Source organism: Tasmannia lanceolata, unplaced genomic scaffold (genome assembly GCF_043159265.1).
Source record: "Tasmannia lanceolata isolate RefF3 unplaced genomic scaffold, GAP_Taslan_0.1 ptg000015l, whole genome shotgun sequence".
Classification (NCBI taxonomy): Eukaryota; Viridiplantae; Streptophyta; class Magnoliopsida; order Canellales; family Winteraceae; genus Tasmannia; species Tasmannia lanceolata.
The window spans coordinates 26,905,831-27,011,028 of NW_027518692.1; the positions used below are offsets into that span (position 1 = coordinate 26,905,831).

Sequence of the window (105,198 nt, forward strand, 5' to 3'; positions counted from 1 at the left end):
TGCCTCCCCCTTTCACTCCTTGGACAACCCTTGTAGTGTATATATATTAAATTCTTAACGAGCCGAGCCTAGCTCGGGCTCGGGCTCGGCTCGTTAAGCTTAACGAGCCTGGCCAGCCGGCTCGGCTTGGCTCGTTAAGGATTCGAGCCGAGCTCGCGCAAGCTTCCGACCCCGAGCCAAAATTGACACCCTTACTTGGAAGCCAAGTTCTATAAGGAAAATACAAAATCTCTAGGATAAACATGGAAACCAATTCCATGGGAGAGTCATTCAATAGAAAAGACTCTAAGAAAGGTACGCTTCTCAAGCTGCCAAGGACTCCAAATCTATAAAAAGAACCCTACGCTCAAAGGTTCGCATCTTCTTTCACCCCATGATAAGAGATTTGCTAGCATCCATCACAGAAGGCATTTCGCGGATGGTCTGTTGCATGTCAGAGCTGCCACGTCAGATTAATTAAATGAATGAAGACAAAATCTGCTGAAAGTGAGCCTTTGTGGCTCCTCTCACATGCAACAGACCATCTGCGAAATGCCTTATACAATGGATGCTAGCAAATCCCCCATAATAATGTCAAGTCTCTCTTTCTCCACGAGTTAGTCTATTTTATGCCGATTTATGACTTGAGCGTCCCCGAAATCCACACTCTGGGGCCCTCTAATGTCATGTTCTTTGTGCGCAGGCCTTCCAAAGCATCCGAGTTCATCTACAGTGCTCGGCAGAGGCCCAGGTACGGACTTTGGCATCATCAGCTAACATTATACCTGAAAAGGTTTAAAGGGCTTTTTGCAAAAGAAGTCTTCTACTTTGCTTTATTTGTAAAAAAACAATCTCTTTTTTTTTTAAGGGCAGTGATAAATCGACCCCATATAGGGCAGTGCTGAGAGAGAGAGAGAGAGAGAGAGAGAGAGAGAGAGAGAGAGAGAGAGAGAGAGAGAGAGAGAGAGAGAGAGAGAGAGAGGCATGGGGTCCATTTAAGATATTAGGGGGTCTATTTATCACTGCGCTTTTTCAATGGTGAAAAGATTTATTAATAAGAATAGGAGCGAGAGGTTGAATATAGATAAACCTAGAAAATAAAGAGAGAAGAAGCAAATAGAAAGCACAATAGTGAGTAATATTTGCGACCAACTTACAATTTGAATGAAGGTGATGATGGCGTCTGAATCCGGGTCTGCGATCGCGAGGTCGGTAGAGGGCCTCCGCGGGGTCTGCAATCACAAACAAAGGGGGTCAGGGGGTCCGGGGTGGGTCCCGGACGACCACTTCGACACCTAAGTCAGATCCTTTGACAATCAATATAAAGGACAGCGAGAAGAGGAGGGGGTTTGATCAGGGTTACCAGGACCAAAACGCGGGTTCTTTTCTGGGTGCGGGGATGAGTGGGTCAGAGGGGACTAGCAGGGAGAGTAGGATTAAGTTCCTAGTCTTCTCTGTTGTTTCCTCGCTTCTTTTTCCGGTTGTTATGCGAGAGCTGAGAAAAATGATGTCTTTCCAAAAGACGTGATGGATCACTCTCTTCTTCCCTTCCCTTCCCTCCCTTTTAAAGGGACGCGCGCGGACCTTTTCATCATTATGGAGAGAAAACCTTCATTTGTAGGATTGGGCTGTTCACCTGCTCTGCCGGCGCGCGTGGCTTTACTGGATATTTTCTCGCCTTTCTTCATGATGGTTAGGCTTTATTTGTGCATGGACGACACGTGGCGATATCTGAGGGCGACGCCGTATTTGTGTCCCATCAGGTGATGCTCACATTTGAGTGAATTTTGCAAATCGGGTTACCCTATCTATTTGCGACCAAAATTACCCATGGTACAATTTTTTGTCTTGTAAAGACCAAAATGTCCTTACATGTGAACAATCGAAAATTTCTTTGTAAAAAGACCAGAAATGAAGGTGATGCTCGCTTATATGTTTTGATAGTATCCACCAACTCAACCCGAACCCATGCAATGGGTGGAACCTGCCATTTTGCCTCATGTGTTTTGATAGGTCCCACGATCTCCACCCAAGCTCGTGCCTGGGTAGGGCCCACTAATTTGCTCATTATTTTACACCGATAATAACGTGGGCCAAGACTGCTAGCATATGCAGAGTAGAAGACTCCTTTTGCTAAAAACCAGCAAGGGGCTGTTTGGTTACGCGGATTTTAGAATCTGGGATTCCTTCAAAATTGTAGCTAAGAGACAAATAGAAGAAGCGAGACAAGCCGTCGTTTTTTACTTATTTTTTACTTCTCACCCTTCTTTCCGTCAACAAGAGAGTGGCAGATCCTCCCATATTTCCAGGTTTTAGAAATCTCCGGATGTGGGAGAGATTTTTAAAACCTGAATTTCTCACTTAAAATCTAAGAAACACTATCAGGACAGCACACAACAGCTTGATCATAACGCTTTTTTACACTGTTTTCAAACTAAAAACCTGGATTCTAAAATCCGCGTATCCAAACGCCCCCAAGTTTTAATAAAGTGGGCACCATTATCAAAACAGAATGGTACAAATATCAGGGCTAGGACAGCCACTCCCTGTAACACAGACTGCCTCGTATAATAAACCCTAAGAAGTAAATAGCAAAAATAGCAATAGGGGTGGTCCGGGTGGAGCAGGGTCCCAAATTCAAGCAGGTTCTATAACAAGAGACAAAGGTGATGGTGAAGGATCATCAGTGCAGCTTTTCCAGTACCCTAAACCCAGCCCTGTGTCCTGTGGATCTTTTAATGCACCAAAGACAAGTCTTTGGTTATTTATACGGATGCTAATATCAAAATAAGAGGGGGCAGATAACAGCTACCTATTATAAAAAAAAAACAGGGACATACCAGCAGCAGGACCAAGGGGGGAACCAAGCATAAACAAAAAAGCCATCCCTAATTCGTCTATCTTATGTTCTGTTCCTATTATAATACTAGTGTCCCAACAAGGTATAAGAATAAGAAAATCATCATGTCTACAGTAAACCCGGATTGAAATCCGGGGCACTGTTTTACAAACCTTAACAAAAAGACCACATCCTCCTCAGGATCTCTGTGTCTCCACCATGGTTTAAAATTTCGGTTTCGGTAACCGTTTCGGACCGCACCGAAAACCGAAATTTCGATCCCAAATTTTGTAATTTGGGTCGTAATTACGGACCGAATTTTCGAACTTTCGAACCGGCCGAAATTTTGTAACACCATTTTTTTTTAATAAATAATGGCATTTAATCGAAATTTCGGACCGAAATCCGAAATTGATTTCGGTCGAAATTTAAAACCTTGGTCTCGACTACTCAATTGCATGAGGATTAAAGCATATGATTCGAGCATGTAATTTGGACCAAAGATAGAACAGCATATGATCTAACAGTAACATCAAACAAGAGCAACCCATCAGGAAAACCTGAAGTGGATGAAATTGAAAAAATGGTTAGAGAATAATTGTTCTACCTGCGTTAGTTACCAAATCCTCATCATTGAGACTAATGGGCTACTCGATTAAGATTTAGGCATAGAGATTACCTATCTTTTGATCCCTATCTTCATGGAGAATTCATTTCATCTGGTCAATGTCGGGGAAAGAGGTGCAGTTGTTTCACTCTGCATCCAATTCGCTCACTTTAGGAAGAGCAGACAGAAAGAGGAGGCCTTAGCTCTATCTGCTACTTCCTCTTCCCAAGGGATCAAAAATGAAATTTGATTATATATATATATAACAAGATTCAAATCAAAACTTGAAAAATCAACATACATTGATTACTAGAGGATAAAGCGACACACGAAAACAGAGTCACTGATAACATAAATCTAGAAATAGCATGAAAACGCACATTCACAGCTCCTAGCAGCATACCGGAGAAATTAAACATCAGAAATGTACCCAACATCTGCGGCTGAGTTGAGTAAAAACAAAAGCCGCAAGATCACTACTAGTTTGCCGCAACATCTGTATAGGCAAGCTGAAGGAAGAACAAAAGCTAAATACAGACAACATATACCCTACAGGATTTGAACAACCTGCTCATAAGAGGCTATCTGTTCTCGCAGGCAGCCTCCTGAAGAAGTTAAGAGGCACTGAAGGAAGCTTATAGCGGAACCTGGGATGCCTCAAAACATAAAAACCTGTGAGGAGGGCCACCACTTGAAATGGAGTAATATAGAGAACAATGGCGGCAATCAAACAGAAAGTCACAAAGAGGGCCGTTGCTCTCGGGTCTCGCCAGCTCAGTAGAGACTGCACCCTCTCCCCCTGTGTTGCCAAGTCACCAACAACAGTCTGTATCCTTCCTGCAACACTTCTCAAGCGATCGTATCTCATCCTCACCATATCTGCTGGTCGAGAAGTTGGAAAAGTATCAAACTCTTCATCCAATTCATCAGGATGAACTCTATCTGCATGGGAAAGGTGAGTATCCATATGGGAAGGCTGTCTCGGCCTCCATCGGTAGTACCAGATCCCAATCAAGAATAGGTAGAGAAAAATCGTTGGTAGTATCAGCTCCGGGTATACAACCAGAATTATTAGAAGGACGTGAATCAGAACCGTCGTCAAAGGGTTCTTCCAATTGCATATCTGATCAAACCATTTCCCAATTGCGATCAAACCACTCAAGACACCCATAATCCTGAAAAAATTAGCCTTGCTTCTTCGCATACTCCACATATGAGAATCCACATCCAACATATACTCAACCACCTCTTTCCGCAGAGGTGGCTCAGCTCGGCTCAACCTCATTGAGACTATTTGAGTTGCCTGGTGTCTCAAGTGATCAAGCTGCATGACAGATAATGGATGAAGGTAATGCATTTTCGGAAGCAACGGTTGCGAGTAGATATGCAGCATATTAACCAAAGACGAACAAGTAAACCTAACAGCCAGCTGAATCTCCCCCATCTTCTTCAATCCGGAAGGATGCAAAACCAGAAGTGGATAGAAATGCGTATAAACTCGATCAGTTTCAAGGGTCGAAAGCCGAATTCTCACCTTCCCAATCCTGGAGTCCTTCGTTCCTGCTGCCTTATCACCATGTAAATGACAGTTATCGAATACCCCAATTGTAATAACAGTACATGGATCATAAACCTCCCAAGTATATTGTTCATTCCATTTTGGAATAGAACTATCTATAATCGTCCTTGTTCGAACCCATTTCTGCCCATATTTTGCAACACAATAGGCATCTGTGGTCCCCCGCCCATCCTTCGTCTTCATCGGCAACAACCCTTGAGCGGTCAAAATCCCCAGTTCCAAAACCCCAATGCTTGGCTTCCACAACGGCTTTGCAGTTGGCCGAAGATCACTACTGTAATGAGTTGACTCGTCCAGAACATGATACCCACCATCCAAGCAGATCCTCAAATGAATCCTACTAGCAAACTTTGTCTCCTTTTTCTTCTCACCATCTACAATCACATGCTTCTCAAGATTAAACCACCTAGTATTCACGGCCTTATAGTCCAACCTCCGCTCCACATTTTGCAAATGAATCACACACTTCCCCAATACCTCATCCTTATTGGGACCAACTCTGTCTTCCACACTCAAAATCAAGTGCTCCTCAAATGGTTCTGCTGCCACGAATATCAAATCCTCATTCCACATGGGGTTGATGGTCCTACTCTGAGAAATCTTAGTTTTCAAGCCCTGATTTCCAATCATGCCCTTAACATAAACTTCTGGGTACCTGCCCTTATCACTAGGTTGAAGGTCCTGAGCTTCAATAACATTAACCCTAACATACCAAAGCTTAGGAGAGAGATATACCTTCGACCTTATATTTGCAAGGCCTTCGCCGTGAACCCCGGCTGCATCCAAGTGACATGCATCTGGAAATGCTTCATCTGCTTGGGTGCCCATCCAGACAGCTAACATGAGCTCCCCTCTAACCTTATCACCCTTTCGATCTTCCAATCTATGCCACTGCGGCGCTAACGGACTATCAGGGGGCACGCGTTTAGGAACTTCATTGATATCAAAAGCAACCCTACCCATGAAGTCATCTTTCAATAAATCCTTATCCTTCACCATCACCTCAATTACTGAAGACTGGATTCGTTCTTTCGGGAATGCAAAGACCTGGTTCCATTCAGGGTTCGTCTTCTTTTCAAAATGGCGGGTCGTTCCCTTGTAATTCCCAAGCTTGACTTCCACATAAGGATCGCAGCTTCCAGTGACATCTTTCGCAGGGAGATCTTTTGCTTTTACAACTCGAACATAGAGATAATGCATTTGCTCAACAAGGTCATAGGTTGTGGTGAGCTTATCACCAGCAATCCCACCCCCACCGAGGTGGGGTGAGGTCTCCTTCAATCGGTAGTCTTCTGGAGGGAGAGGTCGCTGCATTTTCGTGTATGGGAGGGAGATAGAGAACACGAAAATCTAAAATGGAGTTGCAGAAACAGATGAGCGTTGGAAATCTAAAATGAAGTCGCAGAAACAGAGGAGCGTTGAAGGACCAATGGAGGTTTAAAAGTCAAAAATTTCCAAATCCGGGATCACGATTTAAAGAGCCTGTAGAACTTTACACCCTCGAAAAATCTTCTAGTGTTTTTTTTTTTTTTTTCCTATGGATTTTTCTATGGTTTTTCTTCTTTGGGGGAGAGTTGGGGAACACCAAAAATCTAAAATGAAGATGTAGAAACAGAGGAACGTTGAAGGAGCAATGGAGGTTTAAAATTCAAATTTTCCAAAACCCTAAATTTCGGGATTACAATTATGAGCCGTTATTACTTCAAACCCTAGAAAAATCTGGCATCCCTGAAGATTCGGGAATGACAAAAATCAGACGGATGACATGGAAAATGTAAACCCTAGAAAATCTCCAGAGGAAGCAACAAACGGAAAATCCCCTACACTTCAAACCTAGAATCCAGAAAAATCTCAGGTTTTGAATAGAGAATCAAAGCAGAGAGAGAAAGAAAAAAAAAACAGTTCTACTCAATCTTTGAGATCTAAAACCGCTAAAACCTTAACGAAAATCACAAGTACGAACTTGAAACCCTAATAAATCTGTAAGGCAAACTAACTGGAAGGTAAGCAAAAGGAGAAACCTCATGCAGAATCAGAACCGTACACTTGGAGATCTCTCCAAACGCTCCGACGATCACTGAAATAGAAAGAACCGCACAGATCAGAAACAAAACCCTAACTATATTAAAATAAAATACACAGTCGAATGGTTTGGAAAAGGAAAAATAAGAAAGAGAAAAAACCATACATTCTCACAAACCTTTTTAGTAAAAGAGAAACATCAAACTAAGAACTTCCTGAGATCCAAACGCCGAACAGTCTCTGAAATCGAAATGAAACTAGTAAGATCCAAAATAGAAACACTACATCTTTAAAATACAGAAGATAAAATCTCGAGAAAAGGAAAATCTAAGTACGTTTTTTCACTGTTTTACAGAGAAAGCAGAAAATAGTGCGAAAATCAGTTTCTAAAACAGTACCATAGATAGGCTATCCAGATCTTCACCATGCTGCAATGGAAATTCGGGAATTTTTTTTTTTTCCTCGTCTGTAAAAGGAGAAGAAAATAAATAAAAAACGGAAAAGGGCGCAGAGCTTTTAAGATCTGAGAATCTTCACAGAACCTAAAAACCCTTCTTTTACTATTTTTACAGTGAACCCGAGGCGTGCGTGTGAGGACTGTGGTCGTGGGACTCCGCACGTGTGAGGACCGTTGTCCAAATAAATAACCCCTTCTCGCAATTCGCAAATGCCAAAATCTCGGCCTGTAAAATCCAAGACGTTGCGGTACGAGAAAAGATATATTCGCCTCTCTTTTTTTTATTTGAGACACTCCTCTCCATTGTAGTTACGACTACCCTATTACACAATAGGGGGCTGTACCAAGTCGGAACCATTTTATTTTATTTTATTTTAACAAGGGTGTCCTTCAGTTTATCATTCCTCCGATAATAAAGGTAGCATTACCCTCTCACCTTCACTCTCTTTATTGAATACGAAAAGACGTGAATCGTATGTGGTATTGGGGGGATGGAAATGGACTCGATTGAGAGGCAGAGATTTTCTCATGATTAATATTGCCTTTATTGGTGAAGGGAAATATTTTAGAGATGGGCCATGATTTTTTCACCCCCACCTAAGGATGTCAATTTTGGCTCGGGCTCGGAAGCTCGCTCAAGCTCGGCTCGAATCCTTAACGAGCCGGCTCCCCAGGCTCGTTAAGCTTAACGAGCCGAGCCTGATTTAGGCTCGGCTCGGCTCGTTAAGAATTTAATATATTTAAATATATATATTATATATTAATATATACACTAAAAGGGTTGTCAAGGGGGAGGCAAAATATGTCACTTCATTTTAGGAACCCCATTTGTTACTTGGACCACCCCCCGTAGTGTTAAAAAAGTAGTGAAATTACACTATATAGGGCTGTCCAGGGAAGATGAGGGGTGTGAACTTAATATAATCCAAGCTCGGTAAGGCTCACGAGCCTGACCGAGCCGAGCCGAGCTTTTGAGCTTAACGAGCCGAGCTTTTGAGCTTAACGAGCCGAGCCGAGCCTGGCCAAGCTCGGCTCGGCTCGTTTACACCCCCCACCCCACGTGCCGCACTACATGATAATGCACGCCCCTTTTAACGTGATTTTGATGTCAAAAAGCGTTAAAAGTCCGCCCACAATTTACGTTAATAATAGGGTGCAATATCCTACAGGGGCGAAAAAATCATCTCCCTTCAGAGATTTGTACATTATTTATGAATAAGAGTAATATAATGAAGGGTAAAATAAGTTAGAGAAATTTTTATGTAGGGGGATTCTAGACTTCTAGTAGTTTTCCCTTTTTAAAATGCAAAAGATATAGCTTAGGAGGAATGTCGAGGTGGAGCGTGACCTCAATGTAATACAGTGGTGCCCCCAGCTACAAGATACTGGTCATTGGATTAATGATCCTCGAATCACCAACTATGTCTAGGAGCATTGATCCAATGGCTAGGATTATTTAATTAGTCTAATTTTTAGATGCATTGATCCAATGGCCAGGATTATTTAATCGGTCTAATTTTAAAATGCATTGATTTTTTTTTAGTGGGTTAAGATGCAGGCCTAGATTATCAAATGAGAAAAGTATAGAATGCGGACCGATGTTTAGTGAAAATACGGATTGCGGGCACCTTTTAAAACAAAAACAAAAAAAAGGGCTAAACTTCAAAATCGGGTTGTCAAAAGACCCTGATACCCTTCTGACATCGAAAGAGTCTTTTTCATTACTGCCTCTTAAATTGGCTCGATTCACGAGGCATCTTTTGGTTCATTTAAATTTGTATTTGAACCGAGAGAACCTTGGGTTCGTTTCTATCTTGGCCGTCGAAAATAACTAGAGACGGATGGATCTTGACACGTGTTGGAAAACTTTTTGGAACCCCGCCGTTATTGTACTTTTTGGAACACTGACGTTATCTTTTGTCACTTATCTTTTTGCTTGGAACGGTAGACGTTATTTTTTCTCACTTATCTTTTCAACACGTGTCAGGCATCCATCCGTCTCTAGGTATTTCCAACGGCCAAGATAGAAATAATGGGTACGTCGGCAGAAAATAATGGGTACGCCGATGGAAATAATTGTTACAGAGAGGGAAATAATGGGTACGCCGGCGGAAATAATGGGTACGCCGATGGAAATAATGTTTATAGAAAGGGGAATAATGGGTACGCCGGCAGAAATAATGGTTACAGAGAAGGGAATAATAGTTACAGAGAGGGGTATTATTAGAAGACGCCACCGTTTCATACTGATGTCCACATGTCATGGATCCGACCGTCTATTCATAGAAAGATTTCAATCCAAACCAAACCGACTATGTATAGAGCCGGTAGCATTTCAAAAAGTTTTTCAACTCGTGTCAGGCATCCATCCATCTATAGGTATTTCCGACGGCCAAGATAGAAACGAACCCAAGGTTCTGTGACTTCTGTCGGTTCAAATACCAGACGAACCAAAAGAACCTCCTGAAACACGCCAATAATTAAAAAGTAGGCTAAATGACGTTTTTGTTGATGTCAGAAGGGTATCAGGTCTTTTTCTAACCCGATTTTGAAGATTAGCTTAAAAAGTGCCCACAATCCGTATTTTCACTAAACATCGGCCCACAATTCCCTACTTTTCTTTTATCAAATACTTTTAGCTGTCCTCATCTTTTGTTTTCTTCTTTTTCGGGGAATCATTCCAATTTTTCTACTTCTTGGAAGGGCAGTTTTGGTAATCGGCGCCGAAGGAAATTGTACATTGTAGACCGCAATTTCTCCGCAAAAACTCGTGAGATATAACCTGAAGCCTTAAGCCCGAAATATTTCTGATATATTATTGCCGGTTTCTCGCGCTATAGAAGATGTACGGACTCTACCGTGAGATCCAGCTGTACTTTTAAAATTGTGGGCCCCAGGTATCTATTAATAATTAGAAAAAGGTAAAGGTAAAAGTTATGTAAAATAAATACGGCGCAGCGTTTGACACGTGTCCGTTTAGAGAGTGTAAAAGGGATTTACTTTAGCACGGCTGTGATACTGGAAACCCCTCAAATTTTCATGTTGTTGTGAAGTCGCCCGAGTTCGAAGATCCAATCATCCAGACCATTCATTTGTGGGGCCAATGCAGATAGGGTATGCTCCTAAAATCATCTCCGTAAGATAACTTTAATCCTCCGATCCTTAGAGACCATCACTCTACAGATTGGAGGGTTAGGATTATCCTAAGGAGATAATTTTCGGAGATAATTTTCGGGGCATAACAAGTTTATGTTGCCCGGGCCTGGCAAATGAATGGTTTGGATCTTCAACAAGGTGGCCCTACAGCATTGTTTGAAAAATGGGAGTCGCTACGTCCATTGCAAAAGGCCTTTCGCGGCTGGTCTGTCACATGTTAGACCAGCCACCTCGTGAATGATAACAACAGGACGCTAGCAAATCCATTAAAAAATATGTGCTACTATGTGAGACATGGTATAAAAACTCGATCAGCGTCTACCATCTGTAGTTTATCGAGCTCGTTCGTCTCTAAGGTGGGCTGGCCATAAAAAAAACCTACCTAGTCCTGTAGTCCATGATCCTAAATGCTTAACTACAGTAGTGAAAAACGATCAAGTGTCCACATTTAACAAGGAAAGCTCCTCCAAAGAAATGGATATATTTGTGGCATGGTAGGCCGGGAAAGATAAATTGATTTATATCATGGAAGAAAGTGGTGTCAATAGTTGTATTATTAAAGCTAAATTGCAATTTTCTACAGAGAAATGCTAGTATCCTTCACCTAACTAACTTTCTCACCCTTCCTCCATACCCAATTTACATGTGACATAAAGGCGTGATGATCCGAGAGTCAGATCTGACTATTTGACATTTGCTGCATGTAGGAAGAACAATGACCCTACGACGGGATCAATGGTAGGGGTCCCATAGATCTTTTGGAACATCACGAGGCGATCCACACAGTCTTGATCTAATTACGAACGGACGAGATCTAATTCCGAACGAACATCCCATGCGTAGGATAAAAGGATTACAGAATTATGTGAAGAACAACAACTCAGGCAAATAGTCATTGTGAAGATCAATCCTAACTATCAATTTTTGGGTCCTGATGCTCTTTATTTTAGATTTGGACAGCCGATGTGAATCCAAGGGGTACCCTAAACAAGGGTTGATGAATCAAGGGCCCAGAATCGTCAAAAGTTTTCAAAAGGAGAAATGAGTAGGCAGTGGGCTTTTTGCCATTTGGTATGAGTATGTTTGGTGAGAAGTCAATCTTCTGTTCTCTCAAATCTCCTCCTACTTCCATACCCTTTCCCTTTTGCTTTGAAGAAATGTATACTTCATTTGCAATTTACATCGATTCTCTTCTACACATTTAACTTTAATTAATGGTACAAAGAAACTTCATTTAAAAGGTGGGCAGATGAAGACCCTCGTGCAAATGTTTAGGTGGCCCGAAGTTTATTTAAACTCATATAAATGTGATGTCTCTTTTAACTATTAAATATCTTCCAAATGTGAATTCTTTTACATTTATGGGGTATTTAATGGCCATAGAGTAGGATAATTTGCAAAGATAATTGCGAGCTTGCAACATAGACAATAGAAACTGGCAACCAACCTTCTAGCATCCTCATCAAATGCTTCTCCAAATTCTATCCTCGACCTATTGCGCCTGTTTGACACAAGGATATCTTTATCCTCGATGGCTATCTCACCAGTTGTGAATCCACCCTCACTTGTTGTAAAACCATTTTAAATGTAAAGAGAGAAAAATGTTTTGAGCAATGCTAGGGAAACCGAGAGTACCACCCAAAAGGGCGCCGAGTAAATGGTTTCTCGCTACAATAGGAACCCAAGTGACGTGTGCCGGGATTTAGGAAAATTTACAAAAGCGGTTTTTTTTTTGTGCACACATGTCATATTCTCATTGCAGGTCCCTTGCTTGGTGGTAATTTCATCGGACATGCGCCTTTTTTGGGTGAAGTTTTTCGTTTCCTTATTTTAAGCTGCCCGGCCAAATAAGAAAATGCTTATACTATAAGATCTCCACGATAAACATGAAAACCAATTTCATGGGAAAGTCATCCAATAGGAAAGACTTCAAGAAAGGTAAGCTGTCAAGGACTCCAAATCTATAAAAGAGACCCTCACCCTTCACCCTCAAATGTACACATATTCTTTCACCCCGTAGTCATGCTCAATCTCTCTTTCTCAATGAATTAGGCTTACTCATATAATGTTTGATGCGGGTTTCTGACTTCAGCGTTGGAGAGTGCTCATGAAGTCCACACTCTGGGGCCGTCTAACGCTGTGTTCTTTCTGCGTAGGCCATCCTAAGTATCCGAGTTCATCTACAGAGCTCGCCCGAGGCAAAGGTAAGGATTCGAAGTCCACACTCCGGGGTCCTATAACGTCGTGTTCTTTGGGCGTAACTCATCCTAAGTATCCGATTTCTTCTACAGTGCTAACATTATACCAGAGAAGTTTTTTAGGGGTTTTTTGCAAAAGAAGTCTGCTACTTTGCTCTTTTTTTTTGCAAAAGAGTCTCTCTCTCTCTCTCTAAAGGTAAAAAGATTTATTAATAAGAATAGGACTGAGCAGTCTAACATAGATAAACCTAGATAATCAAGGGAGAAGCAAATAGAAAGCACATCAGTGAGACAGAGCATAAAGGATTAAAAGGGCACCGAAATCTTAAGGTGGGAGGAAATCAAAATGCTCCAAAAGAGTCCAACTGGACTCAAACAAAAACAGTCTTCTAGTAAAAGACCAAAATTTCCTTACATGTGAAAAGACGAAAACTTCCTTGAAAAACATACCAGAAATGACGGCGACAATCTCTGATATATTCTGATAGGATCCACCAACTCAACCCGAACCCATTCAATGGGTGGAGCCCACCATTTACCTCATGTTTTTTTATAGGTCCCATGATCTCCACCATTGGGGCCCACCATTTTGCTCATTACTTTACACCCATGAATAACGTGTGGCCAAGACTGCTAGTATATGCAGAAATGATACTCACACACCCTATCAACATATCACTGAGCATCATGAACCTTTTTGGTCTTGTAATTTTTGTCTTTCACATGTAAGGGCATTTTGGTCTTTTAGTAGTAAAAACCAAAAACAAAAAATCTACCATGGCTGTTTTGATGACAAATTAACGGATTTGAAAAATTCACTCAAATGTGATGACAATATTTGTAAATTGTCAAACAAGAGGACTATTTTTGCAAATAAACCAGAGTAGAAGACTGATTTTCATTAAATGTGCTTCATGGATTACATCCCAATTTGTGTATTACAAACAAACAAAAATTAAGTAAATCAAAAAATGTATAGCCGGATTCATGTATTACATCAACTTTTTCTTATACAACCACTTGTCTTCTAAAAAAGTGAGTGAAGCAATCCATGCATTATCTCTAGAACTCACCCTAAAATACAAATTGTTTAAACTCTAAACAAGATAAATCAGAAATAGAGGAATGAAAAATAGTGCAAAACCCTAAAAAAAAAGAAAAAACAAAACCTAAATACGAAGATATAGATGGTAAGAACACAGCATTCAAGTTTTCAAGATTTGCCAGCAATAATGGTGGCTAAATAAGGAGGAAGATGACTAGCAGGGTGAAAAATCGAAAAGGTGATAATGGAAAAGTAAAAGAAGAGGGAAGAAGGAAAAAAACAAGGTCAAAACGTGTTGTAAATGCCAAAGGGCATTTTCGTTCAGCTTTTACTGACAAGACTTCTTTTGTCCCTCGTTGATAATTTTTGAAAAGCATGGGTCCTGTTGATAATTTTGCCTAATGTTTGTCCCCCATTGGTAATTGTTCCAATAGAAAAATAGCAATAGGGGTGGGTCCGGGTGTAGTAGGCTCCCAAACTCCTATCGACCAGACTAAGAGCTCCAATGTGGAGACTTCTTGTATTCTTTAGCAGGGGGGTGAAGTGACTTTGAACAAGGGATAAAGGTGATGGTGAAGAGTCCTGTGGATATTTCAATGTACCAAAGATAAGTCCTCAGTCACAAGGAGGCCTTGCGACAATCTAGTGAGACCCAAATGTGGATATTTCAATGTACCAAAGACAGGTCCTCAGTGACAAGGAGGCCTTATGTCAATCAAGTGAGACCTAAAGCCAATAGCTTTTGATTGCTTGCTGGGGCATGGCAATAGCAAGAGTGAAAACCGACATGGGTGCCAATATCAACATAAGAGACCGCAGATAGCCGCTCCCTAATATATATAATATAAAAAACCAAAGACATACAGCAGCAGGACCATGGGAAAACCTAGCATAAATAAAATAGCCATCTCTAATTCTTTCATCTTATATTCTTATTCCCAGCAAGATATGACAAGAAAATCAGACCACTTCATCGTCTGTTAATGTTCAACAGTAAACCCGGATTGAAATCCGGGGCACTGTTTTACAAACCTCAACAAAACCAGAGGCCCCATCCTCATGATCTTTTTGTCTGATTCACACAATTTAATAAGGATTATTGTAAAATTCAGATTTTCACTCATTTCTAGATGCGTTCATTAATGGTATAATGTGCTTAAATAAGGACTTCCAGATACACATGGAGAAACACAAAGATAAGATATGAGAAAAGGTTATCTTAATCTATTTTAACTGCTAGCCTAGTCTCACCAAACTACCCAATACACCAAATCTAACTCACAATATCCAACAGTTAGATTCTGCCATATCTTCTCTGCCATATCTTCTCTAACAAACCTTAACAATTAAAGTATGATTACAGCATGTTTGGTGGACACAACATAAACAGCATATGATATAACAGTAACACCAAACAAGAACAACTCACCAGAAAACCCAGAAGTGGATGAAATTAAAAAACTGATTTGAAATGAATTGTACCTGTGTTAATTATTAATTCTTGATCATTGAGATTTATGGGAGATTCGGATTAAGATTTATGGATAGAGACTACCTATCTTTAATCCCCCATCTTCACAGATAATTCAATCTCATCGGCCCAATATCGGAGAAAGCTTGGGCAGTTGTTACACTCTAAATGCAATTCACTCACTTTCGAAAGACCAGACGGAAAGCGAAGGCCTCAGCTCTATATGCTTGTTACCAAGGGATCAAAAATGAAAATTGATTATATATAGAATAACCAGATTCAAATCAAAACTTGAAAAATCAACATACATTGATTACTAGAGGGTAAAGCGAAATACAGAAACAGAGTCACTGATAACATAAATCTAGAAATAGCATGAAAATGCACATGCACAGCTCCTAACAGCATACCAGAGAAATTAAACATCAGAAATGTACCCAACATCTGTGGTTGAGTTGAGTAAAAACAGGAGCCGCTCCAAAAGGTGCTTACAAACAACATATACCCTTCACGATTTGAAAAAGCCACTCATAAGAGGCTATCTGTTCTCGCAGGCAGCCTCCTGAAGAAGTTAAGAGGCACTGAAGGAAGCTTAGAGCGGAACCTGGGATGCCTCAAAACATAAAAACCTTTGAGGAGGGCCACCACTTGAAATGGAGTAATATAGAGAACAATGGCGGCAATCAAACAGAAAGTCACAAAGAGGGCCGTTGCTCTCGGGTCTCGCCAGCTCAGTAGAGACTGCACCCTCTCCCCCTGTGTTGCCAAGTCACCAACAACAGTCTGTATCCTTCCTGCAACATTTCTCAAGCGATCGTATCTCATCCTCACCATATCTGCTGGTCGAGAAGTTGGAAAAGTATCAAACTCTTCATCCAATTCATCAGGATGAACTCTATCTGCATGGGAAAGGTGAGTATCCATATGGGAAGGCTGTCTCGGCCTCCTTCGGTAGTACCAGATCCCAATCAAGAATAGGTAGAGAAAAATCGTTGGTAGTATCAGCTCCGGGTATAAAACCAGAATTATTAGAAGGACGTGAATCAGAACCGTCGTCAAAGGGTTCTTCCAATTGCATATCTGATCAAACCATTTCCCAATTGCGATCAAACCACTCAAGACACCCATAATCCTGAAAAAATTAGCCTTGCTTCTTCGCATACTCCACATATGAGAATCCACATCCAACATATACTCAACCACCTCTTTCCGCAGAGGTGGCTCAGCTCGGCTCAACCTCATTGAGACTATTTGAGTTGCCTGGTGTCTCAAGTGATCAAGCTGCATGACAGATAATGGATGAAGGTAATGCATTTTCGGAAGCAACGGTTGCGAGTAGATATGCAGCATATTAACCAAAGACGAACAAGTAAACCTAACAGCCAGCTGAATCTCCCCCATCTTCTTCACTCCGGAAGGATGCAAAACCAGAAGTGGATAGAAATGCGTATAAACCCGATCAGTTTCAAGGGTCGAAAGCCGAATTCTCACCTTCCCAATCCTGGAGTCCTTCGTTCCTAATGCCTTATCACCATGTAAATGACAGTTATCGAATACCCCAATTGTAATAACAGTACAAGGATCATAAACCTCCCAAGTATATTGTTCATTCCATTTTGGAATAAAACTATCTATAATCGTCCTTGTTCGAACCCATTTCTGCCCATATTTTGCAACACAATAGGCATCTGTGGTCCCTCGCACATCCTTTGTCTTCATCGGCAACAACCCTTGAGCAGTCAAAATCCCCAGTTCCAAAACCCCGATGCTTGGCTTCCACAACGGCTTTGCTGTTGGCCGAAGATCACTACTGTAATGAGTTGACTCGTCCAAAACATGATACCCACCATCCAAGCAGATCCTCAAATGAATCCTACTTGCAAACTTTGTCTCCTTCTTTTTCTCACCATCTACAATCACATGCTTCTCAAGATTAAACCACCTAGTATTCACAGCCTTATAGTCCAACCTCCGCTCCACATTTTGCAAAGAAATCACACACTTCCCCAATACCTCATCCTTATTGGGACCAACTCTGTCCTCCACACTCAAAATCAAGTACTCCTCAAATGGTTCTGCTGCCACAAATATCAAATCCTCATTCCACATGGGGTTAATGGTCCTACTCTGAGAAATCCTAGTTTTCAAGACCTGATTTCCAATCACGCCCTTAACATAAACTTCTGGGTATCTGCCCTTATCACTAGGTAGCAAGTCCTGAGCTTCAATAACATTAACCCTAACATACCAAAGCTTAGGAGAGAGATATACCTTCGACCTTATATTTGCAAGGCCTTCGCCGTGAACCGCGGCTGCATCCGCGTGCCATGCATCTGGAAATGCTTCATCTGCTTGTGTGCCCATCCAGACGGCTAACATGAGCTCCCCTTTAGCCTTATCGCCCTTTCGATCTTCCAATCTATACCACTGTGGCGCTAACGGACTATCAGGGGGCACGCGTTTAGGAACTTCATTGATATCAAAAACAACCCTACCCATGAAGTCATCTTTCACCAAATCCTTATCCTTCACCATCACCTCAATTACTGAAGACTGGATTCGTTCATTCGAGAATGCAAAGACCTGGTTCCATTCAGGGTTTGTCTTTTTTTCGAAATGCTTGGTCATACCCTTGTAATTCCCAAGCTTGACTTCCACATAAGGATCGCAGCTTCCGGTGAGATCTTTCGCAGGGAGATCTTTTGCCTTGACAACACGAACATAGAGATATTGCATCTGCTCAACGAGGTCATACGTGGTGGTGAGCTTGTCGCCAGCAATCCCACCCCCACCGAGGTGGGGTGAGGTCTCCTTCAGTTTGTAGTCTTCCGGAGGGAGAGGTCGCTGCATTTTTGTGTATGCGAGAGAGAGAGAGAGAGAGAGAGAGATAGGGAACACGAAAAATCTAAAATAAAGATGCAGAAACAGAGGAACGTTGAAGGAGCAATGGAGGTTTGAAATTCAAAATTTCCAAAACCCTAAAGTTCGGGATCACAATGTAAAGAGCCGTTACTACTTCAAACCCTAGAAAAATCTGGCTTCCCTAAAGATACGGGAATGACAAATCAGACGCATGCTTTAAAATACATTACTTGCAGAGAATCCGGACACGGAAAATGTAAACCCTAGAAAATCTCCAAATGAAAAACAAACAGAAAGTCATCTACACTTAAACCCTAGAATCCGGAAAAATCTCAGGTTTTGAATAGAGAATCATAGCAGAGAGAGAGAGAGAGAGAACGAAATAACAAGAAATAAAAAGCAGAGTCCTACTCAATCTTTGAGATCTAAAACCGCTAAAACCTTAACGAAAATCACAAGTACGAACTTGAAACCCTAAATCTATAAGGAAACAAGCTGGAAGGTTAACAAAATGAGAAATCCCATTCAGTTTCAGAACCGTACACTTGGAGATCTCCAAACGCTCCAATGATCACTGAAATAGAAAGAACCGTACAGATCAGATACAAAACCCTAAATATTAAAATAAAATGCTCTGGAAAGGAAAAATAAGAAAGAAAAAAACCATACATTCTCACAAACCTTCAGTAAAAGAGAAACATCAGACTAAGAACTTCCACTAAACTGCGAGATCCAAAAGCCGAACAGTCTCTGAAATCGAAATAATAAAACTAGTAAGATCCAAGATAGAAACACTACTACATCTTCAATATAGAAGATAACATCTTCATTGATAGAAATCCAAGCATGCTCTTTCAATGTTTACAGAGAAAGCGGAAAACTGGAATAAATCGGTTTCTAAAACAGTAGCAGAGATAGGCTATCCAGATCTTCACAATGCGGCAATGGAAAATCGGTTTTTTATTTGATTTTTTTTTCTTCTTCTCTGTTGAGAAGAAAATAAAAAGGAAAAATGGCACAGAGCTTCAAGATCTGAATCTTCACAGAACCTAAAAACGCTTCTTTACTCTTTTTGCAGAGAACCCGAGGCGCGCGTGCGGAGACTGTGGTCCTGGGACCCTCGCTCGTGTGGAGACGGTTGTCCAAATAAATAACCCTTCTCTCGCAAATGCCAAAATCTCGGCGTGAAAAAATCGACTCCGGAGAGAAGAAGATGTTGCGATACGGGAAGTGATATATTCGCCTGTTTTTTTAGGCCGATGATAAATTCGCACCCACCGTAGGATGATTCACACCGCTCTAACCCGAATTGACGTCAAAAAAGTGGGTGCGAATTTATCATCTCCCTTTTTTCTTTTTTCTTTTTTACCTCCATTGTAATGTATTATTTCCCCTCTGATTCACTATTTGAAAAGGTAAAATACTACAAACCCTTGATCAAAACTTAACTAAGCAAGAAGAGAGATTTGAGAGGGCATGATTGAGATATCGAGATGAGGAGTGACTCAAAATTAGGAAAATGTAGATCTTATTTTTAGTAGAGATTTGTGTTTCCTTATTGTAGCCACTTCTCATCACTTAGAGACACTAGTTTAATGTTTTTTATTTCTTGATTTTTAGCCACTTCCCCTTTATCTCCTCTCGGAGACACCAATTTATCAAGGAAAAAAAAATCATGTTAGTGAAACGTGCACTGAGAATCCTCGAAATTCTCTTAATTACCGTCTAGTGCTTTTATTTTATTTTTCTTTGACCCATTTTACCCTTTATCATATCATCTTTATTTTTAAATCCTTAAAATCTCTCACTCCATCGGTAAAAAGATGAATGATAAATTGAAGGACACTCTTGCAAAAAAAAAAAAAAAAAACAGCTATAAGGAAGCCCATATTGCTCCTTCTCAACAAAATGTATTTATTTCTCCTTTAATTTTATATTTGTCTACATCATTTCATTTATTTCTGTGCTCACTTTGTTGACAAGGACCACCAGAAGCGCCTTTGTAGTTGGTTTTCGCAATGGGGCCCTTCGATTTATCATTCCTCGAATGGCTCGGCAGCATGGTGGGACGGAAATGGACTCTACTTAGAGAAATTTTCAAAGGATTAATACTGCTTTTATTGGTGAAGGGAGAGATTCTAGAGATTTGTACATTATTTATGATTGAGGGTAATATAATGAAGTGTAAAATGGGTAAAAGAAAATAAAAAATAAAAAAGCTATTTTAGAGATTTGTACATTAGTATGGGAAGTGATATATATGCCCCTTTTGATTACTAGGGACACCCAACAGCGGTGTATCAATGACTGTGTATCAAGGGGGCAGATGTACTTCATGTCAGAAGGATTTAATGGGGTTGATTGCCACGTACACCACTGCTGGGTGTCCCTAGTTATCAAAAGGGGTGGATATATCACTTCCCATTAGTATTTGTAATGAAGAAAATTTTGGACGATTCATAGATACAGTTTTATGTAGGGGTTTCTAGCCGTTTTTCCTTTTTAAAATGCAGATGATATGGCTTAGCATGAATGTTACGGTGGGTTGCGACCTCAATTTAATAAATTGTGGCCCCCCTGGCTACGGGGTATTGGCCATTGGATGAAATGATTCTCGAAGAGCATCTGTTGTTTTCTTCCTTTTCGAGGATCATTCCATTTTTCTCTTCCTAGGAAGAGCAATTTTGGATAGGAAAATAACAGAGAACATAACTTTGGATAAGAGAGAATGGAAGAAAATGACCAATGTAGATAAATCCAACTAGTGTTAAGATTAGACTTAGTCAATCTGCCTGGGTAGATCATTTAATCTTCTTCGTTAAAATTTTCTAAAGGATTCATTAGCCGACCCCGGACAAAGGCTTAGTTGAGTTGAGCTTAGTAGGAAGGGCAATTTTGGCAGTCTGGAAATTGTACATTATTAGGCTACAATTTCTAAGCACGAAATACGTCCGATATTATTGGCAATATCTCGTGAAACAGAAGATGTACGGCCTCTACAGTGGGATCCAGCTGTACTTTTGGAATTGTGGGCCCCAGGTATATTAATTCATAAAAGCAATTGTTGGGTTATAGTAGATACTCTGAGGCGTTTGACACGCGTCCGAGCTTCGGAGAGTGTAAATGGGCTTTGTTTTGTTCTTCTTCGTAAGACGTGTAGGATTTTAGTATGCATGTCTTCTTGCCCCTTCTTGAAACTTTGAAAATATATTTTATTACCATGGTTGTTGTGATATTGGCACCCCCGTCTAATTTTCACATGGTAGGGACTAGGGAGTGTACCTTGTACTAAGATCCAAACCATTCATTTGTTGGGCCAATGTAGAGATAGGTTATTCTCCTTAAATCATCTCCATAAGAAAACTTTAATCCTCTGAGCCGTAGAGTTCATCAGTCTACAGATCGGAGGGGCGGGGCACAACCTGTTTATGTTGTTGGGGCCTAACAAATGAATGGTTTAGATCTTTGAATAAGGTGGCCGTACAGCATTGTTTAAAAAATATGTGCGGACATCGTATAAAATCTCGATCAGGGACTACAGTCTCTAGTTTATCTCCCTAGTCGAACGATCCTAAATGCTCAATTACAGTCTTCCAAAGATCAATCGTGCACATTGCTTGTTTAATTCCCCTCATCTTACAATCCTAAATGCTCAGTCACAGTATTCCAAACCATCAATGGTCCACATTTAACAAGGAAAAACCCCTCCACAAATGGTTATTTTGGGTGTGGTTGGCTGCACAATAAATTGATCTGTATCACGGAAAAAAGTGGTGTCAATAATCAATAGTGGTATTACTTTGCAATTTTCTATAGAGAGATGCTAGTATCCTTATATCTTTGTCGCCTTTCTACTATACCCAATTTACATATGACATAAAGGCGTGATAATCGGAAAACTTTATCTTGTGGCTCCACAAAAGAAACTCTCTTCATTTGGTTGCCGGGTTTTTTTTTTCCTGGGATTTATGTGGGTAAAGATAGGAGACAGAAGAGGGGACAAGCATTAATTAGAGAAAGATATTATGATGAGAGAGGGTAGAGAGAGAAAGAGAGACCACCATTTTCAAGACAAGATTTTGCTGATGTCACCAAGAAAAAGCTGATGTGATCACTAAATATTCTCCCACATAAATCCTAGGAAAAAAAAATAACCCAGCAACCAAACAGAGCTGCATTCCTACGTTGATATTTACATAATCGTGCAAATGTGATTTCCAACCATGACCGGAGATCATTTTATTGTTAGAATATATCACATCCGTAATGATCCAATGGTCAAATCTAGAATTGATCTGATTTATTCGAACATTTAAAATGAACAGGGCATTAGAACATCATGGGGCGCCCATGATCTTGATCGAATGCCCGAACAGACATCCCATGCGTAAGATAACGGGCTTCAGAATCAAGGAACCCTAAACAAAGGCTTGATGTTACATGGGTCCAGAATCCTTAAAAAGTTTTCAAGAGGAGAAATTACTATCCTGTGGAAAATGTGGGTAGTGGGTTTTTAGCCATTTGGTATGAGTATGTCTGGTGAAAAGTCATCTTTTTTTCTCTCTCAAATCTCCTCTTACTTCCCTACTTTTCACTGTCGCTTTGAAGAAAAGTATCCCTTTTCTTCGCTGTCCTTCCCATTGGCAATTTACATCGATTCTCTTGTATAAATTTAGGATGGCTTTCCGTCATTTTCTACTTAAAAGAGAAAAAGCAAAAGAATTTAGTTCAGTACACTGTAAAACAATGCATTCCTTGGATTATTTAGCTTTTAAAGGTATAAAGAAACTGCTCTAAAAAGCTGGGCAGATGAAGACCCTCATGCAAAAGAGTCTTTGAAACCTGATAAATGTAAATTTTGAATTTAAATATCAATGAAACAATTAAATTAAGGAAACCAATACATCTATATCTATCTATGTATCCATCTATATCTACCTATCTATGTATACTATGTACTAGCCATGCAAATTACTTTTTCATAAAAAATTGGTTTTACACCTTGCATAGCATGGATGGGCCTCAGGAGGGCGAGCCTTGGCTCCATTGTGACCTAGTGGTCACAGGTTCGTGTCATGAAAACAGGAGTAAGGCCCTCCCCAGGCCCTGCAATGGTGAGAACCTCGTGCACTGGGCTGCCCTATAGCATGGAAGGGCCCCGCCATTTTACACCTCATTTTTTACGGGTGGGGCCACCATTTTTAACCCAAGCATAGCTTGGTTAGGGGCCACCATTTTGCACTTGATTTGGTGGGCCTACCTTCTCAACCCAACCCCATGCATATGGTGGAGCCCACTATTTTACACCTCACGCTATGATGGCGTGGGGCCTAACATTTTTTAGCCATGCCTAACATGGGTGAGGCCCACCATTATTCACATGTTTTGATGCAGCGGGCCACCATCTTCAACAAACCTATGCATGGGGTGGAGCCCACCATTTTACACTTCATGTTTCTTATGGGGTTGTGCTTAACATTTTACCCTGCACATTTTGATGGGCTGGGGCCACCATCTCTACGCAAACCCAAACATAGGGTGGGCCCACCATTTTACCCCTAGTGTTATTGATGGGTGGAGCCACCATTTCTACCCAAACATATGCATCAGGGTAGAGCCCACCATTTTACTTCATGCATAGCGTGGGCCAGGAATACTAGTACTTAAGTGCCCCAAAGTTTATTTAAATCCACATAAATGTGATGCTTCTTTTAACTATTAAATATCGTCCAAATGCAAATTCCTCTACATTTATGAGGTGTTTAATGGCCATTTAACAATTTATCCTTTACATTTATGAAGTATTTAATGGCCATATAGTAATTTGCATGTAAATTTTTTTTAATACCTAAGAAATTTACATTTATGAGTTATTTGTTAATTAAGGAAAATTGATTATAGAGCAGAGAAAGGTTACCCTATCAAAGATATTTGTAGGGGTGTCGACGGTCCGGTGGATAGTCCGAATTGAGCCTTAATAAATAGGATCTAGGCACATTAGAAGGATCTATTGACATATTTTGGATCCTCTTCGTAAGATCCGAAAATTTTTGGATCGTGATCAAGACATGGCAAAAAAGTCCGATGGATGGTCACAATCCGAAGTCCTTTTACTAAAATACCCTCAAAATAATTCTTATATTAAGACTTAAAGGAGGGTTATTTTCATAAAAATGAACTAAATATTGCTCAGCTTATGACTTTCCACTTCCCCCCTTTTTCAGGCATTATTTTCTCTTTCTTTTCTCAATCGGTTTTTCTTCCTATAAACTTGTCACTCACCTTCAACAAGGATTAGTTACTAGAAAGTTTTATTGTCATGCACAACATTAGAGTTATTTTCAGCAATAAAATCCTATTCTTCATCAAAATGATAGGTCATTGTTAGATAATGACTAATTCTTTTCTGAACTGAGTATGTTTTGGAGTTCATTTCAAATGAAGAAAGTTGATATTTTTTGTTGTTTTTTAAGTAGGACCTACTAGGACACTCCGATGGACAATCCGATTTGAAATGGATCGTAACCGGGACACAAGAAGTAGGATCCGAAGAACACTCTGAATCCGATCCGACCGATAAGGGATTTGAATGGATCGTGACTAAGACATAGGTGGATCCGATCCGAAGTGGATCCGTTGACACCCCTAGATATTTGGGACGTAGACAATATAAACTAGCAACCTTCTACAATGGTTACATCCTAACCAAATGGTTCTCCAATTCTATAGCCTGTTTGACACAAGGATATCTTTATCCTCCATGGCTATCCCAGTGCAGCCGGCAAGACCCGTGCCTTCCTAAACTCCTATCCCGGCTAATGTATGGGCCCCACATGTTACAAAACCGTTTTAAATAGGAAGAGAGAAATATGTTTTCCCACCCGCACTTGTTTTTTATTTTACATGCTAAGGTCATGTTTGGCAACCATGATTTTTTTTTTCCTGATAAATTAGTTTAGTCTCAAGTGGTGAGAGAGAGGTAGGGTGCGTGGGAGGAGGAGGAGAGGCTTGAGGGCAGAAATGGGTGGAGGGTGAGAAGTGGCTAAAAAACAAGGAAACAAAAATCAATCATATTTTGGGTGGAGTTTTTTATTTCCTATAATTTTCAAGCATTTCTTACCCTCTCCTCACTCAGTCCCTCTTGTGTCTATCCCTTTCCCACCCTCACTCACCATTGGGTAATCTAATAATCCAGGAAAAATAGATTCATGGTAGTCAACACATGCCCTAACTAAGAGAGAGTCAGACTTATCTTTGTTTAGTTGGTTTTTGACAAGTGTCATTCCACCAATTATTTTGCATAAGCAACAGGAAGGGAATGGTGGAGAGGATGAATAGCAGCAAAACATTGAAATCTCATAATAGACTTGAGATTTAAACATCTATGTTTTTTTTCTTAGGCTCCTTTACTTTCAACCAAATATGGGTTTAAAACAAATTTTACGTCCATTTTTTTAACTTAAATATGGGTGTAAAACAAAATTTACGCCTATTTTAAACTTAAAAATAGGTGTAAAATTTGTTTTCTACCAATTATACATAAAAAATAACATAAGCCAGAGCCCTTAAGTTTAGAAAAATCAACAAAAAGTAAATTGTTATTGCACACATGGCACATTCTCATTGTTTGGCTCCATCAGTCATATACTCGGTCACCATACCATATTTCTGGGAAAAATGGGGGTAAAATTTACCCTTATTTTACGTCCAAAGAAACCTAGATTTTACCCCAATATGTGATTTATCTTGGGCCATTGTTGACAAACAGTCCATCAAGGCAACATTATCCTCAGCCCTCAATCAAAAGGTGATGTCCGAGCATTTTTTTTTTTTTTTCAGGCAACTTAATCGTTAATGTATTGCCAGATTTGATCGAGCTGTTGAGGAGCATGGGATCCACATGAACAATATATCTTAGTGGTGGCCCACAAAACTCAATAGCCCCACATCTTTCTACTTTGCACTGCGAACCCACATTTCAATAAACAAACGCAATCCAAAGGTGCCACGTAGCACTTGGACAAGAAGATCTCTCTCTCTGCCATACTGCTTAGAGGAATGCTAAAGTCAGGGGCGCCCTTGCAAAAATAAGAGAAAGGGTGCCCTCTATTGGTTCCACATCACCAAAGTGCATTCAATGTTCTTCGACTTTTACATTTGTAGGTGGAGCAACGATAGAATGAAGGCTCAACTCAACTCAACTCAACAAAGCCTTTGTCCCAAACTAGTTGGGGTCAGCTAATGAATTGTTTAGAAAATTTTCATGAAGAAGATGAAAGAATCGACTCAGCTCAAATTGAGTAAGTCTGATCCTGACATTAGTTGGGTTCGTCTATAGAGATCATTTCCTTCCATTCTCTTCTATCCAAAAATCTTATAGAAAAGTGGCAAAGTTTACAGCAGGCTAATGAAGGGCGCCCTTGCAAAAACCACCTTCAAGGGCGCCCCCCTACTGGTTGATTTTCTTCAAAAGCGCATTTATTGTGGCTCCAGAAAAAGTGGATGGAGCCTTAAAAAGTGGAAATCGTGTTGACTTCGCAGAATTCAACAAATAGGGGCCCTTTATTCTATCATTCCTCTTTTTCAGTGATTTATTAATTGAGTAATAATAGAATGAAGGGCGCCCTTGCAGGGTACCCCTATTGGCTGATTTCTGTTTAGGCACCCTTGAGTTTAGCATTCCTCTTTAGCAAGATCTCCTTTGACAAAGACACCCTCCTCTCTCACTCTCGCTCTCTTATTTCCCCATTCTCCTTACAATGAACGAAGCAATGGAACCCTCAACCTCCTCTCCCCTTCTTCTCCACATTCGAAGAGAACCCTTCGAATACGGACTCCTCCCAATCCCAAAACTCATATTCTCAGATGCCATTACAACCCTAACCCCTCTCAAACAAAAGCTCCTCCAAACATCTTCCTCTTCTCGGATCGATTCCACTGGAATCTCCGAAACCCTTCAGATCTCCATCGACAACGCTCGCCTCCTTCTCGAAACCCTAGCCTCCATTCTCCCCTCTGATTCCGATCCCCTCTCCGATTCCGATCCCGATTCCGTTGGCGCCAATGTCTATGACCTAATCCTTTTTCTCTACATTCAATCTTACAAAAGACTCCTCCCGAGAACACATAAGGATTCTGCTGCTATTGCAGATGTATGGCCTTCCACGTCAGCATTCGATGGGTACCTTTCTGCTCTCACCCCTCTCCAGGTAATTTGATTTTTTCTGGATCAAGCAATGTGTTTCTTTAAGGAGCTATTTAGATTGCCGGAATTTTCTGGGAAAGTTGGGAAAAGAAAAATTCCCCCCCAAATTTCATGCTTTTCCCATTCTTTAATTGCATTTGAAGAGATTTTATACGCTTACAGTTATAGTCCCTTTTTTTTTTTTCAACAAGTACTGTACGGACCACACTACCGGATGATCCAAACCGTCCATATGATTGGCCATAACGTAAATAGGTTGTGCCCCCAAAAAAATCATTTCTTTAGCCCTGCGATCTATAGAGGTTTCCATAATGTGCAGTTCTTCTATAGATCAGAGGGCTAGGATCATCCTATGGAAATGATTTTTTGGGCACAACCTATTTACGTTATGGCCCATCACATGGACGGTTTGGATCATCCTGTAGTGTGGTCCGTACAGTACTTCTTGAAAAATAAGGGACTGTAAGGGGGGCTTACTTGCACAGTATAAAATCTCTGAAAGAAGTGACTTGAACCAGTGGAGTTCAAGTTTTATTTACAGGGACCTTTAATTTACAATGATATCCATAAAATATATTATTTCCTTCTAATTGTAGGAAAACATTTTCCCCAATGTTTTTCTTGCAATCCATTAATTTGGAGCTACTGTGGTATTTTTGGTTTATGAAGTTGAAGTTTTAAAATCGTTATTATGGCAAACAGATTCTTGCTTAATATGAAATGACGATTCATTGTTCGTGCAATTGATGTTTTGAAAAAAATGATATCACAAATAGATTGTTGCTAAATATGAAATGGGTATTTATTGTTCATGCAATTGATTTTGAAAAAATTGGTATCACGAACAGAGTCTTGTTAAATATGAAATGGGTAGATGAATATTCCAATAGATAGAAAATTGAAATGTTTGTTTCGAGAAGCATTCATAATTTTGCGATAAGTGAGTGGGGTTGCTTTTGGATCAATGGTTGTTACTTTTGTACTTTATTTTAGTTTTGAGAGGTTAAGGAGCACCAGTGCTTAGTTCCATGGAACAACATGGCTGAACAAATGTAGTTTCAGTTTTGCAACATTGAATCCCTAGCTTTGCCATCCGTAAACAAATTATATCAGTGGAGAACATTTGCCTCTATGCAAAGCAGTAACACTGTCTCTAATATTAAACTGATTTGGCCTTCCTTTTCTATTGTTATTGGTTTCCTTAAGGTATGGAGAACCTTCCATTTTTAGCGTCTTTAGTATTGCAATAGAATGTTTCACGCATCCGATTGAAAAATTGGAATTAATTGCTATTTTGACTGGATTTTGTATGCATTTGGAAATGGGTGTTTGTAGAAACCTGAAAAGTTTGGTAATAATGGCTGTTTCATATTTCGTCAGGAGACTTTAGTTTATTGTTGAGCTTGTTGAGTGCTTTAACCCTGATATAAACATGACCTCCCTTTGATTTGCAGCTTGTGCGCAGCAACACCCGTAGGTTTATGCCATCACAAGCTGATGAAGAGGCTCATCAGTTATCATATATACAGAAGCACTTGGCGAACATACTTGCTCTTTTGGCAGAACCTGTCGAAGGAAATGAAGATGAATCTCTGGTTGGTAAATTTGGGTTCTACATTTCCCCCCTTCTTGCCTTGAGCCTTATCATAAAGTGATTTTAATTTTGGACTTTTTCCTAATGCAGTTATGCATTTATTAATTACTCAATAATTCTTATTTCTTTAACATGTTACTGGTTCTTGAGTTGTCTTCTTGACTATGCCAGCTTTGCTTGGAAGTTCTATGCCCACCTTATTCTTCTATAAATAATTAGTTTACCCATGAATATTTAGTCCAATCTGTGTACCTTCGTCAAATGTTCACTTCACAATTATTACTTCTGTGTCCTTTACGAATGCTGTGTTTGTTTTAGTGCCTGGAAGGTGGTATGGCAGTGTATTTTTCAAGCTTGCTAGTTTGAGTTACTAAACTCTGGTCTTTGGTATAGGTTTTTACCTCAGAAAGGTTTGAGCACCTTGGATTCCTCATCCAATTTGGTGAAAAGGGATCTGAAGGAAATCTGTTGAGCCAGGCTTCACCTTTCTTTGCAAATTCCGATCCAGACATGCCAGCTGTCCCTGTTCCTGCTTCACAAGTTCATGACTGGGTCGTACAAAATATAGTTGCTTCTTTGGAACACACCACTGAGAAAATTTTAGCAAAAGAAAATGGTTCACACAGTGTCTCTGATCTGGATGTTACTATGGCTGATGCCTCTGTAAGTAATTTAAGGGGCCAAAGTACTTCTCCACTGAGTGGAACTTCCATGCATAGCAATGCTGCATATTCTAGGAGTCAGACCTTTGTGGAGGGAATCTCAAAATCTTCCATCGTAAAGCAAGCATCTGATATCAAAGGATGTTCTGTAAAGGTCAGGATTAAATCATTGGACTTTTTAATTGATAATTTTTATTGTGTCATTGATGACTATGCATGCTTAATAACAGAGTTGACCTGTGAGTATATCATCATATTCTTGTCGTTCTTTTGGATGACTTTTTAATTGAGAATAACTGTGCGGAAAGTCACTATCACGATTAATGGTAGGCGGCAATTTTAGGCCCCTTTTGGACCCCTGAGGGGTGAATGTATGTGATATCGAAAATGTTGATCTTGTAGACTTTCATTAGGTGACCCACAGGGTCTTGGTCCCATCCTGAACGTACACCCCATGCATAAGATTAAGGACTTAAAAAACCATTCAAAAAAAAAAAAAAAAAGATTTAAGGACTAAAAAAATTCAACCCTTAAGCTTTTCTTGTCGGAACTCTAAACGGGTTTGGATAGATCAAAGGCCTAGGGTCAACCAATTAAGGTGTTCTTAACACCATTTCGCCAGACTTGTGGCTTTCGTTTGGATCAACGGATTGGATCATGAACAAGAAGCTGAAATGGGGCCAAACAAGTGTCATTTTGAGAAGGAGCATACAAGTGACTTTTGAGCATTTTTCTTCATAGTTTTATGAGGTCTAACCCTCAAAGGTTTTAAATGGTATTTTTGCACAGTTAACAGGATCTACCATATTCCTTCTTAGTGTAATAAATTCTAGTGATTGATGTTTGTCAATATTTTGTTTTTTAATCAATGTGTTTCATAATAAATAAAAAATAAAAAAATACAACGCCACAAAAGGGACAACGGTACCTCTACTGCATGGTTACGACCGCAAAATACCTTTCTTTGTAATTGAATTAGCTGACTCATTAACCTTCAACTATGGAAATCATTTGAGAACTCATGAGGGCATTATAAAGGTTGTTGATCTACATGTAAGGATTGATCACTTGGAGAAAATTGATGTTGGAAAGGCTAGATTGAATCACTTCAGTTGTAGATTCACTGCATGGAGGGAACCTGGGGAATGAAAATCATGTTGAGGGAGTGTTGAATGATGGAGGGCGCGTCAACATCATATTGAGGCTCCAACATGTGAAGTTTGAGGTTGAGATCGCGGTGATCAAGATCAAGGATGAAATTATGATGATGATTGCTTGGTTCGAGTACAAAAATAGAATCAACACTTACAAATAAAGGTAAGATAAGTCAGATTCCATGAAAAATTGCATTTAGAAGCTTCTTTACGCGATGATCGTAGATGAGATGGTTTTCTTGCACAAGATCAAAGCAGCACCATTGGTCTATTGATATTGGATATAAACCGGACTAAAGTGAAGAATATTTATTGATTCAAAAGATGCTTTTAGTTTATATGAATCAATGATAGACACACAAGGCTGCTAAGGATCCTCTGATTATGATTTTTTTTTCATGCCTGCACTAGATGCATGTGTACTGACTATTGTCCAATTGATTAATTTGTTTCTGCTTGTATAATATTTTTCATAACTACCATTGTTTTTGCTATTTTGAACTTTTCCGTCACCACTGTATCATGTTGTGTACATGTCTAAGGGTGACAGTTGTTTGTTGCATAATTTCGGTTCTTATTAGTATCTCACATTAATTTTTTCATTGCAGGTTATAAATTGTCATGATTCAGTTATTTATATATTGGCTCCTTTAAAATATGCCACTGTTTATGGATGTTCCGATGCAACTATTGTTCTTGGAGCCATTGGTAAGGTATGAATGATAACTCATGACTTAAAACATATCAACTTCTTAAATCACGACTTTGCTAGGTCAACAGTTTTATTTCTTGCTCTGTAGTTCTTTGTGAAGTCCTACGACTATGTATAATCAATATTGCATTCTACTCTCTCTGCACAGTAGTATCTAACCTTTCCTGGGTACTTGATGTGATGTGATCTGAGGCGTCATTTGGAATCTAGGGGAAAAATTATGGAAATATTCCATGGAAAAAAGAATTCTAGGTTCTAGTAAGTGATGCAGGTGGAAGCGTAAAATGATGGTCGAAAGATATATGACAAGCAATCGGAGAAGGATTGCACAAATAGACACTCCAATTGAGTGTAGCTAACGAAGAAACAAGCACAAGTAGTCACATAATTCTTTTTATTCAATGCGACTTCAAACAACAGATGTGATTGGATGAGGAGACATCCAAACTATGAAGAAATTGATTGATTCCTTGCAAGGTACAAGGAAGAACACATGAACAAGATGATTAGCTTGAAATCTCAAGCTCAATTCGATCTTGCTAGAGAAGATTACAATCAGCGAAACTCTCTTTCAAGCAGCTCTTTTTCTTCTTTCAGATCCCCCTTTTATTCTCGTATGAAAAACTTAACTAAGAAAAAAAAACAGAGAAATGGGTATTTATATTCCAAGTTTACAACGGAGACTTAAAGTGGAGAAGGAAATGACATTGCTGTCCTTAAATGGAGAGGAGAATGACGTTGCTACCCTTGCTTCCAAAACACAAGCAGCTGCTTAGTGACGCCTTCGGATCCGCTTGGACCGTTGGATTGTTTTAGGGTGCTCGAGTTGCCTATGCACCTCTTCACCCATCTCGTCTACCCTATTATACTCTGCTTCACTCTCCCCTTCTTAGCTTGAACTCGACCTCGAGTTCTCGCTATCTTCATCACAGAATGGAAATATATGGCGCACATTAAAAAGATTATCAATCTTCCAATCTTCCGGAAGTAGTACACGATAAGCATTGTCACCGATCTTGGCAAGAATCTCGGAAGCGAATTTATTACTTTGTAGCTTGTTATAGTGATCGGTAGGGAACCTCTCCGGTTGTACATACACCCAAAACCTTGTCTCTAACCTCAAAAGAGACATCTTTCCGCTTCAAATCAGCCTTTGCTTTGTATTTGGTGTTGTGCTTAAGCAAGTTGGCCTTCACTTGGGAGTGAATTTGCTGCAAACTTTCCCAAATTTCTTCCACTTTTTTAGGGGCTTTCTCAGCTGAAATAGATAGTGGAAGCAAGTCCAATGGACCTTTAGGATTCTTGCCCAAAACAATTTGGAAAGGAGTAAAACCGGTACTACGGTTGATGGACCCATTGAACTCAAATTCAATCTTTGGTAACACCAAATCCCAATTGCCAAAACTCTTTACCGTGGTCCTCAACATGTTCCCAAGAGAGCGATTGACCACCTCCGTTTGACCATCACTTTGAGGATGATACGGACTAGAGAATTTCAAGGTGGTACCAAGCCGTTTCCATAAACACCGCCAAAAGTGGCTTATGAACTTTGAGTCACGATCCGACACTATGGAATGTGGAAGACCATGATAACGGACCACCTCTTTGAAGAACAAATTAGCAACTCTTGTGGCATCAAGAGCGGTCTTGCATGGAATAAAGTGAGCCATCTTAGAAAAGCGATCAACAACTACATAAATGCTATCCCATCCTCTAGGTGTCTTGGGTAATCCCAACACAAAATCCATAGATATATCCTCCCAAGGGGCTGTTGGAATTGGTAAGGGCTGATATAATCCGGCATTTGAAGTGTGACCCTTGCTACTTTGACACTTCCAACACCGTTTCACAAACCGGTCAACATCTTTGTTCATAGCCGGCCAATAAAAACGTTCTTTCAAGGCGGCTAGTGTCTTCTCCTTGCCAAAGTGTCCCGCTTCATGATTTTCTTTCAACACTTTCAACCTCAATGAAGTATCCGACAAGCACAATGCATTTCCTTTGAAGAGATAACCATCTAGTAACAAGAAGTCCGGTTTTCCTCCACTTTCAACTTCCTCAAGAAGCTTGCTAAAGTGTGGATCATGCTTCAATTCTTCTTTCAACATTTCAAAGCCAAGAAGTTGAACTTGCAAAACATTTAAGAGAGTGTACCTCCGGCTTAAGGCATCGGCGACCTTATTTTGAAACCCGGCTTTATGCTTGAGTGTGAAAGTGAACTCTTGGAGATAGTTCACCCATTTTGTATGCCTCGGTGACAACTGTTGTTGCATATTAAGGTACTTCAAGGCTTCATGGTCGGAGAATAGAATAAACTCCCTTTGTACCAAATAATGTCTCCAATGGTGTAATGTCCTCACGATGGCATACAATTCTAAATCATAGGTGCTGTAATTTTTCTTAGCACCATCCACTTTCTCACTAAAGTATCCCACGGGATGTTTCTCTTGAGTTAGAACCGCACCAATTCTGACCTTACTTGCATCACACTCCAATTCAAACAAAAGATCAAAGTTTGGTAAGGCAAATACCGGAGCCGTTGTCAAGACTCTTTTAATAGCTTCAAAACTTTCTTGGGCTGCCTTGGATCCGGAAGCATTATTCGACGATCTCGATGATCGGATAGAATTGAAATTTTTGGAAAGATTCTCTTTTGAGAGAAGTTTGAGATAGAGCTTGGCTCTTCTCTTTATCCTTCACTTTTTCTCTTAGGATTATGGGATTTTTGAGATTAGTGTTCTAATCTTGATTCCATATCTTTCATTTCTCAATTTCTTGTTGAATGCAAGAATGTCATCACATCTATTTTGCATTTGATCTAGCTCGTGTGTCCCCTACTTGTGGTGTAGATCAAAGCATCTGACGATTCTGCGCTCGATCGAGCTCGTGCGTCTCCTCGCTCGTGGCGTAGATCGAGTTCTATCGTTCTATACAAAAAATAAATAAAAAAGGAGAAAAAATTTCAGATCTATCCGATCTTCGAGATCGTCGAATAACGCTTCTGGATCCAACTGCGTCAGTAAGTTCGCAATTTTCCTAGTTAACAGGGAAGTTTATTATTTTGGATATTTTTCCCATGAAAAATTAGCCGACCCCAACTAGTTTTTCCCTTGTGTCAAGATTAGACATAGTCAATTTGAAATATCCTTTCACCTTTTTCATGAAAATTTTCTAAAGGATTCATTAGCCGACCCCAATTAGTTTGGGACAAAGGCTTAGTTGAGATGAGTTGAGTTGATTTCCCATGAAAAATTAGCTAAATGCTCGAAAACTCATCTGGATTTGATTCATGCAATGGTCACATTTCTTCTTTTTTTTTGATATACACATTTAAGGTTCTTGCAGTCTGTAAGAGTGGAGCACTGTGAACGGGTACAAGTGATTACAGTGGCAAAACGCATATGTATTGCCAACTGTCGCGAATGTGTGTTTTTCTTGGGGGTTAATCAGCGACCACTTATTCTTGGGGATAACCATAAACTGCAGGTGAGAGTACCGTTTTGAGTAAATACTTCGACCTTACTTGCCTGCACTTGTGTTTTATTCCTCTAAATGACATCAAATTTGATTTTGGATCTGAAAAAAAATTATATTTGGCTCTTGCATTTTCAGTTTTGTTCTTCTTATTAACCTAGTTGGCAGTAGTGCCTTCTACTGATCTGTTCATATTCTTGTGTTATGGTATTGCTGATTTGTAGCTCTGGCTAAGAATCATTTACTCTCCCTCTTCGAACATCAATTGATAGTCACGTCAGTCACTCTTACTGTGTTGAGGTTTCATAAGTTTTACAAGTCCGCCATTCCTACATTTAATAACCCCTTGCACTGGTTCCTGGCAAACATATGAGAAAAATGATTTTGCTTTAGTCTAGATGCATGTAGACTCGGTCTCTAACTTTCCAAGAGATGGATACTGCACTCTCTCTCTCTCTCTCTCTCTCTCTCTCTATATATATATATATATATATATATATATATATATATATATATATATATATATAGGGAAATGATTTAAACGCTCCATTGTTTTGATAAAGATGCGCGAAGAACCTTGTCGTGTAGTATTTAAAGGGCTGTCAAAGGAATATTATGCTTCTCAAAAAGCTCTTACAAGCCCTTTAAACACTACACGACAAGATGGTTCGCGGATCTTTATCAAACATTGGAGTGTCGAAATCATTTCCCTATATATATTGCTAGTTTGCTCAGGCCAGCCATTGCTCTATAATCTTATGTGGTCATGTGAATCAATTGTTATATAAAATTATGCGTGTTCTGTGTATGTTAAAAAGATTGAAAGTTGATGAGTAAATTTTTCATCAGGTGGCACCATACAATACATTTTATTCACAATTAGAGGAGCACCTGACTCAAGTAGGCGTTGATGCAACTATCAACAGATGGGATGAACCTCTGGTGCTGGGAATGGTTGATCCACACGATTCGTTATCTCATCCGGCAGGAGTTTCTGATGCTCAATCTGAGTCAGCTACATGCCTTGATCCTGATCAGTTCACTGATTTTTTGGTAAGCTCGTACTTTGTTTGGTCACTCTACCAGTGATTACTGATAATATCAGACTTTTCAAATTGCTCATGCTATATTTTGTACCATTTTTTTTCTTGGCTCTATCTATTCCTTTAATTAAATTTCTCAGAAGGGATCAAGTGTAGTTCTTTCTAAGTGAATCCCACTTAAACTGTGAAATCTACATGAACCATGATATATTTTGTTTTCCCTCAACTTTAATGATCACACGTCTTATCAAATTCAATGAATTTATCTCACATACTTTCTCTTAATGTTGACGCGCAGATTCCCAACTGGTTTGGAGGTGAATCGCCCCAGTTGACAAAACAAAACCCATTCCCATTGCCTGAAATTTATATGGCGTCTCAGAAGAAAAAGGTATGTGGATTGATTGTGCAGATTAGGGAACACAGTTTTAATTTTTCTTTTTCCTTAGCTAAATAATAATATCATGGTAACTATAAGAAATGACAGTATCCTGATAATTCTGGATAAATTGAATTTATTTTGAGTGGTTCATGTAATTGTATATTATAGTATTAATGTCTGATAATATCACATTGTTTTTCACGAATATATTTTGTGAAACTTATATATTTGTACTTTTTCTTTTCCACCATTCAAAAAGAGGGCGAGCCTTGGCACAACGGTAAGGTTGCTCCATTGTGACCTGGTGGTCACAGCTTCAAGTCACGGAAACAGCCTCTTTGCAAAGCAGGGGTAAGGCTGCGTACATCTAGCCCTGCCCACACCCCGCAATGGCAGGAGCCTTGTGCACTGGGCCGCCCTTTTCTATATATAGACACACATATATAGGGAAGTGATAGATTCGCCCCTTTTTTTCCATGGGCCAGCCCCCTCAACTGATATACTCCAAGAAATTATTGAAAACATTATTTGTAGCATTGCTATAGAGCTTTGCATGTTTTTCTTTTATCTTTGGTAAACCTGGTGCCCTCCACTTTGGGGCTTGGCACAATGTCACTTGCTGATTTTGTTTCTTTTCAATTGAAATATTGAATACAATGATGTTTTCCAGCATCTGGCTTTAAATGAGAGCAAAGAAGCTTTGAAGGATCTGCAACTTGAGGAGAATCGGAAACGGGAATTAGCATCTGCCCTTCATGTATACTTCAAAGAGTGGCTATATGGTATCAATCAGTTTCCCTTTTTCTCATTTCACCATTTATATTTTCTTGTTCAGCTACTCATATGCAGGTAATCCATGGGTATTATGAAACTTAATTAACATTTATGCATGTAAAATTGTCAGATCTGAATACTATTAGAAAATATTGTTTAGGTTTCTCATTGTCCTAATCTCCCAGCTTGACCGGGCACCTCATAATTATATTCTCCAATACAAAACATTTGTTAGCCCACTTGCTGGATACAAACATAACAACCCATGGTTTTAAGTAGATGCTTCTATTAAGCTGAGAATGCCCTCAAGCAACAACACTCCAATGACTAGACAGCAAATCAAACCACTCAAATGACTGCTAGTTAGAGTAGATTGGTATTTTGCTCAGAGAGCTGCTCTTGCTTCTGGATCTTGTGATTCCTATTTCCTAGATGCCCCATGTAGCCTCTTTTTGACTTTTTGCCGTTCTCACTTTGCTTCTGGAATCTGTAGTATTTTGAGTGGTCAGGCTTCTTTATATAGGGATGGATATGCTCCTGTTCATCTATGGATTTTCAAGTATTGGAGAGTTGCAAGAACTAAAAAATGATCGGAGATCCCAAACCATCAATTATGCGGTTCCATTAATCTCTGAACATTTAGATGCATTTCTGAAAAAATATTCCTTGACTAACTTGTTTTGTGATGTTTGTTTGGACGTGAAGGATATATTAATAAAGAGGCAACATTATTTTTCAGTAACATATCTGACAAGTTATATTTTTTCGTGATGGAAATCTCAAGGGTCTTCTTTGGGAGTTGGGTTTTTGTGGCTCCGTGCCTATAGTTGAGTTTATTAAGTTTAAACCCACACATAGGGTGGGTGGGTTTAATTGGGAAACACCATTTTGTATTTACTAAACCTGCTCAGCACAACCTCCCGTATTAGATGTTAATTTCTAGAAGTTGATTGGTGATTGCCGTCTATCCTGCCTGATGATCATTTGTGCATATAAGCACAATGCTTTTCTAAGCATTGTTGTGTTATCTACTGTTACACAATATTCCTAAGTATCCCAGTTATTTTCAGTTTTTTTAATTGGCATTACTATTTTCAGTTGGCTAATGCAGGATCTTTCGTATCTTGCTTATTATATTATAAGGAGCATTCTTGATGTTGTAAAGAAAATATTGCAATTGAAGATTTTTAACAGTAGTATTATAATGTGGCTTGGCCTTCTCCCATGGAAACACCACCATTTGTACTTTTATGCTCCATCATATGCTTTCCTCGAAGGGTGGAGACTGTGTTTTCGGAGGCGGAGGTATAAGGCGATAAGGTGAGGCCTGCAACCCTCTTGAGCTGTGAGGCATGAGCCTCATGGATTTTCTTGAAGTTTTAAATAAAAACTAAAAATAAAAAATTAAGAAAAATACTAAAAAATCTAGAAAAATATATGATTGTGAAAAAAGCCAATAAAATTAGGGATTTGGTACATCTCAAGTCTCAAGAGATTAAAATCACTCCAATAAATCCAAATGTTTGTGAAAAAAATGAATAGAGGTAGAAAACAAAGACCCCACAAAATTATAAATTTTTACTCAGCGTCAAAGGATCGATCATTCACTAAGAAATCCATCACAAATAGCTTCATTTTAATGATAGAAATCCGTAAGAAGCAACAACTCTTGATCACGGTAAGTGTTTGAGGAGAGCTCATGAAAACAAGAACTTGAGAATAAAAATCCTTAAAACCTCCAAATTCTCTACAATACCAAATACATGATATTAGAATAAGAACTAGGTCTTATAAGACTCTTTTCCACTTAATTTAAATCTTAATAGGGATTTAAGTTTGGAAAGAAATAAAATATTGAAAAATTGAAAACATAACTATTTGAAAACATGCCTCCACTGAAAGTAAATCGAAAAAATGCCTGAAAGTATATGCCTTTGTATACCTTTCTACTCCTCGGCTTACACCTTTCATTGGAGGCATATGCCTCAAGTGAATGGCGTATGCCTGTTTACACTTCAAGGCTAGCTCATAAAAGCTGTGTATTGTTGCATCAAATGCATTATTCGTAATCTGTTGAAATTGAAATAGTAATCTTTCTCTACATTATCTTACTCAAGAATCAGTTGAGGGGTATGGACCGCAACACTTTTCGCGCCTACATGCTTGAAGCAGACATTCCATGAATTTTTCAACTTAAATATGAATTGCTTGTTCTGCCTTGATATTCAAACTTATTTATAACACGGAATTTTTAATAAGTACTAACTAGATTGGCTTTATCTTATGCGGCAGCGTCTGGGAATATCCGGCAGCTCTACTGTCTACAAGGCGATTGAATTTTAATGTGTTGTATTGCTCTTCTGATCCCAGTTCTTCAGGAGTTTGTAAATTAAGCTCTTCTAATCCATCTCCTCGCCCTTTTGCCCAATTCTCTTTTGTTTTGTGAGACTTCAGCCTGCAGAGAATAATATATCATGTACCAAATGCACATCAACATGCCTGTATTCACCGATAGTTGCTGAAAAAAGCATTGTGAATATGTTGGCAAATCCTGACATAGTTTTTATTTCAAGATGTCTGTTTTAGGTAATCACCTTGAAGATACAAATAGCTGTATTATGGTTGATTTATTGGTTTATTCTCAGCAATAATTCTGCAGTTGATGGCTCTGTTTTTGTTCAAAGGTTACTTTGGCATCCCCTGCACAGCACAGCACAGCACAGGAGTATTCTCTACATCTTATTTGTAAGAATCATGGTGAAGCTCTCTCCTTCAAGCTTTCAGAATCGTTTTAGGTTTATATATTGGTTATATTGTAAGAGTTTTTATATGGCGAGGGCGCGCGGAGTCTAGCATTGTTTGAAATAGTGGGGCCCACTTCAAAGGATAATCCAAACCGTTCATTTATTGGACCACAAGGAAAATTGGGCTAAACCTCCGATCTGTGGAGGGACTGCACATTATAGAAACCTCTATGGTCTAATAAATGAATGGTTTGTATCATCCTTTGAAGTGGGCCCCGCTGCACATTTAAATAGTGGGCTTAACGCTCATTCGTCATATAAAATCTCACGTTTATTGTTTGGAATATTCATGCAATACCAAATGCTCTGATGGTATATTTACCACAGTCGATGTGTAAAACGGCAACGAACTATAAGATGATCAATGGGTTTCTATTTTTAGAATGCAGCATCAGACAATACATTTTCCTATTTCTAAGTTGATTGATTTTTTTCTTTCGCCACCGTCCTCGTGAAGACTGATTGTTAATCATGCTGAGGAATAAGGAAGTAACATAGAAAGAGGGAACTGAAAAGAAGCATAAAGAAGACCTAATAACAACACAATGGTAACTACTTTGTTAGTTTGGTTACAGGTATTTACCTTGTAGATTAGTGGTACAAGTAGTCAATAAGGAGGAGACAAACATTTGATTTACCTAGGAGTTTTTTTTTGAAAGACGACATATTTCATTGAAACTATGAAAATTACATTGGGACTAAGAGTCTCAGCCTGCATTACAAAGATTCGAACAAAAAATTCTAAGGCGAACCCTAGCCTAAGAAGGAAGAGCTGTGGGAGAATAGTGATAAGTAGTGTTTGGTGTGACCAACCTCATAGAGCCGCGGGAGAGGGAGTCATTACCAAAAGAAGAGAAGAGAGAGAGAGAGAGATTGATTTTCCATCTGAAATTCCACCATTTTTTTGAGAAATTTGGCCTGGAAATTATAAGGAGGGGACATTGATGCCACACATGTAATTATTACCTCTGAAACTTGTCTGGTACTCTCCAGGGATTTGGATGCAAAATTGGCAACCAAACACCATAAAGTTTCCAAAAAGTGCAGTTCTTTGCTTTGGAAATCCTTGGGGATGCCATGCATGTGGCAACCAATTGCAATCAGTCTAATGATTCACTTCAGGGTATTATTCTCCCCCCTCTACATAATTACACTCTTAACCCTCTATCAGGTGCAAACAGAAAGGAGACTTAACCAGCTAGATATCTATCCAAACAACCAAAAGATGTAGCTCGAACAAGAATAATTTCTTCATACAAAAATAAGAGATGATATCCGTGACGTTCTAGTAATGCCATTCCTCTCTTGCACCTTTTAGGTAAGCTGCTAAAGGATGATACAAATGGTTTGCCCCACTTGTACTTATTCTCACAAACCTATGCTCTTGTAGAAACCCTTGGTGGGCCCAACAATGAATGGTTTAGATCTTTGAAGGTGTACACCATAAAAGGTTTATTTTTATTTTTTTTGAAAAAAATCACTTGGGCCCACCTGGTTTAAAGATCCAAACTGTTCATTTGTTGGTCCCTGAGCATAAAATCATCTCCATAGGATGCCCTCTGATCAGTCTTTATAGATTGGAGAGTGAGGAAGGGCGTAGAGGGGATTTTTTGCAAACGAATTCCAGTTTGATTTTAACAAATGAATTTATGTAACTGCCTGGGTCTATTTTTTTAAAATTTTACAAATCCTCGGTTCTGATTTTATTGGGGTTTCTACGAACAATTTCTTAGATGACCACCTCTCTATAAAGCCCATTTTGTTTATGCGCTATAATTTCAAATTACCCTCCGGCCATTTTGTTGATGGGCCTCGATTATTCTTTGAAGGAGAAGTGATTAATTAAGAATCCATCATATTATAGATGGTCGTTTGTAAAAAACACCGATTTTATTTTCTATAAAGGCAGGTCGAACAGGGTTTTTTTTTTAAAAAAAAAAAAAAAAATTGGTCTGAGTGGGTGATTATGGTCTTTTGAGAAGAAATAAATATTTAAGTAGATGGGATAACTAATGTAAATGACAAATTGTTATCGGGAAATGATATCAACCTCTTCTCCCCTTCTTCCCTCAACCTCTTCTCCCCTTCTTCTCCACATTCGAAGAGAACCCTTCGAATACGGACTCCTCCCAATCCCAAAACTCATATTCTCAGATGCCATTACAACCCTAACCCCTCTCAAACAAAAGCTCCTCCAAACATCTTCCTCTTCTCGGATCGATTCCACTGGAATCTCCGAAACCCTTCAGATCTCCATCGACAACGCTCGCCTCCTTCTCGAAACCCTAGCCTCCATTCTCCCCTCTGATTCCGATCCCCTCTCCGATTCCGATCCCGATTCCGTTGGCGCCAATGTCTATGACCTAATCCTTTTTCTCTACATTCAATCTTACAAAAGACTCCTCCCGAGAACACATAAGGATTCTGCTGCTATTGCAGATGTATGGCCTTCCACGTCAGCATTTGATGGGTACCTTTCTGCTCTCACCCCTCTCCAGGTAATTTCATGCTTTTCCCATTCTTTACTTGCACTTGAAGAGATTTTATACGCTTATAGTTATAGTTCCTTATTTTTCAACAAGTACTGTACGGGCCGCACTACAGGATGATCCAAACCGTCCATATGATTGGCCATAACCCTAAATAGGTTGTGCCCCCCAAAAAATCATTTCTTTAGCCCTGCGATCTATAGAGGTTTCCATAATGTGCAGTTCTTCTATAGATCAGAGGGCTAGGATCATCCTATGGAAATGATTTTTTGGGCACAACCTATTTACGTTATGGCCCATCACATGGACGGTTTGGATCATCCTGTAGTGTGGTCCGTACAGTACTTCTTGAAAAATAAGGGACTGTAAGGGGGGCTTACACAGTATAAAATCTCTCAAAAGAAGTGACTTGAACCAGTGGAGTTCAAGTTTTATTTACAGGGACCTTTAATTTACAATGATATCCATAAAATATATTTTTTCCCTCTAATCGTAGGAAAACATTTTCCCCAATGTTTTTCTTGCAATCCATTAATTTGGAGCTACTGTGGTATTTTTGGTTTATGAAGTTGAAGTTTTAAAATCGTTATTATGGCAAACAGATTCTTGCTTAATATGAAATGACGATTCATTGTTCGTGCAATTGATGTTTTGAAAAAAATGATATCACAAATAGATTGTTGCTAAATATGAAATGGGTATTTATTGTTCATGCAATTGATTTTGAAAAAATTGGTATCACGAACAGAGTCTTGTTAAATATGAAATGGGTAGATGAATATTCCAATAGATAGAAAATTGAAATGTTTGTTTCGAGAAGCATTCATAATTTTGCGATAAGTGAGTGGGGTTGCTTTTGGATCAATGGTTGTTACTTTTGTACTTTATTTTAGTTTTGAGAGGTTAAGGAGCACCAGTGCTTAGTTCCCTGGAACAACATGGCTGAACAAATGTAGTTTCAGTTTTGCAACATTGAATCCCTAGCTTTGCCATCCGTAAACAAATTATATAAGTGGAGAACATTTGCCTCTATGCAAAGCAGTAACACTGTCTCTAATATTAAACTGATTTGGCCTTCCTTTTCTATTGTTATTGGTTTCCTTAAGGTATGGAGAACCTTCCATTTTTAGCGTCTTTAGTATTGCAATAGAATGTTTCACGCATCCGATTGAAAAATTGGAATTAATTGCTATTTTGACTGGATTTTGTATGCATTTGGAAATGGGTGTTTGTAGAAACCTGAAAAGTTTGGTAATAATGGCTGTTTCATATTTCGTCAGGAGACTTAAGTTTATTGTTGAGCTCGTTGAGTGCTTTAACCCTGATATAAACATGACCTCCCTTTGATTTGCAGCTTGTGCGCAGCAACACCCGTAGGTTTATGCCATCACAAGCTGATGAAGAGGCTCATCAGTTATCATATATACAGAAGCACTTGGCGAACATACTTGCTCTTTTGGCAGAACCTGTCGAAGGAAATGAAGATGAATCTCTGGTTGGTAAATTTGGGTTCTACATTTCCCCCCTTCTTGCCTTGAGCCTTATCATAAAGTGATTTTAATTTTGGACTTTTTCCTAATGCAGTTATGCATTTATTAATTACTCAATAATTCTTATTTCTTTAACATGTTGCTGGTTCTTGAGTTGTCTTCTTGACTATGCCAGCTTTGCTTGGAAGTTCTATGCCCACCTTATTCTTCGATAAATACTTAGTTTACCCATGAATATTTAGTCCAATCTGTGTACCTTCGTCAAATGTTCACTTCACAATTATTACTTCTGTGTCCTTTACGAATGCTGTGTTTGTTTTAGTGCCTGGAAGGTGGTATGGCAGTGTATTTTTCAAGCTTGCTAGTTTGAGTTACTAAACTCTGGTCTTTGGTATAGGTTTTTACCTCAGAACGGTTTGAGCACCTTGGATTCCTCATCCAATTTGGTGAAAAGGGATCTGAAGGAAATCTGTTGAGCCAGGCTTCACCTTTCTTTGCAAATTCCGATCCAGACATGCCAGCTGTCCCTGTTCCTGCTTCACAAGTTCATGACTGGGTCGTACAAAATATAGTTGCTTCTTTGGAACACACCACTGAGAAAATTTTAGCAAAAGAAAATGGTTCACACAGTGTCTCTGATCTGGATGTTACTATGGCTGATGCCTCTGTAAGTAATTTAAGGGGCCAAAGTACTTCTCCACTGAGTGGAACTTCCATGCATAGCAATGCTGCATATTCTAGGAGTCAGACCTTTGTGGAGGGAATTTCAAAATCTTCCATCGTAAAGCAAGCATCTGATATCAAAGGATGTTCTGTAAAGGTCAGGATTAAATCATTGGACTTTTTAATTGATAATTTTTTGTGTGTCATTGATGACTATGCATGCTTAATAACAGAGTTGACCTGTGAGTATATCATCATATTCTTGTCGTTCTTTTGGATGACTTTTTAATTGAGAATAACTGTGCGGAAAGTCACTATCACGATTAATGGTAGGCGGCAATTTTAGGCCCCTTGTAGACTTTCATTAGGTGACCCACAGGGTCTTGGTCCCATCCTGAATGTACACCCCATGCATAAGATTAAGGACTTAAAAAACCATTCAAAAAAAAAGAAAAAGATTTAAGGACTAAAAAAATTCAACCCTTAAGCTTTTCTTGTCGGAACTCTAAACGGGTTTGGATAGATCAAAGGCCTAGGGTCAACCAATTAAGGTGTTCTTAACACCATTTGGCCAGACTTGTGGCTTTCGTTTGGATCAACGGATTGGATCATGAACAAGAAGCTGAAATGGGGCCAAACAAGTGTCATTTTGAGAAGGAGCATACAAGTGACTTTTGAGCATTTTTCTACATAGTTTTATGAGGTCTAACCCTCAAAGGTTTTAAATGGTATTTTTGCACAGCTAACAGGATCTACCATATTCCCTTTTAGTGTAATAAATTCTAGTGATTGATGTTTGTCAATATTTTGTTTTTTAATCAATGTGTTTCATAATAAAAAACAAAAAAAAAATATACAAAGCCACAAAAGGGACAACGGTACCTCTACTGCATGGTTACAACCTCAAAATACCTTTCTTTGTAATTGAATTAGCTGACTCATTAACCTTCAACTATGGAAATCATTTGAGAACTCATGAGGGCATTATAAAGGTTGTTGATCTACATGTAAGGATTGATCACTTGGAGAAAATTGATGTTGGAAAGGCTAGATTGAATCACTTCAGTTGTAGATTCACTGCATGGAGGGAACCTGGGGAATGAAAATCATGTTGAGGGAGTGTTGAATGATGGAGGGCGCGTCAACATCATATTGAGGCTCCAACATGTGAAGTTTGAGGTTGAGATCGCGGTGATCAAGATCAAGGATGAAATTATGATGATGATTGCTTGGTTCGAGTACAAAAATAGAATCAACACTTACAGATAAAGGTAAGATAAGTCAGATTCCATGATAAATTGCATTTAGAAGCTTCTTTACGCGAGGATCGTAGATGAGATGGTTTTCTTGCACAAGATCAAAGTAGCACCATTGGTCTATTGATATTGGATATAAACCGGACTAAAGTGAAGAATATTTGTTGATTCAAAAGATGCTTTTAGTTTATATGAATCAATGATAGACACACAAGGCTGCTAAGGATCCTCTGATTATGATTTTTTTTTCATGCCTGCACTAGATGCATGTGTACTGACTATTGTCCAATTGATTAATTTGTTTCTGCTTGTATAATATTTTTCATAACAACCATTGTTTTTGCTATTTTGAACTTTTCCATCACCACTGTATCATGTTGTGTGCATGTCTAAGGGTGACAGTTGTTTGTTGCATAATTTCGGTTCTTATTAGTATCTCACATTAATTTTTTCATTGCAGGTTATAAATTGTCATGATTCAGTTATTTATATATTGGCACCTTTAAAATATGCCACTGTTTATGGATGTTCCGATGCAACTATTGTTCTTGGAGCCATTGGTAAGGTATGAATGATAACTCATGACTTAAAACATATCAACTTCTTAAATCACGACTTTGCTAGGTCAACAGTTTTATTTCTTGCTCTGTAGTTCTCTGTGAAGTCCTACGACTATGTATAATCAATATTGCATTCTACTCTCTCTGCACAGTAGTATCTAACCTTTCCTGGGTACTTGATGTGATGTGATCTGAGGGGGCATTTGGAATCTAGGGGAAAAATTATGGACAAGCAATCGGAGAAGGATTGCACAAAGAGACACTACAATTGAGTGTAGCTAACGAAGAAACAAGCACAAGTAGTCACATAATTCTTTTTATTCAATGTTACTTCAAACAACAGATGTGATTGGATGAGGAGACATCCAAACTATGAAGAAATTGATTGATTCCTTGCAAGGTACAAGGAAGAACACATGAACAAGATGAGTAGCTTGAAATCTCAAGCTCAATTCGATCTTGCTAGAGAAGATTACAATCAGCGAAACTCTCTTTCAAGCAGCTCCTTTTCTTCTTTCAGAATTCAGATCCCCCTTTTATTCTCGTATGAAAAACTTAACTAAGAAAAAAAAAACAGAGAAATGGGTATTTATATTCCAAGTTTACAACGGAGACTTAAAGTGGAGAAGGAAATGACATTGCTGTCCTTAAATGGAGAGGAGAATGACGTTGCTACCCTTGCTTCCAAAACACAAGCAGCTGCTTAGTGACGCCTTCGGATCCGCTTGGACTGTTGGATTGTTTTAGGGTGCTCGAGTTGCCTATGCACCTCCTCACCCATCTCGTCTACCCTATTATCCTCTGCTTCACTCTCCCCTTCTTAGCTTGAACTCGACCTCGAGTTCTCGCTATCTTCATCACAGAATGGAAATATATGGCGCACATTAAAAAGATTATCAATCTTCCAATCTTCCGGAAGTAGTACTCGATAAGCATTGTCACCGATCTTGGCAAGAATCTCGGAAGCGAATTTATTACTTTGTAGCTTGTTATAGTGATCGGTAGGGAACCTCTCCGGTTGTACATACACCCAAAACCTTGTCTCCAACCTCAAAAGAGACATCTTTCCGCTTCAAATCAGCCTTTGCTTTGTATTTGGTGTTGTGCTTAAGCAAGTTGGCCTTCACTTGGGAGTGAATTTGCTGCAAACTTTCCCAAATTTCTTCCACTTTTTTAGGGGCTTTCTCAGCTGAAATAGATAATGGAAGCAAGTCCAATGGACCTTTAGGATTCTTGCCCAAAACAATTTGGAAAGGAGTAAAACCGGTACTACGGTTGATGGACCCATTGAACTCAAATTCAATCTTTGGTAACACCAAATCCCAATTGCCAAAACTCTTTACCGTGGTCCTCAACATGTTCCCAAGAGAGCGATTGACCATCTCCGTTTGACCATCACTTTGAGGATGATACGGACTAGAGAATTTCAAGGTGGTACCAAGCCGTTTCCATAAACACCGCCAAAAGTGGCTTATGAACTTTGAGTCACGATCCGACACTATGGAATGTGGAAGACCATGATAACGGACCACCTCTTTGAAGAACAAATTAGCAACTCTTGTGGCATCAAGAGCGGTCTTGCATGGAATAAAGTGAGCCATCTTAGAAAAGCGATCAACAACTACATAAATGCTATCCCATCCTCTAGGTGTCTTGGGTAATCCCAACACAAAATCCATAGATATATCCTCCCAAGGGGCTGTTGGAATTGGTAAGGGCTGATATAATCCGGCATTTGAAGTGTGACCCTTGCTACTTTGACACTTCCAACACCGTTTCACAAACCGGTCAACATCTTTGTTCATAGCCGGCCAATAAAAACGTTCTTGCAAGGCGGCTAGTGTCTTCTCCTTGCCAAAGTGTCCCGCTTCATGATTTTCTTTCAACACTTTCAACCTCAATGAAGTATCCGACAAGCACAATGCATTTCCTTTGAAGAGATAACCATCTAGTAACAAGAAGTCCGGTTTTCCTCCACTTTCAACTTCCTCAAGAAGCTTGCTAAAGTGTGGATCATGCTTCAATTCTTCTTTCAACATTTCAAAGCCAAGAAGTTGAACTTGCAAAACATTTAAGAGAGTGTATCTCCGGCTTAAGGCATCGGCGACCTTATTTTGAAACCCGGCTTTATGCTTGAGTGTGAAAGTGAACTCTTGGAGATAGTTCACCCATTTTGTATGCCTCGGTGACAACTGTTGTTGCATATTAAGGTACTTCAAGGCTTCATGGTCGGAGAATAGAATAAACTCCCTTTGTACCAAATAATGTCTCCAATGGTGTAATGTCCTCACGATGGCATACAATTCTAAATCATAGGTGCTGTAATTTTTCTTAGCACCATCCACTTTCTCACTAAAGTATCCCACGGGACGTTTCTCTTGAGTTAGAACCGCACCAATTCTGACCTTACTTGCATCACACTCCAATTCAAACAAAAGATCAAAGTTTGGTAAGGCAAATACCGGAGCCGTTGTCAAGACTCTTTTGATAGCTTCAAAACTTTCTTGGGCTGCCTTGGATCCGGAAGCGTTATTCGACGATCTCGATGATCGGATAGAATTGAAATTTTTGGAAAGATTCTCTTTTGAGAGAAGTTTGAGATAGAGCTTGGCTCTTCTCTTTATCCTTCACTTTTTCTCTTAGGATTATGGGATTTTTGAGATTAGTGTTCTAATGTTGATTCCATATCTTTCATTTCTCAATTTCTTGTTGAATGCAAGAATGTCATCACATCTATTTTGCATTTGATCTAGCTCGTGTGTCCCCTTACTTGTGGTGTAGATCAAAGCATCTAACGATTCTGGCTCGATCGAGCTCGTGCGTCTCTTCGCTCGTGGCGTAGATCGAGTTCTATCGTTCTATACAAAAAATAAATAAAAAAGGAGAAAAAATTTCAGATCTATCCGATCTTCGAGATCGTCGAATAACGCTTCTGGATCCAACTGCATCAGTAAGGTCTCAATTTTCCTAGTTAACAGGGAAGTTTATTATTTTGGATATTTTTCCCATGAAAAATTAGCCGACCCCAACTAGTTTTTCCCTTGTGTCAAGATTAGACATAGTCAATTTGAAATATCCTTTCACCTTTTTCATGAAAATTTTCTAAAGGATTCATTAGCCGACCCCAATTAGTTTGGGACAAAGGCTTAGTTGAGATGAGTTGAGTTGATTTCCCATGAAAAATTAGCTAAATGCTCGAAAACTCATCTGGATTTGATTCATGCAATGGTCACATTTCTTTTTTTTTTTGATATACACATTTAAGGTTCTTGCAGTCTGTAAGAGTGGAGCACTGTGAACGGGTACAAGTGATTACAGCGGCAAAACGCATATGTATTGCCAACTGTCGCGAATGTGTGTTTTTCTTGGGGGTTAATCAGCGACCACTTATTCTTGGGGATAACCATAAACTGCAGGTGAGGGTACCGTTTTGAGTAAATACTTCGACCTTACTTGCCTGCACTTGTGTTTTATTCCTCTAAATGACATCAAATTTGATTTTGGATCTGAAAAAAAATTATGGCTCTTGCATTTTCAGTTTTGTTCTTCTTATTAACCTAGTTGGCAGTAGTGCCTTCTACTGATCTGTTCATATTCTTGTGTTATGGTATTGCTGATTTGTAACTCTGGCTAGGTATCATTTACTCTCCCTCTTCGAACATCAATTGATAGTCACGTCAGTCACTCTTACTGTGTTGAGGTTTCATAAGTTTTACAAGTCCGCCATTCCTACATTTAATAACCCCTTGCACTGGTTCCTGGCAAACATATGAGAAAAATGATTTTGCTTTAGTCTAGATGCATGTAGACTCGGTCTCAAACTTTCCAAGAGATGGATACTGCACTCTCTCTCTCTCTCCCTCCCTCTCTCTCTCTCTCTCTCTCTCTCTATATATATATATATATATATATATATATATATATATAGGGAAATGATTTAAACGCTCCATTGTTTTGATAAAGATGCACGAAGAACCTTGTTGTGTAGTATTTAAAGGGCTGTCAAAGGAATATTATGCTTCTCAAAAAGCTCTTACAAGCCCTTTAAACACTACACGACAAGATGCTTCGCGGATCTTTATCAAACATTGGAGTGTTGAAATCATTTCCCTATATATATTGCTAGTTTGCTCAGGCCAGCCATTGCTCTATAATCTTATGTGGTCATGTGAATCAATTGTTATATAAAATTATGTGTGTTCTGTGTATGTTAAAAAGATTGAAAGTTGATGAGTAAATTTTTCATCAGGTGGCACCATACAATACATTTTATTCACAATTAGAGGAGCACCTGACTCAAGTAGGCGTTGATGCAACCATCAACAGATGGGATGAACCCCTGGTGCTGGGAATGGTTGATCCACACGATTCGTTATCTCATCCGGCAGGAGTTTCTGATGCTCAATCTGAGTCAGCTACATGCCTTGATCCTGATCAGTTCACTGATTTTTTGGTAAGTTCTTACTTTGTTTGGTCACTCTACCAGTGATTACTGATAATATCATACTTTTCAAATTGCTCATGCTATATTTTGTACCATTTTTTTTCTTGGCTCTATCTATTCCTTTAATTAAATTTCTCAGAAGGGATCAAGTGTAGTTCTTTCTAAGTGAATCCCACTTAAACTGCGAAATCTACATGAACCATGATAAATTTTGTTTTCCCTCAACTTTCATGATCACGCGTCTTATCAAATTCAGTGAATTTATCTCACATACTTTCTCTTAATGTTGACGCGCAGATTCCCAACTGGTTTGGAGGTGAATCGCCCCAGTTGACAAAACAAAACCCATTCCCATTGCCTGAAATTTATATGGCGTCTCAGAAGAAAAAGGTATGTGGATTGATTGTGCAGATTAGGGAACACTGTTTTAATTTTTCTTTTTCCTTAAGTAAATAATAATATCATGGTAACTATAAGAAATGACAGTATCCTGATAATTCTGGATAAATTGAATTTATTTTGAGTGGTTCATGTAATTGTATAGTATAGTATTAATGTCTGATAATATCACATTGTTTTTCACGAATATATTTTGTGAAACTTATATATTTGTACTTTTTCTTTTCCACCATTCAAAAAGAGGGCGAGCCTTGGCACAACGGTAAGGTTGCTCCATTGTGACCTGGTGGTCACAGCTTCAAGTCACGGAAACAGCCTCTTTGCAAAGCAGGGGTAAGGCTGCGTACATCTAGCCCTCCCCACACCCCGCAATGGCAGGAGCCTCGTGCACTGGGCCGCCCTTTTCTATATATAGACACACACATATAGGGAAGTGATAGATTCGCCCCTTTTTTTCCATGGGCCAGCCCCCTCAACTGATATACTCCAAGAAATTATTGAAAACATTATTTGTAGCATTGCTATAGAGCTTTGCATGTTTTTCTTTTATATTTGGTAAACCTGGTGCCCTCCACTTTGGGGCTTGGCACAATGTCACTTGCTGATTTTGTTTCTTTTCAATTGAAATATTGAATACAATGATGTTTTCCAGCATCTGGCTTTAAATGAGAGCAAAGAAGCTTTGAAGGATCTGCAACTTGAGGAGAATCGGAAACGGGAATTAGCATCTGCCCTTCATGTATACTTCAAAGAGTGGCTATATGGTATCAATCAGTTTCCCTTTTTCTCATTTCACCATTTATATTTTCTTGTTCAGCTACTCATATGCAGGTAATCCATGGGTATTATGAAACTTAATTAGCATTTATGCATGTAAAATTGTCAGATCTGAATACTATTAGAAAATATTGTTTAGGTTTCTCATTCTCCTAATCTCCCAGCTTGACCGGGCACCTCATAATTATATTCTCCAATACAACAAAACATTTGTTAGCCCACTTGCTGGATACAAACATAACAACCCATGGTTTTAAGTAGATGCTTCTATTAAGCTGAGAATGCCCTCAAGCAACAACACTCCAATGACTAGACAGCAAATCAAACCACTTAAATGACTGCTAGTTATAGTAGATTGGTATTTTGCTCAGAGAGCTGCTCTTGCTTCTGGATCTTGTGATTCCTATTTCCTAGATGCCCCATGTAGCCTCTTTTTGACTTTTTGCCGTTCTCACTTTGCTTCTGGAATCTGTAGTATTTTGAGTGGTCAGGCTTCTTTATATAGGGATGGATATGCTCCTGTTCATCTATGGATTTTCAAGTATTGGAGAGTTGCAAGAACTAAAAAATGATCGGAGATCCCAAACCATCAATTATGCGGTTCCATTAATCTCTGAACATTTAGATGCATTTCTGAAAAAATATTCCTTGACTAACTTGTTTTATGATGTTTGTTTGGACGTGAAGGATATATTAATAAAGAGGCAACATTATTTTTCAGTAACATATCTGACAAGTTATATTTTTTCGTGATGGAAATCTCAAGGGTCTTCTTTGGGAGTTGGGTTTTTGTGGCTCCGTGCCTATAGTTGAGTTTATTAAGTTTAAACCCACACATAGGGTGGGTGGGTTTAATTGGGAAACACCATTTTGTATTTCCTAAACCTGCTCAGCACAACCTCCCGTATTAGATGTTAATTTCTAGAAGTTGATTGGTGCTTGCCGTCTATCCTGCCTGATGATCATTTGTGCATATAAGCACAATGCTTTTCTAAGCATTGTTGTGTTATCTACTGTTACTCAAAATTCCTAAGTATCCCAGTTATTTTCAGTTTTTTTAGTTGGCATTACTATTTTCAGTTGGCTAATGCAGGATCTTTCGTATCTTGCTTATTATATTATAAGGAGCATTCTTGATATTGTAAAGAAAATATTGCAATTGAAGATTTTTAACAGTAGTATTATAATGTGTCTTGGCCTTCTCCCATGGAAACACCACCATTTGTACTTTTATGCCCCATCAGATGCTTTCCTTGAAGGGTGGAGACTGTGTTTTCGGAGGTGGAGGTATAAGGCGATAAGGCGAGGCCTGCAACCCTCTTGAGCTGTGAGGCATGAGCCTCATGGATTTTCTTGAAGTTTTAAATAAAAACTAAAAATAAAAAAGTAAGAAAAATACTAAAAAATCTAGAAAAATATATGATTGTGAAAAAAGCCAATAAAATTAGGGATTTGGTACATCTCAAGTCTCAAGAGATTAAAATCACTCCAATAAATCCAAATGTTTGTGAAAAAAATGAATAGAGGTAGAAAACAAAGACCCCACAAAATTATAAATTTTTACTCAGCGTTCGAAGGATCGATCATTCACCAAGAAATCCATCACAAATAGCTTCATTTTAATGATAGAAATCCGTAAGAAGCAACAACTCTTGATCACGTTAAGTGTTTGAGGAGAACTCATGAAAACAAGAACTTGAGAATAAAAATCCCTAAAACCTCCAAATTCTCTACAATACCAAATACATGATATTAGAATAAGAACTAGGTCTTATAAGACTCTTTTCCACTTGATTTAAATCTTAATAGGGATTTAAGTTTGGAAAGAAATAAAATATTGAAAAATTGAAAACATAACTATTTGAAAACATGCCTCCACTGAAAGTAAATCGAAAAAATGCCTGAAAGTATATGCCTTTGTATACCTTTCTACTCCTCGGCTTACACCTTTCATTGGAGGCATATGCCTCAAGTGAATGGCGTATGCCTGTTTACACTTCAAGGCTAGCTCATAAAAGCTGTGTATTGTTGCATCAAATGCATTATTCGTAATCTGTTGAAATTGAAATAGTAATCTTTCTCTACATTATCTTACTCAAGAATCAGTTGAGGGGTATGGACCGCAACACTTTTCGCGCCTACATGCTTGAAGCAGACATTCCATGAATTTTCAACATAAATATGAATTGCTTGTTCTGCCTTGTTATTCAAACTTATTTATAACACGGAATTTTTAATAAGTACTAACTAGATTGGCTTTATCTTATGCGGCAGCGTCTGGGAATATCCGGCAGCTCTACTGTCTACAAGGCGATTGAATTTTAATGTGTTGTATTGCTCTTCTGATCCCAGTTCTTCAGGAGTTTGTAAATTAAGCTCTTCTAATCCATCTCCTCGCCCTTTTGCCCAATTCTCTTTTGTTTTGTGAGACTTCAGCCTGCAGAGAATAATATATCATGTACCAAATGCACATCAACATGCCTGTATTCACCGATAGTTGCTGAAAAAAGCAATGTGAATATGTTGGCAAATCCTGACATAGTTTTTATTTCAAGATTTCTGTTTTAGGAAATCACCTTGAAGATACAAATAGCTGTATTATGGTTGATTTATTGGTTTATTCTCAGCAATAATTCTGCAGTTGATGGCTCTGTTTTTGTTCAAAGGTTACTTTGGCATCCCCTGCACAGCACAGCACAGCACAGGAGTATTCTCTACATCTTATTTGTAAGAATCATGGTGAAGCTCTCTCCTTCAAGCTTTCAGAATCGTTTTAGGTTTATATATTGGTTATATTTTAAGAGTTTTTATATGGTGAGGGCGCGCGGAGTCTAGCATTGTTTGAAAAAGTAGTGGGGCCCACTTCAAAGGATAATCCAAACCGTTCATTTATTGGACCACAAGGAAAATTGGGCTAAACCTCCGATCTGTGGAGGGACTGCACATTATAGAAACCTCTATGGTGTATGGCCTAGTCTAATAAATGAATGGTTTGTATCATCCTTTGAAGTGGGCCCCGCTGCACATTTAAATAGTGGGCTTAACGCTCATTCGTCATATAAAATCTCACGTTTATTGTTTGGAATATTCATGCAATACCAAATGCTCTGATGGTATATTTACCATAGTCGATGTGTAAAACGGCAACGAACTATAAGATGATCAATGGGTTTCTATTTTTAGAATGCAGCATCAGACAATACATTTTCCTATTTCTAAGTTGATTGATTTTTTTCTTTCGCCACCGTCCTCGTGAAAACTGATTGTTAATCATGCTGAGGAATAAGGAAGTAACATAGAAAGAGGGAACTGAAAATAAGCATAAAGAAGACCTAATAACAACACAATGGTAACTACTTTGTTAGTTTGGTTACAGGTATTTACCTTGTAGATTAGTGGTACAAGTAGTCAATAAGGAGGAGACAAACATTTGATTTACCTAGGAGTTTTTTTTGAAAGACGACATATTTCATTGAAACTATGAAAATTACATTGGGAGTTCTAAGGCGAACCCTAGCCTAAGAAGGAACGAAGAAAATAATAGAATTCAAGACCCTTTTCCGAACTTCATTTTTCTTAACTAATCACAGTAAGAGGGACTCCCAGACCAAATAGCCTTGACTAGCGAAAGAGCTGTGGGAGAATAGTGATAAGTAGTTGTTTGGTGTGACCAACCTCATAGAGCCACGGGAGAGGGAGTCATTACCAAAAGAAGAGAAGAGAGAGAGAGAGATTGATTTTCCATCTGAAATTCCACCATTTTTTTGAGAAATTTGGCTTGGAAATTATAAGGAAGGGACATTGATGCCACACATGTAATTATTACCTCTGAAACTTGTCTGGTACTCTCCAGGGATTTGGATGCAAAATTGGCAACCAAACACCATAAAGTTTCCAAAAAGTGCAGTTCTTTGCTTTGGAAATCCTTGAGGATGCCATGCATGTGGCAACCAATTGCGCCTAATCAGTCTAATGATTCACTTCAGGGTATTATTCTCCCCCCTCTACATAATTACACTCTTAACCCTCTATCAGGTGCAAACAGAAAGGAGACTTAACCAGCCAGATATCTATCCAAACAACCAAAAGATGTAGCTCGAACAAGAATAATTTCTTCATACAAAAATAAGAGATGATATCCGTGACGTTCTAGTAATGCCATTCCTCTCTTGCACCTTTTTAGTAAGCTGCTAAAGGATGATACAAATCCCAAAAGGCTATCAGAAAGAGTTTACTAAAGTGAATAGGTCAATTTCAGGATCAAATTTTAAAACTGCCAAACATAAGCGAAGAATACAGTCTAATTCTTCATTATGGGAATCAAAAGAGGCCCATTTCAGCTCTAGAGTTCTACTACGTTTGGTCACCAGTGATACTTCTGAGCCATTATTCAAAACAAAATGAACATGCTGCTGCTGTTTTGAATGTAATCTTCAGTTCAGGCAGAAAAAACCCAGGTAACAAGAGCCATTTTCTCTTCAAAGTGATTCATTTTCCTTTTCCTGTATTTTAAGCTCTACAAATTAGGCCTCACTGTATCTACATGTTTCTCAATCAGTAGCACTGCTACTACAACAGCTTCAAACCTTATTTCTCAAACTCAAATGTGCTTTTTTTTTTTATAGAATATAAAAAGAAAAATAAATGGAAATGGCTGCATGGCGACATTTCTTCATTTTTTTAACAAATTCTGACAAGATGTAGGAGAATACTTGCCCTTATCGAATGAGTCTGAAAACACAGACGGGGCTATGGAATTCGATGAAATCATGTGGATCATCCAATGCCTGTATATAGATAGCTTCTCGAGGCTCCTCGCTCACTCCACTCTGCACAGCATACTCCAATGCCATCTCATAGTCCACCTGAAAATTTCACCCAAATAAATGCTTGTAAGTTCAGATAATCCCCATCCCGAATAATGTGACAAAGGAAAGTAAAGCAGATGGGAGAGAGGTTCAGTAGGTGATTTGAGAAATCCAGTCATAGGAAAATCAGGGACAGGTTCAAGGTCATTTGGCCAAGCAGTAGGAATAACAGTAGATTACCTGTTCCACATGTTGAGTGAGTTTTTCCCTTAACATAGCTTCTGTAATCTCCCCCTTTAGTACCTTGTTGAGGATTTCATCGTCATGTCCCTTGTAATGTTTCCGTTTTTTGTCTTGACGATGTGCCGTCTCTTCCAAGAGTTCATAAATAGCCCTGGAAGCATCGGGTATGTACCTGCGGCAGTTCAACAGAATAACAGCTATAAGCTGTGACCATAATAATAAAAGATCAAAGGTTTTAAAATAGTCACTACCTTAAAAATAGTGATTATAGAAAGGAAAAAGAAACCATTGTTCAGTGCTGAACAATGGATAAAAATATCCTGAGAGACACCCTTCCAAAGAAATTCCTGAGACAAGTATGTGTGAGTATGCAATTAATTTCCATAAAGGAAAAGGCAGTACTTTTGTCCCTTTTCAAATAGCATAGGTATATATGATGCATCTGAAATGCATCTAAAAATTTATGAAAAATTAAACTTCTTTGATTCCCTTATGATGTTTGTGACCATTCATTTTCTTGATGCTTAAAATTGCACAACCTCTATTGGGGTTATATGAGATACAAGGGTAACAATATTTACCTGGTTAAATTTCGTTTCCTTTCCTGACGCTCGCGAGCTTGAATTTTCTTCACTATCTTAGATTTTAGTTGCACGCAACATTGTTGTATTGAAGACTGCAACAATTATGTTAAAACAAGTATATTAGCTGATCAAATTGTTCTTGGGGCTACCAAGAAATCTATGATACATTGGAATGAGGAAGTCACCTTGACAGCAGAAGCTATTTCACTTATATCATCTCCAATGTATTCCTTCCCAGTCCCTTTGAAGGGTATTTTTGTGCTTACAATGCTCACAAACACACCAATTTTATCTTGAGCCTGATTGATCTTGTAACTATTCCAACTGGAAGAGAAACAATGTTTCAGTTAGATCTGGTGAATTTCATAAATATTTTCCACAAGAAACTTGCAGAAATTCAAAACAGTATATAAAAATAATAATTTACTTGATCCTCTTCAGAGCAGTCCTTGTGACAACATCAGCACCTTGTTCAAAGAGAAGAGGAATACGATTTGCAAAGCGGAAAATATTAAGACCCTATGATTCAGAAACAAGAGCATGTTATATACACGGAGAACAAACTTTTGATGAAATAAGGAGAGAATTATTTTAGGGTTAACTGTGTTGCACAATATACAGTAGACGACATAATTTTGATTGCCCATTTTCTTCTACTATCCATCACTACCCCGTTCTGTTCTTCCTTCTGACATTACAATCCCTGGCCTAGGTGTGGGGAACAGCCCATCATTTTTGGCAAGGGCCCTCCATGCTTGCCATGGTGGTCTTCCTCTGCCAGCTTGTCCTCTTCTACACCATCTTTGGGAGATCCATGGCTCAATGTTTCCGAAGAGAGAGCAAGAATAAGATCCTTAGGTAAAGCATATGGCCACCTCCGGTAAATGGTGCTATAATTTTTTTATAAATTATCAAACAGATAAATTGGAATATACTATAGCTTTCTGTTCCACCAGAAAAAATATACAAAACAAAGCAAAATCTCTCTTCCATAAGGATGAGTTAGGATGTAAACCCAACTTTCGATATGGGTTGCAATCTAAAACGTTTCAGATTGACCCAACTGACAACTTGGGCCAACATCCACCCTGTAGAGCCTAAATGATGATTTTAGAGGAAAACAGCCATCAAAGCCACCATTTTCTGCTAACAGAATATGGAGAAAAGAAAGTTTTGAAAACCCTTCCTCGTTCCCTCCCACTCCAAGAAGGGCAATATACCAATATTTAATGAAGGACTTCAAACCCCCAAAAAAAGAGAGGAGAGAGGGCGGGGGGAGGGATGGAAAGACACAGAAAGAACAATGGCCAGTTACAGGACCTAAACAACTTTCCTCAAGAAGGCCAATCCATGGCTACAAGGATTAAATACAAGCGGAAAAAAACACACAGAACATGACAAAAATGGGCAGGATGGACATCTTAACAGAACAAACCGATTTTACCAGACAAGAATCCCCAAGATACCATTTACAAGACAAAATGAATATATAGCTCCATAATATATTAATGGAAAGAAACTCACCTGCTTAACATCTTTTCCACCCAAGCTAATTCCAGCTTCTACAATGAATGGATGGCCTTCAAAAACTTGAGGGCTGCATTCAAAAGATTAAAAAAGGCATGCCTCAAAATGTCTTTTGAATACTACAACAGTTAAGTAAAAATCTTTTATGGGTACAACCTTCAAACATACTATGATTTAAACTTGGTGCAATGAAGCATATGGAAAGAATAGTCATTCAAAAAAAGAAGAAGCATATTATAAAAATCCTCAAAAGATGAACACAGATTGAGTTTCCGATTTCTAAACTGAAACATATCAATTCATTGAAAACTAGACATGAAGGATGATGTGCATAATCAAATCCGTGTGAAACCATGTACTTACCTGCCTGCATAAGTGGCAACCATGTCTGGATGCAGCTCCTTTATGATCCCCAAGCGAAGATTGTACTCCCCTGCAGGACTAAGACACTGCAAATGGTAGTAATAAGTGAATGCAAATGCTGATCCACGAGAGACACTTGATGAAGCCAAAGCAAAACATGATCAACATATGAATACTTCAGAAGAGGAGAACAACGACTAATCAAAGATTGAATTCACTTACATCACCAGAAGGATCATCAAATTTAGCTTGACGGAACAACTGATGAATACGAACTATTTGCTGAGATGTGAGAGACTTCACAGCCATTTTAGGACTAAATTCTGGGCCCATTTCCCCTAGAATGAATAAAATAATTATGATACTCATGCAAACCAAAGAATGCTAGTACGAGTAAATCATCCAAGCATTTTATAGAGTGAAGACCGTTTCCCTTAGAAGAATAAAAGAATTATGGTACTCATATGCAATCCAAAGAACGCTAGTACGAGTAAATCTTCCAAACATTTTTTTAATCATAAAAAAAATAATAATTTATCCAGCCATTTTATAGAGCGAAGATCAAGGAATAAGCACCTTCTCAACATGCATCCTTGCAAAGTGGGAAAAAAAAAAAAAAACCTTATATTTTCACAAAGTACACATGTAAGATGAAATTTGGATGTAAGCATACACTCATATATGCATTCGAAACTGATCCAACTCAATTTGAAATTAGCATGGAATCATGGGTTGCCTATATGATTAGTAACATGCCTGGTGTACTAGTAAAGATCATGAATCATGATGGCCTGGGTAAACTTTTGTTGATAGACAACCCCACCAAGAGCCCAAAGACGTAGTGGGTGAATCCAAAGGCACCATCCCCATATGCAATGAGATAAAACTAGAGGCTACAGTAGACAAACTTAGCAAATTCAGTCAGATCTATTAATCAGAAAGAAAATACAAGGGCAATAGCAAAATAGAAACAAGAATTACAAAGGACGATGGATGTCCCTATTAAAGCACCCACCGGTGTTCATAGGACAATGGTTGTCGGTGATGGTCATGAGACAAAAGGAAAACAAAGTGCAGAAGGAGGTCATGCCTGCAAGCTTTTGGGAATAAGTGCAGCTCTCGAATTGACTAATTACTATCACAATGCCAATTTACAAATCATCTACTTCGCAAAATGACAAGGACAGATTGAGGTTTAGCAAAATATATAAGAATGCTAATATGCCGCTCAAAGCTCAGGGCTTAGATCTCTTACAGAGTTTATTCATCTCCAGCCCTTTAAGTGTTCGGTAAAAGTCCAATTAGAGTCTCCCTTAGATTATACGCTTTAGGTAGTTCATCTACCACTCTCCAGGTGTTCAATAAAATTCCTGATAGAGTCCAGGTCATTGTTTTTTGTCTTTTAGGTGTTCAATACAAATTCCTGATAGTAATTGAGTTTCTTAGCGATGTCCTAGGTCTTAGTCTACCTCATGTTATTTAGGTGTCAAATACTTAGTATCGGAAGGTAGTACTGCATGTTGAATTATCCACTTTCAACCATAGCTAAGAAGGCCAATGTTCCACATTAGGGGCAAGGTCAAGTTCAGTCTCAAAGGGCATGGTAATGAAGCGCTCAGGTTACATTGGATCAACACTCGGACATGTTAGCTAGCTAAGACTAAAGTTACCTTGAATCTTATTAACAAACATCTTGGGCTTAAGGCTGCTAGGGATGCCATGACTCTTAGGATTACACACCCAATCTATCCACTTATGCAAGGCAAGGTGAGGCACCCTTCCTAGTTGGGTTAATAAATCATTCCCCCTTTCTCACTTTTCTTCCTTCTTACTTCCTACATTCGTAACTCTCCTTTCTTTTTCACCTTTCCTGGCTACGTTTATATACTTTTCCTCTTTTCCCCTTATCTTTCTCCTCCTTGATCCTCTTTCCCTCCCTTTTCTTGATCATGGTCTTTCTTGAATCTTGATCTCCTTTTCTTTTTATTGATCTTGATCTTAATCTTTATTAGATCTTGATACTTTATTGATTTTGATCTTTCCTAGATCTTGATCTTCCTTTCTTTTCCCGATCTTGATCGTTTCTTGATCTTGATCTCTCTAATCTTGGTCTTGATCCTTCACTCCTTCATTGCCCATTGTCTTGGTTGAGATCAGACTTTCTTTCCCTTACTCTAACATCTCTCTTTCTCTTCTCGGTCATTACCAATAACAGACGATCACAGGCATGAACCCCAGTATATCATTCCCAGATACGGATCATATTCTATTCACTTTAGCAACCTACCCTCATATCCCCTAACTCCCTACATCATATTTACACACTTATTTTCCATGATCACCCATACCCTTGTCACCCATTATTTTCTTACCTATATTGAAAATATCATTTGGGCCATACTTAGGAAGACTTTTATAGATCCGATTGTTAGGACATATCTTTATTTGAGATCTGAATTTTATTTCCCATTAATTTCTGTTTCCCTTTTGGACTTATTATATGAAACTTGCCTTGATTGTTTAATTTCTATTTGATGAATGAAATCCAAATATTAGAATTCCTACAACAACATTGACTGATTTGATTATTATGAATTGTTAATCTGATTTTGGAATGTATGATGATGGTATTATTGAAATTAGAACTCATTTCATGTTCCTAAATTCCCAAAAGTTAAAGTTATGAACCCCAGATTTGCACCAAACTGGCATTAGAGTTAGATTTATATCAAATTGGTATGAAAGCTAGGTTTGCATCAAATTGGTATCAGACATTAATACGTACCAACTAACCGTTCTGCATAGGATTTGCCAATGTTCACAAATTCATGCTGGAGAAACTGAAGAAGATTCTGCTTTGATGTTTCTGCAATAAGGCGTTTGATAAGAAGCAAATCAACAGCAGACGGGTGGTGTTTTGTTTCAAGAGGAACTGGAGGCATTACATCTGTTCTTCGTGCAAAACGTATAGTGACATTTTTACTGCACTAAATGTAAATGTTGAAGGAAATTAGTGGGTAAAGAAAATGGAAGGACAAATTCACAAGTAAAAAACAGACTTACTCTGATGTGTCTGAAACAAATCTGAAGAGAAATTGAGCATATGGGGTGATCACAGCCATTTGACGCATATAATGAAGTATTTTTGACTGCATGTGTTAGTATATTTGTCATTAGCTCCAGATAATCAAATTAATACACTGGCATTGACCTTAAATATTATTTATCGTAGATTAATTCTTTTTTTTTTGGTGAATGATACATCAAAGATGAATTCAATCCATTAATGCATGATATATTTTCTACCAAACCTTGACTGCGCTTAAAGCTCTCACTAAAGAAAAATAAGAGATTCCTGGTCCATGTAAGCACCACTTACACGATAAGTTGTCCAGTTCCCTTCAATAATAACTTGAATTTCTGCTCCATGCCAGCATTCCTTGTTTTCTCGTTTTTCATGTAAATGAATATGAGGAATGTTCCTGAACAGTTAGGATTAGTATTAACAATCCCTAACTTCTTTATGGGTGAGGTAGATGTAGATAAACTGCTCAGAAATGCAAAATATGTTTGTTAAATTATAAGTCAAGGCCTACCGATGAATATCAATATCCAGCCTACAGAATGAGGCATAATTCTGCCCCTTCATTGATGATGAAATCTCTATAGGAAGACCTGTACTCATCTTGGACCAAATCAATGCCTGCATAAGACCATGATCAGTTAAAATATTATTTTATAATGTTGAATTACCAATCACAAGATAACGAGTAAACATGATCTAGGGAACACTTACAGCTAGAATATGCAAATTTATGTAACTGATGTTAGTGTTGGTAAGTTGGGGATGCTAATACCATTCAGAAAGAGTTTGGGATGATAATACCATTCAGAAAAAAAAGAGAGTTGGGGATGATAATTCTAGTACACAACTGCCCAAGGTATTGCTTGAAGCCTAAGTGCCATTTGGTAATAGTAATGGATGTTAATTGGCCGAGCATGATTAAACCACGGGTCATAGGATGTGTCATTTTCCTCGCATAATAAAGTAAGTCATGTGTACATCATCAGAGCACAATAGCATCCCTCAGTGGCTAATTAGTAGAGGAGCTGAATGAGCTCATCCTTCTGCAAAGGCTAGTAGTAAAAGCCAAATAAAGCCATTTATTTGATCCTCAGTAAAACCACAAAATAATAGCCATTGCTAGCCAAATATTAAAAATGTTGGTTTACTTGGCAAACCTCTAGCATAACTTTATCAACATCATATAGATTTCCCCCCTACGACATTTGAAAGAAAATTAAATAAATGCCCCTAGCCAAGCTTGTCTGTGTGCCCGTGTGCTTTTTGTAATTAAATTACTCAACAAAAATTATTCAAATGCCTGCAAGTGTATAATTGTAATTAAATTTCATGCTCTGTTTACTAAAAAAAAGTCTTGTTCTGCATTTTTCACATTTTTATAAGAATAAATAAATTTAACAAAAGAACCGTGTCCTTGGAAAACTCAAATAACATTGAAACTACATTTTTTTTTAAAATTAACATACATTTGTTCCTTTCAAAAAGTTGATCAACATCATCCAGAGATATCTGATGCATCAATTGTAACAAGAAAAAGAATGCTCAGATTTTTGTCATTAGCTAAATGTATTACAATTCACATCCAAATGCAATCTTTTCATATTTTCCTTTATGTGTGTGTGCCAATATAATCATTTGAAATTAATTTACTTTGAGAAGTTCTTGAGTAATTGACAAGACGACTCATTTCCAAAGATTAATTATTTCAATGATAAGAAATGCCAGATTGCATCAGAGAAACCATGAGTACTTGAAAGGGAAAATTTTGAAGCTAGAGAAGCTGGAAAAATAAAATATTGGAATGGGAAAATTACAGGATCAAGACATACCATCTTTGCACCAAGTCCAAATTTTCCACGGGTCTGTTTCAAACCATACTTTGTACCAGAGAGAACTGCAAAAACCAGATAGCATTCTTAAACCAAGTTGAAGCCACTTCTAGGACCATACGTTAGCAATAATCAATATACTGTAAGAAAGAACCTTGTCAATAAAAAAGACAATTTTGTCTGTATAACAAACGAAGAAAGTTGCAGAAATGCCAAAGGCACTACTAGTGAGTCATTTTGATGACAGCAGCTGACCTCGTCCAAACATGTTTGGGATGTCATCATGCGGCATTCCTTTTCCATTGTCCTAAATAATAAACACACACCGATATCATGAGAGGTCAACCAAGCAAGATCCCTATAAAATTGCATTCAACAATAGAAAAATGTAATGCTAAACCGCCACATGCACAAGGATGTTCAGTAGAACTAAAAACTAAAACAATTTTCTAATCTGCTGAGACGTAGTGAATTTGGAATGGACAGGGAACTGCACCTTACAAGTCACTCTGAAAAATGAGGCTTCACCTCGACCTTTTATACCCTTCAAAGCTGGAGTTTCTTTCGATTTCTTCCCGATGGAAGTATTCTTTGCTTGGATTTCTTGATCATGAGCTTCCTTTGCAAGACGTTTCTACAAGGAAGTCATACAAATTTACACAATATGAATAAATTGAGGGTTAATAAGAGTACCACATATAGCTGTGTGCAAACACAGGTTTGAAAAAATAATAATTTTGGATCCTTATAAGAACCATTAAACCTCAACCGCTATAAATCCAATGGCAAAACCATGCTTAGGCATGTGTTGCAAGATCCTTGATGAGCAAACACTCAACAAGTCAACCAAGAGAAACGCTAGAAAGATCACCACTCAACCAACAAATCCTGATCAAGGAATGCCACTTCAACTAATATAATGATATATTAGTCTTAACAAACTTAAGAGTTGTGACAATAGAAATAACCAAAAGACACCTCACGAGCTTTAGTAGTTTCAAAATCGTCATAAAGTGCTTCATCAACACGTTCTCGGTCTACTAGACCAATCATAGTATTGAACTTTCTTTTGCTGATCTCTTCTCTGTTATACCAAATCCAACATAGCCACCCGTCACAACATTACCAACTTTGAAGAAGATATGATTGATACGGACAACTATCTATCAATAAATTGTTATGCGTGTGCATGCATTCACATATTCATGGATTTAACCACTCACATTGTTATTTCAATGGCAGGAAGGTCAGAGATGGACTCTGCTGAATCAAGTGAATTTTCAACGAGTTCTCGCACAGTTGTGTAAAGAGATTTTCCAGGCTGAAATTCCAAAGAATTCAAATTACCACAATAATCTGAAGCAAAAATTCGAAGCAGATAATTACCCAGTTTTGTTAATACGAAAAAAAAAAAGCACAAAACTATAGAAAGTTTGTCGAAAGAAATTACTGCCTATTTAGGAAAATGATATTAGCACAACCATATTTTGATATTTTCGCTAACCTAACTCGTCTTTTAGTAATTAAAGAGCTGTCAAAAGGTTATTACATTTCTCAAAAAGCTATCATGAGCCAATTAAAGAAGAAAAGACAGTTGGGTTTGTGCAAATACCAAAATATGGCTGTGCTGATAACATTTCCCTCTATTTATCATCGACATTGAAAAATTAAAAGAATTGTTTTTTTTTTTTTGGGTGGATAAGCAGAATATTATTGAAAGGGGGAAATAGGATACAACAAGATGGGAAATCTTTCTTTCACTAGCTGAAAACCTCTGAGAAGACCTTGAATTACGGCCACATAGAAAAATATTACTATTCTAATGGAGTTTGGCGAAATTTCTACTACTTTAGCCAAATGAGTACCCTAAAAAATTGCAAATGAAAGTGTTGAAAAAACTTACATTGTCAAATCCAGCGATATTCTTATTCTCAGCGAAAAACTCCGCCGGAGATTCTGCAAAAGGCACAATTATTACTCAAAATCAAGGAATAATCAAAGAGAAATGAAAGAGGAAATTCGAAAAAACTAACTTTGCTTTAGGACGCTTTCCTTTGCTTTCTGTGGCGTCTTGGATTTTCCTTTCTTTGGCTTTTTCGGATCGACCGGACTTTCGGTGCTTCCACCGGAATCCATGGAGATCTCAGCAGAGATTGAGAGAGGAGAAAACAAATAAGAGGTGAGAAGATTTAGGAAATTTTATGATCGATCAACTAGGGTTTTCGCTATTAGAGTTGCATTGGCTAGGGTTTGTAGAGAAATGAAAGAGGAAATGGACTTCTCTCTAGCTTCCCATTCTCTATGGCGGGAGGAAAAATAGAAAAGTCTAAATGGGCTGTGACCTGTGAGGACCCATTGTAATTAAATATTGGGTCCCACTCTAGACTGATCTGAACCGTCCACTTAATTAGAGAGACTCCTAGATAGGGGTGTCAATGGATCCATTCACGAGGGGTACTTTTGTAACATCAAAACACCAACTCAAAGTCAATGACTCAATGGCAAACATTTTTTTTTGGGAAATGTTATCAGCACTACTGTATTTTGATGATCTCACTCCTAACTTTATTAAAAGTACCGTATGACCCGCACCATAGGATGATCCAAACCGTCCATTAGATGGGCCACAGCCTAAAGGTTGTGCCCCAAAAATCATTCCCATAGGTTGATCCTAAGCCTCCAATCTGAAGAAGAATTGGATATTATGGAAACCTTATAGATCGGAGGGCTAGGATCATCCTATGGGAAGGTACAAAATATAAAAAGCCTCGTCAACGGATCCACCTATGTCTTAGTCACGATCCATTTCAAATCAGACCGTCCATCGGAGTGTCCTAGTAGGTCCTACTTACAAAACAACAAAAAGTCTCAGCCTTCTTCATTTGAAACGAACTCCAAAACTTACTCTCACTATATATGATAATAACCCATGATTTTGGTGAAGAATAGGATTTATTGTTGAAAATAACTCCACTATTCAAGAGTGCCGACGATAAAACTTTTAAGTAACTAATCATTGTTGAAGGTGAGTAGCAAGTTTATATAAAGAAACACCGACATAGAATATGAATAGAAAAAGATGCCTGGAAAAGAGGGGAAGTGGAAAGTTGTAAGTTAAGTAATATTTAGTTCATTTTTTTGAAAATACCCGTCATTTAAGTATTAATATAAAAAATATTTTGAGGGTATTTTAGTAAAAGGATTTTAGATTGTGACTATCCATCGGATTTTTTTGCCATGTCTTGATCACGATCCGAAATTTTTCGGATCTTACGAAGATGATTCATAATATTTCCATGGATCCTACTCATGTGCCTAGATCCCGTTTATTAAGGTTCGGATTCGGACTGTCCATCGGACCGTCTGGGTCCATTGACACCCCTTAGTTATCTCAATGCTTAAATCCGGTTTTGGCCCGATTACAATAACAACTTAGGTCCGATTACACCATGGATCCGGCCCGCCAGTAGTGGATAAAGTTTTTCATTTCTCATCCTCGTCGCTCCAGCACCGTTCTTCACAGCAAAACCCCAATTCTCCTACAGAATGCAAAACCCTAACTTTCTCAGGCTCTGAAATTTTATTTTATTTTTTTTAATCTCTCTCCATTCTCTCACTCCAAATGGCAGCATTTTCTTCAATCTCTTCTTCTCTTCTCCCTTCAAATATCTTCAAACAGCCTTTCAGAATCCACTCACAAACACCCAAACCCCCACTTTCGCTTCTCAAACCAGCTTTTTCCCTTCGAAACCCCCACGGTTTTAATGCCACACTCTCCTTCTCAAACCCTAACAAAACCCTAAGAATCAATGCTTTAGCTCAAGAAGCCTCTGTATTAACACAAGATCCAGCGACTGAGGTGGCACGGAGATTGTACGTTGGGAACATTCCGAGGACAGTGGATAATTCCCAAATCACAAAGATATTCGAAGAACACGGCTCTGTCGAGAAAGCTGAGGTATTATCACTCTATTTCTATTTCTTTTACATGCTTTTCTCCTCTGTTTGGTGCTTTGTCTAGTTTTAGAGAGTTATTTGCTTTTACCTAAATCCTACAAAAACTCTTTCTCGTTTTGGGTTCTCACCACAGCTAGAAAACCTAATTATATTGGGTAGCTAGTAGTTGTCGAAACCAGGCAACTTCCCAATAGTTATAATCAAAATATTTCAGTTTCCGTAGAAATTTCGGCCGAAATCATGTAAAATTCGGTTAAAAATTTCGGGGCTTTTGAAATTTCGGTGAAAATATCTAAAGTTTCTGTGGAAATGATAAGCATGAAAATGAAATTTTGGAATTCCGCCCAAATCTTGAAAAATTCCGATTCTATGTGAATTTCATGTCGGCTTTGACCAAAATCGACACTCTTCGGCCGGAATTTTAAACCATGGTTCTTGCATTTGATGTGCTTTACTGTAGCCTGTTCAATAATTTCATTTCAATTTCTTGTTTTATTTCATCTATACATGAAAATTTTACCCTTACATTGCTCGAAAACTTTTGTTATCGTGAATCCTCGGAAATTGTCATCGTGCTGATGTCTCCAACACATTGATAATACTCTCGGAGGATAACACATGAACCCTAGCACTCTTTAGAAATAACGTACTGCTTTCTGTGTTCAAATGTCACAGCATCGTGCGTTTTGATGCTTAAAAATGCCTATAGAGCATAATATATTGAAATTTACAACTTCAAGGTTTAAGGTATAACTATTTGATTCATATACAAAAAGAGAAAGTTGCAAGTTGTTTATCTCATTTTTATGCATCACTATTGGTTGTTGAAGATGAGGCTGTGGGGTGTTTATTTACTTCGGCCCAGAGAATTGTATGGTCCAAGGTGTTCAGTTGAGGAATTGGACTAGTGCTACCCCCGATGTGTCTCCTTTCCACAAATTCCTTTACTAAAACTAGATGGGTTGAGGAGATCAAAGAACCCAACATTTGGATTTTTCACTTGGTTTGCATGGACATATAGATTTCAGTCGCCGAACTTAAAATTTCCTAGTTTAACTCATTTGAATTGTGTCAGGCATGGGACTCCTCTTGGTCCAAATATTTTTTTGATGGGCCTACCTGTACCAATCCTCAAAACCTCAACCTCTGAGGTTTAAAAAACACTCAAAATTCGACAGTCGAAACCATCACGGCAAAGGAGAGAATTGGAAAAATATTACTGTTAATGATTGATATCCTGTCATGGATTACTTCAAAGACCATCTTTTTCCTTTCTATATGTTTAGTAGACATCAATGGCCCTATAACTACATCTACTTATGATAATTTTAGCCCTGTTAGCCAGAGAATAGGGGAAGTCCCAATGGAACTTCTTTTATCATTGGAAGAAGGATGCCTATAGCTGCATGCTCATCTACTTCTTGTTCCTTAGCTTTTGTTAAGGACAACAACTTTATTAAGTGATAGAAAAGGAGAGGAAGCCAAGGAGATCCCTAGCCTAAAATCCCGCCATTGCTAGTCATTTGTTTTTCTTTTTGTTTTTAGCAAGTAAATGAAAATATTAAAGGGACAAGAGAAACACAGCTAGGCCTGCTAGCATAAAAAAACTGCACAACCAAAAGACCAGCCCAGAAGGGCTGACATATCTTGGGAATTCGATCACACACTCTTAGATAGTGCAACGGTGCAACCAACCCCGAAGTTAGCTAAAATTGCGCTCTCATGATGGATGTGGGAGATAGTCTTCCAAGCGCTTAGACATTTTTTTCTGAGCGAGCCAGATAGATGATGAAAACAAAGTCCTCTATGAGCAAGAGTATGTGCGGCTCGTCTACCATCTTGATAGGTCTAATCGATTTTGGCAATTATATAAATCGTCGTTAATCTTGAACTCATTGAGAAAATAACTCCAAATCTGGATTATCCAGAGACATTTCACCAAAATAACAGGGAGAGAGAGAGAGAGAGAGAGAGAGAGAGAGAGAGAGAGAGAGAGAGAGAGAGAGAGAGAGAGATGTTCCCCTATAAAATCACAAAATTAGGCAATTGGTCTGATCACACGTGTTCCTTATAGATAACTAACCCCTTTTAAATTTTTTTTTTTTTAATGGTAGTAAGAATTTATTAAAGAAAAAGAAGGGCGACAGAGGGAGTCAACCCGAAGAGTAAAAAGCTAACCTCTTTTAAAATCTTACCATGCATAGAACGCTTGAGAAAAGCAATGGCTCTAGGAGAAGCTATATTATTCCATATGTTCGGAAGATTTCCGTCTGAAGGGCTATTACTAGAACATAGTAAGATTTGATTGAGTAGATATCACTCTTATTAGGCTCCCGGTTAATTTCATCTGCACTGTTCAGAGATAGGATATAATTTGAGTGAAGGCTCTTAAATAGTTCAAGGAATTCATTGAAAGCTCTTAGAGACACAGACACCCCCTCATGCAATATCAGGGCAATAACCAAGTTATGACCATGTCTACTTATGTAACCCGCAACCCATGTTACAGGGATTCTTTGGAATGGCCAAAGTACTCGTGACCACTGTTCATAACTTGGATGCAGGTTAAAATGCCGCCAAAGCAAATCCTAGTCAACTCGGCATTACATGGTCAAGTACTCAGTTGACGCGGCTGAGTACTCGGTTGACGTGTTCATATCTCGGAAGAGTCAAAGGAGTTTTGATTGAAATTATAGGGCAAAGCGCGAACTCAAACAAGAACACAACCAAGGTAAAGGGGAGTCGACTCGCGGGAGTCCACTATGATGCGGGGGAGTTTTGAAATTATGATCGTGACTGACACATTGAATTCAGATAATGAATTCGGTGCAACAATTCTAAATATCGTCTACTTTTTTCCTAAAATGCTACTATAAATTTACAGTTGCTACAGATTTTGAGTTTTTTCGACCGGAACAGTAAGCTTTTTTGTATGGAAATAAACCATAAAATTTACTCAGGCCCCATTTGGCAGGGTTTGTTCGGGAAGCCCATTCTTCTGCCTTACAAGGATTATTGGGAATCCAGCTTCTCACAGAAGCACGTTTGGGAATGTCAAATGCAGAATCGGCTTCCCAGCTTCCCGCAGTAGAGTCCCCTGCCTACTTCTGCGGGAGGTTCCAAAAATGCGGTTTAGATTCAAGCTTCCTAGGAAACCAGCTTCACACAAAAGGCAGGACATCAAATAGTCTGGGCTTCCAGGATCAGCTTCCCGCCCTCTGAATACCCAACCAAATGGAGCCTTAACGTATCAAAAATCCCAATCAATTACCTGTTATATAACCATATTATTATTTCAAAGCAATTTTTTTTTACAAATGATTAAAATATATTGTCAAATACACAATTTTTTTTCTTTGAATTGTATACATATATTGTCAAATACACAATCCTTCTTGAGGTTTGCTGAATATGACGAAACCCGGGTCGGATTCGGACACACATACCCATACGCATTCAACGTAGTCTACAACCGATGCCCTAGGCTTACCAGCCTCCAGGAAGAGATTTGGGAAGCTGAATTCAGGTTATCAGACCATCTATAAAAAAAAGGTATCTTCCCTGCTTCCTACTCTTATTAAGATTTTTTTAAACTCTGGTAGTTCCTTTTTCCAGGATTTCCAGAGAGATAATCGCAATTTCCAGCCATATCAGAATAAAGAATAGCTTGTTTTTGTTTATTTTTCTTGTTGTTCCTCTCCTGCTCCCTGCCACTTCTGGTGACATATGACTCACCGGTTACCTCACCTCCACTTGACTGTGATTGCATAACTTTATAAGCATGTCGATGAAAAATCTGTATTAATTGGTTAATTATACACTCAAGTGGCAGTCCCAACTCTAGCTTTAAATGTCATGTTGGTTTCTTCATTCGTAAAGTACACAATCAGTTGGCATTTGTGGCCCTTGTGGGAATCATTACTTTGCAATGTGGTTACTCTTTTGATTTCGAGATATTTGTGTTCCATGTTCTTTTTACAGGTTATGTATGATAAGTACTCTGGTAGGAGCCGCCGTTTTGCATTTGTCACTATGAGAACAGTAGAGGATGCAAATGCAGCTACCGAGAAGCTGGATGGTTCGGTAAGCTGTAATTCCATAAAATTGTAAAGTTTTTCACTTACTTTCAGAATTTTCCTGGGTTCCGGATCAAGACCTAGATTTACATTCCAAGAGTTCTTATCTAAGACTCCATCTTTTTTGATATTTCACATGGATGCGCTCAAGTTGTGAGTTTTCATGTATTGAATGGACCACAGGAAATTGGAGGTCGTAAAATCAAAGTCAATGTGACAGAGAAGCCTTTGCTGTCTGGAGATTTGCCTATCCTCCAGGCTGAGGAATCTAAATTTATTGATAGCCCCTACAAAGTTTATGTGGGTAATCTTGCAAAGGCAGTGACATCTGATACACTAACCCAGTTCTTCTCTGAGAAAGGGAAGGTTCTTAGTGCAAAAGTCTCTACTGTGCCTGGGACATCAAAATCCAGTGGATTTGGGTTTGTTTCATTTTCTTCAGAAGAGGATGTAGAAACTGCTATTTCATCATTTAACAATGCAGTAAGTTTGTTGCTCCTTTTAACTTGGTATGAAGTTTGAACATCTAGGCATGCATATATATACAAGTTAATATATCTACTTCATGGGTTCCTTCAATCGAAATTTTATTGCTTGATTGTGTGACTGTTCTTATTTCTTTCAGATATTGGACGGGCAAAAGATTCGCGTAAACAAAGCCTAGTGTTGCAGATCAACAACTCCAGAGCTTGGAAAGTACTCTATTTTTCTAAAATCAAGATTCTTTTCTGTTGAAAATACAAGAAAGTCCCTTCTATGGAGAAGTTTTTGTAGAAAAGTGTTCATCTGCTTGAAATGACCCATCTTGATAATGATCAAAGTTCTAATCTTTTACCAGTGTTAAACTTCTTTCCTCATTCAGTTCTCTCACAGTTCACAAGCTCCTGCAAAAAATATTGAAACTACAAAAACGGCCAGTAGTTAAATCCTTGGCTACTCTTCCAACTCAATTCTCATGTTGGGAACTTTCTCGGCTATCTCAAACCTAACCCTTTGATACATTTTTTTTCTTCTGAAAATGGGGTTCAATGGAAATGCATAAAAACAGAGACATCAAACAGAAAAAAGACACTATATAAAGAGAGATGATATTTTCACCCCCGCCCTGCAGTACGCATGCGCCCTATTTACAAGGGGGCGCATGCGTATTGCAGGGGGGTGAAAATAGCATCGCCCTATATAAAATCCAAATTGTAAGATTGTTACAAGAGCTTCACCCTAACACAGAAGCTATAAAATTTTCTTATAATCAGAATACTCTTACTCTGTGCTTCGTGCGTGGGGTTACCCATTTCTTACTTAGACGACAGCCAATCAGAAAGAGTAAAGCAACGTGAGTTCGCCTCACTTTATCAAGGTGAGTAGCCCTCTCCCTATTATATGTAAACAATCTATGACTACCCAAGTGCTGAAAATTACTATAACGATGCAGTAATAAACTGAAGAAGTTTGAAAAATTATCATTTGACACTCGCAACAACTAATGCACAAGCTGTAGATCATAAAATTGCTATAATTTTGAAGTTGCGAGGAATCTAAATATGTTCAGAGCACAATACCACCGAGTAGGGAAAAAAATGGAAGAGAAAACAGAAAGGTGCGCACATTCAAATGGGTATTACATCGTCCTTTGGATCACTACATGCAGTTGTTACAGGAGGGGAGGATTCAAAGCAGGAGTTGGTCGTCCGGAATGAGGGATCTGCGGAGTCCAAATCAGTTCTGTCCTCCGGAGTCTGTTTGGTGTCCGGATCGGTTCTGTCCGTCAGATTCTGTTTGGTGAAGCTCGTCCGTTGGATCATACGTACCAGCGATTCCGCAATATCAGACATTGGGGGTCTGAATTCCGGCTCCGCCTGTGTCAATGTTCAGTTCAAAACATGCAATCAAATTGTGAGAACAGAGAGGATATCTAGCATCTAAATGAAGTTGCTGTCTCTTGCCGTTCCCTGAAAATTTTCATAGGAGTGTTAACAACGGACCCCAGACAGTCCAATGGATCCGAATTAAGGGTACAACTCGGGCCAGGTTGGGTTAGGATTGGCCTCAACCTGTCCCAACCTGAAGTAGCACTGCGCCAACCCGACCCAAAACTCAGGTGGAGGAGGATCAACCCTAACCCAACCGCCCGCCCCCTTTAAACCTCTCAATCCTAACCCAACCCATCTAACCCAATTTGGACCACCCCCTTTTCTAGCATTTTTCTACTCCCTTTTGCTTGTCTTTTCCTTGAAATGATTGCATTATTATGGGGGGTGTCAACTGTCTGGTCTGATGGATCCAATTATCCAAAGGATCTAACGTTAATGGACAGGATTTGGGTACATCAACTGGATCCGAATTGTATTGGATCATAAACCCAGACGTAGCCACAAAATTCAATAGTGTCCTAGATCCGATTGGAGGGTGTCAATGTAGAAAAATATCTGAATGGAGGTTGTCAATGTACAAAAATACCCTTCATATTTTCCTTCATCTATGTCTATTCACCAGGGGTATTTTTGTAACATTAAAAAACCCTAGTCAAAACAATACACAAGAATACAAGATTGTGACTTAAGACAAAAGGAGGATCCAATCCAAAGACAGAGGATGAAAATATTGGGAAAAGGGGTGAAAATATCATTTTGTAAATAAAAATATAAGAAGATCCAAGCATACCTGAATACACATGGTAATGATGTCAGCAAACCGAGAGAGGGACTTGAAGGAGTAACTGCCTCTAATAGCGGGATCAACAATGGCTTGTAAAGTCTCTAAGTCATGAAGTCGAGTTGAAGCCCATTTCACAAGAGATTGCTCCTCTCTTTCCCTCGAACTATTTATAAACATAACAAAAATAATCAGCATTTCATACAGCTTTGGATGATTTACAATGCATTACATTGGACTACATAAGGATGATAAGGGCTCACCTGTCGAAAGGTTTCCTCCCTGTTAAAAGCTCCATTAGCATTACTCCGAATCCGTAAACATCACACTTGGTTTTGTCCATACCCGGCACGCCAAATTCCGGAGCAGTGTAACCGGAACAACCCACGGGCAATTCAGAAGCCTGTGCTCAGAATTGGAGTAATAATAAACATGTGCTCTGAATTGGAGAACGAACAAGAAGCTCAATTGTGGGAGATAAAGAGTAATAATAAGCAATAACAACAATGTTTTATACAAGCAACTTAGAATCTTCTATTCAGATTGGCCTTACCCAATCTGAGGATGATAGGTTTTCCTTAATCATATTCACATATGTGCCTAGTGTCGATCTGTTTTAGATTAGTTTTGGGTCCCGTCTAGATGGGTTCCTCAAAACCATTGTATCATTCTTTTAAGTTTTAAGCATTAATAAAAATTTTGGCAGAATGACCGAGAAGCTCAACCGGTGGAGATCAAGAGTAATTAAGAAGCTGTACTTCGAATTAGAGAACAATGAAGAAGCTCAACCATGAAGAATAGAGTAATAATAAGCAATAACAACATTTCACAGAACCAATTCAGAAGCCTGTACTCATTTCACAGAGGTAAGAGTAATAATAAGCAATAACAACATTTCACAGAAGTAATTAAGAAGTAGTTCTCAGAATTAGAGAACGATCAAGATGCTCAACAATGAGAGATAGAGTATTAATAAGCAATAACAACATTTCACATAAGCAATTTAGAAGCCTGTACTTGGAATTGGAGAACGGACGAGAAGCTCAACCGTGACATATCAGAGTAATAACAAGTAATAACAACATTTAACAGAAGCAATTCTGAAGCCTGTACTCAGAATTGGAGAACAATCGAGAAGTTCAACCCTGAGAGGTAAGAGTAATGATAAGCAATACTAACATTTCACAGAATTACCTTAAAGTTAATGCTAATGAGTGGCCTTAGAACATCCAGTCCGCAGTCGCAAAGATGGGGTATGAACTCATCATCAAGCATGATATTGCCAGCTTTTAAATTGTTAAGTACAACTGGAGGTGTGATTGTGGAGTGCAAATACCTGAAGAGAAAATGGATGATTTATATGCATTGCATCAAAACAAGGTAAAGAAGAAGCGGAATCCAGAATCCATGGATTTATACTTACTCCAAAGCCCGAGCTACACCCAGAGCGATCCTTGTACGTGCCGCCCAGGACAGAGTTTTGCAAGTGTCTTGACAAAGATGCAGCGCATCTTCAAGCGAAATATTTCCGACATATTCATACACTACAAGGTACAGTTGATGTTCCACACAGTAGCCTAGAAGGTTTGTAATGTTGGGGTGCCTCAAACGAGATATGCTACAGATTGCATCAAGAAACTGATCCTCTTCATGGCGTGACAATGCCACCATGTTGAATTTCTTCACGACCACGGTCTGGGAAGCCAAAACCAGATGGATACTTGTTTATGAATATACATCTTATATCAATCCTATTTGTTTAGCCATTTTTTGTTTTCGAAAGATAGAATTCGGTCGAAAAGTACCTGTCCATTTGGGAAGAAACCTTTGTAGACGGGACCAAGGGAACCCTCCCCAAGAAGGTTGTCTTCACAGAAGCTGTTTGTAGCAATTTGCAGGTCTGCAACAGTGTAAGTTTTAGCAGTCATGAGGGTTCTGACTCCAGTTGGAAAACTTAGTCTTTTAGGGGTTCTTCCGCTTCTGCAAGAATGTGCCGTGGGTGTACGCCTTAGAATGGGGATAGGAGAATCCTTGAACCGCGGCTCTAGAGTCTCTATTGATTCTGCCAAAGGAAAGCCAAAGATTTTTGCATGTTAGGTAAACAAAAACAAACTTTTGTTGAATTATGCTACTGTTGAATTAAGCGTACATAAAGATGCAAGCTAAATTTTGACTTAAAATATGAAGTGCGAGAGAAAGAAAAAGATGTTACCTCTAGGTTCAGTACTAATTGGGAGGGCGTGGAAACTATTTTCACTGCTTTGTAATCTTTGAAGCTGGTGTTTACGAGATCTGCGATCGTGGGCTACAACAATGGCTGATGCAAAGGCTGCAATAAATGCCACCGCACCAACTATACACGCCATTTCTCCAGGATGCAACCTTTTATGGGTATGCTTATTCCTCGGAGAAGAAGGATTGGTCTTGACAGCATTTGACTTGGTCGTTGGGGCATTTCTTTCGTTAGGATCAGTTGATGTATTAATGGGCGTAATATTATTATGTGGCAGAGGATGTGCAGCTCCAGTCACAAACATATTTCCCTCGATACTGATTCAAAACAAAGTGTGGGAAATGCATTATAACATCATAGGGAACAAAGAAACATAAAGCGAGATCATACATAAGCGTTGCCAATTCCCTGTTTTTTTTCTTGCCGGTTATGTCAGTGCCTTACCTGAGATTGGGAATAATATCAAACTGCTTTGGAAGAGAACCACTGAAGTGATTATTTTGAATGTTCCTGAGAACCAGGGCAGTTAATTAATCAGAACCATAGAAGGTGCAAAAGAAACATGTTGAAGGAGTAACCATATGAAGAGTAAATTGAGACATACAGATCTGAAAGTGGGAGATCTGCTAGGTAGGTAACCGATCCAGTGAATTGGTTGTTTTGTAGAAAACTGCCAGCCAAAGTACATAAAATATGTTGTAAAGGCAATGGATGGTTGGATTCATCACGGTAACTGAAGGATACTTACAGCCCAGTAAGATTAGTCAAAGTACTAAATGAGATAGGTAGATCTCCTGTGAAGCTGTTGAACGATAGGTCCCTGTAATAATAGTATGCATTTAATTAGGGAACCTCTGTTTCGATAGAAAGGCCCGGATAAGCCATTGTTTAGAGACAGAATCGAATCCGGGGTTGAGAATTATATTGGTTCAGACAAAGTAATTCAATCAATACCGACTGAGTTAAAGGGGTAACTTGGTTTTGTATGACCCGAGTAAACTAATTTGAGTGCTCGTTTAACAAGTTACATGTAATAGTTTTAAAGTAAAAAACTTGATCAGATAAATCTGCTTTTAGTTTATAAGCCCCTACTTAAAAAGAAAAGAACAGTTAAATAAGGCTGTTAAAGTATAAAAGATTAAATAATGCCTTCTCCAACAGCTTAAAGCTTTTGGAGTAACTGGTAATTTCACATGGTATCAGAGCAAATGCCTGGGTTCAAACTTCAAACCTCCTTGATAGCAAAATCCACATGCAATGGCCAAACCCAAAAGCGGGGCCACATGTTCCACATGTAGGCCAACCCAAAGAAAGAGGGGCCACACGTGAGGGGGAGGGTTAAATAAAGTATAAAAGATTAAACAACGCCTTCTCCAACAGCTTAAGCTTTTGGAGTAACTGGTAGTTTCACAAAGGCTACTGATATTAGCACCTTATCTTTTCTTTTTCAGTTGGCTGCCTAGAGCTTTTTGGGAATTGTAATAGCCTTTGGCAGCTGGTTAAATCATAAAAGACAAGGTGCATTCGTCTTAATACCAAAACATGGAAACACGAATATCATTAGCCTTAAATAAATGTCGAAAAGCATGAGAATGCCTTCCAAATTCTTTCCTTGAATTAGAGGGAACTAAAAACATATTACTGGTGACATTTTCATCTAAGCATGAGAATGTCATACTGTCATCTTGATCAACAATAACATCTCAGAAGCTCAACTAGTTTCTTTCATCTCTAAATCATTGTTTAAAAACTCCCCGAGTCCATCATTGTCTCAACCAAATTGACTAGGTCTTAGCTTGGCCAGGTTCTAGTCGAATCAGGGGTTGGGCCTACTAATTTAATAAAATCTTCTTTGACTCGCCCAAGTTGATGAAAGATTTATTGTGACAACCATTGACTTGTGTGAATCAACTAGGCTTTGAAAGCTCTAGTCCAAGTCATATTTAGTCCAACTCAGAGTTTTTAAACTGTGGTCTAAGTAACTCAGTTGTTTTCAACAGCTACACAACAAAGTAATAGTGTGATATCTTACAGTTGCTTTAGATTTGTCAGACCAGTAAATATGTTTCCAATCGGGCCTGATAGAGAGTTGTGGCTGAGATTCCTGAATTCAGGAAAAAAATATTTCTGTAAAAATCAGGTTGATATTTATAAATCAAAACCTTTAATTGCCTTCTCAAATGAAAAGAAACTCACAGATGACTGAGGAGCTTCATGGAAGCTAGGGAGGATGGGATGTTCTCATTAAATTGGTTGAATGCCAAATTTCTGCATTGTAATAACCAATACAATTACAGCCTTAAGTTGAAATAAGAAAGTACATAGTTATATACACCCCCTATTATGAAGGAAAAGGAATCAGTAAGAGAAATCATCTTACATGTGGGTGGCATTTGGTGGCAAATAGAAAGGAATTGCACCATGTATGCTATTAAAGCTGACGTCTCTATATAAGGAAGGCAATTCAGGGGTGGAAAAAAATGAGGAAAAATGCTCAGAAATGTAAAGAAGTTGAGTTTCCATACATATGGCTCCAAAATCACTTACAGTTCCTTCAAGGAAAGAAGGTTGGAGATCTCCAACCCCAGAATTCCACCTAGGCCTAGGCCAGGAATCTTTCTGTTTGGAAAGAGAACAAATGAGACATTAGCTTCCTTAGTTCCTTAACATAAAATGAAGAGGGAAAGAAGAAATGGTGTATGATATAATGAGAAGCCTTATCTCGGACTACCCACATGATAATGGCATGATCTCAGCCCTGTTGTGGAGATGGCATCACAAGAAAATAGCACTTATTGGTTAATCCAAATTGTCCAGTAAGTGGCTTGAAATGGACCGTTAGAAAAATAAGCGGCCCACTGCCAATTTCTATAATCACACAGTGATTTTCACGTTATGTCATCCACAAATTGGAGGCCCTTCAATGAAGGATCCAGATCATGTTCATACATTGTGGGGTGGCCCAGGTCAAGCTTCCCATGAGCTTCTATTAACACCTTCTCACAGTATCATTCCATTACAAGAACAGTTAAATCAATTACAAGGAAAGGGCAGCTTGTACTATTACACATATAAAACGGAAGTTCCAGAGCATGAGACTCCCCTCCAGAATTCCCCACACGGATCACCGTTGCTTGAATTCCATCCGGTTAACTGAGGCGGGTAGTTCAAGGCGCTGTACAGATCTTTTAGAGCTTTGACTGAAAGAGTTTAAAAAAAAAGAAAAGATAAAAGGGTTTTTTAGGTACATTACAATCCATAACTAGCATAGAATTTCACCAAAGAGAGAATAGATTTGGAAGAGTTAGGCCGGAGAGAGGGTTCCATCAAGAGAGGATGGATAAAAACCTTAGAAGGAAGGGGCTGCAAGCGGTTCGTACCACAAGAACTACCACAAGTACCATAGATGTTTAAAAAAGAAGAGTTTGAATCAGTCTGTCAATCTGATCAAATAAGCTCCTATAAATTGGCTGGCATGTAAGGGTTCATGGCTGATAAAACCATGTATATTGCATTGGCAATGGGCCTGTACAAGAGACAAACCCAGATTTTCGGCCGATCTTTAAGCCAAGATAAAACCTTGTACCGTTGTACAGTTTAGGCCCAAATAATTAATGCCCCATAAATTTATAATCTCTTATATCTTATTGCTTAGACAAAGAACCAGAATTGTTCTTATGCTGATAATTTTTCTCTCTTATTTCTAAATACAAAAATCCAGTGATAAAAGATCTAAGAGAGTACCTTCTTAGAAAACGTAGTTCAAAGAAAGTACAGGTGAACAATAATGTTCAGATTACATACCATATGCAAGTACTATATGTAGGTACATAGAAAATAATCTATCAGTCTCTTCAGTGGAATCCATTGTGGTGGCTGCATCAATCATCGACTCTATCATGGCAGTGCAGCAGCACCAGTGCCAGACTGCCGAGTCGGATTGAGTTTAGTCAGACATGCAAGAAAATGAGATTGGCATGTAACATGTAAAAGAAATTAATGCTAGTTTAACATATCGACCCATATACAACTTACTTGAATTTCGGTACCAATATTCCTCATATATACAAAAGCATTATCAGAACCTACCTATCCCCTCAAAAAGAAAGAGAAAAAATATAGTTGGGGTTATTCGTGCTATGTTTTTCTAGAAAAAAATGTAAAACACACATCAACCTAGAAAATTTTCATTTCCACTAATTTTTGTCTCTAGAATTTTCTCTCCAGAAGTTACCACCAAGACATTCTGCAACGATCGTGAGAAAACACTAAAAATCTCCGATTCCGTGCAGTAAAGGACTCTCCAAATAAAGACCATAAACAAAAAAAGAAAGCAAAAATTGAAAAAAGAAACAGGGAAAAGAACTAGAATTGAACAGAATTACCATCCTGTATATCCGTGGTGGCCGATGTCCGTGAAAACAGCAACACCGAGGTGAGAATTGCAAAGAAACATAGCATCAGATGATGCTTCAACATTGTGGCGTAAAGCAGAGCAATGAAATGCAGAGGAGTCTATCTTCTTTCGTCTGAAAAAGAGATCATGCAAATATTAGCAAAAGAATTCAAAGAAACGAGAAAACATTTTCCTCGTAATTTCAAGAACAAAAGAAATCGGATACATTATCAAAAAATTGGAAAAAGAACCTTAGAATTCTTTAACAGAGGCTAAAGACAACAGATATCTCAGAAATAAATTGTATATCGGAAACTTTCTTTTCAAGAACTCAGTAATCTGGATCCATTCACAAAGATTATCAAAGAAGCAGGTTAGAATAGATTTGAAAACTAGAGAAAAGACGTTCCAGATCATGAAAGAAACTAAAACGGAGATCAACAACTCGTATCATTATGATCTTTAAGTGAAAACGTTGAAATTTCAAGTAACTCAGTAATCTGGATAATTTTAAGAAGATAATCAAAGAAACACGTTAGAATTGATTTGAAAACTAGAGAAAAGAAGATCCAGATCATGGAAGAAACTAAAACGGAGATCAACAACACGTATCATTATGATCTTTGAGTGAAAACTCTAAAATTTAAAAAAACTCAGTAATCTGAATCATTTTACAAAGATAATCAAAGAAGCACGTTAGAGTTGATTTGAAAACTCGAGAAAAGAAGCTCCAGATCATGAAAGAATCTAAAACGGAGACAAAAAAAAACTAGTATCATTACGATCTTTGAGTAAAACTCTAAAATTTAAAAAATAAAAATAAAAATTCAAGGATGAATCATGATGATTTACATGGACGCCTAGAATTCTAAAAAGTGCATTGGGAAATCAGAAAATTGGATCGAAATGATAGGAGAAACTGACCTTTAGAGAAGGGTTTAGGGTTTTTTCGGAGATCGGAAAAGAGAGAGAGAGAGAGAGAGCTGAGACGACGAACGTCCTTCTGTTGTCTGATAGTAAAGAAAATGAGAGAGAATGGGCGGTCTCGTTATTGGATTTTTACAGGCGGCAAGATTGTCCAGTCAGCTTCCACGTCATCTTTACCGTTATTTTCTGGTAGAATAGACTAGACACATTGCTTTTTTTTTCTTCTGAGAAGTTATATATTCGCCCCCTTTTCTTCCCGGGGACACCCCCACTTTAGTATATGGAAAAATTGTCAGCTGGTGACAGAAAAATACGAAAATAGTGAATGGGTGACACCCTTTTGAAAGTTGGTGAACGGAGGTCGAAACACATTTTTCTGACATGGCCTTTTACCCAAATACCCCTCGTGGCAAAAAGAACACGTTATACTAGATTTTTCTCTCTCTTACTTTTCACCTACCAAAGTTTACCGCCTACCTCTTGCAAATTTCTCCATTAACGCCTGAAACCCACGAAGTGTAAGTGAAGGTTAGTAGCTTATCTACTCTCTTAGGATTAGTGCTTCCATTAATGCGTTTGAACCCTGTCTTTAGTGTGTGATAATAACCCTGTCTGTATTGTGTGTGATAACCCTATCTTTATTGTGATTGATAACCCTATCTTATAACCCTTTTAAAATGGTGACTTAGGGCTTCTGCTTCTATTATCTCTGAAACTGTTCTTATAGAGTTGGTACCCTACTAATAAAGTTGGTATTAGTGTTTGATGACCCGAATATAGATGGTTTATGTAAACCCTTTTGTACATGAATCACAATTTTTTGCACTTGATAATCCCTTATTTGCTGTTGGTAAGTCCCATATATTTACCTGATAAACTTGTTTTGATACTTAATGTAGTTGTAGGTGTTGGATGTATATGGGAAGTATTTGTGCGCCTCCAGCAATGCCTTGATTGGACGGATTGTATATATTCCTTCGTCGTACATGTAAGAGGCTTTTTTGTAGCTATACATGTTACTTTACAACTTATCCATGATTTAGTGTTCCCACAAAATTCATTTCATTGTACAGGGATATAAGACTTCAGGGCGTGATTCAATGAATGACAAAAATAAGTTGGACTCCGATCGGTTGGCGAACGAGCTGTTGCATCGTACACTTGACCATATCCCGTCAGAAGATATTGGGATGCTTTTAATCCCATGCTGTCAAGACTTTCATTGGCCTCTTGTGCTTGTTGATATGATGAATAAAACGATGGTCGAGTTCAACTCATGGAAGGGGACTCATTTCAGGAGCGAGCATCTCCCACTGTAAGTAAATTAACATCTTCCGTAACATTTAAAGTTACTTCCATATGTATGACACTCAATATTCCTTCGTTGTCTTAAATTCAGGTAGCATTAATGAAGGAATATTTGAAGGGCCGGGGTTGCAACATCGATGACTTTCCATATTCAAAGATGGATGGCTTCCGAAAGCAGAACAATGGGTGGGTTCAAACTTAAAACTTTCGATTTTTTTTAGTATTCCTATCTCATTCGTAGTTAGCTTAAAAGTAACTCCATTCAATGCATGCTTTTATACAGGGTTGATTGCGGCGCTTTTGTCCTATAAGCGATTGAGCATCTCTACCATGGTCAACCACTGAACTTTGGGCCGACAAACATTCATGAATTTCGGCTACAACTCTGTGAGAGATTTTTACGAGGAGAGTTTGGGGACTGCACACTTATATAGGAACACCTTCTAATGTTGATGGATGTTTATTTTTTCTGATGATCAAACTTTATTTTTTAATGGAGATTGGCAGGGGATTTGTTAAATGGCAAGGGAAGTTGTTATGGTCTGTGTTTTTGTTTGTGAATGGGTGGAGAACTTGTAAATTGAAATAGGTTTAATGGAAGTGTGTTTGTGTTTGTGAATGGGTGGAGAACTTGGTTGGTGAAACAGGTTTTATGAAATTGTGAACTTGTTTATGAATGTGGAGAAGTTGTAAATGTAAGCAGGTTTTATGGAATTGTGAACTTGTTTATAAATGTGGAGAAGTTGTAAATGTAAGCAGATTTTATGGAAGTGTATTTGTGTTTGTGTTTCAATTTGAATATTGGAACTTGTAAATTTAAACAGGTTTTAGACATGTGTGTTTCTGGGTTGATAACCCACATTCGAAGGTTAATAACCCAAAAAAAGGGAGGTTGGTAACCTTAAGTTCCAATTCCAGCAACTTTACTCGGCTGGACAAATGGTTGGTGACCCTCTTTCTGGGTTGATAACCCACATTCGAAGGTTAATAACCCAAAAAAAGGGAGGTTGGTAACCTTAAGTTCCAATTCCAGCAGCTTTACTGGGCTGGAAAAATGGTTGGTGACCCTCTTTCTGGGTTGATAACCCACATTCGAAGGTTAATAACCCAAAAAAATGGAGGTTGGTAATCTTAAGTTCCAATTCCAGCAGCTTTACTCGGCTGGAAAAATGGTTGGTGACCCACTTTCTGGGTTGATAACCCACATTCGAAGGTTAATAACCCAAAAAAAGGGAGGTTGGTAACCTTAAGTTCCAATTCCAGCAGCTTTACTCGGCTGAAAAAATGGTTGGTGACCCTTTTTCTGGGTTGATAACCCACATTCCAAGGTCAATGACCCAAAAAATGGGAGGTTGGTAACCTTAATTTTCAAGTCCAGCAGCTTCACTCCTCGGACGGAAAAATGGTTGGTGACCCTTTTTCTGGGTTGATAACCCACATTCCAAGGTCAATGACCCAAAAAATGGGAGGTTGGTAACCTTAATTTTCAAGTCCAGCAGCTTCACTCCTCGGACGGAAAATGGTTGGTGACCCTTTTTCTAGGTTGATAACCCACATTCTAAGGTCAATGACCCAAAAAATGGGAGGTTGGTAACCTTAATTTTCAAGTCCAGCAGCTTCACTCCTCGGACAGAAAAATGGTTGGTGACCCTTTTTCTGGGTTGGTAACCCACATTTCAAGGTCAATGACCCAAAAAATGGGAGGTTGGTAACCTTAATTTTTCGGTCGATCACCCACTTTCGAATGTTGGTAACCTCGTTTTGAGGGAGTCGATAACCTGGATTTTGAATTCCAGTAGCTTTATCAACCAAGGGAATGGGTTGATGATCCAATTTTGAGTGTTGATAACCTCACTTCCGATTGGTTGATGACCTATTTTGGGGGAGTCGATAACCTAGATTTTGGTTGATAACCTAGGGAATTGGTTGATAATCCTATTGTTTGTGCCGGTAATCCAATTCTGACTGTTGATAAGTCCCTTTTCATGGTTTAGATGTAGGAGAGCGACAACTAAATAGAGAACAAATAGCATATCTATATCCAAAAAAATTGTTTATGTATTGATGTTCCAATTACAACCATTCTTTACAAAATAACAAAAAAGAAGTCATCACAATATCTGAGAAGTTTGTATGTTCAAGGGACCGTACTTCATATTCATGAACCCCAACTCGATAAGCTGTATACTGGCGGCTCTCTTCCCTCGCTAATGCTATACGTTCTTCTGCGTAATGAGTCAACTTTGTTTGCCAACTATGACCCAATTTCTGACGCTTTTGAATGAAGTCTGTAGTCTGATGTCTACTGTGCTCTACCAATGATGCAATCGGCAATCTTCTCGCATCCTTCAGGACAACATTGAAACACTCCGATCTATTTGTAGTCAATACATCATACATATTCCCCTTAAAATAAAAACTAGCCCAGTGTTCGTTCGCAATGTCACTTATCCACTTGTGTGCACGTTCATTCCTCACCTTAATCTTCTCCATTGTTTCTCTGAACACACTCTCTCTCAAAGTCCGTGCGGCTTTCCAAAACAATCTCTCAAGTAGAACATCTTTGAACTCGGATCGCAAATTGGCGGCGAGGTGACGCATGCAATAACTATGATGAGAATTGGGAAATATATTAGGCACTGCCTGCAACAACCCCTTATGTCGATCGGAGCATATGGTGAATATGTTCATCTCCGCTGCCAATACGTACTGCCTCAGCAACATAAAAAACCACCTCCAACTATTTTCGTTCTCCGTCTCAACAACCTCAAATGCTAATGGATATAAACCGTTGTTACCATCGACCCCGATTGCAATCAATAATATTCCTAGATACTTTCCTCGCAGATGTGTCCCATCAACCAAAATTATAGGCCTGAGTGTTCGATGAAAAGACCGTATGCTAGGACCAAATGTCCAAAATAAGCGAACAAATCTATCATCTCCCCTAGGTCGTAAATCTCTGGCTCTGAAAACACGCATATAGCTGCTGGGATTTCTTCTCATCATCTGAACTGTAAGTGCAGGCAATATTCAATAAGAGTCCTCCACATTCTCACACTTAATCTCAAGTATGATGTTCATCGCGTTGTACGCCTTCCAATAGCTTATAATTATACCCCAATGCATCTTGATATATTCTCGTATCATCCTCGTCCTCACATCATCTGGGCAAGCAAATAAGCATAAACATGTTTGAGCAACCCAAGCTGCTGTGACAAGAGGGTGATCATTGCCCCTTAATTTAGTTCTACACGTATGGTCGGGGACAAACGACTTCACTAACACACAGGTCATATGATTAGTACCCGTTATACGCCATTTCCAACCCTCTACCTTGCATCGAACGGCATACTTCTTCGGTGTTGACTTTGACCTTACGAACATAAACCTCTGCCGAATAGCGTACTCTTTGACAACCTTTTTGAAGTGTTGCATATAGAAAATATTGCCCCAACCGTTAACTGCTCAAACTGAAGATTATTAGTATCTACATCATGGGCCCCAACAAACATCTCATCTGCTTTCATTGGCCGACTACTGTTAGTCGGAACCGGTTGAGATCCCTCTCTGATAGGAGAATCCGCACTGAAAGGCTGAGCGCATGGACTAACACCGATATTTCCATAATCGTCATCATCATCATCATCCTCCTCCTCCTCCTCCTCATCATCATCATCATCACTACCATCGTCATTATCATCATCATTTAATCTAAACCCCTCACACAGAAACCGTCTTCAAAAACATTACTGAAGTCCACTTCAAGATCTCCCACATTTTGGAAGTCATCAATACCTCCACAAACATGGTTGCCATACAAATCACTTGCCAATGTTTCATTTAAGTCAATTTCAGACCTGCATAGTTCGGCAATATATAATCAAGTTGGATCCATATGAATTATAAATTGAAATATGGAAGTATTCAAACATTGCCAAATAACTACAATACCTTATGACAGGTTCTGCTGGAGCAGCTCTAATCTCTTCACTAACATATCTCCCATCAAATTCACTTTCGTAGTCTTTTTGCAAGTCCACTTCAAAACGAAGACGTTTTTGGGACGGAATCGAAGTAGAAGGAATGCTACGATTAAGAGAGGGTCTCCTAGTGCAGAGTTTGTTTGGGGGAAGCATTGACGAATTCAATGAATTAATACATTTGTCATTTATGCTCTTAGTTATGTATATCATCACAGAATTGAACATGTATCTGTCAAACATCCTTAACATTGTTTGGAGGACATCATCATCATCGACGTCGATTAAAGTGACTATATATGGATCCACAACATATCGACATTTTATTGATAGTAAAACCTGCCTTTCTATAACACCAATCCTTCTTCGGATTGCAGCTTCAAATTCGTCGAAATTGATTCCGCGGCTGACAGATAACAATGTCTTCTTCCCTCCGACGTATTCCCAAGAAACATCATCCTTCAAATCTCCATCATAGTGTAAAAGAAGAGAAACCATTGTTTCGGACATTTTTATAAAATTTAAATAGGGGTTCTAAACAGAGTTGTTACTAAAAGGGGATCTTCATATCTTCTTGAGGGGTATTCAAGTGTACACAATGGGTTACCAAGTTCATAATGGACTCTAAATGGGGTTTTACTACCTCAATGGGGGTTTGAAAGTCAGTCCACAAGGTGTTCTAAGAGATTATCAGCTACCTAATGAGGGATTCAAGTCCGTACGGAGGCTTCTGTAAAGGGTAATCAAGTTGCAAATTAGGGGTTTTCAACTCTCTACACAAGGGGGTTTTCAAGTTTCTAAAGGGATTACCAAGTACATAGAAGGGGAGTTACCAACAATGTACAAGGGCTTTTCAACACTCTCCAAGGGGGTTATCAAGCCTCTCCGAGGTGTATCAAGTGTCAAAACAAGTTTATCAGGTAAATATATGGGACTTACCAACAGCAAATAAGGGATTATCAAGTGCAAAAAATTGTGATTCATGTACAAAAGGGTTTACATAAACCATCTATATTCGGGTCATCAAACACTAATACCAACTTTATTAGTAGGGTACCAACTCTATAAGAACAGTTTCAGAGATAATAGAAGCAGAAGCCCTAAGTCACCATTTTAAAAGGGTTATAAGATAGGGTTATCAATCACAATAAAGATAGGGTTATCACACACAATACAGACAGGGTTATTATCACACACTAAAGACAGGGTTCAAACGCATTAATGGAAGCACTAATCCTAAGAGAGTAGATAAGCTACTAACCTTCACTTACACTTCGTGGGTTTCAGGCGTTAATGGAGAAATTTGCAAGAGGTAGGCGGTATACTTTGGTAGGTGAAAAGTAAGAGAGAGAAAAATCTAGTATAACGTGTTCTTTTTGCCATGACGGGTATTTGGGTAAAAGGCCATGTCAGAAAAAGGTGTTTCGACCTCCGTTCACCAACTTTCAAAAGGGTGTCACCCATTCACTATTTTCGTATTTTTCTGTCACCAGTTGACAATTTTTCCTTAGTAAATTTATGACTATTTTTTGTTTTTACAATAGGAGTGTAGGACCCGGTGAGGGATTCGTCATTTTGGAGGGGAAATGCTAAAAGAAAGTCACTTTTATGCTCCTCTCTAGAAGACACTTATTGGGCCCCACATTTGCCTCGTTTATGAGATCGGATCCGTTTGGATAGTTGATCCAAACGGCAAGCATAAGTTTGGTCAAATGCTGGTGAGAGCACTTGATTGAATGATCATTTGCCCTTGATCTAGACTTGATTAGGGTTCCCCCAAGAAAGCTAAGCTGTTGATTTTTTGCCCTTGATCCGCCATGACTATATTAGGGTTCCGCAAAGAGAACTAAACCATTGATTTTTGTTGTCCTTTTTCTCATGCATAGTATGCCTGTTAGGGATGGGATCTGACAATGTGGGCCAGCTCATGTTGTACAAGATCAGCTGTAAGAGATGAGCTGAGGAGGTGGATATAGAGGGAAGTGATATATCCACCCCTTTTGATCACCAGGAACACCCCTGTCAGCGTTTGTGATTATCAGGAGGCATTGAATTCTTCTGACACAAGTACAACAGCCCTCTTTAGTCAGTGTTTGTGACAATGAGGAGGCATTGAATTCTTCTTACACAAGTACAACAGCGCTCTGTATCATACTTCAAATTGATTTTTACTTTCTCTTTTTTTCAGGGGCTTTTCATTCTCCACTCCCACACCCTCAGGTCTTTCCCTCTCCGCCCATCTCTCACTATTGGTCCAATTAACATTCCGTGGACTGTTTTTTAATTGTTCCCAAAGAATCCCTTAAGATTAAACAAAATTATACTGGCACTAAAAGTATATTGTTGAAAATGGGATTTGCTAGGGACTCTAGCAGAAAAGTATTTCGCGGCTGGCTGTTGCATGAGAGAGCAGCCACACAGGCTCACTCATCATCAGATTTTGTCTTATCATTTGATTCATCTGTGTGGCAGCTCTCTCATGCAACTATGCAAGAGCCAGCCGCAAAATGCCTTTCTGCAAAAGTCCCTAGCAAATAAAAGCACATTTTTTTTTCATTTCAAAAAAAAAAAAACCTGCTCGAATTAGGACTCTTTTCAAAAAGCGGGTCCTTGCTCTTTGCTCTGATCTACCCAATCGACGGCCATGAGAATTCATATTTCGCATTGTTCAATGGTGGCCTGGCCCAAAAGTTCCCTCAGGGGACAATTCTAGCTCTTAAATTGGTAGCTACTCCTAAAAGAAAATGGTCAATACCCACAGGGAAATCTCCAAAATCAAAGGACTAGGGACATAGTTTTTAGTCATCTGAGAAGTGTCTCCCCCTCCCAAGTACCATGTTGCCACTGCACTCTCATATCAGGTGGATACTCAGGCAATATGTGAGAGAAGTGATGTTTTTATCTGCTATAAGAGAGAACAATGGCTGCCTGGATGCAAGTTCGCTAATTTTAAGCAAGTCCACCCAGTCTGCTAGATACTTTATCCACATGTCTCTACAACATCAGAATATCAAAATACACCATTAAAGGGGTTTCATATCCAAATCATGTCTACCAAAAATACCCACTAAAGGTAAAGTAGAACTAACACTAGTTTTGATGAAAACTAGTAGGAAACCAATACCCACTAAAGGGGAATTAGAATTAACACAAGTTCAAGCGAATGCTAGTAGGAAACCTGAAGGAATTCATGCAAAAACATGGGAAGGAGACAGGCCTTGAGCTGTGCAAGCTTAAACAGACCAATGCATCTAATGGCTGGAAGACCCATAAGACTTGGAGTAGGAAGGATCCACGTATTGCCCGCGACCCTGTTGAGCAAACTCGAGCTGACCGGAGAATTGATTATCGACGGATTCTGGCACTTGTCCCGGGCCTAACTCAGGTGGGAGTTCATGCAAGATGGTACTAGCATCATGGCTCTTGAAACTCCACACATTGCTCATAAAATTATTAGTGAGGGTGCCATGAGGAGTTGGTTGAGCTATGGGCGCAGCTTCACAGAAGCTATTAACTGTGATGCCCGTAGCTCGATTGCTTGGGTCCCATGGTTGAGTTGACAGAAGAGAGAGAGCACACCCAGAGTCGGAGACTCCTACGAAACTTTCACCTGGTGGCATTTCTGAACCAGGAAAGACGGTCCCACCCGCTGAACCCTGTACATACGGGTGATACCTGTTGAACTATAAATGATTAGATAACACCAACTCTTAACAGCTTAAACTTTTGGAGTAATTGGTCGTTTCACTTTCACATGGTATCAGAGCTATTGCCTCAAGGCAGGTCCTGGGATCAAACAACTCCTTCATATTAAAAATCCATGTGTACAGCCAACCCAAAAAAGAGGGGCCACAGGTGAGGGGGAGTGTTGAAGTATAAATGATTAGATAATACCAACTCTAACAGCTTAATATTTTGGAGTAATTGGTTGTTTCACATTACCCATGAGTGAAAACATTGGTAGGAGGGGCATCTACACTGCTCTGCCATGGATATGGAAGATACTTTCCAGTGGCTGAAACTAGATTATAGGGTACCCCATCACCGGCTCTTATTGCTGGCCATATATCTCGTCCTGGCGGCATTTTTTCGTAAGAGAAGTCCATCAGAAAACCACCAACTCTGCCGCTGTCTTCTGTCAATATAGGTGTCACAAAATTGAAACAAGATGACCACAAAGAAAAGTCCAGGAAAAAAAAGGTTGCTCTTTTCATTTCTTTTGTAAGTAAATGAAAAGAAATACTACTTGATGGTATCGGACTGTGAAAAGATGATGATACACGTCCATAAGGTGATGATAAAGATCCAGGTGGAAGCTTTCTTCGACGCTCATTGTGACCAGCCAGACGACTACGGCAACTGCGTTTTCCTTGGTCGAATTCAGATAGCTGATGAAATCTGTGCAGAAACTATCAAACCAGTCATTAATTAAAATAACCATGAAAACCAGACAGCCATTTTTCATAGTAACAAAATACAGAAAGATGTAAGTGTAGAATAACCCATGGTATTATTTCAAATAGCCTCTTTTAAAAATTGTTTAATTACCCAAAGTCCCACTGGGCGTGCCAAAAAATTGTTTGATTCCTAGAATTCAATGCGAGGGGGTAATCAATTCATACCCTGGGATTGGATTCTAAGCGATTGTTCCTTAGGCTCTTAATGCCTTTTTAGAAAAAACAAACGGTGAACTTCAGTTACCAAAATGCAGGCCCAACACAAAAGGAACACATGAATGCAAACAGCAACAGTAAAACAATAGGCATTCAGTCAAATAACAAAGAGCACAAACAAGCACCGATGCTTTGATATAGAATATGAAACTACAAGGAAATGCTCACCAGCGAGGAACATTCCATTTCTTCTAGAGTTCGTTCTCCCTTGGATAAAAACTACAAACAAAGATAACAAGAAACTAAGATAAAATAAACTAAGACATGCTATTGAATGGTCCAGGGACCTCTTCGACCTCTTCTCTGGAGGCAGTCATCTCCTTATATAGTTTTTTCCATGGAAACTGTCCATAATTGCCCCTTACTTTTGGGAGTAAACCTGTCATAACTGTTTTCAACTACCCCTTTCGAATTTCAAATTTCAATTTGTTGCATATAGCCATCATTATCCTTATTTTTAGAGAAATGACCGTTGGTGGATAACCATCTTAAATCCAACGAATTAATATCCAATGAATGATTTAGTCTCACAAGACCGAACTTATCTTAATTTCAGAAACGGGTGCAAACAAAACTAGATTGTTTAAGCGTTCGATGCTTAAATTCATTATTTCCACTTCATTCGGAAATATATATAGAGGTTGTCACCACTTCAATCAAAAGAAGTTCAAGCAGGATTTGATCATAAAAAACAAGGTTTCATGTAGCATTTGTTCCACATTTTCACTTCCCTATGTATGTCTCTGGGCTAATGCAGGCTGCCGATGTTCCTAACTAAAAGAACTAATCACTACAGAGCTCTCCTTTCTCTGTGGAAAAACCGAAGCTTGATGATTAGTCTAGTTTAATTTAAAGTCGAATGTAAGATGATGCTATTGTAGGGATATTCCTATCCTTTTGTATTATTGTGCATTTCTTCTACTTGTTCATTAGTTATCATTAGACAGGGTAGATTGGTCTTTTAACACCCTTTTGCAATCATATTTGATGAAAATGATTCTTAGGAATAATACACTTGATTATTATTGAAGCTCTCCTCTCTGTGTTTTGCAAGTTTCTCCGAAACAGATTTTTTATTTTATCTAATAATAGAAATTATGATTAGTTATCGGAGACTTTTTTTGTTCATATTCTATCTTCGATCATTTTTACATGTTTGAAGAAAGAGGATTGCTTAAATGTAAAAGTGAGGTCTGGGGATGCCCCTTAGATACACGGACACATATTCACGGTTCAAACATTTTTTGGTTGAAAACCATTCAAAACATGGCAAAGTTTTTGCATTTAAAGATGGGTCTGTTTGTTTGAGATGCATCTGCAGACCCTGGTCTGCAGCTAGCAATTCTCTTTGAAGCTACAAAGAATAATATTTCTTCTTGGGGATTTATCTATAATTCCATCATTTTCTGGATCCTTTGTTTTTCACAGGTATAATTTATTGATTGATTGCTAAACAAGTGATGTTTCAGTCAAAACTCAATTATAGTTCTGAAGCAGAAACTTATGGTTTGTGCGGAATCTGAATTTTTTGGTGCTATGGTACTTTGTGTATAACAGTCCCTGTTCCCAATTCATTGGCCATTTCTTTTTGTCGCTTATGGTGTGTACCAGTCCCTAATGGTATCAGCGAGGGGGTATGATATATTTTTCCCTTGGTAATGGAGTTAGTTATTGTCTGGCAGTGCTACTTTGTGATTGCAGCAATGCACAGCAATTCCAAAGTTAGTTCACAAAAAAATAGAGGATAATAAATCAAATGCAGGGGGCTTTATTGGGTCTTCTCTTGGAAATATGGGGGTTCCATGATAGTAGTGAAGCTAATCGGACCGAACTACCTCCAATGGTCACAGGTTGTGAAGATGTTTATTGGAGGGAAAGTCCGTTTAGATACCTAATTGGTAAGATGAAAGAACTAGCCCGAGATGATCCACTTCATGATAGGTGGGAAGTAGAGAACCTCACAGTCATGTCTATCCTTATTAATTCAATGGGCCCTAGGTGAGTAGGGGCTTTCTGTTCTTGAAGACAGTTGTGGCTATATGGGATGCAACATCCAGACTTACCGATGGAAAACATTGCTAGGATAATTACAAGGAGACATTGCTTATCATTGTCAGGGGGGTAAGCATCTAGCTACCAATTTTGCTTCTCATGATACATGAGGGAGGAATTCAATTTCTATGATCCATATGAGCTTGTGTGCATGGCGGACGTTGTGTCCTATAAAATGAAAGTGGAGTGAAGCCCCATTATTGAGTAGCACCCCCACCTTCGAGAAAGTGAGGAACCCCTTAAACATCTACAAAAAGTATTTCTTCACCCATTCCCAGTAAACCTGGAAGAAGGCAAACAAAGGCCATCAAATCCAGAAGCTATATCTTCAAACAAAGAGAACACCTCGTCTCGAACTTCTTCCTATCCAAAAGGCTTCTCTGAAGCCACGCTAGAACTCCCACACAACTTGCCAAATTGAACATTCTCCAACTTAGCAATAAAATCTTTTTTTTGGCACAATAGAGATTCTCATGGAAAGACATTGTCTCGGGGATAATGTCACTTCTATCTGGCACTATGGACTGATTGATAAGTAAAGAGTGGATTACAAGATTATTAGTAGTGGATTATAAAATTTTAAATGACATTTTTTATGTTATAAAATTAAAGAGAGGAAAACATGTCGTTTTTATCTGTCACTCTGCACTAATTGATAAGTAAAGAGTGGATGATAAAGTTTTAAATGACATTTTTCCTAACTTTTTTATTAGCAGAAAAAAAACAAGTACTATCCATGTAACTACTAGCAATCCTCACAATGATAAATAACTGAAAGGCTAAAGAAACAACCCGTCCAATCTACAACTATTAAACGTGAATTGAATCTATGTATGTCCTATCATCATTATAAAATGGGTTGCTCTTGTAGTTTCAACATGAGAAAGTTTTACCTTACACTGCATTGAGAGAATTAAAAACTGTGTGGATGAAGGTAGTTTCAACATGAGGAAGTTCTGCTTGCTCCTGTCTTTCTTGTTCAATCTCCATGTTGAAGGTAGTTTGAACATAAGAAAGTTCTGATTCCTCTTGCCTTTCTTGTTCAATCTCCATTTTCTAAGTTTTGATAGGAGAGATGGTGTGATGGTGGATCCAAAGTTTATAACAAGAGAGAGCTTGATAAGAGAGATGAGAGAGAGATGACATATTCTAGGTTTATGACAAGAGAGAGAGAGCGAGGAGAGATCTTGAAAAGAGAGATAAGAGAGTGCAATGGGAGATTCTAGGTTATAGTGTGTAGGTGTGACTGAAGTGAATTCAACAAGAGCAAGCATCTTCCTTGAGAGATTTGATTTTTGATTTCTGTTGAAAATAACAACTATTATTTATAGTCAAGTACCGGCTAATTTTTGCCAACACGAAATTTCACCTCAAGAATCATTCATATCGCATTCAATTGTTACGTGTACGTGATATGCGATCATTACGATTCCATGAATGATTATTTCAGGTAGCTCTCTCTCTCTCTCTCTCTCTCTCTCTCTCTCTCTCTCTCTCTCTCTCTCTCAAACCTCGCCTATAGACAAGCAATGGTGAACCTCGCCTTTAGACAAGCAACCTTTTACACAACGTTTACACGTTTACATCCATTTAACCTAGCGGAATGCTTAATACGAAACTACATTATTATTGGTTAACATCAAATACGACGGTTTGCATTCAATGAAAAAAATAAACATCAATTATTCACCATCTTCAAAAGCAAGATTTTTTTAACAAAAGGTCCCACAACTGGCTTAACTTTTGGGCCATATTAGATCCATAGAGAGACCTCTCTAAGATTAATGGTTTGGATCAATCAAAGGTAGGATCCAATATTTTGTAGCACATTTTTCCTTGGAAAAAAATAGGTGTAGCGAAAGTATAGAGGCGCCCACATGTTTGGACGATCCAAACAAATTTAAACAATTCATGTGTTGGTCTCCACTGTACGACCTTAAAAAAAATCTATATCTTCCCAAAAGGGAAAAAGATATCTGAGAGTTGTTTCATGGATCCGAAGGAAAGTACTTGCCTATAAATATGAGTTGTTATTTCAACAAAACTCAAAAATCAAATATGTCAAGGAAGATGCTCGCTCCTGTTAAAGTCACTTCGGTCATGCCTACACACTGTAACCTAGAATCTCACATCGCATTCTCTTATCTCTCTTATCAAGATCTACTCTCGCTCTCTCTCTTTTGTCATAAACCTAGAATCTGTCATTTCTCTCACTCTCTCATCTCTCTTATTAAGATCCCTCTCTCTCTTTTCATAAACCTTGAATCTGCCATCACACTATCTCTCCTATCAAAACTTAGAAAATGGAAATTGAACAAGAAAGACAAGAGGAACCAGAACTTTCTCGTGTTGAAACTACCTTCAATATGGAAATCGAACAAGAAAGACAGGAGCAAATAAAACTTCCTCATGTTGAAACTACCTTCATCCGCACAGTCTTCAATTCTATCGATACACTGTCAAGTAAAACTTCCTCATGTTGAAACTACTAGAGCAACCCCTTTTATAATGATAATAGGGCATACATAGATTCAATTCACAATTAATAGTTGTAGATCGGGCAGGGCGTCTCTTTAGCTTTTCAATCATTTATCCTTGTGAGGATTGTTAGTAGTAACATGGATAGTACTTTGTTTTTTCTACTAATAAAAAAGTGGAAAAAATGTCATTTAAAAATTTATAATCCACCCTTTACTCATCAATCATTCCATAGTGCCAGATAGAAACGTCATTTTTTCCAATCTTTAATTTAATTAGCAGTGGATTATTAGCAGGTAGAAAGGGCATTTTATGATCCACTCTTTACTTATCAATCTCTCTCTCTCATCCCACAAAACCATTTAGCCATGTTGTTTCCATCTTATTTCATCCTTCAAGACTATAAGATTATACTCTTCTAAAAATTTACCTTTGCAAAGAAGCTCCTCCACTGAAATTTGCATAAGAAACCTCTATTTACTAATAACATTGACACCCAGCTCCTTCCTAACCCACTTTTTAAGATTTACTTTCACATTTCTATGCTTTTGGCTTAATCTATTTTCAGCCAACCCAAACTCAGAGGCCTATTCCAACCAAAATTTCAACTTATCCTTCAAGCAATGATGCTCCAACCAAGCGAGCTAAAATCTAAAAAGGGGAAGGGCCCTTCCTTCCATAAAGCTGAGAACTATCGGATTGTGATCAAATAAGGGTTTGGGCAGGGCCAATTGAACGACATCAGAGAAAGCCTCACGCCAATCATTACTGAGAAGGAACCTATCCAAACGACTCTTGTTCAGGCCCCTTTCTTCTAAGCATACTGAGCTCCGAAAGAGGAAGATCCATAAGAGAATTCCAGCTCACGAACTCAGAAAAAGGCTCACGCCATAAGAGAAAGCCTCACGCCAATCATTACTCTAGTATTACCGCTTCTTTATCCTACAAACACGATCTAATTAAAATCACCCTCAACACACTAGGGACATGGCCATCTGTCACGGATCGCACACAGCCCTGCCCTCAACTCACTGTTTCCGTGTACACCGCCGAGAAAGCCCAAAGATTATTTTCTCCCACCTTCCTAAGCCCAACTGGCACCAAGAAAACTCCAATCATTTCTTCCATTAGAAATTTAAATCTGTCCTATGCCACTAAAATCCCATTGGAAGCACCAATCGAACCTGAAGAAGTAAAATCATAACCCGAATTACACTACCCTAAGCTTCTAAGATTCACTACAGATAGACCAGCCTTTAGTCTCATGGAAGGAAAAGATAAAAAAGGTCTAATTTTCTGAATAATCTCCTTAGCATGCCCCTTCTGGTAGTCGCGCCCCAATCCTCTAATGTTCAAGATCTTCATGATGAACACAATTCGGAAGAAATCTCCCCTCCCTCTACACAAAACATCTTCTAGACCTACGGTCTGAACCTGACTTATCTTCTCCCCTCATAATTAACATTGAACTCAAGTCTAAGTAACTATTTGTTAGCCTGACCTCTCTAATGTTAGAGAAAAATGAATAATAATCAAAGAGGAATTTTCTGACCATACTAGTTTCCTTAAATCTGGTGGTCACGGGTTCGAGTCACGGAAACAACCTCTCTGCAAAGCAGGGGTAAGGCCGCGTACATCTAGCCCTCCCAGACCCCACAATGGCGGGAGACTCGTGCACTGGGCTGCCCTTTTTTTTTTTACTACTTTCCATAAATCTAATAATAATAATAATAATAAACCAAGATAAGTAAATAAATTAATCAGAAAGGTTTAGAAAAGCCCGTATTTGGGTACCGAGACACGCCAAAAAATGAGCTCTCCTTAGAGTCAACACGCCCTTGTCTGCACTGGGTTCAACAGCGTTTGGCTCCCAAGATATTTTTTCATATCGTAGAAAAAATATGAAAATGAATACTAAAAAAAGAAGAAGACTTGTTTCCTTTTTAGAGAAGATCAAGATTTTGTGGGAACAGATGTGTAACAGAGGAAGAAGATGGTTCTGTGTATATAAAGAAAACGCCTTTGAAGTTCTTGAAAAGAGGGAAAAGAAAGAGTCATTGGGGAGAGATTTTCGTGTGTAATCAACCTTCCACCTAATTTGATAAATTTAGGTTTTATTATTTTTATTTAATGATAGAAAAAAGTGACAGTTTAGAAATGTTTGCAGAGTCTCCCATCTCCTAAAGTTTAGGTGGGATTTGGGAGCCCTTAAGTTCAGTTACCAAAAAAATCAGCTAAAACTGCCTTTTAATTTTAAATCAAAACCAACATCTAACTACTTAGTAAAACTCCAAACCCATAATCAAAAGGCCAACAATCCAAAAACCAACAACAAATTCCAATTCAAGAAGATAAACAAGGCTTTAGAATAACAAAACACAAATACAAGAACAGTAAAAGCAGCAACCAAAAGAACTAACAAAGCAAAATCTCTAAACCAACCAAATAAAAAGCAATGGTAGAAAAAAAACACATGACCCCCATACACAAATAAAAAGCAAAACCCAACTGACCTACTACACTGCTGACAAAATCTCTGCTCAAGACCAGCAACAATCACTTTAGGCGATTTTGAGTGCATCCCACAGACCTTGTGCCTACAGTAATAAACCTTTGCACCAGTCAAATCCACCTCACAACCCTCAACCTGGCATCTTGGAGGCTGACCTCCCTGCACCACACCCCTCCCATTCATGGTTTTTTGGGAAAAAAGAGATGGGTTTTGCTTTTTTAGAGCTATCTGGTTTCTTTTGGAGCTTAAGCCAAATAGTACTCTGAAGGGCTGTCAATACAAGGAGAAATAAAGGACATAAGACACAGTAGTACTTGGACTTAGTAGAGCTTTCGGTTTTTTTTTTTTTTTTTTTTCTCATACATGTATGAGCTCAACAACCATCTTTAAAAGGAAAGATTTTTAACTGAAAGTGCTTTGGTGGAGAGTTAAAAACATCCCAAAAATCTGTTCTTAGATCTCTTGCTTTGCATGAGTGGCTCTTCTTTTTCTATTATGGGGTTTGTGAAAGTAACTTTGTTATCTTTTGGAATGTAATCACTATATTCTTTCCAGGGTTATGGGGTTTTGGCCCTTTTTTTTTTATTAAAGGGCTTGGATCCTCTTAGGACTTGGAAGTTCTACTGTGACAAATTTAGAAAACAAAAATGCATAGATTTTGGGGCAATTGAGTTCCAAAAATGTCCTTACTAATGCTTCTATGGAATAATGGGAATGGGTCTGTCTTGTTAGTTGGCCGTAAGGGGTACTAGCCTGTTGGAACTGAATGAGATGGAGTCCCATTGTTGGTGTTTATTTAAGGAGTCAAGAATTTTAAAGTGAAGAAGAAAAGGTGCTTTTGCATATAAATTCCTGAAAAGCAAACTATGTCTTAATTAGTTAATATAAAACTCTGATTTGTAAACAATGTTTCATGGAATATAACCCTCTATGTTTTAATTACTTAATAACATCTGTGACAGTGGTAGAAGGTGGCATCCCTTCTCATTGATAAATGGTTTTGGTCTCAACGAACTCATCCAATATATATATATATATATATATATATATATATATATATATATATATATATATATATATGAATTTGCTAGGTAATTTCGTAGATAGCCATTTCGCAGCTCACTTTTGCAAGAGAGAACAGCCACACAGGCTCACTTTTTAGTAGATTTTGTCTTATTCAATTAATTTAGTTCTCTACTACAAAAGTTATCTGTTTGGCCTCTATTTGTCTGCTTATTCTGATCTGTTACAGATTGGGTTGGGCAGGCTGCCATATTGATCGCCGCTCTACCACTGGGCTATGTCAACTTCCACTAGTTAAGTTGTTTGGTTACGCTGGCTTCTATCTGATCTTAGGGTTCATCTCACCGCTGCAACGCCTCTTCATTGTGACAATAAGAGCACTATTCAAATTGCTACCAATCTTGATTTTCTTTGATTTTCAATCCTCTAATTTTATCTTGATTTTCTTCGAGTTATTATATTTTCTGTTTTGGCCCTAGGTGAACCCAAACCCAACCCCACCCAACCTGATTTCGGGTTAGATGGGTTGGGTTAGGGTTGGCCTCAACCCAATCCAAACCGACCCCGGTTGCACCCCTATGGCCCTGTTCTTTTGGCAACTGTCTCGGTTTTATGAAAAGAATGGAACACTCACCTTCAAGAACTTATCAGAAGTACCTCTTTCCTTATACCTGCGGTTTCTAACCCTAGCAATTTCTTGAGCTAGGATCCTCTTGTGCTTCAAAGATGTATCCGGACATGAAACATTATTAGTGGGAGATTTGAGTAGGATAGACAGGAGGTAGCAGGCCCTGGATAGACCTCCCAGCCCATGTGTACCCAAAATAAGCAACATATGCCGCCTGTACAACCAACCAAACAAAAGAAACACCAACTCTAGGGGCCAAGTGTAGGCCGACCCAATAAAAGGAAGTCATAAATAACACCTTCTAACAGCCAATAAAAGGAAAAGGCGTTGAATTTAAGTGACAGAAGCCAATAAAAGGAAAAGGTACACAGCAGGGCCATCAGAGCATTTGCCCACACAGACATGATTCCATATTCTTTGTCCCCTTGCGACTGAAATGAACAAATTAATGGCCGGGAACTGTTATCAGCACAACCATGTTTTGATATCTGCACTAACACATCTGGTCTTGACTCATTACCCTTCCCAAAAAGCTCTTACAACTTTACAAGCCAATTAAAATAAAAATAAAAGAGAAGCTACAATTGTGCAGTTATTAAAACATGGTTGTGCTGATAACAGTTCTCTTAAATGCCCTTGTCTACTTGCGATGATACATGTGTCCCGGATTCAGTCAAACGAGTTGAGCATATTATAAGTTTATAACCCGATTGACTCAGCCGAGTTGCTTGTGGATATTATGACCCGATTGGAATGTGAGAAGTTGAAAACTATAATAAGCAGAAGGAAAATGAGAAATTTTTGGATAGGGGATAAATTTCTTAAAACCTGGATTTCTTACTTAAAATTCAGAATAATGGATTTTAAAATTCAGAATTTTACACTGCTTTCAAACTAAAATCTTGATTCTAAAATCCACGTATCCAAGTAGCCCCTGAGCTGTTAAAGTCGGTGTTATTTAATCATTTGTACTTCAAGAGGTCCCACGTCCCACCTCCTATAAGCTCCAAATCAACCAAAATACACATGGCGCAAGATCTTTGTACAGGTCCTACGATAGGTAACACAGGGCCAAGAAATGTCACTCATTTTAGTGAGATGCCATACGTAGATTTTATAATCCAGGATTGTAAAATCATGGATTTTACAAGCTAAAAACCTGGACTTTTTAAGCAAAAAAGCATTTTACAAAATTGAGAATTGATTGTGGTAGGGGCCATTCAGTTTAGCTCTGTTTTTTTTCTTTTTCGGATTTTGAGAACCGATTGTGAGTCCAAAATTGATCATTAGAATCAAATTTACGATTAATTTTGCATCCGAGAATCTGTTTTGGACTGACAATCTTTTTTGAGTCCATAATTTGATCTAGTGCTGAATCGAGTTGGTGAAAAGCCAATGCAGAGGGTACGACCGAGTTCTGACTCGGAGTAATGAAGGCCCACCAGATAGTTAATGTAAGACACGTGTATGGTGAGGGAGCCTTGTGATCCCTACACGTTTTTCCAAGAAGAAAACGAAAGATGATATAACATGTTGGAGATGATATTTCCACTCCTTTTGTTTTTTTCCGGGAATTGACTACGCATTCTAGAAAGAACCAATTACCGATGGGGGACGAAAAATAGGCGGAATTATAAAACAGGACCCATGCTTTTTAGAAATTATCAACGAGGGACAAAAGAGGTCTTGTCATTAAAAGCTGGACGAAAATGCCCTTTTCTTAAGCAACACGTTTTGCTTTTTCACTTTTCCCTCTTCTCTCTTCTTTCCGTCTTTTTTTACTTTTTCATTTTCAACTTTGTTTTTTTTTACCTTACCAGTCATCTTCTTCATCATTTAGCCACTATTGGAGGGGGGAAAGCTCGAAAACTTGAAAAGTAAGCTCATTCCCATCTATCTCTCTATATCTAGGTTTTGTTTTTCGTTTGTTTTAGGGGTTTGCATTTCTCTTTCTCCCTTTCAATGGAGGATGAGGAAGATAAATCGTAGGGTAGAAAGAAAAAAAAATGGTGAAAATGAAAGAGTGAAAAAAAAACAGCAAGTAAAAACGTGTTCATAAGGGACTTGATAAGCCCATTCGGAATTTGGTAACCCCATTTTGATAGAGGATAACCCCAATCCCAAAGACTTGAAAACCCCCTTCCAAAACTCCAGTACTCTCGACCAATTCTAAGGGACTTGATAAGCCCATTCATAAATTGGTAACCCCCATTTGATACTAGATAATCCCAATCCAAAATACTTGAAAACCTCCTTCTAAAACTTTAGTACCCTCGACCAATTTTTAGGGACTTGATATAGGGCAGGCAATTTCACCCGTTAAAACGGGGATCTGCCCTGCCCCGTCCCGAACGGGGCGGGGATTCCCCAACTTGGAGCGGGGACGGGGACTTGAAAAATTCCCTGAAGCCAGACGGGGCGGGGCGGGGATGGGGATGGCCCCGCCCCGCCCTGCCCTGTTTTAATATGCAAGCCATTATTAATATCTTCTTATTTTAGTATTGGTTTAGTGTTTTTTAAGTTTATGTTAGTGATATTGGCACTACCAGATTTTGATAAGTGCACAAACATGGCTTGTCCTTTTCTTTTGGTGTTAAAAAGCTTTTTTGAGGTGAGGATTTTTGTGTGAGGCGGGGATGGGGATTAGGTATTCCCCGGCATCCCCGAAGTGGGGAAGGGGCGGGGACGGGGAATGGTCCTTCCGGCCCCGCCCCGTTGCCAACCCTAACTTGATAAGCCCATTCGAAAATTGGTAACCCCATTTTGATACTTGGTAACCCCAATCCCAGAGACTTGAAAACCCCATTCGAAAACTCCAGTACCATCGGCCAATTCTCAAGGACTTGATAAGCCCATTCGAAAATTGGTAACCCCATTTTTTATACTAAATAACCCCAATCACAAAGACTTGAAAACCCTCTTCCAAACCTCCAGTACCCTTGGCCAATTTTTAGGGACTTGATCACCCCATTCGAAAATTGGTAACCCCATTTTTTATACTAGATAACCCCAATCATAGAGACTTAAACCCCCTTCCAAAACTCCAGTACCTCGGCCAATTTTCAAGCACTTGATAAGCTCATTCGAAAATTGGTAACCTTACTTTTGAGAGTTACTAACCCCCTTCCAGAGAGTTGATAAACCCCGTCTGCTACAAAACCCCCTGCCTATAGCAACTCTTCTAATGACATTACAATTATGCTCATGATAGAAATACAAAAAAAAATTTAAGTAAATCAAAAAATATGTAGCCATCCATTCATGTATTACATTAACTTTTTCTTATACAACCAGTTGTCTTCCAAAAAAGTGAGTGAAGCCATCCATGCATTATCTCCAGAACACACCCTAAAATACAAACCACTTAAACCCTAAACAAGATAAATCAGAAACAGAGGAATGAAAAATAGTGCAAAACCCTAAAAAAAAGAAAAGAAAAACAAAACCTAGATACAAAGAGATAGATGGTAAGAACTCAACATTCAAGTTTTCAAGATTTGCCAGCAACAATGGTGGCTGAAGAAGGAGGAAGATGACTAGTAGGGTAAAAAATCAAAAAGGTGATAATGGAAAAGTAAAAGAAGAGGGAAGAAGGAAAAAACAAGGTCAAAACATGTTGTAAATGCCAAAGGGCATTTTCATCCAGCTTTTACTGACAAGACATCTTTTGTCCCTCGTTGATAATTTTTGAAAAGCATGGGTCCTCTTGCTAATTTCACCTAATGTTTGTCCCCCATTGGTAATTGTTCATTCTAGAAAAGACA

The 105,198-nt window shown here is 38.6% G+C and overlaps 9 protein-coding genes across 12 annotated transcripts; 3 read left to right on the plus strand and 6 right to left on the minus strand.

Annotated features, from left to right (window-relative positions):
• Positions 1–3,709: 3,709 nt before the first annotated feature.
• LOC143845873 (FT-interacting protein 7-like) lies at positions 3,710–7,579 on the minus strand. The gene is made up of 3 exons (XM_077354282.1): positions 7,425–7,579; positions 7,205–7,266; positions 3,710–7,081 (listed from the first exon to the last, which is right to left on the minus strand). Exon 3 carries the CDS (start codon positions 6,316–6,318, stop codon positions 3,997–3,999), a length of 2,322 nt encoding a protein of 773 aa, XP_077210397.1. The 5' UTR covers positions 6,319–7,081; positions 7,205–7,266; positions 7,425–7,579; the 3' UTR covers positions 3,710–3,996.
• An 8,013-nt stretch (positions 7,580–15,592) lies between these two features.
• Positions 15,593–19,332, minus strand: LOC143845875 (FT-interacting protein 7). Of its 3 annotated transcripts, none has more exons than XM_077354284.1 (3): positions 19,265–19,332; positions 18,897–18,965; positions 15,593–18,789 (listed from the first exon to the last, which is right to left on the minus strand). In XM_077354284.1, exon 3 carries the CDS (start codon positions 18,201–18,203, stop codon positions 15,882–15,884), a length of 2,322 nt encoding a protein of 773 aa, XP_077210399.1. In that variant the 5' UTR covers positions 18,204–18,789; positions 18,897–18,965; positions 19,265–19,332; the 3' UTR covers positions 15,593–15,881. The 3 variants fall into 3 exon arrangements, with proteins under 3 accessions (XP_077210399.1, XP_077210400.1, XP_077210398.1); XM_077354285.1 differs by lacking the exon at positions 19,265–19,332 and adding an exon at positions 19,081–19,258; XM_077354283.1 differs by lacking the exon at positions 19,265–19,332 and having other exon boundaries at positions 18,897–19,258.
• A 7,581-nt stretch (positions 19,333–26,913) lies between these two features.
• Positions 26,914–39,882, plus strand: LOC143846632 (uncharacterized). 2 transcript variants are annotated; one of them, XM_077355124.1, is made up of 9 exons: positions 26,914–27,424; positions 28,875–29,015; positions 29,408–29,830; positions 31,439–31,543; positions 34,888–35,028; positions 35,866–36,069; positions 36,358–36,450; positions 37,112–37,223; positions 39,508–39,882. In XM_077355124.1, the coding sequence occupies exons 1-9, from the start codon at positions 26,975–26,977 to the stop codon at positions 39,549–39,551; spliced, it is 1,713 nt and encodes a 570-aa protein (XP_077211239.1). In that variant the 5' UTR covers positions 26,914–26,974; the 3' UTR covers positions 39,552–39,882. The 2 variants fall into 2 exon arrangements, with proteins under 2 accessions (XP_077211239.1, XP_077211240.1); XM_077355125.1 differs by lacking the exon at positions 34,888–35,028.
• Positions 39,883–42,029: 2,147 nt separating this feature from the next.
• Positions 42,030–54,737, plus strand: LOC143846005 (uncharacterized). Its single transcript, XM_077354415.1, has 9 exons — positions 42,030–42,517; positions 43,863–44,003; positions 44,396–44,818; positions 46,378–46,482; positions 49,753–49,893; positions 50,727–50,930; positions 51,219–51,311; positions 51,973–52,084; positions 54,372–54,737. The coding sequence occupies exons 1-9, from the start codon at positions 42,038–42,040 to the stop codon at positions 54,413–54,415; spliced, it is 1,743 nt and encodes a 580-aa protein (XP_077210530.1). The 5' UTR covers positions 42,030–42,037; the 3' UTR covers positions 54,416–54,737.
• A 1,830-nt stretch (positions 54,738–56,567) lies between these two features.
• TOP6B (topoisomerase 6 subunit B) lies at positions 56,568–66,874 on the minus strand. Its single transcript, XM_077354325.1, has 19 exons — positions 66,570–66,874; positions 66,440–66,492; positions 65,760–65,857; positions 65,515–65,620; positions 65,033–65,170; positions 64,792–64,843; positions 64,537–64,601; positions 63,219–63,325; positions 63,002–63,104; positions 62,686–62,771; positions 62,408–62,604; positions 59,845–59,960; positions 59,623–59,708; positions 59,257–59,329; positions 58,160–58,251; positions 57,918–58,056; positions 57,730–57,824; positions 57,146–57,320; positions 56,568–56,962 (listed from the first exon to the last, which is right to left on the minus strand). Exons 1-19 carry the CDS (start codon positions 66,670–66,672, stop codon positions 56,816–56,818), a joined length of 2,031 nt encoding a protein of 676 aa, XP_077210440.1. The 5' UTR covers positions 66,673–66,874; the 3' UTR covers positions 56,568–56,815.
• Positions 66,875–68,033: 1,159 nt separating this feature from the next.
• On the plus strand, positions 68,034–73,414 carry PSRP2 (RNA-binding (RRM/RBD/RNP motifs) family protein). Its single transcript, XM_077354310.1, has 4 exons — positions 68,034–68,494; positions 72,475–72,576; positions 72,753–73,052; positions 73,195–73,414. Exons 1-4 carry the CDS (start codon positions 68,159–68,161, stop codon positions 73,231–73,233), a joined length of 777 nt encoding a protein of 258 aa, XP_077210425.1. The 5' UTR covers positions 68,034–68,158; the 3' UTR covers positions 73,234–73,414.
• A 652-nt stretch (positions 73,415–74,066) lies between these two features.
• On the minus strand, positions 74,067–82,856 carry LOC143845989 (protein STRUBBELIG-RECEPTOR FAMILY 8-like). Its single transcript, XM_077354392.1, has 17 exons — positions 82,775–82,856; positions 81,840–81,983; positions 80,522–80,654; positions 80,002–80,073; positions 79,835–79,900; positions 79,651–79,722; positions 79,487–79,558; positions 78,203–78,274; positions 78,059–78,124; positions 77,899–77,964; positions 77,434–77,771; positions 77,027–77,283; positions 76,645–76,916; positions 76,416–76,557; positions 75,485–75,624; positions 75,231–75,387; positions 74,067–74,425 (listed from the first exon to the last, which is right to left on the minus strand). Exons 2-17 carry the CDS (start codon positions 81,931–81,933, stop codon positions 74,177–74,179), a joined length of 2,268 nt encoding a protein of 755 aa, XP_077210507.1. The 5' UTR covers positions 81,934–81,983; positions 82,775–82,856; the 3' UTR covers positions 74,067–74,176.
• Positions 82,857–86,158: 3,302 nt separating this feature from the next.
• LOC143891905 (uncharacterized) lies at positions 86,159–87,615 on the minus strand. Its single transcript, XM_077396402.1, has 2 exons — positions 87,477–87,615; positions 86,159–87,099 (listed from the first exon to the last, which is right to left on the minus strand). Exons 1-2 carry the CDS (start codon positions 87,613–87,615, stop codon positions 86,159–86,161), a joined length of 1,080 nt encoding a protein of 359 aa, XP_077252517.1.
• Positions 87,616–90,977: 3,362 nt separating this feature from the next.
• Positions 90,978–100,328, minus strand: LOC143845884 (squamosa promoter-binding-like protein 17). Its single transcript, XM_077354291.1, has 3 exons — positions 99,785–100,328; positions 92,011–92,466; positions 90,978–91,743 (listed from the first exon to the last, which is right to left on the minus strand). The coding sequence occupies exons 1-3, from the start codon at positions 99,964–99,966 to the stop codon at positions 91,320–91,322; spliced, it is 1,062 nt and encodes a 353-aa protein (XP_077210406.1). The 5' UTR covers positions 99,967–100,328; the 3' UTR covers positions 90,978–91,319.
• Between the last annotated feature and the right edge of the window lie 4,870 nt (positions 100,329–105,198).

What these genes read in the sequence shown, in the direction of transcription:
- LOC143845873 (XM_077354282.1), bottom strand. Translation starts at nt 6,318, where the DNA reads ATGCAGCGACCTCTCCCTCCAGAAGACTACCGATTGAAGGAGACCTCA.
- LOC143845875 (XM_077354284.1), bottom strand. Translation starts at nt 18,203, where the DNA reads ATGCAGCGACCTCTCCCTCCGGAAGACTACAAACTGAAGGAGACCTCA.
- LOC143846632 (XM_077355124.1), top strand. Translation starts at nt 26,975, where the DNA reads ATGAACGAAGCAATGGAACCCTCAACCTCCTCTCCCCTTCTTCTCCAC. An exon ending in TCAAAGGATGTTCTGTAAAG is followed by an intron (nt 29,831 to 31,438) that starts GTCAGGATTAAA and finishes TTTTCATTGCAG; the next exon opens with GTTATAAATTGTCATGATTC. An exon ending in CTTCAAAGAGTGGCTATATG is followed by an intron (nt 37,224 to 39,507) that starts GTATCAATCAGT and finishes CTTATGCGGCAG; the next exon opens with CGTCTGGGAATATCCGGCAG.
- LOC143846005 (XM_077354415.1), top strand. Translation starts at nt 42,038, where the DNA reads ATGACAAATTGTTATCGGGAAATGATATCAACCTCTTCTCCCCTTCTT. An exon ending in TCAAAGGATGTTCTGTAAAG is followed by an intron (nt 44,819 to 46,377) that starts GTCAGGATTAAA and finishes TTTTCATTGCAG; the next exon opens with GTTATAAATTGTCATGATTC. An exon ending in TTCTTGGAGCCATTGGTAAG is followed by an intron (nt 46,483 to 49,752) that starts GTATGAATGATA and finishes AGGTTCTTGCAG; the next exon opens with TCTGTAAGAGTGGAGCACTG.
- TOP6B (XM_077354325.1), bottom strand. Translation starts at nt 66,672, where the DNA reads ATGGATTCCGGTGGAAGCACCGAAAGTCCGGTCGATCCGAAAAAGCCA. An exon ending in GGAACTGGACAACTTATCGT is followed by an intron (nt 62,772 to 63,001) that starts GTAAGTGGTGCT and finishes TAACACATGCAG; the next exon opens with TCAAAAATACTTCATTATAT. An exon ending in ACTGCTCTGAAGAGGATCAA is followed by an intron (nt 58,057 to 58,159) that starts GTAAATTATTAT and finishes TTTCTCTTCCAG; the next exon opens with TTGGAATAGTTACAAGATCA.
- PSRP2 (XM_077354310.1), top strand. Translation starts at nt 68,159, where the DNA reads ATGGCAGCATTTTCTTCAATCTCTTCTTCTCTTCTCCCTTCAAATATC. An exon ending in CCGAGAAGCTGGATGGTTCG is followed by an intron (nt 72,577 to 72,752) that starts GTAAGCTGTAAT and finishes AATGGACCACAG; the next exon opens with GAAATTGGAGGTCGTAAAAT. An exon ending in TTTCATCATTTAACAATGCA is followed by an intron (nt 73,053 to 73,194) that starts GTAAGTTTGTTG and finishes TATTTCTTTCAG; the next exon opens with ATATTGGACGGGCAAAAGAT.
- LOC143845989 (XM_077354392.1), bottom strand. Translation starts at nt 81,933, where the DNA reads ATGTTGAAGCATCATCTGATGCTATGTTTCTTTGCAATTCTCACCTCG. An exon ending in ATGAAGCTCCTCAGTCATCT is followed by an intron (nt 79,559 to 79,650) that starts GTGAGTTTCTTT and finishes TCCTGAATTCAG; the next exon opens with GAATCTCAGCCACAACTCTC. An exon ending in CTGACAAATCTAAAGCAACT is followed by an intron (nt 78,275 to 79,486) that starts GTAAGATATCAC and finishes CTATTATTACAG; the next exon opens with GGACCTATCGTTCAACAGCT.
- LOC143891905 (XM_077396402.1), bottom strand. Translation starts at nt 87,615, where the DNA reads ATGAAAGCAGATGAGATGTTTGTTGGGGCCCATGATGTAGATACTAAT. An exon ending in GAGTACGCTATTCGGCAGAG is followed by an intron (nt 87,100 to 87,476) that starts GTTTATGTTCGT and finishes CTGCACTTACAG; the next exon opens with TTCAGATGATGAGAAGAAAT.
- LOC143845884 (XM_077354291.1), bottom strand. Translation starts at nt 99,966, where the DNA reads ATGAATGGGAGGGGTGTGGTGCAGGGAGGTCAGCCTCCAAGATGCCAG. An exon ending in TTTTGTCAGCAGTGTAGTAG is followed by an intron (nt 92,467 to 99,784) that starts GTCAGTTGGGTT and finishes GTTTCTGCACAG; the next exon opens with ATTTCATCAGCTATCTGAAT. An exon ending in ACCAATGTTTTCACTCATGG is followed by an intron (nt 91,744 to 92,010) that starts GTAATGTGAAAC and finishes ATAGTTCAACAG; the next exon opens with GTATCACCCGTATGTACAGG.